The 144,179-nt window shown below is 41.4% G+C and overlaps 1 protein-coding gene across 1 annotated transcript; it reads left to right on the top strand.

Annotated features, from left to right (window-relative positions):
* Positions 1-40,061: 40,061 nt before the first annotated feature.
* LOC112249610 (TOX high mobility group box family member 3) lies at positions 40,062-108,322 on the top strand. Its single transcript, XM_042321204.1, has 7 exons — positions 40,062-40,899; positions 78,099-78,152; positions 93,304-93,546; positions 102,387-102,647; positions 103,107-103,337; positions 103,994-104,074; positions 105,843-108,322. Exons 1-7 carry the CDS (start codon positions 40,798-40,800, stop codon positions 106,704-106,706), a joined length of 1,836 nt encoding a protein of 611 aa, XP_042177138.1. The 5' UTR covers positions 40,062-40,797; the 3' UTR covers positions 106,707-108,322.
* Positions 108,323-144,179: the final 35,857 nt, after the last annotated feature.

Here is a 144,179-nt window from a genome sequence, read left to right as displayed (position 1 = left end):
CATATCCCTATGATGACATAGGCATTTCATCCTAGAACACATATGTTATTAAATATCATAATCAGTGAAATAATTGGATTATTTATCTGTTTGATGAATATTGCGTTAGAGGAGAATTCAATTAAATGGCTGCCCAATCAATCCCCTTTCCAGCAGGTAACTTTAAAGGAATTTTCAATCACAGGCTAATGCAGTTCGGTGGCTTGATGAGACAATGTCTGAGAGACAGTGTAGATCAATACGGCACAACCAGATCTAACCCCAGTATGATGTGTCAGTGAGGTAACCATCCCCCAGACACACACAGACACACTCATGCATGCACACACACACACACACACACACACACACACACACACACACACACACACACACACACACACACACACACACACACACACACACACACACACACACACACACACACACACACACACACACACTAACAAGCTTGCAATGCTGCACGCAGCTTGATTCTGTGATTGTCATTAAGTTTCTAATTTACACCATATTTTCACATCAACTATTGGTTGAGAGTGATTTAGATTCTCTCAACCAATGAATCCCATCTGTGTGGTATTAGAACCACGGAGTGAGTCCCAAATGTCACCCTATTCTCTACATAGTGTACTACCTTGTACTATCTTTGACCAGAGTCTTATGGGGCCTGGTCAAAAGTAGTGCACTATATAGAGTGCCATTTGTGACTCAGCCATGCTCTGCTCTGCTCTGCTCCAGACCTGCCAATTCCACTGACAGCTGCAGTGCTAACTAGCCCAAAAGTATTCTCTTCATTACTAGTTAACCTATCACAGAGCACGGAGAGGGGACGACGACGACGCCATCGCCATCAAATCAAATGAGTTTTATATAAACAAATGTGTTGTTTCAATGTCAGCCTACACAAATGAAATATCATTAGCTCACACTTGTTCTTGTTCCCCATTTGTATTCAGTGGACACAACTCCCGTGCAGAGTTAGCTAGGAAACTATGATGAAGTGACAGGCAATTTTCCATCTAGGATATAATATTAATATCCCCAAGGTCGTATTAGTGTGGAGCTGTGTGTCATAGCCTCCAGCGCTGGGCTACTGGGTTATGAGACTACATAGCTGGGCCAGGAAAGGACAGGAGAGATCTGGGTTCAAACACTATTTGAAATATTTCAAATGTTGTAAACCTTTACCCTTTCCTGCCTGTAGTGCCAGGTGGGTGGGGTTTATGCTTTGGGACTTTTTGTAGTTCCATCGCAACAGGCAAACAATCAAGCACAGCTAAAGTATTTGAAATGAATTAAAATAGTATTCGAACCCAGGTCTGGACAGGAGGTGAGGAGGGGAGTTTGAGGGTGTTGTCACCATAAATAAGCCTAAGTAGGGCCTGTGAAAAGCAAATCAAGGCCCTAAATCTGAGGAGAGGGTGGACACATGGACAGTTGTTCTCCTCTGAACATTGAACACCCAGATGGCTAGGTCTAGGGGCCATCTGTGGTCTCATCGATGTGCGGTGAATAACATCATAGCACAGGGTGAGGTGGACAACCTACACTATCATTCAAAAGTTTGGGGTCACTTAGACATTTACTTGTTTTTGCAAAGGGTTTTCTAATGATCAATTAGCCTTTTAAATGATAAACTTGGGTTAGCCAACACAATGTGCAATTGGAACATTGGTTGCTGATAATGGGCCTCTGTACGCCTAGGTAGATATTCCAGCTACAATAGTCATTTACAACATTAACAATGTCTACACTGTATTTCTGATCAATTCCATGTTATTTTAATGGACCAAAAATGTGCTTTTCTTTCAAAAACAAGGAAATGTCTCAGTGACCCCAAACTTTTAAACGGTAGTGTATGTAGCACACCTGTGTCCGCCATCAGACATGTACATTACATTACAAGTTAGCTAACAATGTGACAAATTAAAACATCTGTTCTGAAAAACAAAGTTGTTGAATAAAATGGACACTTTACTTGGTTATTGTTATCTAATTCAGTTACAGCAACAACTTTCCTCTGTGTTTATAGTAAGTAAAATAGAAAAGATGAAATCATCTGTCACTACTCTTCTCAATAAACAAAACAAGTTTAATCAAGGCCCTAAATGTTCCATCTAAACACTCAGGTGGTTTTGTATTCGGTAAACTCTCATTGTAGTCAGTTAGCATTGTTATGTGCTTCCATATTCTTTCATTTCACCCTGCAGCATGCAGACAATAGAGACAAATTGATGGATTTTGATAGCTGTGTGTAGCTCAAAAGGTCAGTCATACGCTGATATAACTGCAGAAATATCAAAAGTGATTTCCGTTTGAATACAAAACTAACAAAAAGCCAATCAGCCTTTCACAGAGGGCTCTGTGATTGTGGGGTAGAGTTGGACACCTGAAATACATTTGGATGGAGAGGCTGGCCAAATGGTTGATTTTTGAACAGTCACATGGACAGGGAATAGTAGCTACAGACATCCAGGTGTCATCCTCATCACTATTGAATGGGGGAATGATGACAGAAAGCATCTCTTAACTGATTGAAACAGGACTTAGTTTGGAGCAGATCTATTAAGCATATTGTTTTGTAGAACAAATACCAGGAAGTGTATGAAACTACAGTAGAAACAATACATTACTGCCTGTTACAGGAGCCTCATCTGGATGGATAATACTGAGTGTGTGTGACCAATCACTATGGGAAAACTAGCTTGTCTCTAGTGAGCATGCTCACAAGACTGGTTCCAGAACTCACAGGGGTTCGACATGACGGGCGGATTACAATAATTTAAAAAAAGGAAAGTCTACGAACAAAGCCTTTTCAAAGAACCCCTTTCATATGTTTTCAATTGAATTTTGGTGAATATTCTGTCAGCGTACTTTTGAAGGGCGCTCTGACCGTGCGGTTCAGAGAAAACGGTCATTTACGCCACAGAGTCTTTGTTGTTGTCTTCATTGTGTGTTGCTGACCCCAGGCTTCTCTAAAGAAAAACATCCCACACCTCCGATTACTGGCTCATTAGGTCTGATACTAGCTGTGAGCAGGGGAGGTGCAGGGTGGGCGGGGAGGCTGTCGTATGTCTCTTTAGCCTTCACTCCCACGCCACACTTTAACCATTGAGACATTGTTTAGCAGTCTAAACGTGGGCACTGTTTAACCCTCGTTTCTCACACTCTCACACTTCATATCAGGTCAGAGGGCAGCTTCAGGAGTTTGTTTAGACATTATCCCTCTAGATTTATATACTGTATGATAATCTGACTTATTTTTACGTCTTTTAATTATATTTTTCATAATAACGCTAAGTAAAATAAGCTGCTGACTATCAAGATTCTGACTGTTTCTGTTGTTGTTTAAGATAGCTCTCTGGGGGTGAAACAGCAATATGATTCAGCACATTGCAGAATATAAACTACCATAACATGTACATAACTTACTATAGGAAGACTATAGAAACCTTTTGGGGTTGTGAAATTGCATTGTATTTTAAATTGTATCTATATTCATTGAATGTACTTCAAGGCTAATGCAATTTGAGAGGTGATAGTGAATACTGGTAGAAGTTCCTATGCAGGAACATCATTCACTGTGCTCGTTAAACAACAATAGTATGCACGGTATTAATTACTACATGTTGTATAACAGATGTTGAATATAAAAGAGCATTTTTGATAGTTTCTCTCCCCCAGGCATTCAGCTGAGATGGAAATAAAACAAGAGAACAGTGGAAATGCAGCAGGCACATCAATGACCTTCCATTTCCATGGCTACGTGCCTTTGGTATATTATTATACAACTACTGTGCTGCTCTGTTTAATTTTTAATATACTCAAAATAAAGTTCCCATTCATTCAGCTCTACAGCTCCTGTGCTGAGTTAATCGTTTCACTGTTGTTGTTTGAATAACTCTAAGGGTGAGCCACAGTGGAGGAGAGTAAAAGACTACTCTATTTCTACGCTCTCCCTCTCTTTCTATTTCTCCTTCTCTTTCTCTCTCTCCTTCTCTCATTTTCTCTTTCTTTCTCTCCCAGTTTCTCTTTCTCTCTCGCCACTTTCCCTCTCTCTCACACTCTCTCTTTCTCTCTCTCTCTCTCTCTCTCTCACTCCTTCCATGTGATCCATCATAATTCTTATTTGGAAGACATTATACGTCACTACAGTGTAATTCTCGGCAATGTTAGACTGACTGCGTGAAAGTTTTTCCTGTTGTCGTGTCTTTGGCATCATTAAAGTGAATGTAATTTTATCAAATCAATTCTCTGTAATTATTATTACGTGATTAAACTAATCATGTAAATGTAATTCACTAGGAAGTCGGGACACCAAGGAAAATTTCAGATTACAAAGTTATAATTTTCCTACTAAAACTTTTCAGATATTTTAATATCTGATCAATTAGTCTGCTAATTAATGAATTATTCTTTACCTCACGTTAGTCTCATTCCATACGTTGTACATTGTTGGTTATCTGCACGAACCCAGCCTTCACTAGGAATCATCCATACATCAATTGTCTTAATCATTTATTTACTAACTAAATAATCACAGAAATGCATAAACAAACTAACAGTAGGTATGGTTACAAGGAAATGATAGGGGATGTGCCCTAGTGGGCTAAACCGATATGACGCTGGGTAGACAAAGGGACTGAGAAGGGCGCGAAAGACAAAAGAGCCAATGCTCCACGTGGTTTGGTTAGGAATTCAACAATCGTTACAACCTTAGCTCCCTCAGATGACCCGAGGAATGCATGGTCTCTACTCAAACCTTAGCCCTCTCGGTAATCCAGGTACGCATGGTCTGAAGTGGGCTTCTCCAGGTGGGGGTTATATTTGGAACAGCAGAAAAGGCTGTCCCATGACGCCAGATTAATGTCTGTGCTCATGGGGCGGGCCAATGACTCAGATAAACTTTAAAGGGAATTGGATTCTCTTTCATTAAACAGTTTAAAATCACATGACATAATTTCACAAATAGTTTAATCTTTACTCATTCATTTTATACAATAATTAGATGCAAAACTCATAACGGAGACTCTTGTATAAACAGAGTTAAGGCAATGTGGCTGTATTGTCTCTCATGAGGTCACAAACATTACATAAAATGAACCGGTCGTAGCTGGATTCTCCACCGACCATTTACACATTCTCCAAAACATGGACATTGTTCAGTTCTCAAGTTCTGTGATGTAGAAGAAGTTCCTTTGTTCTACTGTGAACCTTTCTCTCTCTATACTGCATGAGGGAGAGAGTCTCCTCCAAGAATTTACGACCTGAGATAACAGAGCCTGGGTGTAGGGGGAAGAGAGAGGTGGTGAGAGAGAGAGAGTTGATACTTGCTATATCCAAAGAGGGCCATGTCATGACACTGTAGCTGAACATTCTGGGTGAATTGTAATAGATTTGCGATGGAATTTTGTATTAGGAAGGGAAGGACAACATGGGAATGACAGCAAGCATTATAGAGATATGTATATTAGATTGTGTAACAATAACAAACAGGAATCTAATAAAAGCATGGAGTTGTATTTGTGTAGTATATGCACGATTACAAACCACTGTTCTATCCTACAGTCTTTTATTTTAGACTCAGTATAGTAGATAATCAGTGTATTGTTGGTTGTGCATGCTCATTTAATTAAGAGCTGCTGGAGGGTTAATCAAATGGAAATACAACAACACAGATTTCTACACTGTTCGATATATATTATGTACACTGATGTCTATTGATCTGGTTGTGTCCGATGATTGGGTGGGGGTAGTATGGCTGTGCTCCTCAGTGAAGGGCTGGTCTGAGGGATTGTTGTTTGAGTATGGTCCTCTATCGTCTTCAGCTTCAATTCCACACATGCTTGTGCACACGCACATGCACATGCACGCACAGACATTGAGAGATTGCTGTTTGAGTATGAACCTCTGTCGTCTTCAGCTTCAGCTGTACTCAGGAGAACAATCTGTACTTCACAGGCACCCGGAGAAATAGTATTTTCAGACAGTTTCTAATAAATAATGTTGTGTTGGCTACAAGTGTTTTTTGCGTAGCACTGAAATGTTGTAAGACCTATACCCTGTATGCTGTATATGAGTTATTTGAGCATTGTCCCTCACTCTGGTTTGTCTATCATAGCTATCAACTACCTTGAACAAAACACTGTATACGTCAATGAGTTGACCATGCTACCATAGCAGTACAATCATTAAGTATGAGTTCTTTAACATTACAATATTGACGTCAATGCAGGGAGGAAATACTGGAGCATTGCCAGTCATCCAACGGTAACACTAGACCATGTTAGCAGACATTACAGAAGTCAAATGGCCTTTTCGTCCATTGTGATTGTTAACTGATCTTGACAGCCAGTCGTGAGCACTGCCTTCACCGTACCGCCCACTAAATCTATCAAATAAAGTAGAAATATTTGAGGTGTTTATCTGAATGAGCAGGCCCCCTGAATTTAATCTAATCCTCTCTTTCTATTTAAAAAGAAGCAAAATAGCCTTGCCTCTGCTCTCTCTCTCTCTCTCTCTCTCTCTCTCTCTCTCTCTTTCTCTACTCCTCTTTTTCCATGGTGGTTATTTGTCATGTGATTAGCGGTAAAGAAAAACTAGCCAAACGTGAATTAAAGAGAGAACTAACACTGTGGTGAATGACCTGGATGTCGGTCAGAGAGGGGGGAGGGGGAGGGGAGGGGTCGAAGGGATGTCTGAATGTGGCTCAGTCCAAACCGTGTTGCAACAGAGGGGGACCCGTCAAGGCAGCAGCAGGCCCTCAGACAATGGAGCCCATCGCATGCTGATGCAGTTTGACATGTGAATGACATGCTGAATGGTTGCCATGGGTACAAATGTGTTTGGATTTATGCATGAATATTCTGTGGTAATTTTCTTCTCTAATTTTTTCCGTTCTTAACGGCTGGGGAGATTTGACTAATAGTGTGGTGATCCTAAACATTGTCCCCGAACAGAGAGCTGCATAGTGGGGAGGCTCTTCTTTCTCTCTACTAGATCCACTAGACATTATATTATAGCCCCAGCTTAATGCTAATGCATCAGAGAGTATTAGAGCACAGTCAGTCAGCGCCACGGACTATAGATTAGATGCAGAGCATGTGAACAGAGAAACAGTACATTAGGTTCTGCAGGAGGGGGCCTTCCACTGCTAATGATCCAATGACACAGTCTAGTCCACTACTTTGTCAGACCTCATCCCCCCATAGACCACCACATACTGGTATTAAGTGTTCAGCCACCACTGAAGAAACAGCCAAATATGTGTTTCGTTTGCATTCACAAGCGTTACTGTGTATGTGTGTAGCATAGTGTATATCAGTGGTTCTCAACCTTTTTAGGTTACAGTACCACAAACCAAATTTTGCTCTGCCAGGAGTACACCTGATGTACCCCCTCATGTGCATTATACCAGTAGGCCTATGGTCTCATGTCATGAGTCTTCTCAAGTATCCCATTGTGGATGGGCCAAGTACCCCCAGGGAACCACTTGCTTATACAACCTGGTGTTGGTGGTGGCAGGTAGCCTAGTGGTTAGAGCGTTGTAATAATAACCACAAGGTTGCAAGATCGAATCCCCAAATTGACAAGGTAAAAATCTGTTGTTCTTCCCCAGAACAAGGCAGTTAACCCACTGTTCCTAGGCCATCATTAAGAATTTGTGCTTAACTGACTTACCTAGTTAAGTAAAAACATTTTTTTTTAAAGATCAGTGGTGAAATTAAGGTGGTCCGGTACAGCGTCCCAGCAAAGTTAATATTGGGGTACCTCATACCGGTTAAATGTGAGCCTATGACAATTAACACAACATTCCCCAAAAACTACAGGCTATTACACCTATATTTAACATTACTGCATGTAAGCCGCTTGAAAAATTTGCAAATTGACTGGGAAATGGGTGGTGTAGGCTCCAAATTGCTTTGTGGTTGGAGGAGAACACTTACCTTTTGTCAAGCGGAGATAAGTGGCCGAGACACTCCTGGACAAGGCACACATGAGTGTTCAAGACCGAGGCGCGCATGGACAACAGTGGAGGCATCAATTCAGGCTAGAAGTGTAGGCCTAATGACAATCACAGAATTGCGGGTGCACCGTCCACTGTTGGGGTTTGGATGCTGAAATTATTTTGTGAGTGAACCAATGTGTGCAGGTAGCCTTCAGGAGCGCTTTTGTTACACATTAAAAGGCATAGGCGGTGTTCCTAAGGCCAGGGGAAGATACTATTTCCCTAAAGTAAATTGAATTAAATTGCCAAAATTATATAAGCCTGTCCTGTCTATGCATAAATAAATCAAATCATTCAAAATAATATATTACACCAGAAAGCATGATTTGGTCACAAAGGACCATTAGCATCTTTAAAATAAAAGTTGCCACCTAGCCTTAAGAAGTTTTTTTTTAAAGATGTGGATTGTTTTTAATCGCATGGCCTACAGTCGGAAGGGCCCGCAATTTGGGCAGCCCATGCTGCAAATACCAAATAGATCATTGCTGAGTTGCGACTATCAGTGAAAAGAGTCCCAGCTAGGCATATATGCAATATCTAAAAATAACCTACAATTACAGAAAAACAGTCTGGAAAGCAAATGGCTATTGCTGTAAAGAGATGACAATGAAAAGACTCCAATCTGTCTTTTAGTTGGAATTTTATGAATAATGACTAAACAATATCCCCATTTTAAATAGAACTGTTACTAAGTAAACTTATACTCTGTTTTATTATATCTGATTAACAATATGAATTCATAAGTGAGGGATTGTGGAGCCTGAAACAGGGGGTAATTAAATAAAATAAATACCATTCCAGCCAGGTTGGAGAAGACTGGAAGTGTTTTTTTAAAAGTAAGCAGAAAGGGTCAATAACTTATGGTTGAACCGACTCAACTTAGATCTGGGATGTTTAGATAAGGCAGTGTGTGTTTTCTTAGGTTTTCCATTTGCTGGAACTGTTTGCTGAATGGTGATGGATAAAAACTTCAGAAGGTTTATCTCGAATGAACTTTTGAACTGTTGGGAGAAAGAATATTTTATAACCTATGATGTCATATTTTGTATATAAACTGTTGTTCGTGGTTACATGGCAGCGTGCTCCGAGAATAAATACTATTATCTATTTTTGATAAGACTGGTCTCTTGTCTATTTTATGCAAATAAGAATCTTACAAATTCTCATAAAATAGACTAAGTGAATTCAATTAATGAAAGCATATTGGAATAATGAAATTATACGAACAGTTATGAAAATTATTATCTTAATTGAACGAACAGTAGCCTATCTTATTGGCACCAGCAGAGAACATCGGCCAAATCCCCAATATTTTTTATATTTGAAACATACAATATACTTGCAGTGAAGCCGCTCAAAATCTACATCACATTAGTCATCTAACAGACTCCCATCCAGAGTGACCCACAGAAGCAACCAGGGTCAACGCCCTGCTCAAGGGCACATCGACAGATCTCCCACAAGGTCAAAAATGGGGACCCAAACCAGGGACCCATCAGCCACCGGCCCAAGCTCCCAACCGCTAGGCCACCAGCCCTCCAAGATCCACCCCACAGTTCCCCAAGAGCTGCTCCTCAACCATCCGAGATCCCCCCCACAGTCCCCTCTTTAAGAAAAATAAAATAATCCCCCTAGACCCACCCCCAATGCACCAACAACCAACAAAATGAACAAAAAGAAAAAAAGACAAAGACAAAGGAAAACAGAAAACCACAATGCAAAAACTAAAAGACATAAAGAACAACAAAAATCATAACAGCAAGGCAGACTGAATACGTTTGTGTGCATGTATGGCACTATTTACATGTGTGTATGTGTGTGTGTCCATGTATGTGCACATGTGTGCATTTGAATGAGAGTGTGTGTATATGCTCGTGTACAAACACCTGCACGGCATCAGCCTCAGGCAAACAGGCATTAGCTGTAACATCACTTCCCCTCTGTGTCATTCAAACTTACTTTTTATTATGTTTTATTTTGACTTTATTTTTTGACTTTTATCTTTGACTATCATTCTATCCCCGCACAGCAACTCCACTCCCACTTGTCTCCAAAACACTCAGCTTCCCTCAGCCCATCCCGCCACCCTCTTTGGATTTCTACGCAACATATATCTTTCAACTATGCTGTGATGTTTAACATACAATTTGAATCTATCTAATCAAATAGAATCCACAGAATGCGAGTTGAAGATAAATACTTTTATTAAGAGTATTAGTAATTTGGTAATTGACTGACACTGTCTCTCCAGATCTCCCAACAATACTAGGGTCAATTTTAGATCAATGTTATGCATTTTCCGCCATTCCTGAACCTATTATCAGATACAGCCTACCTGAGGGCAATACCAAAACAAATGGTCTATTGATTCTGTATCCTCATAATAAAATCTGCAGAGCTGCGATGATTGTATGCCCTATTCAACTTTTTGTTGGTGGCAAGAATTCTGTACAATAATGTTAGCTGAAAAGCACACAAGTCTTGAATCTTACCTCGTTTTATACAGTTGAAGTCGGAAGTTTACATACACCTTAGCCAAATACATTTAAACTAAGTTTTCACAATTCCTGATATGTAATCCTCGTAAAAATTCCCTGTCTTAGGTCAGTTAGGATCACCACTTTATTTAATTTAAGAATGTGAAATGTTAGAATAACAGTAGAGAGAATGATTTGTTTCAGCTTTAATTTCTTTCATGACATTCCCAATGGGTCAGAAGTTTAAATTCAACCAATTAGTATTTGTTAGCATTGCCTTTAAATTGTTTAACTTTGGGTCAAATGTTTTGGGTAGCCTTCCACAAGCTTCCCACAATAAGTTGGGTGAATTTTGGCCCATTCCTACTGACAGAGCTGATGTAACTGAGTCAGGTTTTTAGGCCTCCTTGCTCGCACATGCTTTTTCAGTTCTGCCCAAAAATGTTCTATAGGATTGAGGTCAGGGCTTTATGATGGCCACTCCAATAACTTGACTTTGTTGTCCTTAAGCCATTTTGCCACAACTTTGGAAGTATTCTTGGGGTTATTGTTAATTTGGAAGACCCATTTGCGACCAAGCTTTAAGACTGATGTCTTGAGATGTTGCTTCAATATATCCACATAATATTCCGCCCTCACAATGCCATCTATTTTGTGAAGTGCTTTTAGAGAGAGGTTTAGTATTTTCAGTTCATATTCATTATATAGATCATTATATAGTTTGGAACGCTTTATCTTGTCATAATTAGGTTTTAGTCCGGAGAGTCCAGAAAAGTTATCTAGATCTTCAGTGAGACATTGCAGGGATCTAGCTTGCGGACTTAATATATAACTTGAGTCATCTGCATACATGGACACCTTTGTCATTAAGCCTTGAATTTCTAATCCTCTAACTATTCTTGTTATTTGATCTGATTTTAATAGCTAGCATTTCAATGGCCATAATGAATAGATATGGTGACAGCGGACAGCCTTGTTTAACTGCTCTTGACAATTCAAAACTCTGAGAAGTAGCTGCTATTTATTATTTATGCCTCGGGTTGCTATACATTAATTTTACCCATTTTATAAGAGAATCACAACATTTTTAAAAATCAACTATAAATACCAGGCATGGTTTCTTCGATGTTTCGTGTTGTTCTATTATTTCTAGTAGTTGTCGTATATTATCTCCAATGTATCGTCCATGTAAAAAACCTGTCCGATCAGGATGAACAATACCTGATAAAACCTTTTTAATTCTGAGTGCTATGCGTTTCGCTAGTATTTTTACACATATATATATATATATATATATATATATATATATATTGCATTTTTGCAATATTGAAGTGTAAGAGGCCTCCAATTTTTTCGATAGACTGGATATTTATATTTGCCCTCTGGGTATTGTTTTAATAATAGCGAAATCAGACCTTCCTACTGAGTACCTTACAGACTAACATTTCTATAGGAGTAGTTAAAACAATCAAACAATGGAGCTTTGAGTATATTAAAAAAGGTTTGACATACCTCTACCTCTATTCAGTGTCTTTATCATTGGGTCAGTGCCAGTTTGTTTTGGGACAATAATTTCCTCCTCCAGGTTAGATGGACATCATATTGTATTTGTGTCTACCCTTTTTGTAGGCCGGTTATGTGGATCAGACAATGTGGTTTTTTATTGATCTGTTTGTCAGTGACAGCAGAGTAGGCTACCCTGTCATTTTGTAGTAGGCCTATTAAAATAAATGTAATAAATGTAATCTACTTTCACCCCTGGTTAAACTGTAATCATGATAAGCTCCAGCACAACCTGGTATCAGAGGATAGATATGGATATATAGGATATAGAGGTAGGACAACTCCCAGACGTAGTGTGTCTTTTTAGCCTTTGAATACGGATAATTTCTTGTTTCTGTTTGAAAGTCCAGTACATACAGTATAGTTACCACTTTGAGAGCTGATCTGCACATCATTTTGAATGTATTAATATGGAGTTCTTTGGTATTAAGAGAGGCAGTGGTAGGCTACGCTGACTGTGAGTGTGTGTTACTGTTAACCCGTCCTATGGGCAGATTAGATGCTGGGGCGTCCTCCACCAAACCCTGCTGATGAGATGGGAGAATCAGCACTATTTACAACAATACCACTGTCACACTCACTGCTACATAATGAGTGTGTGGCAAAATACCACAGTAACAGATGTGATGGTGACATCTTAGACATTTATCATCATTTATCAGTCTTTGATAATAGAAGGGGATCTTACAACCCATGATTAAACCACCCAGAAGATCATTATGTCATGTAAGGTACGGTGTGTGTGGACAGGACTGATATATGAAATGTCAATCTTGTGGAGAGCACACACTTACAACCCATGATTAAACCACCCAGAAGATCATTATGTCGTGTAAGGTACGGTGTGCGTGGACAGGACTGATATATGAAATGTCAATCTTGTGGAGAGCACACACTTACAAGCCAATACTGGTAAAGGATACATGACAATATATTCCATATCTCTCCAATGAGGAGAATGCCCTGAGAATATTTTATTTCACTGACCGAAGATCTACATTTAAATTACACCAGAGAAGTAAGAAATCTCTACCAGTATGATGACAGATAAACACAGCTCACTGTACACATTACCAGCACAATAACCATCAGTGGAGCTTTATAGGCTACTGTGTATTTTCAAATATACAGTGTAATACAATTTTAGATACAGTATGTCCAGAATATTCCCTTTACTTTATTGGCTAATTAACCAGGCCAGACAGGCCAGTTCTGTTTGAAAAATGAATCAATGGATTGTTTCAATGCGTGGCGATGAAATCCCAGAAAATCTAATTTTTCAAGGGTCAATTAGGTCCTTTGCTTCTCGTTGTACAAATTTTGCTTCTTTACTGGAAACCTGGCTGCCACTCTTAGAGTAATATCAATATCAGTGGTCATAGATCATTTATAACGTGATACACCACAGCTGTGTGTTGGGTTTACAGAGAGAGAGAGAGAGAGAGATGGGGGAAGGGGAGAGAGAGAGAAAACGGGAGAGAGAGATGGGGGACGGGGATAGAACACACCATTGAATGTCCCAAGCCATTAGAACAAGGGATATTTCTGGTTGACTGAGCAATTCATTCTCGACATGTCACATTGAATTTCTTCCATTATAAAACACTGCTGCCTTCTCTACTCTAAAGGCAGATTGCCTGCTCCTGTTTCACCCAGTAAAATATTGCCTCTCCCTCAAACAATCTTTTTTATCCTAGTTATGAGGAAATTCAGAACATAAGATTGATCTGTCTGTGTTCATAATGTGGACTGATTATTTGAAATAGTCTCACATTATTTTATTAGATGGATAAATATTGAAAACCCTAATGTTATCATGCCATCCTTATGAAATACATGTATACCATCCTTGTATAAAAATATCAATTGTAAGCCTTACATTTGTTCACATTTGAAAAGAAATAAGCAATCCAAATCCATTGACAGTAAAGCCAGTCTGTGTACTGTCATTTTATGACATGGTTTCTGGTGTTGTACATCACACACCTGTCCATTTTCTCTGTTATTGATGTGGTATTGGACATCAAAAAGAGAATCCATCTGTAACTGTCACCATGTATGGGGCTTTAGTGCTAAAGTCTGTTTTTCACTGAATCTGCCCCATGACACATGGAGTAAAGAGTAGGAGTCTCTTCTATCTGTCGACCAGCGGTATCATATCCTCTCATCCTCAGCAACATCTTGTGGTTAGCTGTTAGCTCCACCACTTCACAGCATCTCTCTTTTAGGAGCCAGGCTTTATTCTGTGACTCAGACAGTTCTGACAGCCCTGCAATACAGATTGATGTTGCCCAGATAGAACCGGGAAGGAAAGAATGCCAATTATGTCTGCCTCAGAGAAACACATGTCTGTGTGTGAGGATACAAAGGCCTCCTCACTACATTGTTATCATTCTCAATAACCCAAACAGTGTTTGGGAGTAAATTGACTGTCTGCAGACATCTTTCCCTCTATCGTCTTCTTCTCCTTTCTGTCTTCCACCTCTATTCTATAATGAATCTTTCTCTCTGTTGCTTTGGGTAACATGGAGTCTTTCTCTCTACAAGAAATTGAATCACAGATAAAAAAATATATATAGTTGTTGGACACGAGTTTGCAGATTGAATACTATTGATACACACGCAAGACATCGTTGTACGAGAATTGGGTTTATATACAGTAAACAAACATGTATGCTTAAACCTGACCACAAAATGCTTGAATGGTTGTCTTTATCTACAATAATCCGATACATGAACTAAGACAAACAAGAGAAGTTGTTAGTTCTGGATAAGTACAAGCTCTTTATCTGTGGGTAGCTGACAGCATACTGTATATGGGATTTATGATACATTATGTTCTAAACAGAGAATGATCTAAAAGCTATTATTATTCCAAAACCCTCATTCCATCACTTAAGATCACATTTTGGATAGTGTCCAAGTTGTAGTCTGAATATGCTCTCATCTCTGTTAGTCGTCATTAGAATAACAAAGGAGGTCACATGAGATAGTTCTGTATGATATGTACACTATTCAAATGACTAGTCAGAGGCCTATAGCTGACTACTGAAAATATAATAAACCATAAACATCAAATCCTGTACTTGTCCAAATAACACACTAACACACAATGGGCGGGGTGACTCTGAATGTATCTGACTGAGCCTGATCTTTCTGTGCTAATGGAAATGACAGTTGGGAGAGACAGACAGAGACAGTAGCAGTAGGATCCTGGCTAAGATCCAGATCCATCCAACCCTCTGGTTGCATCCCAAATAGCACCCTATCCCCTAAATAATGCACTACTTTTGATGAGAGCCCTAATGGTTCTGGTCAGAAGTAGTGCACTAAATAGAGAATAGGGTGCAATTTGGGACTCTACCTCTGTTGTTCCCCTGTCTAAACATGGCTGCCCTCCCTTTCTCCTGACCGAGCCAGTTCTCACAGAGCTTAATATGACACTCCACTGGTGTCATGGCAACCATAACGCCACACGGTAATTACTGCTGTGGAAATCAGATATCTGTATTGGGAATCAGATTAGATTGCTTGTCATAGAAAAACACTACCAATTTGTTCTGACTTGTTAGTTATATTACCATACAAGATACAACCTAATCTGTTTGTGCCCTCAACAGTGTAGCTACTATTTACCTCAGCATGTTGCTTGTGTTTAGAAGCGATACACATAGAAATAGAATTACAGATGTAGAAATTTAATTTGATCACCCCGTTGCAGAACAACTTTCCTGCCATTTCAAACTTGATTTTCCCTTACGAGAAATGTATCAACCCCTACAAAAATGTCCATTAATTATAATCCACATAATAACTAATATTTCCTGTTGCTCCAGGATTATTTTGTTGCTGTTGCAAACTGGCTCAAATTAGGATCCTACATCTGTACATAATTTGAATAGAATGACAGTCAGATAGAATAACATTAGTCAAATAGAATGGCATGAGTCCAGAGGACAGGATTCTATTCCATTATATCAATAGGAATGACAGAATGTTGAGTTAAATGATAGCACGCCGAATTAGGATTGAATTTAACTACTTGCTACAAATCAAATATGTGTCACTCAAACAGGGACAAGTCTGGGGCTTTCTTCTCTGGCAGACTCATCGATTTCAGCAAATGACACATTTACATAAAACAGAATATGAAGTCACACATTTTGTTTTACACTTGTGTTGACATTTAATTCAAAAGACAACAGGCCAAGAGGCCAACTCCATTCTCAGGCTACTGTTTAATGTGTTTGAATGGCTATCGTAAAGACAAGCCCTGATCTCATTGAGATAATGGCCAGAAAAGTGGATTCATAATTGGTTTGTAGTTTAATGTATTATGATGTAAAAAAAATCTGGTTCAACGCCAACAGGAAAACATATCAAGATGAGACATTTATACAACCAAGTAGGCAGTGCTATTCTATTGTCTTCTATCTATTGAAACAGTACAATTAAAGGGTCCCTTTCCAAGACCAGTGTCCATACCATATCACATATCATTTCCATGTGATCAGATTGCATTTCCTCAATGCTCAGGGACAAACACTACAGTTTTATTCAAGGCCATGGTAAAAGCACAAAATAAATACACCATTCAACAGCTATCTCTACTGGACACCTATGGGAAAGATAAAGTCTTCATGTATTGTTTTAAATGAGCTTCAGATTAAGCCAGCCTACAGCCGCTAGACTCCTGTGAGCTTTTCTATCCAACGGGCAATATGTAATATTCAACGTACAAGGCAGAACAGCTAACAGCAAACAGCCCTCAAGCTGTGCAATAGTGAGGGGTGAGTAGTGTTCAACTGCAGTGTTGCATAAATATTGATGAGATTCCTAGCTACAAACCTATGATATAAACATCAGAATATGACCAGTGACAGCCATTAGAGAGTGGTCACACTGAATCAAACAGAATAACTTGTCTTTGATGCCAGTTGTCAGCATTATCACTGCCATTAGTGGACACATAAGAGGAGAAAATAATTTTCTAAATAGACTCTGACTCTGGAACTCTGGCCTTAGATAAAAAAATTGCAGCACCTTTCATGTGTGCTATGGAGATGAGAGGGTTTAGCAGCCAGGGACCCTGGCAACTCCACACTCTTAGAAAAAAGGGTTATTCGGCTGTCCCCATAGGATAGCCTTTTTTGGTTCAAGGTAGAACTCTTGGGTTCCATGTAGAACCCTCTGTCAAAAGGGTTCTACCTGGAACCAAAAAGGGTTCTCCTATGGGGACAGCCGAAGAACCCTTTTAGGTTCTAGATAGCACTTTTTTCTATGTTAAAATGATGCCAACACTGACTATTTTTATTTTACCTTTATTTTACCAGGGAAGACATATTGAGACCTAGGTATTTTTTTAAATGTGCCCTGCGCAATACAACACAAATATACACATTATACACAAAATATACACATACTGTACCAGTCAAAACTTTGGACACACCTACTCACACTAGGATTTTTCTTTATTTTTATTCTGAGTTTTCAGTGGCCGTGTTATTATGAGAGTGGCTGTAACCTTTCAACCAAATCTCCTGGTGTTTGTGCTTCAACACCCTCAGTGGCTGTCGAGGTCTGTCAGTCACCACCGTGTCCGCGTGTGGCAACCTCTTCAGTACCTGTGAACTGAGACGAGGATATCGGTCTGTGATATCGCAAAGTGTTTCACCAGTGGGAGTCATCGGGTCAGTTGCTGGACTGACGCCATTAGTGTCATTGTCAGGGTTGACAGTCCCCCACAAAGCGGAAGGTGTATCATCGGAAGCAGAGTATACTCTGCGCATCAATGTTTTTCTTGGTGAGAGGGGCCGCAGTGCTTGTGGAAGTGTCCGAAGGGCTAGAGAAGTTCATCTCAACTACCGTATTGCACGAATGCAAGGAGGAGGGAAGTTGCTCATTCACAGAGACAGCTCGCTCGAAATCATGACAAGAATTGTCAATCAGATTGGCTGATGGAATATGTCGAGATATTGCAATATCTCCTTGGATCGGATTCTGCACCAAGAGGTTTCTAAACGTCTTTTTCCCAAGGGGTGCATTTGACAGATACTCCTCGTGAATGACTGCGTTGCAGCTAGCGTAAGAGGAAGACAGTGTGGTCGGTGGAGAAGGCACTGTAGCATGTGACCATACCTGGTTGGTTTTCCAATCCATCAATGGGAGTAACCGATCCATCAAGTCTGCTCCAAGTAGCAGGGGTACAGTTTCGAGGCTGGTAACATACACAGGGTGGACGAGCGATATGTCCTGGAAGTGTAGTTTCAGCATGACTCTCAATGTGAGAGGCAAGGTAGTCTGAGTGACCCCTTGAAGTGTAGTGTCGCATCGTTCCACTTTTAACCAATGTTTAGTTGGCTTCAAAGCCCTTTTTAGATCATCAATGTTTGATGTTGTCGCACCCGAATCAATTAGCGCATGACAAGTTAAGCAGTCCTCCAGGACTGTTTCCAGGTATGGGCGTTTCGATTCGTGTTTAGTGGACATATTCCCCACAATTCTGTTCAAGGTGGAAGCAGACCGACTTTTCCGATTTTGAGTGGGCTTGGCTTTAACGAAGAGTTTGACCTTTTTCTTCACAACCTTTGTATCAGAGTCTATAGACAAAGCCCGTGGGCTTGTTTCTTGATCAAGCGGGCCCTGGATAGGGTCTTGAATGAGAGCGGGAGAGATGTGAATTTTAACGTCCTTGCTATGGGTGTTAATTCCTGCGGACCTGGTGTCCGGTAATTCCCCGTCTAGTCCTTGTGACTGATCTTTTACCCTTTTCTCAAATGTTTCTCGCTTTAGTTCTTCACGTAGTGGAACTGCTGGAGAACATTGTTCTACGTTTTGATCATCCTTCAACCCTTTGTTAACCTTGTGCTCTGACACTCTGTGTGGGTTGGGTGCAGGAACGTAGTGAACAGGTCGATTGTAGCGATAGTCGTTTTGATGGTGACGTACTTTACAGTAATGTCGAGTGCGGAGGTTATCGGAATCATGGTTTCGTGGTAGAAACTGTCATCTCTCAACGCTCCAATACCTGATAATGCACCCTCTAACTGGAGTGAGTGCTCCTGGTCAAACTTCAAAACCGAGTGGTCAGGGCTCTTAGCGTTGCAAACTTTTGATGCCTCAAAAGCTGTGCTTGCAAGCTGTCTGAGTTGTAAGATAAGCAAGCCAATGTGGGCTGCAGGGCCCAATTAGGTAATGAAGGTGGGATACATGTTCGACAGGAACATTTGTTTAAATGGTAACAGATCTTCCATGCCTGTTTCAGTGAGTAGGCCAAAGCAAGCTGAACGAAGCCTATGATAGTAAGGTTGTGGGTGTTCATTCTGAGCTTGTTTGACCGTGTTAGCCAGTGAGCTATCGTGTTTGCGAGTCGCAGAACCACTGAATTCTAATTTCAAAGCTGTGGCAAGGTTAGCGTAGTCTTTTAGCACGTGTTGCTGTTGTAGACGAATGAACCTCGTCACGTGTCTATTCGATGTTCGCTTCAACAGGTAAACCCTATCAGAACCCGTAGCGTTCGAGTAGCCATCCAACGCATCCTCTATGTCAGCTAGGAACGTTTCAGTATCGTTTGGCTGACTTGGAACGGGATCAAAGGTGGGGAAATTCTTGACGGGTTTGTCAAGGTATTCTGCGTCAAGCGGGCGGAGAGGGTTGGCTTCATCCTTTGGGGAAAGTGGGGCCAAAAGGCCAAGAGCAGAAGCCAAGCTTTGGCCAAGAGGAGCCATATTACTCTGAGGGACACTTAATGGAGGCAATGTCTGAAACCTATCGTCTTCATTCCTTTGAGTACATGGCTCCGGTTGCTTGGAAGGGTAGTCTCTCCGAGGAGTGTGACCATTCTGGATTTCCTCCAGATGGTACCTAAGGGTGGTATTCTGCTGCATTGCAGAGTCCACTTGAGCGCTTAGAGTACTGATTTTGGACACGTGATTATCGCACTTGCTCCTTTCGGTCTCAAACTTATCTGTCATGGTTTGCAGATAGAGGTCTTGAGTACGGAGTGAGAGATTCAGTGATGAGATTTCTTCTGCTTGCTTAGAAATCAGGATTTCCATCTTCATCGCCCGAGTTCTCTCATCATTCATTTGGTCAGCGACTTCAATGAGTTCTGCTGATTTGTCATCTAACTTAGTCATTGTGTTCATCAATTGATTGTCTTTGGTCTGCAGAATTTTGAGCAGAACCTTGTTACTCTGAGTAACGTTCAACAAAACTGCCTGCATGTTATCAAGTTGAGCGCTCCTGTTTGTAGATAACTCAACAGATTTATCTAGTTTGGAGTGGACTACCTCGTATTTAGTTTTGGCTAAATCGAGTTGTTCCTGGAGACTACGATTTTGTTGAAGAGTTTGTGCTCGTTCATCGTCATAAGCATTTGCAATTACTTTTAATTGTTCAGATTTCAAACGCAGTTCCTCGACTAGCAGATGTTTTCATTTCCTGCTTTTGTCAATAGTTGCTCAGTTCTCTCCACCTGTCCCCTCATGTTGGCCATGTCTGGCACGTGCTTCAGCTGTGCACTGTGGTATTTGACCGATGCCACATTTTTATGGCGATACATCAGTGCAAAAGTGGGGAGAACTGTCACAAAGCCTATGGTTGATTTTGGAGACTGTTCGCAATTTCGGCTAATGGCATAATTAGGGTTGGTATCGCTGCTGAGGTCAGAGATCAATCCTTTTATGGGTGGAGGTTCACTAATTAGCGGAGGAGTGGTGACCACCTCCTTTGATAGCTTGCACATTATTAGAAAAATGTTCTTTCAATGTTTGGGTTTGAATTCATTGGAAGCTGATGAACTATCAGTACTGTACCAGTAATGTGGAAGTTGGACGTGAATGAATTTGCAAAAGCAAATTGAATTAATTAATCAATGCCAATGATTAATCCTACCTGGGTAGGCTATCCGGGTATTAAACTCTAATTAACCTGAGAAGTTCCTTCATCTAGGTTAATATGAGAAGTTTAAAAGTGTCTCATTTGATTGGAAGAACATTAAGTTATGTTCAACAATTTAATTTATTAAATTGAATGAGACGATAATCCATACAATCTCCATTGATTGGATATCATAAGTGTAAACAGTAGATCAAATGTTGGAAAATTCAACACTGTGGCACTTCTCCCTAAGGCCGAAACCACATGGGATTGCCGCTGGGGCGGGACTTCTGTCTGTATTGGATTACTGAATGGTTTTTCAAAAACCACATTTTACTGAATAGGCCTGTATAGGCTATTTGGGAATTAAACTTTAATTAAACCTGAGAAGTGGCTTTATCTAGGTTAGTTTGGAAAAGGTTTACAATGTCTTATTTAGAAAACTCATCCATTTGGATATTATTTAAAATATCTATTTCAGAATGCAAATAGCCAGATTTACACTTATTAGTTCAATTGGATAAGACATTGATATCCGTCTGGATATCATAAGTAATGACTTGAGTGTAACCTGAGTAATTCTTCATGAACGAATATACTGGGCACATGTCAGTGGTCAATGATTTCACACACTGAAATCAAACGGAACTACCCGGGGAGGGACTTCCGTTCCACAAGGCGGAGCAATTTCAACGTGGCACAAAGGAAGAAAATGGCTATTTTCCCTTGTTAGCTTTAGCATGCAAGCTAAACCCTCCTTTGTGCCTGAAAATGCAGCACATAGGATTCCCTTGGCAAGGGAAAGGTTTTACTTATAACGTATTATGTTCAAACCCTTTTCGGCGTTTTTTGACGATGTTTTATCTGGAACACGCGGCAAACAACAAAATGCACCTTGGTCTACTCACGAGAGAGACAGATATATATATCGCTGGTCAAGCTTATATCTCCTGAATTTCTATCGGCAGGCAAATCAAATCAAATCAAATTTATTTATATAGCCCTTCGTACATCAGCTGATATCTCAAAGTGCTGTACAGAAACCCAGCCTAAAACCCCAAACAGCAAGCAATGCAGGTGTAGAAGCACGGTGGCTAGGAAAAACTCCCTAGAAAGGCCAAAACCTAGGAAGAAACCTAGAGAGGAACCAGGCTATGTGGGGTGGCCAGTCCTCTTCTGGCTGTGCCGGGTGGAGATTATAACAGAACATGGCCAAGATGTTCAAATGTTCATAAATGACCAGCATGGTCGTATAATAATAAGGCAGAACAGTTGAAACTGGAGCAGCAGCACGGTCAGATGGACTGGGGACAGCAAGGAGTCATCATGTCAGGTAGTCCTGGGGCATGGTCCTAGGGCTCAGGTCCTCCGAGAGAAAGAAAAAAAGAGAGAATTAGAGAGAGCATATGTGGGGTGGCCAGTCCTCTTCTGGCTGTGCCGGGTGGAGATTATAACAGAACATGGCCAAGATGTTCAAATGTTCATAAATGATCAGCATGTTCGAATAATAAGAAGGCAGAACAGTTGAAACTGGAGCAGCAGCACGGCCAGGTGGACTGGGGACAGCAAGGAGTCATCATGTCAGGTAATCCTGGGGCATGGTCCTAGGGCTCAGGTCCTCCGAGAGAGAGAAGGAGAGAATTAGAGAACGCACACTTAGATTCACACAGGACACCGAAGAGGACAGGAGAAGTACTCCAGATATAACAAACTGACCCTAGCCCCCCGACACATAAACTACTGCAGCATAAATACTGGAGGCTGAGACAGGAGGGGTCAGGAGACACTGTGGACCCATCCGAGGACACCCCCGGACAGGGCCAAACAGGAAGGATATAACCCCACCCACTTTGCCAAAGCACAGCCCCCACACCACTAGAGGGATATCTTCAACCACCAACTTACCATCCAGGCACTTTGTCCTCGCTCGAGAAATTAATAATGATCGAGCCTACCCGCGTCTAAAACGCGCCAGGCAGAAATAGCCCTGCATTTGGCCAAAAGCTCTATTTCTCAGATTTCTATAATTATCTTTCTCGGCCCTCATACAGAAATGTATTCGCTTACGTTACCCACTGACTACTTCAGCAAACAACACGGAGGCGGGGGAATCTTCAGCACTCACACATACAATAATGCTTGTCTACCACTCCAAAAATATTATGTCATCTGTTTTTCAATTTTATACAGGCTGAATCAAAATGAAAGCCTCATTCTATTTTAGATTCCTATCAGGGGGCTCCAATTATGTTGACTTAACCCAGACGTGCGGCCTAGTTCCATAAATGTTCAAACCTTTCCGGATCATCGAACAATGGTAAATTCTTAGATTACAGAGTATACTCTTGGCTAAAAAGTTGAATCAGCGATATGAAATTGGGTTGAATTATTTATTTACTAAATACCTAACTAATCACACAGACTTACACATACACACAATTAATCATAACTTGATTACAAATTACGTCATACAGGAAAACGTCCCTGGCGGGTGGAACAGATATGACAGCTTGTTACACAAAAGAAAAGGGGCTGGGTTTGAGTGAAAGAGAGGAAAGACTGAGGAACAAAGGGAAGAAGCTGTGCTATCGTAAATACAGTATCTTATGCATTCTAAATTTCCGCCCGTTTGGAAAAGGAAAATGCAATAAATATTTACTCTGAGCTGTGCTTCGGTAGGTTGGTGGTAGATGGAAGGCCGTGTTGCCCAATCGAGTCCTTTGAAGAATGTCTCTGGTTGTCAATTGGATACGTTGTAGTAACGTCGTTGTGTGGTAGACAGGATACTCTGTCTGTTCCTTCCTAACCTGCATTTGCAGCTGCAGTTGCTAACCAAACGGCTAGGAGGCATCACTTCTGTGAATAAGTGAATAAGAGTTCAAAGTTCATACCATTCTCAACCAAAGCTCACGCTGACGTTGGCTTCATTCTGTAGTTATCATCTGAAGCATTCTGACATAGGACCGTCGTCCTACATCCCCGGAACAGCAAGTTATGTTGTCGTCAAGGGCTTATAAAGGAAGGGAGAGGAGGGCGTGTTTGAAAAGTTTTATAGCCCATGTCCCTTCACAGGGCGGGCCACTGATTGAGCAGCCCTATCTTATGAAAACCCACATCTCACATTTTAGAAGCTAAAATCACATTTCATCCCATCACAAATAATTTCATATTCAAATATTTTAATTGAACAACAATTCCACGTGAATCCGATAATTCTGATGTGTAGACATTCCACTGTGGAGTTTATGTCATCTTATCATTGATGAGAATGTCTCAGATGACAACCGAACTGACATCATATTCATTAAGTACCACCACATATGATCAATTGTTCGGATTACCAGAATATAGTTAATTACCCCCCACCTACTGATATTCCCAGAATCTCTATGTTAACCAAGGGTTTTGCAAATGTAACATCAGTAGGGTAGAGAGAGGAAAAAGGGGGGAAGAGGTATTTATGAATGTCATAAACCTACCCCCCAGGCCAACGTCATGACAGGGGGTACGTAGCTGGAGGTTGAATGTTTGAAGGGGTATGGGACTATAAAAAGTTTGGGAACCATTGGATTAAGCAATGTCATTTACAAAATAGCCTCCAACACTCTACTCAGCAAACTGGATGCAGTCTATCACAGTGCCATCCGTTTTGTCACCAAAGCCCCATATACCACCCACCACTGCGACATGCCTGCTCTAATCGGCTGGCCCTCGCTACATATTCGTCGTCAGACCCACTGGCTCCAGGTCATCTATACGTCTTTGCTAGGTAAGGCTCCGCCTTATCTCAGCTCACTGGTCATGATAACAACACTCACCTGTAGCACACGCTCCAGCAGGTATATCTCACTGGTCATCCCCAAAGCCAACACCCCCTTTGGTCACCTTTCCTTTCAGTTCTCTGCTGCCAATGACTGGAACGAATTGGAAAAATCGCTGAAGCTGGAGACTTTTATTTCCCTCACTAACTTTAAACTTCAGCTATCCGAGCAGCTAACCGAACGTTGCAGCTATACATAGACCATCTGTAAATAGCCCATCCAATCTACCTACATTTTCTGCCTATTTGCACACCCGTATTTCTACTTGCACATCATCTGCACGTCTATCAGTCCAGTGTTAATTTGCTAAATTGTAATCACTTGCTACTATGGCTTATTGATTGCCTTACCTCCTCACGCCATTTGCATACACTGTATATCAACTTTTTTCTATTGTGTTATTGACTGTACGCTTGTTTATTCCATGTTGTAACTCTGTGTTGTTGTTTGTGTCACACTGCTTTGCTTTATCTTGGCCAGGTCGCAGAACTTGTTCTCAACAAGCCTACCTGGTTAAATAACAGGAACATGTTGCCATGAAAGTCACTAGCAGAATTCATTGCTTACCATTATGGCAGAAAGAATGCGTTTACACACATACTTGAATTTCAGACAACAATAGGATCAATGTAGATGGGTATTTATGCAGGAGGGTGACAGCAAGCCTGTAAACATGCTAATTTGCTTAGTTAACGATGAGATGAAGAGAAAACATTCTCATTCAGAGCACTGATGGGGAACAGACTACACAAAGACGTGACAAAGCAAATTGTGGCAGAATAATTGATTTAATTTACCAAAATGGCAACCCCAAACTATCCATCAAAAGAGGATGTGGGTAGAAATCTCATTATGCTGTAGCATTTGGAAAATAAGCTCTTTGGGAGATAGCTATTTCTTATTTTACCTCAAGACAATCTTTGGTTTCTTGTATCTGTCAATATTGTGGGTAGATCAGATTGTATACAAAGAAGTGCAGGCGTTACCCTTATACAAAAATACCATGTAAAAGTGTCAGATAATAGGATTATTTTCCTTTAGTATCACACTGACATTAATATGAAGCCCTTGTGGAGGGATCTCACAATTATATGTTTTACACACAAATTGCTGAAAGCCTTGTGAAATATGAAATTATTATAAAAACACTGAAGCATATAATGTAATTACTTCCCCGAGTTTTTACAGAATGTCAATCAGCATCATATCTCTGCATCATTTAATGGGATATTGAAATATCCTCTTCCAGCATGAGTCACTGGAGGCTGCTCTACTAATTAGTATGAATGACGAGCGCTAAGATTACTAATGCTGCTGAGGACAGGTTTTAATTGAGAATAATATAATGAAGTATCCTGTAGATTTGTCAGAGTTCTCTAGATTACTTTTCATTGGTCTACTTGGGGGTTATGAGAGGGGTAGCTAGTGTTATTTAGGTCCTGTATACAGTAATAACTGTATAATAACATAATATTAACAGTAACAGTGGTTACTGTGTAACCTGTCACTTATAAACAATATTTTTGTAATTGTTTAAAAAGGCAGGGGAATCAATTTGTAGAGGTTGCAATTGCAATCTTCTTAATGTACTGTATGTGTGACTTGAATAGGGGATGGCTTACTTTGAATGATTAAACTGTTTCTGAAAATAAATACAATGCTGGCCACTTAGGAGGGAACTCAAGTCATGCATATTAATTAGGGTGCTAGTATGCACTGTATTTTGGGATGGGGTGGGGCTGAGTGGAATGGAGTTTCAGTACCTTAGTATAGAACATCATTCAATGCAAATTTAATAGGTTTCTGGTAGACATCATTATTGAAAAGCTACACATTCTAGAGACAGATTTATCTCCCATTTCATGTTCATGTTTGAACATTTCAACAACAGTCAATGAAAATAACTGTTTCAGTAACAAATAGTTCCTAGAAACTGTCCTTTGAGGCGTTAATGGTATTACATATGTTTAAATGCAAGTGTAGGTTCCGCGGATATGATTCAGCATTGCAAGAAATGTTACACAAACATGCCCTGTGACATCACCGCATAGGCCTATCACCTTAGAGGAAGAGGATGGTTCAGTTTGGCTTTAATCTTTAATCTTCTCATCATTACCGAGTAGTGTAATAGAGGCAATGGTCCCCAAGAGCATGGCATGAAACGCAAACACAGCACAGCACATCTAAATCTATCTCCTGCAGGATGAACGATGCTGGCTGCTAGATATACTCAGGCTAAATGGTACCCTATTCCCTATATTGTGCTCTATTTTTGACCAGGGCCAATAGGGCTATGTTCAAAAGTAGTGCGGTATATAGAGGATGGGGTGCCATATGGGATGTCATGTACCAGTCAGAACCAAGTCCTCCGGTTGCATTTAAAACAGACAATCAGCTCAGGAGACATTCAGGTTGGACTGGAAATATTACAGCCGTATGAAAGGCAATAAGCTCATGTCAGACTGCATCATGACAAATCTGTTTAAAAAAAATACACATTCCTTTTTTTAGAACACTGTAGCTGCATTTACAAAGGCAGAGCAATTCTGATCGTTTTCCCAATTATGGGCAAAGGATATGATCTGATTGGTCAAATGACTGTAAATCATGGCACAGTATCTTCTTCTGTGGTGGAGGTATTCAAAAGGAGGTAGGGATTAGAAAGATGCTTAATGACTTAATGACTGTCCACAGCTCAGGAGGCTGTCTCTTTCTCTCTGTGGGGTTTGGGTCTGCATTATCCACTTCATGTTCACTCCTCAGTGGCTAGCTGCAGGCCACTATTTATCTCCTATGAGTGTGTGTCAGGGAGGTGTATATGTGTGTGTGAACTGACTGAGTGATCACCAACAGTGCACTAATAGAAAACTGTCATTTATATGTTAATTTGGGGTATAATTAACAGTAAAATACAGTGAAACGGTGAACTACAGCATTCTCTAAAGAATTGCTGTATTTCAAATGGTACAGTAATTCATTCCCACAGAATACAGTACCATACTGTATTATTGGAGCAGCAAAAACCTTTGACCAGTAGTGGGTGCATGGTATTGTTGTTTGTGGGTTATTAACATATTTTTTGGCTAAATTTGTTGCACCCGTGAGTGAGAGTGCTGTACCAATTTAAATAATATGTGGTAGTAGTGCCCCATCAATTTAAATTGTATAAGGGACAGATTGGAGTGGCAGCAAGTCTTCAACTTTTAATGGTTGAACATTTTGCCATGTCCTTGTTTTTTTTGCACTGTAGTTGCTGCCAAGTGGAAGCTTTTGTTCAGGCCTCTAGAAGTGCAAGTGATATAAAACAACAAATATCCATTGATATGCTGTGTTAAAACATTACCTAGCAGCCAACCTGCTTGCAACATTCCCATATAATTAAAGTAAAATACTGAAATAGAAATCTCCTCTCAATGAATTTCATTTATTCATCCATTCATTAATTACAATTACAGTAAAATGAAGTCCCTTCTACAGTATTACTAGACACTACTTGTTGTGATACTACCGAGATTACAGTAGGTGTCCTACAATATAAAATACACAAACTAACTTCAAATCAAAATCAAATCAAATTTATTTGTCACATACACATGGTTAGCAGATGTTAATGCGAGTGTAGCGAAATGCTTGTGCTTCTAGACAATGCAGTAATAACCAACGAATAATCTAACAAACAATTCCAAAACTACTATGTTATACACACAAGTGTAAAGGGATAAAGAATATGTACATAAAGATATATGAATGAGTGATGGTACAGTACGGCATAGGCAAGATGCAGTAGATGGTATCAAGTACAGTATATACATATGAGATGAGTAATGTAGGGTATGTAAACAAAGTGGCATAGTTTAAAGTGGCTAGTGATACATGTATTACATAAAGATGCAGTAGATGATATAGAGTACAGTATATACATATACATATGGGATGAGTAATGTAGGGTATGTAAACATCATATTAAGTAGCATTGTTTAAAGTGGCTAGTGATATATTTTACTTCAATTTCCATCAATTCCCATTATTAAAGTGGCTGGAGTTGAGTCAGTGTATTGGCAGCAGCCACTCAATGTTAGTGGTGGCTGTTTAACAGTCTGATGGCCTTGAGATAGAAGCTGTTTTTCAGTCTCTCGGTCCCTGCTTTGATGCACCTGTACTGACCTCGCCTTCTGGGTGATAGCGGGGTGAACAGGCAGTGGCTCGGGTGGTTGTTGTCCTTGATTATCTTTATGGCCTTCCTGTGACATCGGGTGGTGTAGGTGTCCTGGAGGGCAAGTAGTTTGCCCCCTCCAGTGATGCGTTGTGCAGACCTCACTTCCTTCTCGAGAGCCTTACGGTTGTGGGTGGAGCAGTTGCCGTACCAGGCGGTGATACAGCCCGACAGGATGCTCTCGATTGTGCATCTGTAGATGTGTGTGAGTACTTTTGGTGACAAGCAGAATTTCTTCAGCCTCCTGAGGTTGAAGAGGCACTGCTGCGCCTTCTTCACGACGCTGTCTGTGTGGGTGGACCAATTCAGTTTGTCCGTGATGTGTACGCCGAGGAACTTAAAACTTACTACCCTCTCCACTACTGTCCCATCGATGTGGATAGGGGGGTGCTCCCTCTGCTATTTCCCGAAGTCCAATCATCTCCTTTGTTTTGTTGAGGTTGAGTGTGAGGTTATTTTCCTGACACCATACTCCGAGGGCCCTCACCTCCTCCCTCCCTAGCTGCCTGTAACTTACAGTAAAATTCACGGCAACCCCTTTACAGTGTGTACAGTCACCTTATGCATGTCTTACAGAAGCACTGCTAGCTCATGGGCAGCCATTGTCTTCTCCCATGACAGACTCTCCTGAACATTTAGTGTTCTCTTTCGGTAAATTAACAAATTGTCCTGATGTGATGCTTCTTAACCAAGCATGTCCATTCTATGTTACACAGCATGTACAGTTGAAGTCTGAAGTTTACATACACTTAGGTTGGAGTCATTAAAACTCGTTTTTCAACCACTCCACAAATTTCTTGTTAACAAACTATAGTTTTGGCAAGTCGGTTAGGACATCTACTTTGTGCATGACACAAGTCATTTTTCCAACAATTGTTTACAGACAGATTATTTCACTTATAATCCACTGTGTCACAATTCCAGTGGGTCAGAAGTTTACTTACATCAGACTATCCAAGATGGCGTAGCAGTCAGACGTCTTTGCATATCTTTTAAAACATTTTGCTAAACCTCAACATCTAAATACTCTCCTGTAACCCGCCTCACCCAATGTAGCGTGGATCTGCTTTTTTTCTCTAAAGTATTTATATTTACTTTGGATCCGGAACCCCTCAACTGAAGCTAGCCAGCTAACTACCAGCTATCAGTCAGCAAACCATTGCTAGCGGTCATCAGCTAACCTTTAGCTCGGAAAGCTCTCGCCAGTTCGAACAACGCGACTCTAACCAGAGCATAACGGACCTATTATTTTTATCCCCGGATTCCCACCGCAAACGGAACATTTTCATCTGGATCTTCACAACTAGCTAACTAGCTAACCGCAACCCCGGATGACTACTCCTGGCTAGTGTTGAAGCTAGCTTGAAGCTAGCCCGGCCAGAGCTCCTGTGCTACCCCTGAAGCATACTCCTGGGCTACAATATCCGGACCCACGACCGGTCTATCGATGTCACCGCATGAAGAGGCATAAACAGACTTAACCCCATCGCGACGTCCCCCAAAGGCTAACTTTCTAGCCCTTGCTATCCGCTTGCTTGCTAATTCGGCCTGCTAACTGCTAGCCTGCCCCGGTCTACTAACTGCTAGCTTGTTTAGCCCCGGTCTGCTAACTGCTAGCTTGTTTAGCCCCGGCCTACTAACTGTTAGCTTGTTAGCACAGGCCTGCTAACTGTCTGAATCGCCGCGTCCCCAGCCAGCCCAACCACTCACTGGACCCATATTTATTTTCAATCTCTTTTCGATTTTCAATTCGATTATACCTTCCGGTAACCTGCCTCACCCAATGTGATACGGAATCGCTATTATTTTTAATTTTTAGAACACATTCAAGAACCTCCAGAAGCTAACCAGCTAACTAGCTACAAGCTATTTAGTCATTGTTAGCCACTGCTAGCGGCTTTCACCTTCTGCACAGCCAGCCCGTTTTTTTTTTTGCCTGGATAATACTCGCCAGTCTAGCTTCCCTGTCCCATCTACCTCTGCCCCCTGGACACTGTGATCACTTGGCTACATAGCTGATGCCTGCTGGACACTGTGATCACTTGGCTACATAGCTGATGCCTGCTGGACTGTCCATTAATCACGGTACTCCATTCTGTTTGTTTATGTTTTTATCTGTCGGCCCCAGCCGCACTCAGGCTCTGTGTGTAGTTAATCCGACCCTCTCTGCCTAGTTAACGCCATTTTACCTGCTGTTGTTGTGCTTGCTGATTAGCTGTTGTTGTCTCACCTACTGTTTTAGCTAGCTACAACCTCTCTGATCATCACCCAGTGCCTGGGCTTATCTCTGCTGTACCCGCACCCCACCATACCCCTGTTTGCGCATTATGCCCTGAATATATTCTACCATGCCCAGAAATCTGCTCCTTTTATTCTTTGTCCCCAACGCTCTAGGCGACCAGTTTTGATAGCCTTTAGCCGCACCCTCATACTACTCCTCCTCTGTTCCGCGGGTGATGTGGAGGTAAACCCAGGCCCTGCATGTCCCCGGGCACCCTCATTTGTTGACTTCTGTGATCGAAAATGCCTTGGTTTCATGCATGTCAACATCAGAAGCCTCCTCCCTAAGTTTGTTTTACTCACTGCTTTAGCACACTCTGCTAACCCTGATGTCCTTGCCGCTCAGGAAGGCCACCAAAAATTCTGAGATTTCCATACCCAACTATAACATTTTCCGTCAAGATAGAACTGCCAAAGGGGGAGGAGTTGCAGTCTACTGCAGAGATAGCCTGAAAAGTAATACTTACTTTCCAGGTCCATACCCAAACAGTTCGAACTACTAATTTTAAAAATTACTCTCTCCAGAAATAAGTCTCTCACTGTTGAATCAAATCAAATCAAATTGTATTTGTCACATACACATGGTTAGCAGATGTTAATGCGAGTGTAGCGAAATGCTTGTGCTTCTAGTTCCGACAATGCAGTAATAACCAACGAGTAATCTAACTAACAATTCCAAAAGAAAAAAAATACTGTCTTATACACAGTGTAAGGGGATAAAGAATATGTACATAAAGATATATGAATGAGTGATGGTACAGAGCAGCTTAGGCAAGATACATTAGATGGTATGCCGCCTGCTACCGACCCCCCTCAGCTCCCCGCAGTCCTACAATCTAAGCTAGATGCCCTCAATCTCACAGAAATCATCAAGAAACCCACCAGGTACAACCCTAAATCTGTAAACAAGGGCACCCTCATAGATGTCATCCTGACCAACTGGCCCTCCAAATACACCTCCACTGTCTTCAACCAGGATCTCAGCGGATCACTGCCTCATTGCCTGTATCCGCTACGGATCCGCAGTCAAACGACCACCCCTCATCACTGTCAAATGCTCCCTAAAACACTTCTGTGAGCAGGCCTTTCTAATCGATCTGGCCCGGGTATCCTGGAAGGATATTGACCTCATCCCATCAGTTGAGGATGCCTGGTCATTCTTTAAAAGTAACTTCCTCACCATTTTAGACAAGCATGCTCCGTTCAAAAAATGCAGAACTAAGAACAGATATAGCCCTTGGTTCACTCCAGACCTGACTGCCCTCGACCAGCACAAAAACATCCTGTGGCGGACTGCAATAGTATCGAATAGTCCCTGCGATATGCAACTGTTCAGGGAAGTCAGGAACCAATACACGCAGTCAGTCAGGAAAGCAAAGGCCAGCTTCTTCAGGCAGAAATTTGCATCCTGTAGCTCTAACTCCAAAAAGTTCTGGGACACTGTAAAGTCCATGGAGAACAAGAGCACCTCCTCCCAGCTGCCCACTGCACTGAGGCTAGGTAACACGGTCACCACCGATAAATCCATGATTATCGAAAACTTCAACAAGCATTTGGCCATGCCTTCATCCTGGCTACTACAACCTCGGCCAATAGCTCCGCCCCTTCCGCAGCTACTCGCCCAAGCCTCTCCAGGTTCTCCTTTACCCAAATCCAGATAGCAGATGTTCTGAAAGAGCTGCAAAACCTGGACCCGTACAAATCAGCTGGGCTTGACAATCTGGACCCTCTGTTTCTGAAACTATCCGCCGCCATTGTCGCAACCCCCATTACCAGCCTGTTCAACCTCTCTTTCATATTGTCTGAGATCCCCAAGGATTGGAAAGCTGCCACAGTCATCCCCCTCTTCAAAGGGAGAGACACCCTGGACCCAAACTGTTACAGACCTATATCCATCCTGCCCTGCCTATCTAAGGTCTTCGAAAGCCAAGTCAACAAACAGGACACTGACCATCTCAAATCCCACCGTACCTTCTCCGCTGTGCAATCTGGTTTCCGAGCCGGTCACGGGTGCACCTCAGCCACGCTCAAGGTACTAAACGATATCATAACCGCCATCGATAAAAGACAGTACTGTGCAGCCGTCTTCATCGACCTTGCCAAGGCTTTCGACTCTGTCAATCACCATATTCTTATCAGCAGACTCAGTAGTCTCGGTTTTTCTAATGACTGCCTTGCCTGGTTCACCAACTACTTTGCAGACAGAGTTCAGTGTGTCAAATCGGAGGGCATGCTGTCCAGTCCTCTGGCAGTCTCTATGGGGGTGCCACAGGGTTCAATTCTCGGGCCGACTCTTTTCTCTGTATATATCAATGATGTTCCTCTTGCTGCGGGCGATTCCCTGATCCACCTCTACGCAGACGACACCATTCTGTATACTTCCGGCCCTTCCTTGGACACTGTGCTATCTAACCTCCAAACGAGCTTCAATGCCATACAACACTCCTCCCGTGGCCTCCAACTGCTCTTAAACGCTAGTAAAACCAAATGCATGATTTTCAACCGTTCGCTGCCTGCACCCGCACGCCCGACTAGCATCACCACCCTGGATGGTTCCGACCTTGAATATGTGGACATCTATAAGTACCTAGGTTTCTGGCTAGACTGTAAACTCTCCTTCCAGACTCATATCAAACATCTCCAATCGAAAATCAAATCTAGAGTCGGCTTTCTATTCCGCAACAAAGCCTCCTTCACTCATGCCACCAAACTTACCCTAGCAAAACTGACTATCCTACCGATCCTCGACTTCGGCGATGTCAATTACAAAATAGCTTCCAATACTCTACTCAGCAAACTGGATGCAGTTTATCACAGTGCCATCCGTTTTGTTACTAAAGCACCTTATACCACCCACCACTGTGACCTGTATGCTCTAGTCGGCTGGCCCTCGCTACATATTCGTCGCCAGACCCACTGGCTCCAGGTCATCTACAAGTCCATGTCAGTTCACTGGTCACGATGGCAACACCCACCCGTAGCACGCGCTCCAGCAGGTGTATCTCACTGATCATCCCTAAAGCCAACACCTCATTTGGCCGCCTTTCGTTCCAGGTTTCTGCTGTCTGTGACTGGAACGAATTGCAAAAATCGCTGAAGTTGGAGACTTTTATCTCCCTCACCAACTTCAAACATCTGCTATCTGAGCAGCTAACCGATCGCTGCAGCTGTACATAGTCTATCGGTAAATAGCCCACCCAATTTTACCTACCTCATCCCCATACTGTTTATATTTATTTATTTTTCTGCTCTTTTGCACACCAATATCTCTACCTGTACATGACCATCTGATCATTTATCACTCCAGTGTTAATCTGCAAAATTGTAATTATTCGCCTACCTCCTCATGCCTTTTGCACACAATGTATATAGACTCTCTTTTTTTCTACTGTGTTATTGACTTGTTAATTGTTTACTCCATGTGTAACTCTGCGTTGTCTGTTCACACTGCTATGCTTTATCTTGGCCAGGTCGCAGTTGCAAATGAGAACTTGTTCTCAACTAGCCTACCTGGTTAAATAAAGGCGAAATAAAATAAAATAAACACTAAGTTGACTGTGCCTTTAAACAGCTTGGAAAATTCCAGGAAATGATGTCATGACTTTAGAAGCTTCTGATAGGCTAATTGACATAATTTGAGTGAATTGGAGGTGTACCTGAGGATGTATTTCAAGGCTTACGTTCAAACTCAGTGCCTCTTTGCTTGAAATCATGGGAAAATCAAAAGAAATCAGCCAAGACCTCAGAAAAAATGTAGACCTCCACAAGTCTGGTTCATCCTTGGGAGCTATTTCCAAACACCTGAAGGTACCACATTTATCTGTACAAGTATAAACACTATGGGACCACGCAGCCGTCATACCGCTCAGGAAGGAGACTCGAGTCCTATATCGACATAACCTGAAAGGTCGCTCAGCAAGGAAGAAGCCACTGCTACAAAACCGCCATAAAAAAGCCAGACTACGGCTTGCAACTGCACATGGGGACAAAGATCGTACTTTTTGGAGAAATGTCCTCTGGCCTGATGAAACAAAAATATCACTTTTTGGCCATAATGACCGTCGTTATGTTTGGAGGATAAAGGGAGAGGCTTGAATTCTGAAGAACACCATCCCAACCGTGAATCACGGGGGTGACAGCATCATGTTGTGGGGATGCTTTGATGCAAGATGGACGGACTGGTGCACTTCACAAAATAGATGGCATCATGAGGGCGGAAAATTATGTGGATATATTGAAGCAACATCTCAAGACATCAGTCAGGATGTTGAAGCTTGGTCACAAATGGGTCTTCCAAATGAACAACGACCCGAGCATACTTTCAAAGTAGTGGCAAAATGGCTTAAGGACATCAAAGTCAAGGTATTGGAGTGGCCATCACAAAGCCCTGATCTCAATCCAATAGAACATTTGTGGGCAGAACTGAAAAAGCGTGTGCGAGCAAGGAGGCCCACAAACCTGACTCAGTTACACCAGCTCTGTCAAGATGAACGGGCCAAAATTCATCCAACTTATTGTGGGAAGCTTGTGGAAGGCTACCTGAAATGTGTGACCCAAGTTAAGCTATTTAAAGGCAATGCTACCAAATACTAATTGAGTGTATCTACACTTCTGATCCACTGGGAATGTGATTAAAGAAATGAAAGCTGAAATAAATCATTCTCTCCACTATTATTCTGACATTTAACATTTTAAAAATAAAGTGGTGATCCTAACTGACCTAAAACAGGGATTTTTTTACTAGGATTAAATGTCAGGGATTGTGAAAACTGAGTTTAAATATATTGGGCTAAGGTGTATGTAAACTTCTGACTTCAACTGTACATTAAGATCCAATAGTTCAACTGAATGTGCACTGAGTATACGAACCTTCAAAACAATTTGCTCTTTCCATGTCCTAGACTAACCAGGTGAATCCAGGGTGAAAGCTATGATCTCTTCTTGATGTCACTTGTTAAATCCACTTCAATCAGTGTCGATGAAGGGAAGGAGACAGGTTAAATAATATTTTTTAAGTCTTAAGAAAATGTAAACATGGATTGTGTATGGGTGCCATTCAGAGGGTGACAAAAGATGTAAGTGCCTTTGAAAGGGGTATGGTAGTAGGTGCGAGTTTGTATCAAGAACTGGAACGCTGTTGGCCCACCACCCAAAGGACATCCAGCCAATTTGAAACAACTGTGGGAAGCATTGGAGTCAACATGGGCCAGCATCCCTGTGGAACACTTTTGACACCTTGTAGAGTCCAAATTATGAGGAAATCAGTCAATTGAAATAAATGAATTACGCCTTCATCTTCAATCGATTAAATGCAATTGTGTCCATTGTCCATAGCTTATGCCTGCCCATACCATAACCCCACCGCCACCATGGGGCACTCTGTTCACAACGTTGACATCAGCAAACCGCTTGCCCACACGACGCCATACAAGTGGTCTGCGGTTGTGAGGCCAGTTGGACATACTGCCAAATTCTCTATAACAACGTTGGAGGCGGCTTACGGTAGAAAAATTAATATTAAATTCTCTGATAACAGCTCTGGTGTTCATTCCTGCAGTCAGGAACTTGAGTCAACTGCAGTCAAAACTTGAAAAATCTGTGGAATTTTGTGTGACAAAACTGCACATTTTAGAGTGGCCTTTTATTGTCCCCAGCACAAGGGGCACCTATGTACTGATCATGCTGTTTAATCAGCTTCTTGATATGCCACACCTGTCAGGTGGATGGATTAGCTTTTGGCAAAGGAGAAATGCTCACTAAAAGGGATGTAAACAAATTTGTGCACAACATTTTAGTGAAATAATATTTTTGTGCGTACAGCAAATTTCGGGGATTTTTTATTTCAGCTCAGGAAACATGGGACCAACACTTTACATGTTGCGTTTATATTTTTGTTCAGTATAGAAAGAGAAATCAAATGGGTGAACGCTATGGTGCACATGCACAAAACAACCATTGGCTGGATAGATAGAGGGTTAATTAACCAATGGCCCGACAGAACAAACACAAAGCACAGGAAGCTTCCATGCTTCCCATGTCAAGGTGAGGTTGTAGCCTTGGAAATAGTGTTACAGTAGGTTGTGGATTTAGTAGAATAGTTGGAGATAATAATTGTCCTTGCGTACATGGTGCCCTTCAGTAAGGATAAAAGCTTCCGCGATGAAAGCTACATTTTGTTTTGCTGTACATGTAACAGTATTATGTTATATGTTTTGATAAAATCATCTATTCTCGTCTTAGCAGGTGTAGCTTGATAATAAATGTTCTGCACATCACATTTGGTCAGGTGTTAGGGTTGCATATCTTATGTCCAACGCATGTCAGTAACTCACGTAAGTTCTCCACTTTCCTCGAATAGATTGACATTCTAACACGTATGCTGATGCAGCTGTATCCATCATGCACAATATGTGCTTAATGGGTGAATGAGATGGTCATCAGAACAGATCTGGGTATGACATGTACCTGAGCTGTTTTTAATATGATATGGGAAATAATGAGCATTTGATTTCACTAATGTAACACAGGATGAAAAACAAGCACGAGAATTCAGTTACAAATATCCAACAGCAGTTATTTGTTCAGGTTGCCGCACAATGGAATCCCATACTTAATATGAGGAGGATCATAAATAAAGATTATTAGGTTAATTAATTATTTTTTCATTTATTACTCTTTTGTACCTCCACATAATTACTCAGCACTGATTTAATTGAATTTGAATGAGAGCCAGCGGAAGATAATTTGTTTTCAGGTTACCAAATGGTTCCAATGTTCCCTGAGAGAGTTGAGAGAGGGAGAAATGACACATGATTGCATCCCAATTGGCACACTATTCCCATCTCTGGTCAAAAGTAGTGCACTATAAAGGGAATAGGGTGCCATTTGGGACATATCCATGGTAGCAAGGCATAATTCATCAGGCTGGGACACTGACACCCAACCAACAATACGGAAATGAATTCAGCTCCGCAGCTGCATGGGCGAACAACATTAAACACAGAAATAAATAACAACACCAACCCAAAGACCTGCCGGAGCCAGAGCACGGCCGTGCTTTATTCAAAACCAAAACATATCTAATAACCATGAGCTATTGAATTAGAAATGTAGTGTGGCGGGCGGGTGGTGGCACTCTTATCTGATAAATTATGTGGGAGATTGTGTGGGTTTTAATGTGTGTGTGCATGTGTGCGTGTGTGTGATAGTGAAAGAAATGTGATTGAGTGTATATATGTGGGTGTATCTGTATGTGTGCATGCATAATGCTTTTTTAGGCATGTTTGCAGTTTAATCATCCAGGAACATAACATAAAAACATCCACCTTGGGTCAATGTATCCATAATTGCAAAGTATATTTTCTTTGCGAAGCTACATAGATTTTTTAAACATTGTGTTAACCATCTCAAAGCAAGCGTTGTTTCGTTGGACAGCGCTCAAAACAAGGATTATCTTCTAGCATGGGCATACAGTGATGTACAGTATTTCTTTGATTCAGTCTTCAATAACACATGCTGAACACCTCCCACGTTCAGAATATCTTATAAAATCAAAACATACACCAAACCTTCACCCACTTGGGACCACAAAGGAACCTTAGATCTGAGATGTTCAATAACTCAAGATCTCCAATTCTCTAACACGTATGGCAGCACTCCATGTTTAGGTATATGTGTAGGTATGCGTTTACATACAAGACAAATACTTTGTCCTTAGATGTTTATGTGTGTGTGTGTGTGTGTGTGTGTGTGTGTGTGTGTGTGTGTGTGTGTGTGTGTGTGTGTGTGTGTGTGTGTGTGTGTGTGTGTGTGAGTGAGTCGGTGAGTGAGTGAGTCGGTGAGTGAGTGAGTGAGTGAGTGGTGAGTGAGTGAGTGTGTGAGTGAGTGAGGGACAGAAAGGTCCGGGGTCTCTTTGTGGTTGCTAATAAGTGATGCCCCTCATTTTCATCTCTCCACTGGTCAGTATGTATGCAGCAGGCCTACTATCCTGAAGAGAAAGATGTGCAGGCAGGTGGTTGAAGTATCTAATAGGCCATGTCTCTACATGTGGCCGTATATGTTTGACTCGGCCTGACAAGAAATCAGGTTATCATTATATACATAAGAGGCCGAGCACACATAAAGTACATCTCCTCCAATCCCTGTCATGGGAGACTGACTGTTAGTTCAATCTTTTCAGAGGAGAAAATAAACAAGTAGGGCTACACATCATTGAGACATGATGATTATTGTAAATAGACTGTTTGTATTCATTCTACTGTCCCATGTGGTCATATTAGGGAGGGGGCCAACAAGCTGCTTCAGGCTATAGCGATCCCTAAGATTGGATTGGCTTTCAAAACCAATGTTTGTTTGATTTTCATTAAGAACAATGTTTGATTTAGTTAAGCACATAGAAACAATTATAGTAATACGGTTTATAAGGTTAATAAGAGTTTTGGGGCGGCAGGTAGCCCAGTGGTTAGAGCGTTAGGCCAGTAACCGAAAGGTTGCTGGATTGAATCCCTGAGCTGACAAGGTAAAAATCTGTCGTTCTGTTTAGGGGTAGGATGTAATTGTAAATAAGAATTTGTTCTTACCTGACTTGCCTGGTTAAACAAAATACATTAAAAAATATGACCAGTATATTACAAACATAAACAATTCTCAATCGAGCAACTGCTGTAAAACCGTGTATATTGCTGATTAAGTATATTTTATATAAAATCTATCAATCAAAGTATCCCCAGAGACTGAAAGCCGTGTAAAATTTAACTATCTAGTGTTTTCATTGAAGCAGATGCTGGCTAAATGGGAGTGGCGTGCTGTGTTCGGGGAGTAACCCAAGTTGTTCACACATTGTTCATCAACAGAGCCAAAGACGGAACCAAGCATCTATCTGGTGTTGTATAGCAAATCTACTAATTCCACATTATTGGTTGACCGCACAAATTTATCATTTTTTTGTCCCAAACCCCACTCTCCACTGGTGGAACACTGTAGCAGAATTCCAGGGAATACAATATCCTCATTGCTTTATGCACCTTCGCCAACTACTGCGCAAACTTGAGGAAAAACAACTTTTGGTGGGAAACGAGCGCTTTTTACGTGGATAGTCACTCTCCTGCGAGCCGGACGTCTTATTATACACATATTATAACGTTAGTTCCGTTTTCAATTTTGTTTCGCAAGCTGAACAGGGGAAAGACGATTGTGCCGTCTGTCCCTGCCGGTCGCGTGGCCTCTTTGTGTACAGCAGCTGCCTCTAAATGTATGGGCAAACATCACTGCTTGGCGCAGATATCATAAACCTTGAGGACGAGTTTGGATATAGCTCGACCGTTATTTGGGTTTCAAAACTATGAAAAGCTTCTTTAACAAGTAGAAGAGGAATAACAAAACGTCGTATTTTACCCCTTACCCCTTCTTATCCCGCTTTCTATTTCTTTGATTTACGGTCCCGATAAAGCTTGCCCGCCTCGCCGCCTTTCTCTCACTCTGTGCGCGTGGATTGTAAAAAGGTAGAAACAAATTGAGCTCTGTTCACAGTACAGCTGCGCTGTTGCCTGGTACATCATGGATGTACGGTTTTATCCGACTGCCGGAGGAAATCCTATTCCAGGAGACCCACCAAACCTGGATTTTTCCCACTGTTTGGGCTACTACAACTATAATAAGGTGAGCAATTGCGTTCTACATTGTTTTGCATACTTCTATCATGTTTCTGCACACTGTATTCAAACCCCATTCCTCTGGAGTCCGGACAGACTAATATAATGACAAATGGTGTTGTACACGATTGGGAATGTTTTCTTTGATAATTAATTAGGCTACTCCATCATCTAATTCTATTCTGCATTGGCATTACAAAGCTTTTATAAAATAGACAGAATAACACAATAAGACAAGAGGTCGTTTTACCAGTGCATTACACACTTTTATCAATTAGGCAAGTTTACCATCTTCATTTGGTGCTGGACTTCTGCATGTCATAATGTTTACGCGTTGAAATGCTTTCTCATATAGTACATCTCTCAATTGGACGAAGTTTTGGTATCCTATCTCTTGCAGAGTAAGCTATTCATGCCAGGTGGCAGTGACACTGCTACTTTACGATGAGTGATCAACTTGATTACATGTGTGACAGAGCCTTTAAAAAGTGACTTGATCCATAATCATTTAATAATTTAATGGGCAGTGTTTATACTTTATAATTCCATCATCATCATTCAACATGCAGTTCATATGTTTTAGATTCACTGAAGGCACATGATAAAGTGATGTCACTACCTATAGAGCTGGTCATATTTCAGGGCAGTTCATGAATTGTGAAAGGCATTAATTATCCTTGAAGTGAGCCGGTTGTTTATGTTGATATCTGATATCTGATGTCTGATTCAACTGCAGTCGTTTCAGATCATGATCCCTTCTTTTGCTCACAGATAATATGTCCCTGTTTACTGATGTGTTGTTGCAGTGTTTTGAAAAAATGTCATACTGTCCCTAGTAGGGTTATCCTATGTGAGATATCCTTCCACAAACAGTCCCAGACTGACAGGTGGTTTGGTACACAACCAGCAGCAGATATTTGGTGTTTTTGTATCACAAGCACAAAGGAGTATTTGTTTTGAAAAGGATAATGGCTCTATTTGACAACATCTTCAGGATGTGGAAGCATGGTAGCTACCAAAAGAGAGAGAGACAGTCCATATCAAATGAGTTTCCAGACTTTTCCCCAGAACATCCTCTAACAACCAGTAGAAAACATACTATAATCGTGTTCTGAGAACATTCTGAGACCAGAGCAGTGTTTGCGTCTGCTTAGCCAAATAGCCCAGGCTTGTTAAAGCTCCCAAGTGCAACCACATTTGTTTGACTGTCCTATAATAGATAAAGCGTGGTTTTGTGTTTGCTTGAAAACTCCCCGGGCCAAAGTTTGAGAAAGGAAATAGTATTTCTGTCAGGGATAGGCCAAAATGCAATTGTAGTCTGAGAGAGAGAGGAAATGAAGCACTCCCTCTGCAACATGTCTCATCACAAACCACATATCACATGCCAATTCAGAAGCCTCTGCATACTGAGTGGAAGGGAGATTTGCATGTGTTTGCATAATGCAAGACACATCATCCCCAAATTGATTCCACCAAACTCATAGAGAGGAAACATTAGTCATCCAGATGTTGTGTCATGTTTTCAAGTTGTATAGACTCAAATTAACTTGGGTTGATAACAGAGTTATTTATTATGGCTTTCATGTCAAGTTACCACTCCGAGAAGCTGTGACAGTGCCTTGGTCAATGTCAATGGGTACTTAATGTGATGTATAAACAGTAACACCCTCAAAATGTTGTCTGAGGAAATAATTCAGATTTAATCACGATGGGGCCCAGAGGCACTTTCAAACATTACAGATTGTTTTTTAAATCTACAGAAACATCCAAACGAGTGGCACAAACTTAATTAGGTATTACAGTCATCATGATTCATGACTAATGAATCCAGCCATGATATGGCAATGAGATGAATGGAATGTGTTAATATCATGTACTTTACAAGGGAACATGAGCTGCTAGTAATCTAGTAGAATTGAACCTCAGACCCTTGATGATAAATGTCATTAAGAGCTGATTTAAAGCACACTTCTTATAGAATACATATTATTCTATACCTTTTTAACATTTAATGGTGTGGATTGTGTTCAGGTGTATGACAGGGCAGTCTCAGCAGGGTGCCTTTGGTAAAGTGCTTTGATTTAAGCTGGGACACAAGGCAACTATGTTTAGGGGTATATACCCACAGGGACTCTTTTTAGCTGCTGATTGGTTGATAGTTGGTACTTCAGAAATTGTGTGCAGTCTTACATTACATTCAATTTATCTGGGATAATGACTTGGTTTTTACTGGCTCTTTGGTTTATACTGAGCACATGTGGTCTTAGTCAGTGAAATTTACAAGAAGCCCGGCTTCACTTGTGAAACCTTATGAATACACGCCTAGATTATTTCTGGTCATCAGGGTGTATTTTCTCTCCCTTTCTGTCGCAAAAGTTGAATATTTTATATGTCCCCCCTTGGTTTAAAATGTGGGGCATTTTGTGGTCTACATAACTGTGCAAGCTCTTCAGATTGGACACTACCAAAGGCTGTGATCTTTTTTGGTATTCTCTCAACTGTACTGGTGTACATTTAGCATGTCTAAATGATTTGACCATTTGATTGACTGAAATGCCTTTGTTCATGTGCGTGCCCCCCCCCCCCTCCTCCCCTGTTACTGGCACATTTATAGTCCTGTGCTATACTCCCCTGAAGTTTAATAATGTTTTATATTTAATATACATTTTATTAGCTGCACTGGTAGAGGTAATTAGTTGGTTGTTACCAGGTGTAGCTGAGGAATGGGTTGCACCTGCAGCACTGCTACAACTACAGAGCTTTAGTTTGTGAAACTATTACTAATACTGCCAGTGAGTGATTATACATTGTGGATGGCTATGTTCAGATCCAAAGATGGTGTAATATGCATTAGCATTGTGTTAACTGTGATTGACTGAATTATTCCGCTGTTCCGTAGCCATACTTTCCTGTTGGTTTAAAAAGGTGTCATTACGGAAGAGTGATTGATTGTCTTCCAAGAATCCTTTCAATGACAACTGCTGTAAACAGGAAGTGTGTTTTACTAAGTAGGGTTGATAGTAACAGCTGATTGGCTCTGATGACAAATGGCCTCTGAGACTCTACCAAATATACAGTATATGTTTCCTCTTATTCAAGGAAGCGCTTATCAATGGATTATATTTCAACTTTGAGTTGTATCAACCACTCGTCTGTCATACGTAATAGACTACATACACTGTAAGAACAACAAATGGGAAGTTATTCACAGCATAACACATGAGGATGGAAGGCTGCAGCTGCAGTCGGCTTACTCTAGGACTTTACTGAGCCTTTAAATGAGTCATGTAGGTGAAACAAAAGCCTGATTGAGGATGGGTTGGATCCTATTGTTCCTTGCATATCTATAGGAAACAAAGCAGAAAGGACATAAATCAGAGATGCTAAATTACAGTCCCTTCACACCAGAAAACCCTTGGGGCAATATCTCCCCATTGTCCCCTACAGCCAGATTGGCCTAGCCTCCCATGGTCTTTGTTGTCCTGTCTGTGGAGTGGTAGTGAAGGGGTTAAGACGCTTTTCAAACACAGTGGGCCATGTGCATCTTGTCAGTGTACACAGCTGGTGCCATTTCACCACACACACATTGTAAACATGTCCAAACACTACTAGGACTCTAAATCGCTGGTACCCCGAGAAGCTGCTTACTTTGCCGTTTTCTAAAGTTGATGGATGTAACCGAAGTTATATGTTTAAATGTTTAAATGTTGAGGAAGTGAAAAGCTGATGTATTTCCTGGGCATTTTAATTACAGTTTGTCGGACGCCTAGTTCAACAGATTTATTAAAGACCCGGTTTTCCATTTGAGATTGGGAAAGTTAATTTTTAGCTCACTCACTTGAAGTACAGTACTTGGAACCCCCGAGCTAATGGATTCTCCGTCCGAAAGTGAGTTACTCTGCAGATTCAGACAATTTCCCCAATTCATCTGGTCCTATCTACATTAATTCAACTGATGTGTGTATGTGATTAACTATGTAGTGTTTACGTTTTTGTCCTAACTCTGAACTTCTATCAGCTCAGCTCAGCTCAGCTTCCTGCATGGAAGACCCTAATAGTTGTTGCTATGGAAGCTGTGTCCGGACTGTCAGTCATATACTGTATATTAGAGGTGGACTTGTGGTGGAACATTAGTAGATCATACTCTCTGCTTTCTATGGCTGTGCCGTAGATGATCTAAGCTATTACACGCATCATTCCTTGCAATGTGCACACACACACACACACACACACACACACACACACACACACACACACACACACACACACACACACACACACACACACACACACACACACACACACACACACACACACACACACACACACACACACACACACACACACACCACACAAACACAACTAGGGAGTCCTCCTGTTTGTGTTTGAATCTCTCTGCGGTATGTACTTTTGAATTTTACAGTGACGTAAATCAACACTTAAGAGTCCTCGTCTATATGTCCACTGAACCTGTGTGCAACATTGGGACCAATTAACTGCCTTTACAAGGTGGATTTGGAAAGAGAGGCTGTGGTTGGTGTTGAATATGTAAATCTCATGCTCACACAGTCCATAACCCTGATCAGCTCTCATGAAGACCATCTTTAATCCAACCACCACCCAGTGTTCATGAATCCATTCCATCTCCTCTTCTCACATCACCATCATCAGCCAGCAGGCTGCATGTAGATAGAGTTTACACAGTATTGCTACATTTTAATATCCACAATAGCATACTACTTAGAATGAAATGATGTAATGGGCATGCACGGCACCAAGTCTGGAACCAGAAGGACCCTGAACAGCTTCTACCCCCAAGCCATAAGACTGCTAAATAGTTAGTTAACCAATAGCTACCCGGACTATTTGCATTGACCCTTTGTGCACCAACTCTTCTGACTCATCACATACACTGCTGCTATTGTTTATTATCTAACCTGTTGCCTAGTTACTTTATAGCTACTGATATGTACATATCTACCTCAATTACCTCGTACCCCTGCACATCGACTCAGTACTGGTACTTCCTGTATATAGCCATGTTATCACCTCGTACCCCTGCACATCGACTCAGTACTGGTACTTCCTGTATATAGCCATGTTATCACCTCGTACCCCTGCACATCGACTCAGTACTGGTACTTCCTGTATATAGCCATGTTATCACTCGGGTACTTCCCCCTGTTATCACCTCGTACCCCTGCACATCGACTCAGTACTGGTACTTCCTGTATATAGCCATGTTATCACCTCGTACCCCTGCACATCGACTCAGTACTGGTACTTCCTGTATATAGCCATGTTATCACCTCGTACCCCTGCACATCGACTCAGTACTGGTACTTCCTGTATATAGCCATGTTATCACCTCGTACCCCTGCACATCGACTCAGTACTGGTACTTCCTGTATATAGCCATGTTATCACCTCGTACCCCTGCACATCGACTCAGTACTGGTACTTCCTGTATATAGCCATGTTATCACCTCGTACCCCTGCACATCGACTCAGTACTGGTACTTCCTGTATATAGCCATGTTATCACCTCGTACCCCTGCACATCGACTCAGTACTGGTACTTCCTGTATATAGCCATGTTATCACCTCGACCCCTGCACATCGACTCAGTACTGGTACTTCCTGTATATAGCCATGTTATTACCTCGTACCCCTGCACATCGACTCAATACGGGTACTTCCTGTATATAGCCATGTTATCACCTCGTACCCCTGCACATCGACTCAGTACTGGTACTTCCTGTATATAGCCAAGTTACTCATTGTGTATCTATTTTTCTATTATCTCTTTTTTCTTTCTCTCTGCATTGTTGGGAAGTGCCCATAAGTAAGCATTTCACCTGTTGTTTACCAAGCATGTGACAGATACAATGTGATTTGATTTTGGAATGTCCACACTAGCCTACTACATAGAACACATGCCCGATACATTGCTTCCTTTTAAGTAGTATGCTAGTATGGAACAGAGAGACTGTTCTGTTTTCTCTCTGGACAATCCAAAAGCCGTGTCACTGTTACAGCTCCACCGCACTCACGTTGAGTCTGGATTTGCCTCTCTCCCCAACAATTTCTAGAATGTGAACACATTCCGTCCGTTCTGATTGGTCTCAGAAACCGATGGATTGGTCCAGAGCAGGCCTACACGATGTTTTCATTAACTTTGGTACTCTGATTGGTTTGACTTGTTAGAGAAGATCCAATCGCTGATGAATTCGTTCTGTACAATGCCCCTCATTTTGAAGTTACACAAACAACAGTTTCAGACTGAATGTATGGAGCGATTGATAGAGCAGAGGAATTAAATTCAGGGTGAGTCGTTAGGCAAGCCTAACATGTCTCTTTATATCACACCAGGGTCTACTAACTCACCATGAGACCTACTTTTCTCACCAGGATAAACCATTTCAATCTGTCTTTGTCTCGCTACATCTCTGACAGCATCAACCTCACTGACTTATTAAAGATAGAATCTGTTCACCCCAGCGCCATTGTTATTGTTTTTGTTTTGTCGACTAAACAGAGGTGAGCAGCGTCCAAATGGAAATGAGCAGCGTGGTACAACAAATTGCACTACATCAGTGGAGACTGCTGAGGGGAGGACGGCTCATAACCATGTGGAAACCATGTGTTTGATGTATTTGATACCATTCCAGTGATTCCGCTCCAGCCATTACCACGAGCCCATCCTCCCCAATTAAGGTGTCACCAACCTCCTGTGCAGTACATATTCTGCTGTTCTATCGAAGCATGCAGTGATGTTCGAGGCAAAACAACTGTGTTCGTTGTTTGCTGTAACTTCTTTGGTGTTATAATATCCCAAATTGACGTGGCAGTTTCACCATTAAGGATTCCATCTTTAAAGAGAATAATTTATTCTCTATGTGCCACAGAAACTACTTTAACTGTGAATTAAGCAGTAGGACCAGTCAATCAGTTCTGTCTGGGTGATTCAATAAATTGTGTCCTATAAATGATTAGCCTTGCAGTTAAGACACTTACATTTATTTTTGAAGCACTGTTGCAGTGAGACAGCCGTCATATTTTTCACATATCTAATTTCTAATGCCTCGTAATGGGCTGACGGAGGACTGTATCAAAACATTTAACTGATCTCCCCTGGATTTAACCTTTAATCCAACACAGATTGAATTAGTAGATAGATTAGAAATGTGACGTTTTACACAATCAAATATGCATGACCCCCTTCACTCAACACGTGAATAGGAGGTCCTGTCAAGAAAACGAGACTTAAAAGTTCAATTGTTAGAATTTTTGCCTGTGCTATTTTTCAGACCATCCCTTACTGTTCAGAAAGGACGTATTTTCCGTCTCATCAAGGTATTGCTGACTGTTATTATTACATTAATTTGCAGAGCAGTGCATTGTCGTGACTGTAAGTGTGAAATGTCACCTCATTAGTGAGCTATGTGCTGTAGGGACTGAGAGAGAGATGTTACGTACAAGGCAAAGGAGATTTATGTGCTTCCAAAATGACACCTAATTCCCTTTGCACTACTTTTGAATAGGGCCCTGGTAAAAATAAGTGCACTATATAGGGAATAGGGTGCAATATCAGACACAGTCAAACTGTGGTGATTAGTCCAGCTATCCTTTGTTCAGCTGCCCGTAGCACCACCATGACCATGCAACATTCCCAAAATGCTCAGTGTGTGTCACCACCAGGTCGTCCTTTAGGGAGAAGACAATGTCAGCAGGTCGGCAAATATCCATCAGACCTGCTGAACAAAGAGCACAGAAAATGGAGTAATACAACAGCTATTTGAATGTTTAAATGGGAGACTGAAATGAACCACAGTAACAACGTACTGTTTTTCAATAGGTGATTTAATGTAACTTGGACCTATGCCTTGGTTACTGTAATACAGTAGTAAACAAATAATCCGTGTCACGTTTAGAACACATTGACTTTAACGGCTATGTTAATCTCCATTTCCAAACTGTTTTCTTACATTTTCCCAGCCAGTGCAGAGGTCCCCAAGCCAACAGCTGGAGTCAATGTTATGGAAATAGGGAAGCCATGTTGGCCTCAGAAGGTCATAGTCATTGATCGTAGATCGCCCCTCCCCCAACATTATATATGTGGTAAATGTTAAAATCTCTCTCTGCTAATCCAATTTTGCTGCAGCGTTAATAGTGTAGTATTTAAAGTCATATTCACCTAATAAATAAACTTTAAGTCTCCTCAAAAGCTAATATAAATTGGAAAAGCGCCATCACACTCTGCCAGATTTTAATTGGTTCTTTTATAGACGTGCATTAGAATGATAAGAATATTCTATTGCAGAAGAGTCCTTTGTTTTTCCTGGAAATTTAATTTGTCATCATTTATGTTAGAATTAAATGGTAGCGGAGATCTACAGTACATAGGCACTGTGCTGACATGGCCTTGTCTGTCTCTCTGCTCTGTGTAGGCCTAGCTCTGAGAGTTTTGAAAGAGCTGTTCTTGGGAGAATGTCTCTGTTTCTTGTTGTTTATTTATGGCTTTAAATTGTTGATTGTGTCCATTGTTCTTTCACTGGATAGTAGTGCCTATCCATAATTTATCCTCTCTGTCAGAAAGAGTTCATCTAACATATCATACTTAGTATTCATTTCTTTGTGTACAGGTACACAATTCTAGTTACAACTCCTGCCTGTAGTTTCCAAAGCAGTCAGTTCACAGTGATGCCTAGAATGTTTTTCTGAATAAAAATGCTTGACTGTACAACCCAAAACTATTCATCATTATGCCAACATATGAAATAAGACACATGGTGAGTGAGCCCCAATATCAAAACAGGGAAAGAGAAAAAGCTAGAGTGAAAAAACAATATTTTTCTAAAACATCAAACTCTCTCTAACATATTCAATAATCATAAAGTTGTTGTCAGCCTATGGGGTGCTCCATTACTCTCAATAAAATATCACGTCTTGCAACCACACAAATCCCTCTCACATATTGGCTCTGAACCCTTCTTTTGAGATGTAACATACTCCCCCCGAGTAGCATTTCTCTATCTGTTCTCAATGTACCACACATTTACTGTAAATCACTATTTAGTTGGAGTTCACTTTTATATATTGGAGAAAAGATAAAGACATGTAGCGTTTTGTAGAAAGCACTAGCCTATGGATGATTTTTTTATCCACCAAGCAACATATGGTTTCTCTCATGCTCTGGCTCGGCTCTAATATTTATTTCATACGCATATACAAACTGGAAAGTGGTCTCTTTGTAGATGGTTTCCAAAAATTATACAGTGATTGCTTCATTGCTGATTTTTATTGGCCTCAGAAGTACTGTGTGTTAAACAAAAAGCGTGCCTCCCCTTTCCCCTGCCGTAATTCAATGTTGCATTTAGGATGCACCAATAAAGGCCCAATAAGGGGACACTTTGCTGCTGGCCTCCATCTGGATCTCTGAAAGCAGTATTGATGTGGGGGGAGAAGATTCTGAAAAGTCATCTGCTAGTTGGTTTAGATCTCTTTTGTCTCTTGGCAACCATTCTTGTGGGGTTTAGAGGTCACTGCTTGCAACCTCCAATTGTTTGCAAACTGATGACTTGATGAGAGGGTTCTGCCATGTATTTGTCTTATGAAGACTCCCCTAGTACATTTGGGAAATTGAGCTGATATTTTAGGCTTTTTGTTGGAGGTCATCTCTTTGTGGCAGGGGGACCTAATGCACTGCCACTGCACTGGGACCCGGTGAACACTTCCTCACAGGTGGCTATGGTGTGGGATGCCAGTGGTAGGAACCAGGCCAAGGAGAAAGAGGCCTCGGCATTGAGGAGTCCTTTAGTTTCCTCCTGAGACTACATGCTATTGACAAGTCTTTCATACTCCATTCCTTTCTAGGAAAACGATCTAGTTTCTCTGACAATGGGCAATAACCCTGAATCTTCCTCTCTCCTCTTCGGAAGCTCTTACATACGTGTGTCTTCCCAGACACATGCAGATCCTGGAAAAGGAGCTTGCTTTCTTTTTTTCTTCTTTCTCTAATGAGGCACAGGTACAATTTTCCTTCCTACCCGCTGATAAATGAGAAGTAGAAGCAGAATGATAACATTGTATCAGAGACATTACAGGCAGTTGATTAAAGCGTTAGTTGGGGAGTTAGCCAAGGTTAACAATCCATAATGAAACACTGTGAAAAGAATGATACGCTGCATGGTTTTATGAAGGCTTGTGGCTGCTCAGCAGAGCTGCGTTGACCTTCAGCAGTTACACGAGCTAATCGTGGTGAACCTTCAGCCCCCCTGTAGTTTCCAGCCGTCTCCATTAGCTTCTGATATACATCTTCTAGGAGAGCAGCCTAGACTTTACAGAGTTTTGGCTTTGGGATTGGGATTGTTCTAGTGACATTGAGATCACGGGCTATTTTAAAATGGCTCTTTTAGGTAGTATCATAAGTTGTTCTTCTGACGTATACCAATACTTAGGGGTTTACCCTTGATACACCACACTTCCTTTTACATGGGTGTGGCTGGCTTGAATGACAACAGTTATTTAAAGGAATCAAGTATTTCTTTGTTGTTGTGGTTTGTTTTCAGTGAAGTCTATTAGAGTGCCATTGATTCTCCTGGAGAGAGCCAGAGATTGGTCACTGTTCAATGTCAGATCCTTTGTGTATGCTGAAAGCAGTTGTCTGGTGTTACCAATGTCTCAACTTATTATGCTGTCAAAACAGCAGCATATCTGTATGCTTTGGATAGTAGCTTGGATCATGTTCCTACTGCTTTATCCAGACCATTTGCTACTCAACAGGCCATGGTGCTAGCGGCCTAGCACCATTAGCTTTGATCACTGACTAATAAAGCGTTCTACTATCTAGGGATCCTGTTGCCACAAAACATTAAGGATGTCAGGTGATGTCATATTTTGATTGGCCTGTAGTCTTTCCTATTGGCTAATGACAACATTAACCTGTTGCTGACCAAAATAGTAACTGTAAGACATCATGGATTACACCTACTTCTCCTCCACAAACTATCCTCCAGATGCAAATAAGATATTTAAGCAATACTTAGCCTATATAGCGATTAACTATGGCTTCAAAAGAAAATACATGTTCTCGGCCCAGACGTGTGAAATCACAGAAAAACGGCATTGTTTACTGAAGCATGTTCCAAGTGAAGCTTCATGCATGTATACCAACATCTGTGAGTAGTGAGTATTGTAATAAACTGTGGATGAGGCGATATGCTAAAGTTAGACAGAGGAGCGTGAGTTACGTGTATCTTTCTGTAATTACCTCAGTGATTGTCCGCTGCTTTGGTTCTTATCAGACATAAACTTGAAGCACATTCCTCTGTGTAATTGTGCTCGCCATTATTACTGCAATTACTGTAAGTTATTACTCATATTGTTCTCTGTTGGACTGGTAGTTTGCTAGTTACCAAATATGGACTCTAGGGTTGGGGAGTATTCAGGTTTTCATACCTTCATACCATTTCTGTAACCTCCCAAAAACATTTATTTTATTTTTGACACACAAAACAATTTAGGCAACAGGGATCTTCATCCAGGGGGGAATTGAATGTCTCTGCTGTAACCAAGAAGCTTGATCTTGACATCTAGTGACTTAGCCAGCGAACCAAATGCATAGCTGGAGCCGTGAGCTGGATATCATTTATTTGACACATCTTAGATTTCTTATAGTTATACTAAACTTATAAACAGTGGTGTAGCATGCACCCCCACAGCCACCACGAGGCAGGGGTGCCCCCACGTTTCCACTTAACAATAACAGAACTTTGTAACGAATCTCTTTGTCGTCTGAGGAGGAGTAGGAAGGATCGGACCAATATGCAGCGTGGTAAGTGTCCATGTTAATTCATTCGACTGAACACACAAAAACAAAATAAAGCGAATGGAAGAAACGAAACAGTTCTGTAAGGTCATATACACTAAACAGAAAACAACTACCCACAAATCATAGTGGGAACACAGGCTACCTAAGTATTGTTCTCAATCAGAGACAACGATTGACAGCTGCCTCTGATTGGGAACCATACCAGGCCAAAAGCAGAAATACAAAACATAGAACAAAACATTGAATGCCCACCCCAACTCACGCCCTGACCATCCTAAAACAGAGACATAAAAAAGGAACTAAGGTCAGGACGTGACACACTTACAGTTGACCGGGGAAGCTCTAGCAGGGCAGAAATTTGACGACATGACTTGTTGAGAAGGTGGCATCCTATTTTAGTGCCACGTTGAAAATCACTGAGCTCTTTAGTAATCCCATTCTACTGCCAATGGTTGTCAATGGAGATTACATGGATGTGTGCTCGATTTTATACATGTGGCTGAAATAGCCTAATCCACTAGTTTGAAGAGGTGTCCACATGCTTTTGTATATACACAGTGCCTTCGGAATGTATTCAGACTTTTCCCACATTTTATTACGTTACAGCCTTATTCTAAAATGGATTAAATAAAAGAAAATCCTCAGCAATCTACACACAATACCCCATAATAACAAAGTGAAAACAGGTTTAAACTTTGTTTTGCAAATATATAAATATACAAAACAGAAAAACCTTATTAACGTAAGTATTCAGACCCGTTGCTGTGAGACTCAAAATTGAGCTCAGGTGCATCCTGTTTCCATTGACCATCCTTGAGATGTTTCTACAACTTGATTGGAGGCCACCTGTGGTAAATTGAATTGATTGGACATGATTTGGAAAGGCACACAACTGTCTATATAAGGTCCCACAGTTGATAGTGCATGTCAGAGCAAAAACTAAGCCATGAGGTCGAATTGTCCGTAGAGCTCTGAGACAGGATTGTGTCGAGGCACAGATCTGGGGAAGGGTACCAAAACATTTCTGCAGCATTGAACGTCCAGATAACACAGTGGCCTCCATCCTTCTTAAATGGGAGAAGTTTGGAACCACCAAGACTCCTCCTAGAGCTGGCCGCCTGGCCAAACTGAGTAATTAGGGATGAAGGACCTTGGTCAGGGAGGTGACTAAGAACCCGATGGTCACTCTGACAGAGCTCTAGAGTTCCTCTGTGGAGATGGGAGAACCTTCCAGAAGGACAACCATCTCTGCAGCACTCCACCAATCAGGCCTTTACGATAGAGTGGCCAGACGAAAGCCACTCCTCAATAAAAGGCACATGACTTCACCCTACGGTGAAGCATGGTGGTGGCAGTATCATGCTGTGGGGTTGTTTTTCAGCGGCAGAGACTGGGAGACGAGTCAGGATCGAGGCAAAGATGAACGAAGTAAAGTATATCGAGATCCTTAATGAAAACTTGCTCCAGAGCGCTCAGGACCTCAGACTGGGTGAAGTTTCACCTTCCAACAGGACAACAACCCTAAGCACACAGCCAAGACAACACAGGAGTGGCTTCGGGACAAGTCTCTGAATGTCCTTGAGTGGCCCAGCCAGAGCCCGGACTTGAACCTGATCGAACATCTCTGGAGAGACCTGAAAATAGCTGTGCAGCAAAGCTCTCCATCCAAACTGAGAGAGCTTGAGAGGATCTGCAGAGAAGAATGGGAGAAACTCCCCAAAAACAGTTGTGTGCCAAGCTTGTAGCGTCATACCCAAGAAGACTCAAGGCTGTAATCACTGCCGAATGTGCTCCAACAAAATACTGAGAAAAGGTCTGAATACGTATGTAAATATGATATTTAAAAAATGTCTAAAAACCTGTTTTTGCTTTATCATTATGGGGTATTGTGTGTAGATTGATGAGGGGAAAAAACAATTTCATCAATTTTAGAATAAACAACACCAATTTCTACATCAACAGTGAAGAGGCGACTCTGGGATGCTGGCTTTCTAGGCAGAGTTGCAAAGAAAAAGCCATATCTCAGACTGGCCAATAAAAATATTAAGATTGGCAAAAGAACACAGACACTGGACAGAGGAACTCTGCCTAGAAGGCCAGCATCCCGGAGTCGCCTCTCAACTGTTGACGTTGAGACTGGTGTTTTGCGGGTATTATTTAATGAAGTTGCCAGTTGAGGACTTGTGAGGTGTACTTGTCCTCTTGCTCAGTTGTGCACCGGGGCCTCCCAATTCTCTTTCTTTTCTGGTTATTTTTTCAGAACAAGAATAGACTGACGAGTTTCAGAAAGTTATTTGTTTCTTGACATTTTGAGCCTGTAATCGAAGCCACAAATGCTGATGCTCCAGATACTCTACTAGCCTAAAGAAGGCCAGTTTTATTGCTTCTTTAATCAGGACAACAGTTTTCAGCTGTGCTAACATAATAGCAAAAGGGTTTTATAATGATCAATTAGCCTTTTAAAATGATACAACGTGCCATTGGAACACAGGAGTGATGGTTGCTGATAATGGGCCTCTGTACGCCAATATAGATATTCCATTAAAAATCAGCCGTTTCCAGCTACAATAGTCATTTACAACATTAACAATGTCTACAGTGTATTTCCGATCAATTTGATGTTATTTTAAACTTCTTGTGACTCTCCATCCCAGATCCGGGAGCGTAATCATCGCCTGACACTAATTAGCATAACGCAACGGACATAAATATCCCTAGAAAATATTACTATTCATGAAAATCACAAATGAAATATATTGAGACACAGCTTAGCCTTTTGTTAATCACCCTGTCATCTCAGATTTTCAAAATATGCTTTACAGCCAAAGCTAGACAAGCATTTGTGTATGTTTATCGATAGCCTAGCATAGCATTATATTTTAAATTTTTTATTTATTTTACTAGGCAAGTCAGTTAAGAACAAATTCTTATTTTCAATGACGGCCTAGGAACAGTGGGTTAACTGCCTGTTCAGGGGCAGAACGACAGATTTGTACCTTGTCAGCTCAGGGATTTGAACTTGCAACCTTCTGGTTACTAGCCCAACGCTCTAACCACTAGGCTACCCTGCCACCCCGAGCTGACCCTGCCTTGCTAGCAGCAGGCAACCTTGTCACAAATCAGAAAAGCAATCAAATTAAATCGTTTACCTTTGATGAACTTCGGATGTTTTCACTCACGAGACTCCCAGGTAGAGCCAAAGTTCCTTTTTTCCCAAAATATTATTTTTGTAGGCGAAATAGCTCCGTTTGTTCTTCACGTATGGCTGAGAAATCACCCGGGAAATTGCAGTCACGAAAACGGCGAAAAATATTCCAAATTAGCTCCATAATATCGACAGAAACATGGCAAACGTTGTTTATAATCAATCCTCAAGGTGTTTTCCTAATATCAATTCGATAATATATCCGTCGGGACAATTCGTTTTTCAGTGGTACCAATTGGAGTAATGGCTACCTCTGTATTTTACGTGAGAATCTCTCTCGGAGCCACCATGTGACCACTTACGCAATGTAGCAGCCTACGGCTATTCTTCAACATAAATGTGTAAAACTTTGTCACAATGCTGTAGACACCTTGGGGAATACGTAGAAAGCGTAAGCTTGTTGATGGCACATTCACTGCTCAATAGGGACTCATTGGAACGCAGCGCTTTCAAAACCTGGGGCACTTCCGGATTGGACTTTTCTCAGGCTTTCGCCTGCAACATCAGTTATGTTATACTCACAGACAATATCTTTACAGTTTTGGAAATGTTAGAGTTTTTTCTTTCCAAAGCTGTCAATTATATGCATATTCTAGCATCTTGTCCTGACAAAATATCCCGTTTAAAACGGGAACGTTTTTTTTCCAAAAATGAAAATACTGCCCCTAGAGTCGCAACAGGAAAACATGCGCTTTTCTTTAAAAAACAAGGGCATTTCTAAGTGACCCCAAGCTTTCAACGATAGTGTATATATAATAAAAAATTGGGTGGTGCAAACGATATATCGCCCAACCTAGTGGACTCCCTCTAAGAAATAAAGCATCTTTCCAATTATTTACAGATTGGACATGCTCAAAGAATTCAAGCATATTTAAAAAAAAAATTATACAATTTATATATATTTTTGCCTGTGGATAGTACATTCAGCAGATGGACTAATGATTACTTATACAGCATCCAGTGGCTGCAGGACTAGTGGTTAGACTAGTGGTTAGACTAGTGGTTAGACTAGTGGTTAGACTAGTGGTTAGACTAGTGGTTAGACTAGTGGTTAGACTAGTGGTTAGACTAGTGGTTAGACTAGTGGTTAGACTAGTGGTTAGACTAGTGGTTAGACTAGTGGTTAGACTAGTGGTTAGACTAGTGGTTAGACTAGTGGTTAGACTAGTGGTTAGACTAGTGGTTAGACTAGTGGTTAGACTAGTGGTTAGACTAGTGGTTAGACTAGTGGTTAGACTAGTGGTTAGACGAGTGTTTGTAACCAAAAGGTTGCTGGATCGAATCCTTGTGCTGACAAGGAAAACTTCTGTTTATTCTGCCCCTGAACAAGGCAGCTAACCCGCTGTAGGCCGTAATTGTCAATACGAATTTGTTCTTAACTGACTTGCCTAGTTAAAGGTTAAACAAAAATATATTTTTTAATCCACCATGCAGGATGTGTAATGTTTTCATAACGTTAACACATTTTCCACCAGTGTCCACCACATACCAGGCCTATTTATTAAATTCCAGGATCTCTTTCATTTTATGAACTAGCCTAATGTGCAGGGGGTTTCAGATCACGTTAGCGGATCAAAGCACAAATTCCCTTTCTATGTTTTTCTCCAGCATGTCTAACTACAAACAAGCCCTCATATTTTCCGGTTGCAGTTTTATTTTGTTTACTCAAAACAGATGAAGAGGTCGGTGACACTCCAACATGAGAGTGGGCTGTGCTAATATCTCTCCAGGCTAAACAGAGGCCTGATAGAGCCATGATATTGAGGCTAAATCACAAGTGTGTGCGCTCACATTAGCAGGCTACAGTTGGACAGCCACAAGGTTGAGTACTAATTAATGTTTTCAAAAGCCAATCAGTTCCGCACGATGGCTGCTTAGTGCCGTCCAAAAGTGCCATTTTATTTAATCTAGGTTTCAAAGTTTATCCAGCAATGGAGTGTCATTGCAAATACAGGCAGATTGTTTTTGGTTTAATTGTGAGAAGGTGGAGACTGGGAAACAATAGGACAGAGAGAGAGACTGGCTGTTGTGGTGTATTGTGGGTATTGACATTTTCAGAGAGAATATATTTTTAACAGAAGCTAATTAATAAATAAGAGTAAATGTTCCATCCGCATATTCATCACCAGGCAGGTGATGGGGTCATCTCTCTCACAACACAACAGGCAAGCCGTAAGCAGGAAAAACAAAGTAGTACATAAATCAGAGGTTTTCTCTGGCAAGGCGGAACCCCCCGGGACCTACCTTGGTGCTTCATTAGACTCCAGAAGGATCATGTTTTAAGTGGAGGTGAGCGAGTTCTGAATAACAATGACAAATTATGCCTCAGAGCATTGGGTGTTTAGGGAACATAAAAGCAACATATTCCTTTTCCTAAAAGTGAATAAAATATTATTTGAGAGAAAAGATATTCACTGCACTACATCATATACGCACAGTAGGGATATAGACTATAGTTATCATAACGGCTACTATTATTGTTTCTGGCAGAGTTTCCCAAATTGAGGTTGAGCATATTCTTTTCATAATTAACCATATGGGATTACAATGAATATATACTCTTTATTCGACTTCAGTGTGATGGCTTCACGTTTTAGTAATTTAAATTGTTGTCCTTTTTTGCATCTCATCGTATTTGACCACATAATTCTATTCACTTAACTCACCCCACATACAGCACTTATGTGAGGAAACACTCATGATAATATATGATCAGTATCATCTTTCTCTTTTAATTATAAAAACATTATGTTTCTCTGTAGAAAGTGATAACAACATAACTGAGAGAATATGCAGCACTCTATGTAAAGCTTGTAAGATAAAATACGTCCAGAGTTTGGTACATGGGCTGTCAAAACAACATACTGTAGCTACTGTGTGCTGACATAGAGGCTTTTAGAGCCCAGTCAGGCAGGCCTCTGGCTATTGTTCTTCCTGATCTTTGAATTCCTGGATCTGACAACTCTGCACTGACCAGCCTAACCAGCATTGATGTCTGATGGTCTGTGGGCGAGAGAGAGCCAACAACAAATCTGAGGGTAACAAATCGTCATATAAAAATGATATGGATTAAGGATATGGATTCAGATGATGCTTGTGAGAAAGATTAACTGAACTATAATATATCACAATTTGCGATGTGCCTGTTTAGAGAGGCCTTTACAAATGAGTAATACATAAAATAGAAAGCCTTGTGTAGCCGAGTTATAATAAGAAAGCCGTTTCCAGAGGATAAATCTGCTCAATTACAGACAGACAGGAGAGATATGCTGGAGCAACATTCCCATGGCTATTCAGTCACACTGAATATCCACACATGGCAGATTTGAATAAAGAGATCGGGATTATTATTGCTTCCCAGTGTGATGGTAGCCTCGTTTTCCAATCCAGGCCTTTATTTGGATTTTGGGGCCAGCATGATAGCAGTAATGCTCCCGATTTAAGAAAAACTTAGGAGCTAAAAAAATACAAGGAAAATACAAGGAGCTAACAGTCAATACTGTTGGAGAGCTGATTTGGTCGATCTCTTCAGTTTACATGAAAGAAGAGATGAATTATCTCTGTGTCCATTGAATCTGCCCCTCTCTCTCCAGGTAAATAGGCTGATGACAGGCAGGGTGATAGCTTGTATCTTTCTCTCTCTCTCTCTCTCTCTCTCTCTCTCTCTCTCTCTCTCAAAGAAAGTAGTGTTTTCTCTCCACCTGTCCAGCACAACTGTTTAAAAGCCTCTCACTCTCTGTGTCTTTAAAGAAGGACGTCTGTGAAGGATAGTGAGAAGGACAGTGTAGAGTAGATGAGATGTGGGCTGCTACAGTATGAAGGAGCTGCAGCTGCTCCCAGTAGACTCTATACTTACAGAGATGTGGAGAAACAGTTCAAACACAAGCTTAATGAAGACGAATGGAGAGGCATGTTGGTACACACATACACACAGTGGGGAAAGTGCTTGAGTTCGTTGTAGAACGTATGGTGGAACCCGACCTTAACTGAACTGTCTCATTTATTTTGGTGCAGAAACTCACAGCGCAGTTCCCATTTGCCCCTAACAAGGAGGTCAAGGCTCAAATACAGCATATGTCACTGTCTGACCCCTTTCTCATCTTCCTGGACTGTTAGAAATGGGATAAAACTGCTCTGAGGGAGTTGTGGTCAAAGGAGGAAGTCAATGACTTATTTTTCTATAGACACTTAGCAGACCTTGCTGCCTCAGAGGTGGAGTAGTGTACAAAATCAAATGTGCAGTGTTATTTTTAAGTGTGGAAAAACAGATACTTCCTATCTCAGAGTAGTTGTTTAAAACAAACTGTACACTACTCTCTGTAGTCAACCTAATTAATACCCAGCATTAAACTGTCCATTAAAGCACCTCTACGTTGCAATAAGTAGATCCTCATGTTCTAGAACACACTAACAAATCTAATTGAACCATGATCTTAATGTACTGTATTTCACTTCATCTAGTATACTCGGTTGAAAGGGGTTGGATAGACTAATGACATTACCATGTCTCTCCTACTCTCCATTCCAGACCCAGATGCTGGTTTATGGTTGTAATGTAATGTATTTCACTTCATCTAGTATACTCGGTTGAAAGGGGTTGGATAGACTAATGACATTACCATGTCTCTCCTACTCTCCATTCCAGACCCAGATGCTGGTTTATGGTTGTAATGTAATGTATTTCACTTCATCTAGTATACTCGGTTGAAAGGGGTTGGATAGAATAATGACATTACCATGTCTCTCCTACTCTCCATTCCAGACCCAGATGCTGGTTTATGGTTGTAATGTAATGTATTTCACTTCATCTAGTATACTCGGTTGAAAGGGGTTGGATAGACTAATGACATTACCATGTCTCTCCTACTCTCCATTCCAGACCCAGATGCTGGTTTATGGTTGTAATGTAATGTATTTCACTTCATCTAGTATACTCGGTTGAAAGGGGTTGGATAGACTAATGACATTACCATGTCTCTCCTACTCTCCATTCCAGACCCAGATGCTGGTTTATGGTTGTAATGTAATGTATTTCACTTCATCTAGTATACTCGGTTGAAAGGGGTTGGATAGACTAATGACATTACCATGACTCTGGTTTATGGTTGTAATGTAATGTATTTCCTACTTTTTCCATTCCAGACCCAGATGCTGGTTTATGGTTGTAATGTAATGTATTTCACTTCATCTAGTATACTCGGTTGAAAGGGGTTGGATAGACTAATGACATTACCATGTCTCTCCTACTCTCCATTCCAGACCCAGATGCTGGTTTATGGTTGTAATGTAATGTATTTCACTTCATCTAGTATACTCGGTTGAAAGGGGTTGGATAGAATAATGACATTACCATGACTTTCCTACTCTCCATTCCAGACCCAGATGCTGGTTTATGGTTGTAATGTAATGTATTTCACTTCATCTAGTATACTCGGTTGAAAGGGGTTGGATAGAATAATGACATTACCATGACTCTCCTACTTTCCATTCCAGACCCAGATGCTGGTTTATGGTTGTAATGTACTGTATGCGCACATGACTGACTTTATGAGTTATACCATTGGCTCATACATTAGTCGTGAAAGATAGCAAACGCATTAGCCTCATATTATCCTGAGGGAAATCCACACATTCCAGACCCAGACTGGTTTATGGTTGTAATGTAATTCCACTCTAATGACATTACCATGTCTCTCCTTAAGTGTCATGGCAGTATTTGATAGGTCACATGCTTTTTACGTGTCAGCCTCACCAAGGATATTTTTGAGAGAGAGAGAAAATCACACAGACACACAAATCATTTGAAAACAAATCAAACATTGATAAACTCCCATATCTGTGCAATCATGGCAGCAAGATTCGTGGCCCGTTGCCATGAGAAAAGGGCAACTAGCAGAGCACAAACAACATTGCATATACCACCAATGTTTATCTATTTATCTTCCCCTACTATTCGTACTAGAACTATTTGTACATTACTAAAACACTGTAAATAGCTGATAATAAAACACTTGAAAAGTATTTATCTTTTTGAAACCTTTTTGAGTGAAATATTTACTGTTAAATTCTAATCGTTTTTTTGTTAATGTTTTGTGTCTTCTTACCTTTGTTTATTGTTTATTTCACTTGCTTTGACAATGTAAACATATGTTTCTTAGGCCAATAAAGCCCCTTTGAATTGAATTGAGAGCGAGAGAGACGGAGACAGAGACAGAGAGAGAGGTATATTTTCTCCGTCACCTTTTTCAATGCTTTGCTAGCTAAGCTCAGCTTCTCTTTTTTCCTTCCCTGTAAAAAAGAAATCCTCTAGAACATAGTGGGGTTCCATTACCTCTGTGGACTGTCATGTTCAGGTACACTTTGATCTCACTGTTCTTTCTAACATGGAGGAACGGAATCATTTTACATTGTGTCTAAACAGATGCGGCTTTCTTCTTAAGCTCTCTAAATGTCACTGGCTGCTGTGATATGAAATAAATAGTGAAGATTAAGTCTTTGTAATTATTCAACAGTAGGTATCATAATCTTACACTTCCTTTGAAAAGTGAAATGTTAAAATGGCACTTCAGTTGTAAATAGAGTGAAAAGCATGAACAGAGCATTTAGTCTTGATGGCTCCTGTCACATAACGAAAACAATATCTGAAACTCAACAGACGCTTCTTTTTTTTGTTTTTTGGAGGCCCTGTTGCAAAGAATTGTCAGTCAAATTGTTGAATGGAGGGTAGTATGCTGGAAAAGACATACTTGAAATAGCTAATATGCAGGTCTAAACAGCTGTTTTTGTCCAGCGTTGTCTTTTGCAACTGTCCTTTCATTGTGGAATAAAACAATTCATAACATGCTAGGCAGTGTATTAACATTGCTATAATGGGTGTGTATGTGATCTTACACACCAACCCCCAATGATTGTGTAGGAGAAAGATACTGTAACAACTAACAATGACTGGCAAAAATGGCAGGTATATGTCGCTCAACAACCCAAAGGAAAACATCCTTATCCATAGCATTTCCATAATTTCAGATAATTTGCTCCAGTCGTTGCGTTAATCTGCGCCGACTTGTTGATTGTCAGTTTTCCAGACACATTTCTGTAGCTGAACACAAACAGTATTTGCAGCAGGACCTCTCTCTGTTCTGTCAGTAGTGCCAAGCAACACAGCCACAAATTGGAATGTGGTAGAGCTCTGGGAAGGCAGCCAAGATTGAAATTAGACAATAACCTCTGCTCCCCTATACTGGCTCTCTCCTCCAGCTGCAGGCAGATCCATTTGTTTAATACAGTCAGCCCTGTAGTGTATAATAGACTGATATATGAGTCACCGCTCAGCAGTTTGTGTTTCTCAGATTTATAGAGATTGAACAACTGGTCGGTTTCTACTTACTGTATGTAGTCTTATCGAGAAAAATACATGGAAAGGAAGGATGCATGCAGCCAGCACAGCACATCACAGCACATCACAGCACATCACAGCACATCACATCACAGCACAGCACATCACAGTACTGCACAGCACAGCACAGCACAGCACAGCACAGCACAGCACAGCACAGCACAGCACAGCACAGCACAGCACAGCACAGCACAGGGTAGATAGATCCAGTATACCCACGCCAGTTTACAGCTGTATCTTTACAATACATGCATGGAGATAGACACCGTTATTTACCTAATCCATTTCTAGCCTAAAGAGTTTTGTTTTTGCGAGTAAGAAGAGAAGCATGAAAGCTTAACAGGTAATCCTACAGATCCTACTGATTGTACACAATGAATTTGCTGGATGAATAATTTGTTGGTACATCAGATCTATTTACATAATCATTGGATGGTAGAAAACTTTCATACTGTCACTTTTAATCCAGGAAGCTTTTCTGCCTGCGTCAAATTATAACGGTAGCCTGGTTTATAAACGTTGTTTCAACCTCCTGAGTTAAATAGAATTTTCATGCAATTACTCTCAAAGAATTAGAGGATTAGTTTCCAGTGAGTCCCTGAAACAGTGACTGGTACCTGCGTTTTTCAGTGTGTACAGAGGCAAAAAACATTCTAATGAGTGTGTTAACCAGTAATAGTGTCCAGGGAATAGAGAAATGTGTCTGTTCTGCCAACGCAATAGGAGAAGACTCTATTCTCCGCAGCTCTCAATAGGGATGGATCCAGGTCACTGAGCCCATACCCACCAGTCATATCTAGTACAGCAACACCACCATCAGCACTAATACCACTGAAACAAACCCATCTACTGTGGTGAAAAGCTTTCCTGTATGGTGATTAAACAATGCATTATCTCAGATAATGACGCCTAAACCCACAATAGCCGTAGACCAGAGAGCTAAGAGTGCAGTAAAAGTAAGCCTGGTTTAAATGATAGCATCTTGGAGCTGGAGTTACTTCAAAGCTGTCCCAAAGTAAACAGCATCTAGACATTCAAGGTTTAGAGGCGACTGCAAGACACCACCACCACCAAGCTGATTTGAACTACTCTCATGTCATTTCCTTAAAGGTCCAATGCGGCCATTTTTTTTTATCTCAATATCAAACTGAAAACTTGCTGTTATTGGCAGAGAGGTTTGGAACTCTCTTTCTTATTGGTCTATTAAGTAATGTACATCCTGGTGATGTCACTAGGCAGGCCAAAACTTCATCCAGGAAAATAATAGCTGAAATTTCAAGCGGTCTTTTCAAACAGCTCTTACACTAAAAGGGCATTGTCATCATTGTCACAATTTTACAGTATTATTCCAACCTCATAGTGTGGAAATGTTGTATATATATATAAAACACAGGGAAATCACATTTTTAACTGCACTGGGCCTTTAACGACTTGTGTGTCTGTGATTGTGCTGCTAACAGCAGGCATTGTGGGAAAGCTTCCCCATGTTTCTGAGGCCTTATACTCTTCTCCTCAGCCCTAAGCCCCTTTGTGGCGGCGGGCCAATGGCTTTGCACCTCTCTAGATCAAAGATGAAACCCCACATTCAGCTACTGCTTTCTTTTTGGATTTGCTCTTTGGAGTGTGGACCAGACCAGACTCAGTGGTAAAGGGAGAAGAGGAGCGGGTGGTTCATCTACATAGTATGTAGACTAGCTGGATTGGACCCAGGCTAAGGACACAAGTCCCTGTAGGCCTAGTGCTAGAACAGATGCTTTTGGTCATTATTGTGTTGGTATCAACTAGGGATGTGGCGGTCACGAAAGTTTGTCAGCCAGGGCGGCAGGGTAGCCTAGTGGTTAGAGCGTTGGACTAGTAACCGGAAGGTTGCAAGTTCAAACCCCTGACCTGACAAGGTACAAATCTGTTGTTCTGCCCCTGAACAGGCAGTTAACCTGCTGTTCATAGGCCATCATTGAAAATAAGAATTTGTTCTTAACTGACTTGCCTAAATAAAGGTAAAATAAAAAAATAAAAATAAAAATTGTCAATCAAATAAGCTGTTGGTCTCATGGTAATTGACTGTTAATTAACATAAACACATTTAGTGTCTCCTGGCTTCTACACATAGCCTACAAGCCACTAATGCTGACCTTTGGAACATATACATTTGAAAAAGTCTAATAAATCCATGTATTATAGCCTACACCTTCACAATAAATCCATTATTTACTTTAGACAGGTCTAAAGAAACATGATATTTAGAAAATGTAGTTTATTTCAGAAGGACAGAATAGCATACTCTGAGTTTGTCCTGATCTGGCTATGCCAAATGGCTGTAGGCTACACTAGTTAATTTAACAGATAAGATTTGCTTAGAATTCTGTGCCATTATTTTATAGTATGAAGAATACAATTGAACATAGCTGAATAATTCTCCAAATGATTTGACGGAGTGCGCTCATGCGGCTATTCTGTATTGAGCGGTTAACAAAGAAATAGTTATTCCTTTAAGCTTAATTTAAAGTTATTAATGTAACTTTAGTTGTTCAAACGTTGGGCTATAATGTTTCGATTTTTTATACATTATAAGGCTGCATGATGCGACTTTAATGATGATTTGAAAAAAGTAGCTTGAAAGGCATGATCTCTGCTTTGTTTTATTGCGCAGGCTGCACACACTTCATCAGTCTCTCATTCACAACTTGACAAGCAATTGATAATGCTTAGAATTTAACGGCGGCATCGCCTTTGTGTGGCCGTAATGTGCCCTCGCTGAGTGCGGTGATCAGTTAGCATGTTTGGTATGCTACTAATGACCATCAGCAGCATCAGAGCTTGGAGAAGCCTAATTAACATGACTAATGGTCACGTGGAATTTGACTGCCTTCATGACTCGTGACTGCCGGTGTGACGGTAATATGGTCACCACAACAGCCCTAGTATCAACTACAGTGTTGAGGCTTTGGTGTGCATCTGTCACAGATCCAATGAATTTCTGACATACTTTGTGAATTGTTTTGACTGTATGGAAGTAGCTTTGTGTCATCATAATTCCGAACAGCCTATTTATCCACATATTCCATATTCCTGAAACAGATCAAGCATGGTTTGAGTCGTAGGGGACATTTTTGAATATGTGACACGAGTAATAACAAGAAAAATGTAGCACTGGCCGTCATATGGAACCAAAGCACAACTCTTCTCTGCCCAGTGTTTGTTATGTTTGCTCTGCAGAGAACATGACAAAAGATGTCTGCGTCACTAACCTCAGACTTTTACTTACAGTCTGTCTCTCAACACTACCAAAACAAGCTGGCCCAGAGAAGAAACTTGACAGCGAAGTACACTATAATATCATTCAATCTCATTTCCTTTATTTTCTTAATTGACCACTTCAGTTTGTTTCCAAGTGTAGCCCATGTTTCTTAAGCCAGCAACAAGGAAGCAGTAATGTTCTTAGTTATGCCATGTACTGTAACATAGTACCTGGGAGGCTCTACTTAGGTTTAACTCCCGTCCCAAATAGACACATCTATATTAGGTGCGCTCACATTTCAGAGAGAGCACCCTTGGGACTGTATCTGTCATATACGTTAAAGTGAGCGTACACAACATCTTTCTGAGAGGACCTGCACCTGAGACCTGAAACTCAGTTTTATTAATACACTCAACTCCACCGAGGCTGCTTCCCAAATGGGACCCTATTCCCTACATAGTGCACTACATTTGACCAGGGCCCATAGTGCTCCCATAGGGCTCTGGTCAAAAGTACTGCTATATAAGTAATAGGGTAATATTTGTGACGCAAGACATCAAACACTGGTAGAGTATAAGTGAACAGTGAACAGGTGGTCTTTTATAGCCATGTTTTTTCCCAGCATGGGGTTAAACAATTCCATCAGGTCTGGTCCAGATTTATTAAAGCAAACAGGGCAGACTGATGACACAATGGCCATGTCCCAAATAGCAACCTATTTCCTATATAGTGTACTACTTTTGACCAGAGACCTATGGAATAGTGTTGAGACGCATTTGAGACGCAAACAATGCAGGGCCAAGCAGAAGAGAGTGGACAGGCTGTGAAAGAGAGAGACAATCAGGACACAGACTGAATAAAACTGTCATCTGTTTTTTCCAGACTTCTGATAACACCAAATCTTTCCCTCTCAGACCTGTTCTACTGCTCCATTTGAATCTAGTGAGGGGTGAGAGATAGGCTTGAATGGTATACTGTATATACCGTATACCTGGGTATTTGAAAATATTTTTTTCAATACCGTGAATACCATTGAAACTTTCTTTAAGGTTTTAATACATTTAAATAGCTACTTTTTAAGTAAATACCTACGGTCAACTTGTGCAATACGTTAGAAGATTAAGAAGATCGTGTTCTTCATTTCACCTGTCACGTAATTTTTCATTATAGTCCTCAGTTATGTGGTGATTGTTTACAAGCACACAACGATGAGAGACTGGAGCCTTGTGAGTCACTCACTGTTGTGCATCATGCGCCAGGTGATCGAGTTACAGCATGGAATTCACAACTATATGTTTGCCAGCTAGATATCTTATAACTATTAAGTTAACTGTCTAAAATGTTTTAAATGCTCTGCAGTTGTGCTTTTGATTTGCTAATTTAGTGGTTATCTTCTTCCAAAATCAAGCTAAGATTTGGTAACAGCAGAAAAACCCCTCCTGGAGCCATGTTGTCTATTATTTGTTTTGTGCGTGCAACAAACTGTGAGTAGCATTTATTTGTATAACTTTATGAGCTGGGATGTCTGTCCTGCAAATAATTTAGGTCAGAGACTGTATAAAATGTTCGCAATAATCTTTTTAGCATTCTCTATGCGATGTTACAGTTGAAGTCGGAAGTTTACATACACTTAGGTTGGAGTCATTAAAACTTGTTTTTCAACCACCCCACACATTTCTTGTTAACAAACTATAGCTCTGGCAAGTCGGTTAGGACATCTACTTTGTGCATGACGCAAGTCATTTTTACAACAATTGTTTACAGACAGATTATTTCACTTATAATTCACTGTATCACAATTCCAGTGGGTCAGAAGTTAATATACACTAAGTTGCCTGTGCCTTTAAACAGCTTGGAAAATTCCAGAAAATTATGTCATGGCTTCAGAAGCTTCTGATAGGTTAATTGACATCATTTGAGTCAATTGGAGGTGTACTTGTGGATGTATTTCAAGGCCTACTTTCAAACTCAGTGCCTCTTTGCTTGACATCATGGGAAAGTCAAAAGAAATCAGCCAAGACCACAGAAAAATATTTGTAGACCTCCACAAGTCTGGTTCGTCCTTGGGAGCAATTTCCAAACGCCCGAAGGTACCACGTTCATCTGTACAAACAATAGTATGCAAGTATAAACACTATGGGACCACGCAACCGTCATACCGCTCAGGAAGGAAACGTGTTCTGTCTCCTAGAGATGAACGTATTTTTGTGCGCAAATCAACCCCAGAACAACATCAAAGGACAGTATCTGTATCCACAGTAAAACAAGTCATATATTGACATAACCTGAAAGGCCGCTCAGCAAGGAAGAAGCCACTGCTCCAAAACCACCATTAAAAAGCCAGACTATGGTTTGCAACTGCACATGGGGACAAAGATCGTACTTTTTGGAGAAATGTCCTCTGATCTGATGAAACAAAAATAGAACTGTTTGGCCCTAATGACAATTGTTATGTTTGGAGGAAAAAGGGAGAGGCTTGCAGAACACCATCCCAACCATGAAGCACAGGGGTGGCAGCATCATATTGTGGAGGTGCTTTGCTGCAGGAGGGACTGGTGCACTTCACAAAATAGATAGCATCATGAGGGAGGAAAATTACGTGGATATATTGAAGCAACATCTCAAGACATCAGTCAGGAAGTTGAAGCTTGGTCGTAAATGGGTTTTCCAAATGGACAATGACCCCAAGCACACTAACAATATAGTGGCAAAATGGCTTAAGGACAACAAAGTCAAGGTACTGGAGTGGCCATGTCAAAGCCTTGACCTCAATCCTGTAGAAAATGTGTAGGCAGAACTGAAAAAGCGTGTGCGAGCAAGGAGTCCTACAAACCTAACTCAGTTACACCAGCTCTGCCAGGAGGAAGACCAAAATTCACCCAACTTATTGTGGGAAGCTTATGGAAGGCTTTTGGAGCCAAATACTAATTGAGTGTATGTAAACTTCTGACCCACTCTGAACATAATGAAAGAAATAAAAGCTGAAATAAATAATTATCTCTACTATTTTTCTGACATTTGAAGAACAAATTCTTATTTACAATGAAAGCCTAGGAAGAGTGGGTTAACTGCCTTGTTCAGAGGCAGAATGGCAGATTTTTACCTGGTCAGCTTGAGGATTCAATCTAACAACCTTTCGGTTACTGACCCAATGCTCTAACCAATAGGCTACCTGTCGCCCCGGATTATAGAGGCTCAGTGGGATTTTGTTCACTGCTGGTATTACAGAATGTTCCGGGATGGCACATGGTCGGTATGGAAATCTGGATAGTGCCCAAGCCTAGTGTGTAAGGGACAGAGAGAGTGTGTAAGGGTCAGAGAGAGTGTGTAATGGACAGAGAGAGTGTGTAAGGGACAGAGAGAGTGTGTAAGGGGGAGAGAGAGAGAGAGAGTAAGGGACAGAGAGAGAGAGGTAGAGAGAATGAGAGAGAGAAGGTAAGATGGGAGACAGACAGACAGAGAGAAAGAAATTCACTTTAATGTTACTTCTTGTGTAGTCCTGGACCAGCAGTCAGTTAGTTCTTATGGGAGGGAACAGTCTGCTGTGCTGTGGGAGTAATGATTTTTAGCTTTAAACTGAATTACGGATCGATTCCTCCTGCAGATCAGAACACAGCTTGTGAGCTGACTGTGTGGACATGCTGTGCACTGGAGTCGCTTTACAAATTGACTGCCGAACACATAGTGAGGTATATATATATATCTATATGTGTCAGCTTGCACTGCATGTATGGGGGCATGCTGGTGGTGAATAGCCCCTATAATCACAGGAGGGTCCAGCTGCAGACTGTTTACCCTGAATTGGGTGGTAAATGAGCATGTATTTGGTGAGGAGGACCCAGGGAATCAGAGATTGGTGTTTACCCAAGCTGCAACTGGCCTGGTGGAGGTTGGGCAGAAGGGAAAATGTTCCGTTTGTATTGCTAGTCTTGGTCTCCTTCCCTTCTGCTAAATGAAAGGGCCAAAGCTACAGTGGCTGTCATCTTAATGGAAATATTAAAATAAATAAAAACAACAGAGCAAATTACTTATGTTTATACTCTGGACTGAACTGGAGGTATAGTGTAGTTGCAAGTTGACTGGTGTTTTATCCTTCTTACAGAGAGATGACTGGACTGGAGAACACATTAGCATAAGCATCGTGTCCCGGAGAACAGAGGCTATGCTGTGATTACTGAGCTCATAGTTGAATTGTAAAATTGCTTGTCAGCAGCTGATATGTTTCTGGCAAATGTCTGCTCGTGATTGAATTAGTTTTTGGTGTTTCGGTGAGGAGGAGGGAGGAGGAACACAGTCAAGGTGCTTACCTGCTGTCAAGCAGGTACTGATACTGATGGCTTTGGATTGTATTGTGTAACCTAAGTAGCCTATATTCTGCTCATTCTGTGTCTCGTCCATCACAGAGTAGACATTGTTTTTTTTACATAGCCAATCACTTATTGTGAGGTCATTTCATTTTGATTTATTCATGAGAGTCAACTTTGGAATTGAATAGTCTAAAGTGCAGATGGAAAAGGAAGATTCTAGACCCTTTGTATTAAATTTAGTATGGAATTTTGCAGTCCAAGACTTGAGCGGAAAAAAATACTTGATTTATTCTTACAAAATTTGGTTTTCGATGTCTTTTCTCTCTGTTCATGCTCTTGTGAATCTGGACTGTATGTTGACCAAACCAGCGCAACAGTCCAAGCTAACTATACCAAACAGTTACAGTGGGGAGAACAAGTATTTGATACACTGCCGCTTTTGCAGGTTTTCCCACTTGCAAAGCATGTAGAGGTTTGTCATTTTTATCATAGGTACACTTCAACTGTGAGAGACGGAATCTAAAACAAAAATCCAGAAAATCACATTGTATGATTTTTAAGTTAATTAATTTGCATTTTATTGCATGACATAAGTATTTGATACATCAGAAAAGCAGAACTTAATATTTGGTACAGAAACTTTTGTTTGCAATTACAGAGATCATACGTTTCCTGTAGTTCTTGACCAGGTTTGCACACACTGTAGCAGGGATTTTGGCCCACTCTTCCATACAGACCTTCTCCAGATCCTTCAGGTTTCGGGGCTGTCGCTGGGCAATATGGACTTTCAGCTCCCTCCAAAGATTTTCTATTGGGTTCAGGTCTGGAGACTGGCTAGGCCACTCCAGGACCTTGAGATGCTTTTTACGGAGCCACTCCTTAGTTGCCCTGGCTCTGTGTTTCGGGTCGTTGTCAAGCTATAAGACCCAGCCATGACCCATCTTCAATGCTCTTACTGAGGGAAGGAGGTTGTTGGCCAAGATCTCGAGATACATGGCCCCATCCATCCTTCCCTCAATACGGTGCAGTCGTCCTGTCCCCTTTGCATAAAAGCATCCCCAAAGAATGATGTTTCCACCTCCATGCTTCATGGTTGGGATGGTGTTCTTGGGGTTGTACTCATCCTCCTTCTTCCTCCAAACACGGCGAGTGGAGTTTAGACCAAAAAGCTATATTTTTGTCTCATCAGACCACATGACCTTCTCCCATTCCTCCTCTGGATCATCCAGATGGTCATTGGCAAACTTCAGAGGGGCCTGGACATGTGCTGGCTTGAGCAGGGGGACCTTGCGTGCGCTGCAGGATTTTAATCCATGACGGCGTAGTGTGTTACTAATGGTTTTCTTTGAGACTGTGGTCCCAGCTCTCTTCAGGTCATTGACCAGGTCCTGCCGTGTAGTTCAGGGCTGATCCCTCACCTTCCTCATGATCATTGATGCCCCACGAGGTGAGATCTTGCATGGAGCCCCAGACTGAGGGTGATTGACCGTCATCTTGAACTTCTTCCATTTTCTAATAATTGCGCCAACAGTTGTTGGCTTCTCACCAAGCTGCTTGCCTATTGTCCTGTAGCCCATCCCAGCCTTGTGCACGTCTACAATTTTATCCCTGATGTCCTTACACAGCTCTCTAGTCTTGGCCATTGTGGAGTGGTTGGAGTCTGTTTGATTGAGTGTGTGGACAGGTATCTTTTATACAGGTAATGAGTTCAAACAGGTGCAGTTAATACAGGTAATGAGTGGAGAACAGGGGGCTTCTTAAAGAAAAACTAACAGGACTTGTGAGAGCCGGAATTCTTACTGGTTGGTAGGTGATCAAATACTTATGTCATGCAATACAAGTCTAATTAATTACTTAAAAATCATACAATGTGATTTTCTGGATTTTTGTTTTAGATTCCAACTCTCACAGTTGAAGTGTTCCTATGATAAAAATTACAGACCTCTACATACTTTTTGAGTAGGAAAACCTACAAAATCGGCAGTGTATCAAATACTTGTTCTCCCTACTGTATCTTATTTTATCTCCACATTTATGAGCAGCCTAATCTCGGGAGTTGATAGGCATGAAGCCATAAACAGTGCAATGCTTGAAGCACAGCGAAGAGCTGCTGGCAAAACCCACAAAAATGCTGTTTGAATGTATGCGTACGAGCCTGCTGGTGCCTACCACCACTCAATTAGACTGCTCTATCAAATCATAGACTTAATTATAACATAATAACACACAGAAATACGAGTCTTTGGTCATTAATATGGTCGAATACGGAAACTATCATCTCGAAAACAAAACGTTTATTCTTTCAGTGAAATGCGGAACTATTCCGTATTTTATCTAACGGGTGGCATCCCTAAGTCTAAATATTCCTTTTACATTGCACAACCTTCAATGTTATGTAATAATTACGTAAAATTCTGGCAAATTAGTTTGCAATGATCCAGGCGGCCCAAACTGTTGCATATACCCTGACTCTGCGTGCAATGAACGCAAGAGAAGTGACACAATTTCACCTGGTTAATATTGCCTGCTAACCTGGATTTCTTTTAGCTAAATATGCAGGATTAAAAATATATACTTCTGTGTATTGATTTTAAGAAAGGCATTGATGTTTATGGTTAGGTACACGTTGGAGCAATGACAGTCCTTTTTCGCGAATGCGCACCGCATCGACTATATGCAACGCAGGACACGCTAGATAAACTAGTAATATCATCAACCATGTGTAGTTAACTAGTGATTATGATTGATTGATAGTTTTTAATAAGATAAGTTTAGTGCTAGCTAGCAACTTACCTTGGCTTCTTACTGCATTCGCGTAATAGGCAGGCTCCTCGTGGGGCAGGTGGTTAGAGCGTTGGACTCGTTAACTGTAAGATTGCAAGATTGAATCCCCGAGCTGACAAGGTAAAAATCTGTCATTCTGGCAGTTAACCCACTGTACCTAGGCCGTCATTGGAAATAAGAACGTGTTCTTAACTGACTTGCCTAGTTAAATAAAGGTGTAAAAAAAAAAAAATGTGCCAAATCGGCATCCAAAAATACAGATTTCCGGTTGTTATGAAAACTTGGAATCGGCCCTAATTAATCGGCCATTCCGATTAATCGGTCGACCTGTAGTGGAAAGTCTTTCCAAATAAAAACAATCCAATGAACTAGTATGGTATTTATAGTACATGGAGAAAACAAATGCATCTCAGCAAATTAAGATGTAAACAGCCACAATTTCCCCTCCTCCTCTTCCAGCTCTCACAAGAGCTCATCATAGCACTATAATGTGAGAGAAGACTGCCAATTGCAAAGGATTGGGTATTCTTTCCCTTCTCAAAACACAGAGAGAAATTAAATGAATCTCTTCATCTGATTCAATGTGAGGAAAGCTTAATGCTTTTCTGTCTCTCTCTATGAGTGTTTTCTCAGACAGTACATCCTATTCATCTTTTCACGGCAGGATCAGAATCATGTAAGCTCTTTAATTCTCTCTTCTCTGAAACATTTATTGAAGAAAGAAATTTGCTGCTGGTGCAGATAGAGAGGAAGTGGCTGGGAGTGAAAACACTAGGTAGATGGCCGGTCAGTCAGTGTGTTTGCTCTGCCGTTTCTGTCTCTCTCACACCGTCGAGGCTCGTGTTACACAGAGCTCCTTTGGCCATGGATCCACTCTGTTAATAAAAGCCTTCTATCCCAAGGCTATTTTAAAGCTCTACTCTACTCTACTGCTGCTTGTTCCCCTCTGCCAGATAGAGCCTTTAGGAGATATAGAGAGAGAATGACAGAGAAAGAGAGATTGGGAGAGGGAAAGAGAGACATCACTTGTTTTTCCAAACATGCTGAGCTTGGAGCTTGAATGTGCAGGGCTGTCTAATGCTTTGTAACAGGTTTGCCTGGCCTGTTGCTGCTGTGCTCTTATGTTCCTACAGATTTTTCACCCCCAGTTCCCTGGTTCCTGTAAGAACACCCCATGATAACATTTCTGTAACATTTACTCTGTCATGTTCGGGTGATATTACCCCAGACAATCTTAGTTCCACCAGTGGCAGATTTCACTGCTGCCAAAAAGCTTCCTCTGTAACATAGCGTGGTTTGGTTTTGTCCTAACGAGGACTGTAAGCAGGCAGAGTTTGTTCATCCATCCTGCTCATCTCATCATTTTAATTACAGAGCGCTTATTGTCTGCTCTGACCCATTTTAGTGCAGGCTCTGCCGTCAGCTGCACAATCCTTCCAATCACACTTAATTTCATCTGGCATTTGACTCAATCAGAGCCGGCCGTGAAACATGAACATTAAACGCTGGCGTTCCACCAAATGAATTGGGAGCAACAATATAACAATAACAAGATCCGCTCATGTTGCTACTCGCTGTCCACTGAGGATGTGGCCAAGCGACTGCCACGGTAGGGTAGAGCTCTTAATGGTCAAGATTGATTCTGGTGGCTGGGGACCATTTCCAATGGTGTTGGTAAGAGACTAGGATGTGTCCCAAATGGCCCCCTATTCATTTTATAGTGCACTGCTCTTGACCAGGGCCCAAAAGTAGTGCACTACATAGGGCATAGGGTGCCATTTGGGATACAGTCTAGTTCTCAGAGGAGAGTTGGACTTGTACCCAATGTGCCCTGGAACTGGAAGCACAATAAAACACACCTCATGGAAATGGGGCAGTCTTCCTAAAGAGTTTCACAATACTAATTAATGGCCTTTCCCTATTGCAGTGTTTTCACTGAAGCTAATTTACTGAAACTCAGGCCAGCATCAATTGTTGTTGGTTGTTTTCCTATTGTTTCACCTTAGAGTGTGGTGTTTGTGTTATTGAGGTATAAATTCACCATGTGTTGGGAGCACACACCACAGAGGCGGTAGTTTACAGATCTTAATTTGACCTGTATTGTCACAGCAAAATAATCCTGTGCAACAGGATTTTAATGTTTAGTCCATAATGTTGCCTGATCGGTAGTTAGGCTATTAGCTGGTCAAAATGAGGCTACATGAAAAGTGGAATACTGTTAATATAACCACGTGTTAGTGCTGGTTTTCAGTGAATTTGTGCATATCATGAAGCTCGTCTGCATTTTCTGTGGCACAGAAAAATATTCAGCATAAAAAGAGTGATCAAATTAAGATCCTTCATCTGTATGTTGCAGGTAGTAATTGCATTGGGAAATGCTGGATGTTGGATGTCGATGACGTTAATGAATAACTAAACACTGACAACCAACACACTACCTGCATGCTCTGTGAAGACATAGCCTACCTCCGCATCAGTTCTTACCATTAGAAAGCCCACAATAACAACAAAATGATGTATTCACCTCCTTAGATCCTTATGTTCCCTCTCCATTTCCCACAATATTCAGAGTTCTCTTGGTTCCAGAGCTATTGTTTGTTCACCCCCTAACGTCTCACTTACCAGAAAAAACCCAGGGGGGTTAGGAACAGAGGTAGCACTGCACAAAACCTTCCTATATCTTCCCACATCAACACAATGTTGCCTGTGTTTCAATAGAAAGCGATATCTCTGAGGCTTCAATTTGTAATCTAAAAGAAGGGGACAGTGTAACACTTCACAGATAAGCCCAGGCTGCGTTGAGGTTAATTACTAGCAGAGTGTTGCTCAGAATGCCAGATGTGTGTGTGTCTGTGTCTGTGTATGTGTGTGATTCTCAGAATGCCTGACCATAGAATACCCTGGCCATGTCAGGTCTGAAAGTACAGAAGGGGGAAGGGAGGACCGCTCCTTATTGACAGAGGTTTCACAGTTGAGGTTATCTGCAACTCTCTGTGGTGTGTGTGTGTGTGTGTGTGTGTGTGTGTGTGTGTGTGTGTGTGTGTGTGTGTGTGTGTGTGTGTGTGTGTGTGTGTGTGTGTGTGTGTGTGTGTGTGTGTGTGTGTGTTTGTGTGTGTGTGTGTGAACCCCAGTGCTCAGATGCAGTTCAGTGGGACAGCTCCAGGTAAAGAGGTCTACAAATGGGTTGTGTTGAATGTATCAAACCACCTGCTTTGCCAACTGCTAGTGGGTCTTGTGGTTTCCCTTCTCATTGGTGCATTACGCTGTTAACATTGCTGCTGATTCTACACGCTCTCTCTCCAAGGCATAGGCTAATTAATGGATACCATTCGCAGTTGATTAGCCGCAGTTCTTTTGGTAATTACATTCGCATACTAACCACTCACAAGAAAACAAGGGGAGAAAAAAACAAAGGAGTGGAAAATAAATTAATGCACTTCTCATCTCGCTCTGATCTTAATTTGTTTCCACTATTGTTTGGCTTCCGCTTAAGATAAGAAACCATTTTTTCTCTCCCTCTATATTTGAGTTGTTCCACTTTCATAATGTTTCACTAGAATGACTTTGTAATAATTACACAAAATGAGATTATTCCAGTGCTTTGTGCAAATGGAGAAAGTGTCTCACAGAGGGAGGACTCATGAAGACACAAACCTCTTCTCTTCCCCTCTTCCTCCCTGCCCGGTGTAGGCTGGGGTTTGTGGGGTTTATGCTGCTGCTGTAGCCTGGTCACAGAGAGGTGCATTGTGCTCTAGAGCCCAGCTGCTAGTGCATAATTCTTCATTCTGTCTCCCATTGTTCCTACCTGTCAGCATGCTTGTGTCTCAGAAGAAAGGAAGTGGCAGCCATTTTGCTAGGAGGGCTGTGTGTGTGGGTTTAGGGGGCTCGTCATGAACGCAAAACACAGCACTGTTGCTATTTCTTAACTAAACTAAAGGACACATTTTGTAATAGCTCATCTAGCTACACTTATCCCCTCTATTCATGCTTGCCTTTCACCAATCCAAAAAACCACAACCGCTCCATGTCCTATTGGTACTCTCCCACCATCTTGTTTTTGTTCCTTGGCAGCATCCTCCTCCCTTGGGTTACTTGAAGTTAATAACCTGCCAGAGCATCTTGATACTTTGCTTTGTGATGCAAACCCGTGCTTAATTACCATCCCATAAGGCATGAATTTCATTATTCCAGATTCCAGATTTTCATTACCTTGCAGTGAATTGGCTACAGCTTCTTAAAAGACATATTTCTACTATGTGACAATAGAGCAATGTCACCCAGGCAGAAACAACTAGGACTAAACTCAACACGTAAATGTGAAAAACGTAAACGCAAGTGACACTAATTGAATGGATCTGTGAAAGGAAATATCTCTGAGACACTGATTTGACATAATCCTGGTATGAGGCCAAAGGTATAATGATGATCTGTTCTCTTCTCTTGCAGTTTGCCAACAACAACAACTACATGAACATGGCAGATGTCGCTGGTGGTGGTGATGTAAGTATCCCTTCTCTACTTTCCTCAACTATCCCTTCTCCATGTTCTGATCTCTTCTCCACGTTCTGATCCCTTCTCCATGTTCTGATCCCTTCTCCATGTTCTGATCTCTTCTCCATGTTCTGATCTCTTCTCCACGTCCAGATCCCTTCTCCATGTTCTGATCTCTTCTCCACGTTCTGATCTCTTCTCTATGTTCTGATCCCTCCTCCATGTTCTGATCCCTCCTCCATGTTCTGATCTCTTCTCCATGTTCTGATCCCTCCTCCATGTTCTGATCTCTTCTCCATGTTCTGATCTCTTCTCCATGTTCTGATCCTTCTCCATGTTCTGATCCTTCTCCATGTTCTGATCTCTTCTCCACGTTCAGATCTCTTCTCCATGTTCTGATCTCTTCTCCATGTTCTGATCTCTTCTCCACGTTCTGATCTCTTCTCTACGTTCTGATCCCTCCTCCATGTTCTGATCTCTTCTCCACGTTCTGATCTCTTCTCTACGTTCTGATCCCTCCTCCATGTTCTGATCTCTTCTCCATGTTCTGATCTCTTCTCCACGTTCAGATCCCTTCTCCATGTTCTGATCTCTTCTCCACGTTCTGATCCCTTCTCCATGTTCTGATTTCTTCTCCATGTTCTGATCTCTTCTCCATGTTCTGATCTCTTCTCCACGTTCTGATCTCTTCTCCACGTTCTGATCTCTTCTCCACGTTCAGATCCCTTCGCCATGTTCTGATCTCTTCTCCATGTTCTGATCTCTTCTCCACGTTCTGATCTCTTCTCCACGTTCTGATCTCTTCTCTACGTTCTGATCCCTTCTCCACGTTCAGATCCCTTCTCCACGTCCAGATCCCTTCTCCATGTTCTGATCTCTTCTCCACGTTCTGATCTCTTCTCTATGTTCTGATCCCTCCTCCATGTTCTGATCCCTCCTCCATGTTCTGATCTCTTCTCCACGTTCTGATCCCTCCTCCATGTTCTGATCTCTTCTCCATGTTCTGATCTCTTCTCCACGTTCAGATCCCTTCTCCATGTTCTGATCTCTTCTCCATGTTCTGATCCCTTCTCCACGTTCTGATCTCTTCTCCATGTTCTGATCTCTTCTCCATGTTCTGATCTCTTCTCCACGTTCTGATCTCTTCTCTACGTTCTGATCCCTCCTCCATGTTCTGATCTCTTCTCCATGTTCTGATCTCTTCTCCACGTTCTGATCTCTTCTCCACGTTCTGATATCTTCTCCACGTTCAGATCCCTTCTCCATGTTCTGATCTCTTCTCCACGTTCTGATCCCTTCTCCATGTTCTGATTTCTTCTCCACGTTCTGATCTCTTCTCCATGTTCTGATCTCTTCTCCACGTTCAGATCCCTTCTCCATGTTCTGATCTCTTCTCCATGTTCTGATCTCTTCTCCACGTTCTGATCTCTTCTCCACGTTCTGATCTCTTCTCTACGTTCTGATCCCTTCTCCACGTTCAGATCCCTTCTCCATGTTCTGATCTCTTCTCCACGTTCTGATCTCTTCTCCACGTTCAGATCCCTTCTCCATGTTCTGATCTCTTCTCCACGTTCAGATCCCTTCACGTTCTGATCTCTTCTTCATGTTCTGATCTCTCTCCACGTTCTGATCCCTTCTCCACGTTCTGATCCCTTCTCCATGTTCTGATCTCTTCTCCACGTTCTGATCCCTTCTCCATGTTCTGATCTCTTCTCCACGTTCAGATCCCTTCTCCATGTTCTGATCCCTTCTCCACGTTCTGCTCCCTTCTCCATGTTCTGATCTCTTCTCCACGTTCTGCACCCTTCTCCATGTTCTGATCCCTTCTCTACCTTCTGCTCCCTTCTCCATGTTCTGATCTCTTCTCCACGTTCTGATCCCTTCTCCACGTTCAGATTCCTTCTCCATGTTCTGATCTCTTCTCCACGTTCAGATCCCTTCTCCACGTTCTGATCCCTTCTCCACGTTCTGCTCCCTTCTCCATGTTCTGATCCCTTCTCTACGTTCTGATCCCTTCTCCATGTTCTGATCTCTTCTCCACGTTCAGATCCCTTCTCCATGTTCTGATCCCTTCTCCATGTTCTGCTCCCTTCTCCATGTTCTGATCCCTTCTCTACGTTCTGCTCCCTTCTCCATGTTCTGATCCCTTCTCCATGTTCTGATCCCTTCTCTACGTTCTGATCCCTTCTCCATGTTCTGATCCCTTCTCCACGTTCTGCTCCCTTCTCCATGTTCTGATCCCTTCTCCACGTTCTGCTCCCTTCTCCATGTCCTGATCCCTTCTCTACGTTCTGATCCCTTCTCCATGTTCTGATCCCTTCTCTACGTACTGATCATGTCAAGACCAACATTGGACATGTAGGGAAGTCAATGAATCAGATGTCAAAGATAACAACTACTATTTGTCCGACAGTGGACCGGCAGACAAGCTATAGTAAATTATAGACTACAATTGTGTTTAACATTGAGTAAGGCTTTGTTGTATTGCTGTTTAATAGCTTCATACTGAAGCAAGACCCTGCATAGATTGATAGTAAGATTAGTCAAGTTCTGAAAGCCTTGTGATGTGTCTAGCTTGACAGGACTCAGCAAGCCAAGCCAAGGTGAGGTGTCAGAAAGTTAGGGATGTAAACACCTGTTTTCCCTCGTGTTCCAAGACATGATCAAGGAGCCTGAGGAGAAACACGCGCCATCACTCACAAAACCACTCTCTGTCTTGCCTGGCAGTTCCAATGCCTTGAATATCATGTGGCATGACTTTAGAAGTGTCTGAATGATCTGTGTATGTTATGGTAAGGACACATAGAGTAGGTTTGGGACTACTTCTGATGAGCTGCCGAACTCACATTTCATGTCCCTCTGAGCGTTGGTGACTGAGGATTCAACAGTGTGCTAAATATACCAGTGTAGTCGACCTCCACCCTCTCTCCTGCCCTGTCATTAGGGAGAAGTGCACCAAAAATAGCCATCATCCATCCATAATAGTTCAAAACAGAGCAATCTCATACTGTTTAGTGTACCAGGGTGCTGTCTAAAGAGAGACTGATCTAGCCTGCTCTCTCAACCATGTACCAAGCAACCACAGTATTGCCATAGAGAAGATGAAAACAGATACCTTTGTAATGTTACACATCACATCTTTCTCCATGGTTGAGAAAGCTATTGTTTCTTAACTCAATACCTCAATGGTGATGCTACTCAGTCATGCAGATACAGTACAGCCGGGACTGCACAGATTGACGCAAATACAAAGCTTTCATAGAGTCTTATAGGGAGATGTTTCATTTGCCAACAAATTTGCTAAAACTTAGTGCATCCATCCTCCATGTCCAGGGGCTGCTGAGGCCAAAGAAATATAATTACTAGAACCGGCATCCCCATGCAACTCAATGTGCCATGGTCAAAGGGGCTTTTTTTTACCCAATCTAGTTACTCTACTTCTATGGCTGGGGCCCTCTGTGGTGAGGCGAGTGGAGGCCACACCATCACAAGCTGTTCAGAGATCATTCAGCCCAAGCTGTGAAAGCCCAGTGTGGCTGGACTGGCTGGGTGGGGGCTGGTGGTAGGGGGAAGGCAGGAGAGTTGATAGAACAGCCAAGCAGCTCATTTGCATTTGATCAAAAGGAGCAACTGTTTCCAGTGTTACGGCGCAGATGGCATTGTACTTCAGCCCACATTTTGTGTGTGTGCGTGTGCGTGCGTGTAGAGAGCGACATAGAAAAATATGTCTGAGTGTAACCACAGACAGAGCACAGATTATTTATTTTTTCTAATGAAAAAAAAAGGATTGGAGTGTGTGAAGTATTGTTTCTTGTAACCTGAACTGGGGGGAAATTTAAGTGACTTTCCACTTTGAGTTGTGTAATTTCACACTAAAATGAGATTTCTCTCTACTGTAACACTGTATTAATCAAGTTAATGTGACAGGCCTTGGCTCTGGGTGCACTGGAAGGGAAGGCTGTACCAGCACCAGCCAAAATGGATCTAGCTCCATGATGAATGAGTGACTTTAACAGCAGCTAAATATATACAACTGCATTCTGGATAGACAATTGAGGCTAATGGTAAATGTAAAAAAATAAATAAAGTTCTCTTGCAACTGTATAATGCAGAACACTGAGTCATCTCTACACAAACACTACTGGCTATTTACTCACTGTTATACTAAAACTCAGAGAACATCTTTAAATTAGCCAATATGCTTATTCAAATAGATTAAACAATATTAGATACTTAGATGACTAGTGTATCAAAATAAACCAATATGTTTATTCAATAGATAAAATAATGTTGGATATGTAGATGGCTGGTGTATCAAAATCAACCAAAACGTCATATGTAACATATAAAATAACATTGGATATTTACTGTAGATGGCTGGTGTGTTATTATTCTGCACTTACAGAATGAGATAAGATGACCTTTGTGTGCTCCTGTTAAAACACCCATCCTGACAGGGAGGATTGACTGCTCTCCTTAGAGAGTATGATACTGTACACCGGGATTCAATTCCACTCAGCGGTGGGTATCACTTCTCCCTTCCAATCAAATTAGACAGGAGTAATGATCTATGTAGAAATGGATTCGAGATGGTTACGAATTTGAAATGTTGATTACGGGCCCACTGTGATATCATTTGAGTATCTTTATGCTCCTCTGCCTCTCTAGATGTTGGAAACTGGAGTCTCAATCCTGGCTCTATTGATCCCGGGGCCTATTATATTCAGTAATTGCATGGCTCTGCCTTTAACAAGTCTTGGTTATTGCATCAGTGAATTGGATTACAGAAGTTTATTGAAAGGCTGGAGATATTGCCTCAAAAGCTTTTTCTTGCTGCTGTCTTCGATATTGGGAGTGAGAACACCATACATGTTCTAGATAGAAGGAATATGAGATAGATTGGAGTCCTCGATGGTTCACAGAAACACATCAGATCATTAGCATCTAAAACTCAACCATGAATCGTCTCATGCTTTTCCTGAATATTTCCATAATCCTTGCCTTGTTAGCTCCAATAGTCAACACTTTAGCAGTGAGCCAATGTGTTTGTCATAAACCTGATGGCCTTTTCACCATGCACGTAATGCTGCCTGTGTATTAACACATTACATCATACAACACTGGGGCTCTGTGGCTGCTTGGGAGATTCCCTATACATCTGCCCACAGATGCTGGATTGATCTGGTCTGGCCTCAGCTCCCTCTTACAAGCCCTGCTCTGCCCCCTATGCCATCGGACCCTCCGGCTGCCCATGGAAAGACCCGTCACACATGCACGCACACATAACACAAACAACATGCACACACATACAGTGACTGACATAGACACACACACACACACACACACACACACACACACACACACACACACACACACACACACACACACACACACACACACACACACACACACACACAAACATGAAGCCAGCATCTGGTTCGCTTGGCACTTGGCTGTGCTGAGCTTTCATAACAATTTAAATGGATAACCAGGCTGCTGATCAAGGAAGTGGATTGTGCGTCTCTTAATCTGAGATCAGAGCCCCTCTAAACTGCTCCTGGTGCAGAATTAGCCAGGCTTTATGTGAAGTGACACCAGGCAGCAATGCTGCAATGCTGTAACAGTGTGTTACTCTCTGGGCTCCACCAGCCATCCATCCAGCCAGGCAGACAGGCACTTCTAGTCTGGCACCTCTCCCCCTCAAAGGAATTTTTTAATTTCACCTTTATTTAACCAGGTAGGCTAGTTGAGAACAAGTTCTCATTTGCAACTGTGACCTGGCCAAGATAAAGCAAAGCAGTTCGACACATACAACAACACAGAGTTACACATGGAATAAACAAACATACAATCAATAATACAGTAGAAAAATCTATATACAGCTTGTGCAAATGAGGTAGGATAAGAGAGGTAAGGCAATAAATAGGCCGTGGTGGTGAAGTAATTACAATTAGCAATTAAACACTGGAATGGTAGAATGTGCAGAAGATGAATGTGCAAGTAGAGATACTGGGGTGCAAAGGAGCAAGATAAGTAAATTAATACAGTATGGGGATGAGGTAGATTGGATGGGTTATTTACAGATGAGCTATGGACAGGTGCAGTGATCTGTGAGCTGCTCTGACAGCTGGTGCTTAAAGCTAGTGAGGGAGGTAAGAGTCTCCAGCTTTAGAGATTTTTTCATTGGCAGCAGAGAACTAGAAGGAGAGGCAGGCGAAGGAAGAATTGGCTTTGGGGGTGACCAGTGAGATATACCTGCTGGAGCGCGTGCTGTGGGTGGGTGCTGCTATGGTGACCAGTGAGCTGAGATAAGGCGTGGCTTTACCTAGCAGAGACTTGTAGTTGACCTGGAGCCAGTGGGTTTGGCGAATGAGTATGAAGCGAGGGCCAGCAAACAAGAGTGTACAGGTCGCAGTGGTGGGTAGTATATGGAGCTTTGGTGACAAAACTGATGGCACTGTGATAGACTGCATCCAATTTGTTGAGTAGAGTGTTGGAGGCTATTTTGTAAATGACATCGCTGAAGTGTGTGTGCATAGTCAGTTTTACGAGGGTATGTTTGGCAGCATGAGGGAAGGATGTTTTGTTGCGGAATAGGAAGCCGATTCTAGATTTCATTTTGGATTGGAGATGTTTAATGTGAGTCTGGAAGGAGAGTTTACAGTCTTAGCAGACACCTAGGTATTTGTAGTTGTCCACATATTCTAAGTCTGAACCGTCCAGAGTAGAGGTCGACCGATTATGATTTTTCAATGCCGATACCGATTATTGGGGGACCAATTTTTTAAAATGTATTTACTTGTAATAATGGCAATTACAACAATACTGAACACTTATTACAACAATACTGAACACTTATTTTAACTTAATATAATACATCAATAAAATCAATTTAGCCTCAAGTAAATAATGAAACGTTCAATTTGGTTTAAATAATGCAAAAACAAAGTGTTGGAGAAGAAAGTGCAAGTGCAATATGTGCTATGTAAGAAAGCTAACGTTTCAGTTCCTTGCTCAGAACATGAGAACATATGAAAGCTCGGTAGTTCCTTTTAACATGTCTTCAATATTCCCAGGTAAGAAGTTTTAGGTTGTAGTTATTACAGGAATTATAGGACTATTTCCCTCTATACCATTTGTATTTCATTAACCTTTGACTATTGGATGTTCTTATAGGCACTTTAGTATTGCCAGTGTAACAGTATAGCTTCCGTCCCTCTCCTCGCTCCTCCCTGGGCTCGAACCAGCAACACAACGACAACAGCCACCATCGAAGCAGTGTTACCCATGCAGAGCAATGGGAACAACTACTAGAAGGCTCAGAGCGAGTGACGTTTGAAACGCTATTAGCGCGAGCTAACTAGCTAGCCATTTCAGTTCGGTTACACCAGCCTCATCTCGGGAGTTGATAGGCTTCAAGTCATAAACAGCGCAATGCTAGACGCACAACGACGAGCTGCTGGCAAAACGCACGAAAGTGCTGTTTGAATGAATGTTTACACGCCTGCTTCTGCCTACCACCTCTCAGTCAGATACTTAGATACGTGTATGCTTGTATGCTCAATCAGATTATATGCAACGCAGGACACACTAGATAATATCTAGTAATATCATCAACCATGTGTAGTTAACTAGTGATTTATGATTGATTGTTTTTTCTAAGATAAGTTTAATGCTAGCTAGCAACTTACCTTGGCTTACTGCATTCGCGTAACAGGCAGTCTGCTTGTGGAGTGTAACGAGAGAGAGGCATGTTGTTATTGCTTTGGACTAGTTAACTGTAATGTTGCAAGATTGGCTCCCACGAGCTGACAAGTTGAAAATCTGTTGTTCTGCCCCTGAACGAGGCAGTTAACCCACCGTTCCTAGGCCATCATTGAAAATAAGAATGTGTTCTTAACTGACTTGCCTAGTTAACCAATTATGCATTAGGGGGCGCTATTGAAATTTTTGGATGAAAAACGTTCCCGTTTTAAACAAGATATTTTGTCACGAAAAGATGCTCGACTATGCAAATAATTGACAGCTTTGGAAAGAAAACACTCTGACGTTTCCAAAACTGCAAAGATATTGTCTGTGAGTGCCACAGAACTGATGTTACAGGCGAAACCCAGATAAAAATCCAACCAGGAAGTGCCGCATTTTTTAAAACCGCCTCATGCCAATCACTCCTTATATGGCTGTGAATGAGCTACGGATGAGCTTACGTTTTCCACGTTTCCCCCAAGGTGTCTACAACATTGTGCCGTCTTTTTACGCATTTCCATTGAAGAATAGCCGTAAGGGACCATATATAGCAAGTGGTCACATGGTGTCTCCCGCAGTTCCGTGTCATTCAGACTCTAGTCTAGGGTATAGTTCTGTGTCAGTCAGACTAGTCTAGGGTATAGTTCTGTGTCAGTCAGACTAGTCTAGAGTATAGTTCTATTGCAGTTAGACTAGTCCAGGGTATAGTTCTGTGTCAGTCAGACTAGTCTAGGGTTTAGTTCTGTGTCAGTCAGATTAGTCTAGGGTGTAGTTCTGTGTCAGTCAGACTCTAGCCTAAAATACTGAGGTAGCCATTTTTCCAATCGCTTCTTATAAGAAACCAATTGCCTCGACGGATATATTATCGAATATATGTTTAAAACACCTTGAGGATGGATCCTAAACAACGTTTGCCGTTTTTCTGTCGATATTATGGAGTTAATTTTGAAAAAAGTTTGGCATTGTAGTGGTAGCATTTTCCGGTTGATTTCTCAGCCAAGCATGATGAACAAACGGGAGCTATTTCGCCTACAAAAATAATCTTTTTGGAAAAAAGGAACATTTGCTATCTAATGGGAGTCTCCTGAGTGAAAGCATCCAAAGTTCTTCAAAGGTAAATTATGTATTTTGGTTGCTTTTCTTATTTTCGTGAAAATGTTGCCTGCTGCCAGCAGAGCCTAGCATAGCATTATGCCATGATAAACTTACACAAATGCTTGTCTAGCGTTGGCTGTAACGCATATTTTGAAAAACTGAGATGACAGTGTGATTAACAAAAGGCTAAGCTTGTGTTTTAATATATTTAATTCAATTAATTAATTAATTAATTCATCTAGGGGTATTTATGTCCGCTGCGTTATGCTAATTCGTTTGAGGCTATGATTACGATCCCGGATTCGGGATTGCTCGTCGCAAGAAAAGTTTTTAAAAAAAATAATTAAAAAATACTGATGTCCGATTGTTATGAAAACTTGAAATCGGCCCAAATTAATCGGCCATTCTGATTAATCGGTCGACCTCTAGACCAGGGTAGTGATGCTGGACGGGCGGGCAGGTGTGGGCAGCGATCGGTTGCAGAGCATGCATTTAGTTTTACTTGCATTTAAGAGCAGCTGGAGGCCACGGAAGGACGGTTGTATGGCATTGAAGCTCATCTGGAGGTTAGTTAACACAGTGTCCAAAGAAGGGCCAGAGGTATACATAATGGTGTCGTCTGCGTAGAGGTGGATCAAAGAATCACCAGCAGCAAGAGCGACATCATTGATGTATACAGAGAAGAGAGTCGGCCCGAGAATTTAACCCTGTGGCACCCCCATAGAGACTGCCAGAGGTCCGGAAAACAGCCCTTCGATTTGACACACTGAACTCTATCTGAGAAGAAGTTGGTGAACCAGGTGAGGAAATCATTTGAGAAACCAAGGTGGTTTAGTCTGCCAATAAGAATGTTGTGATTGACAGAGTCAAAAGCCTTAGCCAGGTCGATGAATACGGCTGCACAGTAATGTCTCTTATCGATGGAGGTTATGATATTGTTTAGGACCTTGAGCGAGACTGAGGTGCACCAATGACCAGCTCTGAAACCAGATTGCATTGTGGAGAAGGTACGGTGGGATTCGAAATGGTTGGTAATCTGTTTGTTATCTTGGCTTTTGAAGACCTTAGAAAGGCAGGGTAGAATAGATTTAGGTCTGTAGCAGTTTGGGTCTAGAGTGTCTCCCCCTTTGAAGAGAGGGATGACCGCAGCAGCTTTCCAATCTATGGGAATCTCAGACGATATGAAAGAGAGCTTGAACAGGCTAGTAATAGGGGTGCAACAATTTTGGCAGATCATTTTAGAAAGAGAGGGTCCAGAATGTCGAGCCCGGCTGATTTATAGGGGTCCAGATTTTGCAGCTCTTTCAGAACATCAGCTGTCTGGATTTCGGTGAAGGAGAAGTGGGGGGGGTTTGGGCGAGGTGCTGTGGGGATCGTAGGGCTGTTGACCGGGGTAGGAGTAGCCAGGTGGAAAGCATGGCCAGCCATAGAAAAATGCTTATTGAAATTCTCAATTATAGTGGATTTATCTGTGGTAACAGTGTTTCCTAGCCTCAGTGCAGTGGGCAGCTGGGAGGAGGTGCTCTTATTCTCCATGGACTTTACAGTGTCCCAGAACTTTTTTGAGCTACAGGATGCAAATTTTGAACTACAGGATGCAAATTTCTGTTTGAAAAAGCTAGCCTTAGCTTTCTTAACTGCCTGTGTAAATTTGTTCCCAACTTCCCTTAAAAGTTGCATATCACGGGGGCTGTTTGATGCTAATGCAGAACGTCACAGGATGGTTTTGTGCTGGTCCAGGGCAGTCAGGTCTTGAGAGTCAGGTCTTGAGGGCTATATCTGTTCCTGGTTCTACATTTTTTGAATGGGGCATGCTTATTTAAGATGGTGAGGAACACACTTTTAAAGAATAACCAGGCATCCTCTACTGACGGGATGAGGTCAATATCCTTCCAGGATACCCGGGCCAGGTCGATTAGAAAGACCTGCTCGCTGAAGTGTTTTAGGGAGCGTTTGACAGTGATGAGGGGTGGTCGTTTGACCGCAGACCCTTTACGGATGCAGGCAATGAGGCAGTGATTGCTGAGATCTTGGTTGAAAACAGCAGAGGTGTATTTGGAGGGCAAGTTGGTTAGGATGATATCTATGAGGGTGCCCGTGTTTACGGATTTGGGGTTGTACCTGGTGGATTCATTGATCATTTGTGTGAGATTGAGGGCATCAAGCTTAGATTGTAGGATGGCCGGATTGTTAAGCATGTCACAGTTTAGGTCACCTAGCAGCACAAGCTCTGAAGATAGATGGGGGGCCATCAATTCACATATTGTGTCCAGGGCACAGCTCGGGCAGAGGGTGGTCTATAGCAAGCGGCAACAGTGTGAGATTTGTTTCTGGAAAGATGAATTTTTAAAAGTAGAAGCTCGAATTGTTTGGGTACAGACCGACCTGGATAGTAAGACAGAACTCGGCAGGCTATCTCTGCAGTAGATTGTAACACCACCCCCTTTGGCAGTTCTATCTTGTCGGAGAATGTTATAGTTAGGGATGGAAATGTAATGGTTTTTGGTGGTTTTCCTAAGCCATGATTCAGACGCGGCTAAGACATCTGGGTTAGCAGAGTGCTAAAGCAGTGAATAAAGCAAACTTAGGGAGTAGGCTTCTAATGTTAACATGCATGAAACTAAGGCTTTTACAGTTACAGAAGTCAGCAAATGAGAGCACCTGGGGAGTAGGTGTGGGGCTAGGCACTGCAGGTCCTGGATTAACCTCTACATCACCAGAGGAACAAAGGAGAAGTAGCATAATGGTACGGCTAAAGGCTATAAGAATAGAGGCCTGCGCTGCACTGACAGCTGACACACTCCCTCCGTACCCCAGATGAGCCTTAGCTTACTTCATGTCTCAATTTTCAGCTCCCAACTCGTGCAGATGTTAATTTGGATCATCATTAAGGACGGGAGATGAGGAACACAACCACAGTCTTTGATAGCGATCTCACTTCCTCTCTCTCTCCCTCCCTTCCTCCTTCCCTCGCTCCCTCCGTTACACTATTTAGCAGAAACTAGGAAAAAAGCATTCCTCTATTCCTGCCAGGGGCAGGTCTGTTTATCTTAAAGGTCACAGTCACATTTGCTCTGTTTTACTATAAAAATGGAACTCACCTTTGCTCACCTTCATCTAAGGAAAGGCTGTCTCAAACCTCATCCTGCTTGCCACTATAATTCAGGCCACAATGCATCAGCCTACGGTCCAACATCCCTATCCAGCTCTGTTCACTGTCCTGGTTTAGCTTCTTCCACACAGATCTTGGCAAGTTGTATCCGTATGAAAAGGTCAGAGAGTAATACAAATGAATGTAATGGTGATGTCCTTTTTTCCTCCCCTAAAGTATCCTTCTGAGGCCTGTGAAACCAGCCAAACAAACAGAGAGGCCCTTTTTACTGCACATCATTCTTCTCTAATGACTGGTTCAGATTGGTAATGAAGCCTGTGATGATGATGTTCTCTCCTGATCACTGCCATATGGCCCTGGCTGTAGCTCTACACCGTTGAGTCATGACAGTTCCCTTTTTACACTATTTATGTTTTAAACACTTTGTGTTTTCATTGTTAGGCATGGAGACAAAACAGGTTCCAGTGTTTTTTCAGTGACGTTAAGATGAAATAAGATGGCAGTAGTAGAGTAGAGCACAGTAAATGGTTTGTTTAAAGCTTTCTGTAATTTATCCTGCTCTCCTCTACACTCTTAGTAAAAATATAAATCTCGAACCTTAAATGGTTCTTTGGCTGTTCCTATAGGAGAACTCTTTGAAGAACCCCTTTTGAAAAAAAGGGTTCCAAAATGGTTCCTTGGCTGTCTCCATAGGAGAACCCATTTTGAATCCAGGTAAAACTCTTTTGGGTTCTATGTAGGACCTTTTCCACAGAGGGTTCTACATGGAACTCAAAAGGGTTCTATGTGGAACCAAAAAGGGTTATCCTATGGGGACAGCCAAAGATCCCTTTTGGAACACTTTTTTCTAAGACAGTATAAAAGTGTCCGTTTGCTTCCCAACTGAAACAGTTCATGCATATATTATGATGACATTTTGTGAAATTTGTATTTATTTTGGCCTTCGGCAAGAGTTTTTTCGTCTGTTCATGCACACAATATTTTTTCTCAAGGCAAGCTGAATCTGTGCCCCTTCGTCTGTAATTGGTCAACAGTAGGGATTGTTCAAGGACATGTTTGTTGTCATTCAAGGATAGACGACTCGTTTTCATGTACATTTTTTCACTTGAGAAATACTGAACCCAACATCCTAGTTAGACGTAAAATTGTGCAACGAAGATCTCCTTGGCAAAAACATCAAAATGAATGACCATTTTTTGTTGTTGTTGTTATCTTAGATTAGTCTTTCATTTTGAGGAATTATATACTGGCTACAGCGTCTCAACTAGTAATAATGGTATTTTTTCACATTTTTCAAGTGAAGGTCTTTTCAAGCGAAGGTCGAAGGTATGCGAGCACACTAGTTTGGTGCGCCTAGCTGAGTCCTGCTAGGCGCCCTCCAAACCGAAGCATGAGGAAGCCTTAAGCCAGAGTCCAGAGCTGTGACAAACATGCAGTGGCTCCTTCAGAAAGGATAACTGATTGAACTGCTGTGAAACAAGCATCAGAAAGTTTAAAAGTGGTCTGAAACTAGGGGAACAGGAAAATACAACTCTATTAGCTGTCTCTGCCTCTGGAATTCATCAGAGACAGCTGCCCTGAGTAGGCATTGAATTAGTTTCAAGTGTCTGTGTGCTAAAGCAAGCAACAGAAATATTACTACTCTCTAATCAAGGACTAGGCTGGCATATTCCCTCTGCTGCCACTGCCTTGGGTTTTTTCATTGCCTGTTCTAGAAAAAGAGAGAGAGAAAGAGAGAGAGAAAGAGAGAGAGGGAGGCTGATGGACTTCTGTTCCAGCCTCCCCTCTAAGCTTGCCCTGGTAAAAAGTGTATTAACACTGATATCAACACACTAACCTAAAGCTAACAGAAATATGTTTTTCAACTCGATTTAAGACCTTTGATATTGAGGAAAGAGTATCTTGACTGCCATGCTAGTAGTGGCTGTATCCAATTGTGGCGCGTCCTATATGCATGTGGTCATTGTGGGTCGCTATGTAAATATGTTGGCCTTTTACAGAGTGGCTTAAGGAATGTACCAATGAAGACAAGAGTAGGTGAACAGAGCAGTCGGTACCATCTCCAAGAATCCAAATAAGCTAATTAAGTGTGACCAAAAGCTTGAATTCCGCAGGCAGAGGGATTAGACTGTTTGATGAGCAGATTTAAGGGTTCAACCAAGGGGAACAATGAGAAACCCTTCTGGCCAAGCGTAATATTTCTCAGAATATTTTCTTTAAACCCATGTTTCTGTGACGTGTATTTTCTTTGCACTTCAGACCCAAGATCTTCCATCCCTGAGATTAAAGGGCTTTTATCATGTATCCTCTCCTCTCTCATGATTTCTTCACTTTTTTGTAGTTGCTTCTTTTTCTCTCTTCCCTCCTTACTTTGCTCAGAGTGAACTTTAATGGGTTTTAAGAAATGTTACATCTCTGTATGGTTACAGACAAGTGTTAGTACCACTCCACCGAACTTCTCCTCCTTTAAACAATACATCCCTGAAAGGAAGGCTTCATGCAGGTATGAGAGATAAGAATGATTCCAACTTGGATTGAAACGTTGTCTGTTCTGTGTGTCTGATCAAATCCCCATGGGAGCATAGGAAAGTTGCAGATATTCCTTTTTTCCTTTGATTATAATTCATGGACATTTTTGTAGGGGTTGACACATTTTTCAAAAGGAAAAATCTACTCTGAAATTTTGAAGTGGAAATTACAAACTTCAGAATAATTTTTACACCTCAAAAACACTACACATTTAACATTTCCTGCATTGCAGGAAAGTTCTCTGTAACATGATCATTGGGATCATTCCAGAGTTGTGGACATCTGTTCTTTCTTTGACACGTTCTTCTGGCCTGCACCTGATGAATTGGATGTGCATATTTTTCTATTATTTCCATGAATTATAATCCACATAATAATTCACATTTCCTGTTGCTGCAGGATTATTTTCCTGCTGTAACAAACTGGCTCAAATAAGATCCTACATCTGCAGATAGTTTTAGCTAAATGTCACTATAAAGTATCTAGGCTTGTAGCGACAGTACACATACACGGATCATAAATTAATACATTGAAGTGACAGTGTGCTTTTCCTTCCTTTTTCTCGCTCAGCCAACTTTCACTGCTAGTTTCCTATACAGTACACATGATCTGTATTTATTCGTAAACATGAATCCAATGATATGACCATGTTCTTCCCTCTCCCTATCTGCTCTCTAGACATTCCACACCCCCAGCCTAGGAGATGAGGAGTTTGAGATCCCTCCCATCACCCCTCCTCCAGAGACAGAGTCTGGCCTGGGCCTATCGGATGTGGACTCCCCCTTCCCAGGGCACCCGCTCCAGCACAGGGGACCCTTCACCCCCCAGTTCCCCCCTCAGAGCCTGGAGCTGCCCTCCATCACCATCTCACGCAACCTCATGGACCAGGAGGGGCTCTCCAGCATCAACGGCCTGCCATTGGTGAGTACTAGACTGGACCAACACTTAGGGTTGAGGGGTTTAATAGATACTACAGTCACATGCATAGGCTCTTCAATAATTATAGGGCTAGGGCGGGTATAAGGTGTCAATCTGATGGATTTGTTCATGCACAGAGAAAATAGAGTACCAGGCACCAACACTTGGGTACAGGATCAAGGTGCTGTCATATAACCATATAAATAAAAAATGTCAGGAGAGCCCATGTGACCATTACTGTATGATCTGAGTACCTGGAGAATACCCTTACCCTTTATTAGGCCATAGAGTAACCTTCACTGCACTCAGTGCACACCTCTAGTTGTTACTGCATCTGGCACAGCATCTGGCCCGTTTATAAAGCTGGAGGATGGAATAGTGTCACAATGCGAGCTAGACAATGGTCGCAGTATGTAAATACTGAATTCTGTTTGGGTTTATAAAGGAAAAACAAAGCCTACCAAAAGAACCCTCTTTGTAATAGGAAAATATATGAATGGATCATGGGCATGACGGCACAATGTATTTTTTCCCCCACAGGGAGTGGTGAAAGTGAGTCCCCAAAAAGTGCCACTGTTTCATGGGTCCGTATGTTGGTTCCAGAAACCCTGTTCTGTAGATGGTGATGAATCATTCTGTTCTGTCCTGTCCCCTCCACTGTCACATGATGTGTTTCCATGCCTTTATCTACATGTTGTTATGTTCAGAGCCTGAATGCACTCAGTCAACTAACAGACAGAGCTTTGTTTCAGAGTTCAGAATCCCAGGTTTTGTATTTGGTTAAATAACACGATGCTACTAGAATTAACCTTTCGGTGTGAGTACTTAGAAAGGGAGTCAATGAATGGATATCCAGCTTAGCCTTCCTGTCCATTGGTGTGGATGAGAGAATGTGGAATGGTTCCGGAACCCAGTAATCACTTTCTTTATGTTGATAGAGTTCTATGTTATAGATTTTTTTTTAACTGATAGAAAAAGCATTCTTAAATGCCATTGAGGATGAAATGCATTGAGGAGGAAATGTGGAGATGTCACTTGCTGAGAGATGATGATATTGATGCTGTGTTTTTTGGGGCTGAACTGCAAAAAAATCATCACATTGAACAAATGTGATAGTTCATGATAGTTTTAGCCATATTATGCATGTAAAAATGTATTTCAGACCACCCACTTTTAAACCAGACACATATGGTGAATCGCATATGATATTGCAGAATATGTATTTACATTCCGATATGGGCAGGCACTAGAATATTTCATTGCCTTTTTTCCTCCCTTCCATGCTGCTGGCATGTAAAATAATTGCAGCTTTTAAAATATCTGTGCTGCATAAGCGAGCCCCGGAAGGCTTTTGCCTAAAGAATTTTCATTTCATGGTCAGTTAAGCTTTTTTACATCTGGAGAAGAAACGGAACCTTGACACAATTACAGTCCTGACTGTTCTCACGACTTGGTGGAGGATTAGATTTGATTCTCCAACATTATTCCTCTTTAACACCATTTGCATGGCTCATGTCTCTGATTGTAAGGAGAGACTATTAAAACTACAGGGAAAGAATGTGCGGTTTCTGCTCCTTTGCCTCGTGGCATTGTCACTGGGAGACTGTTGCACACTGCTCTGCTCCTTTATCACTCAGCAAACATTGTACCACAGACAGAAAGGCAGAAAGGCTTACTGACTGTGAACTCCATTATATTCTGGATGTGGGATTGATCCCCAAAAGTCCTGAACACAGAGACAATGCAGGGAAATTACATTGATCTATGCCATTGTCTTTGGTTTGAGATTTGAAAAGGGTTGCGGGAAGTAACTATTTTAATGAACTATATAGTGTTTATAAAAGTGTTATTACATTTTAGGTTTATTTTGTCAGTGGAATGACATTGGGGGACAACATTATGTACACTACACTGTTGTGTATCTTTTATTTGAAACGTTTGCAAGGACATATAAATAAACCATGCAAATAAACCATAGTAAGTACGTTTCCCAACCAGCCACAGTTTTCATATTCCCCAAATAGTTTTCTCTGTTCTCTTAGCTCTGTGGCAGTGGGTAATTCGTAACTGTGATAGCCTCTCGCTACACCACCATGACAGAAAAAACAAACCAATGGGTGTACAATGTACCTGTACCATTTTCAAATCCCCCTCCATGTAGTTGCTCTGCCAAGTGTTCCATTAATTCCATTCCCCTAATGCTCCATGTATGTCTAGCAAATTGGCCACAAATGCAATGGTTCTACAAAGAGAAGTACATTTCTGTGGGCTGCAGACAGTCAGAAACGGCTGGCAGAAAGCAAGTCATTATTTATGTAATCTGCTCTCCTAACAAGCTTCTGACTGTCATTTGTGTCTCGCTGCATGTGTCCTCCTGATTTGTGATTTGTTCTCTGTCAATAGTGCCAAATACTATTGGAAGTGGAACTGGTATCTATTTATTTAGAGTTCCCTTCATTCTTGCTTTTGTTCTCTCTCTCGTTCTCTCTCTCGTTCTCTCTCTCGTTCTCTCTCTCTTGTTCTCTCTCTCGTTCTCTCTCTCTCGTTCTCTCTCTCGTTCTCTCTCTCTCGTTCTCTCTCTCATTCTCTCTCTCTCGTTCTCTCTCGTTCTCTCACTCTCTCACTCTCTCTCTCTCTCGTTCTCTCTCGTTCTCTCTCTCTCATTCTCTCTCTCGTTCTCTCTCTCTCGTTCTCTCTCTCATTCTCTCTCTCGTTCTCTCTCTCTCGTTCTCTCTCTCGTTCTCTCTCGTTCTCTCTCTCGTTCTCTCTCTCATTCTCTCTCTCTCGTTCTCTCTCTCATTCTCTCTCTCTCGTTCTCTCTCGTTCTCTCTCTCTCTCGTCTCTCTCTCGTTCTCTCTCGTTTCTCTCTCTCTCTCTCTCTCTCTCTCTCTCTCTCTCTCTCTCTCTCTCTCTCTCTCTCTCTCTAATGCACTGCACAGACCTCTGGGTGCTATTTCAGAAAATCTCCCTGTCTTCTCAACTGTATCTTTGCACAGAATTAGACTTTTCCTGTGTTTCCTCCCTTGTAATAAAGTAAAAGCATGGGTGGATATGGCTGTCTATAAAAGGTCCCTACTATGTGTCATATCTTCATAATTGGGTTAGAAATAGCCCAAATATCCCACTTGAGTAGAAATGAATATGGAGTAAAATGTATCTTTCTAGGTTTGTTGCCCAAAATTGATGCAGAGATGAATGCATGTTTATTGTATTTACATGAATACATACTGACTATTTGCCAAAATCTAGTCAGTAGGAATCTAATCTGCATCATTTGCGCTACGTTCACCCTAATGACTTATTACACACACACATTTAGCCAGCTAGACTAGTACATTCATCCACAGTTGTTTTCCTATATAGCCAAAACCCAGCAATGCCATGCAATTGGGTGTGACCTGGGGATTTGTAGCTGACTGTATGTACAGTACGGTTAATTACACCCTGATAGTGTACAGATAGTCTATGAATGTAATCCCCTAGATTCTGACCCGTCACAAACCACTGTGTCTTGAATAAAATGGAAAATATGACCACTGTTGCAGAAACAATGTTTTTTTTTACACTCTCTTATCTTCCTTCCAAGCTGAGTAGCACTGACATCAGTTGTACATCCATTTCAGAGAGTGGATTTTTTTGTCATTATTTTATTCGTCCTGTTTCTTTTCTTTTTTTACTTTCAGCCAGACAGATGTTGTGACATATTGGGTCAGTCAGAAATGAAAGATATTCATGCAGGCATGCAATACTTGTAATGAAGTCTCAACCTGACCTTCTGTGTGATTGATTCTGTAATTTAGTTTTCTCAGGCAGCCAGCACTTGAAATGAAATGATATCATGTTGAACAACTTTTAAATACCCACAGTGCACCGGGAGAAATGGGGGTAGGAAGGGTTTTAGGACGGGGGACATTAATTGTGGGAGAAGGGGATTTGTAACCCTTTATGGTCAGATAAAATGGGGTTGTGGAAGGGAAGAATTTGTTTTTGGGCTTGGAGGTTGGATGGAGAGGGGTTAGTCAGTGGACGGACTGTGACTGTGTATAGTATAACAGTATAGCGCAGCAGTATAACGTGAGGTTTGTTAAAGCCAGAGGCAGGAGAGAGGAGTCGAAAAACAATTTATCTTCATGCTATTATAGCCTTTACCAGCATTCTAAATTCCATTTTTCTCATTTGGCTTAAGCACCAAGGTTCTGCGGCCAGGGAGCCGAAAAGGGAGGAGTAAGAAAATAAGATGTACCCGTTTAAAAGCACATGCAGTAAAGGACTATGTGCAGAGGACTGATAAACTATCTTTAATAGGACTGACCTTTCATGCTGGCGAAAGTTACTGGGGGACTCATCCTTATAATTACCATATAGATGATTTTACCCCTCTTCTGCAATGGAACATTTCCAAGAGCCTCTGTCGTTGATTGAATGGAAATTGAACTTGTTAACATTTTTTTCAGCCTGTTACGGCTCACACAGTGCCACTGGTAATACATTTCCCACCTCCCCAAATTCTGATTCCAATATCTTCAAGAACAGACCCAAGGCTCTTTTCATTGACATCGCTGCTATAGAGATTTTATCTCTGGTACTTCTGAATGAGTAATGTTGCATTTTCAGTCCAGCTGCTGTGTTTATTAGCCAGTGTGTTGTGGAAGGGTCTCGGCTATTGTTTGTTTTTTATTGCATCTTATTCATAGTTGTTGGGATGCTGTGGTGCAGGGGAGAGGATAGGATGTGTAGTCAAAGCCAACAACCTTCTATCAAACAAGCCAATATGCTTGTGACAGCTTGACAGGTACACATGACTTGCTGTGTATCATTTTGCTGCTGGCTCCTTGAGCTTGAGGTTTTTTAAAAGGCATAGATGTTGAGAGACTGATTGATTGGAGAGTAGATTGCATAGACTCTGGGTTTACTTGTGTTTGATACACATGTCCATGTATACAAACACACACACACACACACACACACACACACACACACACACACACACACACACACACACACACACACACACACACACACACACACACACACACACACACACACACACACTAGTTGGATGGAGCCTGATAGGGGAGAGAAGAGAAGGGGTTGGCTTGTCACATCTGGCCACTGTGCATTCGAGATAAGGACTTATTTACAGATTTATGATGACTATCAAGCTATCTTCTTAGATGTCTGCTGTGACTGCAGACAATATCTGCGTCCCAAAGGCACCCTATTCCCTACATAGTGCACTTTGTGCCCTGGTTAAAAGTATACACTATATAAAGAATAGGGTCCCATTTGGGATGCAGACAATATTCCAATTAAAATGCAAATGAGAGGACAGAAGGACATAAATTAACAGACTTGTTGCAGATTCACACATTACAATCACAGCCACTGTAGCTGGAAATGATGATATCCTTTCTCAGGGACTAGTATTATCCAGGGGTGTTTTGATAGTATGGTTAACATAGATGTGTTAATATTAGGCCTAAGCTAGGGTATGTTCGCCTACTCTATAATCACTCACTCCTCTTCAAACTTTGTTTGTACAGCTTTTCTGTTACATACAGCATATATGTTACACACATTTTACATACATGGTCATTTTTTAACACTGAAGTTACATAGCAAATATATAGTTTTTTCATATAGATTACATTAATAACTCACTCTTTTAGGTAAATAGTTGTGAGTTGTAAAGAGCCGTAGATGTATTTATAGCCACCAGTCCAGTTTATAATATTATACAACTATAGTCTTTTTAGCAAGCTGGGTTATGTGATATTATTGTAACACTAGTGTAAGCTATTTCACCACAAACCCATTTACAAAAAGGCCAGCTATCACTAAAGCCAGCAAACACAAGATACATTTTGAAAGGCAAACGATCTTTGAATGCTATGACCATCGCTGTTATGAAGAAAACTCAACATTTGACACAAATGGCAGGATGTGTCATTGCTCTAAGTGATATTGCATCATTGTGATATTGTGTTGAAGTGTTGAAATGTTGTTACAAAGATAGTCATGGCTAAAGAGCTCAGTGTGTTTCATCTGTGATGCTCTCAATGAGCAGAGAGTCACTGCTGGAGGTGACAATGAGACTTACACATCAAGTGGAACGGTTTCTAACTGAAGATATGTAAGTCAACATTACATCATTATCCCATTGCTCAAGTTTATTTCACCATTTATTCAAAGAGCGAATTGAATGGTTGGCATGTTTGCATCATCAGAAAAATATGTCTATAAATTGTATTCTATTCCGTCACTGGTGGAGTATTTCTATGTAAATATTGAATACAAGTCTGCCTTGTACTGTTTTATGATAAGTAGTAGACATGGCATATGAGAAAGATGGGAGACAAATGGATTGTAAATTCAATATGTTTCTGTTCTGTGAAGGTGTTTGAATATTGTTTTGAAGACAGGGTTCGTACGGTTCTCTCAATAAAGCAAGGTGTGTGGGTATATGATGTGTTGATGTTGGGAGAGATGGAGTTTGTGCTGCTGCTGAATACCAGATGGATGTTACTCAGGTAGAACACACACACACAAACACACACACACACACACACACACACACACACACCTCCCAAACAAATCACATGTTTGTTGTGTTCGGTTATTTTTCACTATTCCCTGTCAGCTCGGCTGCACCGTTGATCATTCTCCCCTCTGAGAGAATTGCAGGCCATGTAATTCCATCCTCTGTGCAATCAATGCAAACACCTACCTCTTCCTCTCTCTTTACACAAAGAGCTTTTGAAAACCATAATGTTTAATCTGGAAAATATATTAGAAAATGTGAAGATGGTATGATATACCCACAACGGTAAAAAGAGGAAGAAAAATGCCCATGACATGCCAATCGTATCTTTCAGCCAGTTGATTTATAGAGTTGATTATATAGAAATATTTTTTCACTCTTTGGCAGTTAAAGTATGATCTATGAAACCTGTCAGCAGATAGCATTTAATTTCGAAACATACTGGAGGAGGTATCGTTTTGTGCCCCCATCTGCCAGCCAGGGGAAATGTATAACCTTCAAAATGTCAGATTTCACAGAAATGTATAACATATTTATTTGTTGTATGGGCATTAAATCCAAAATGTCTTTGAGGTAGTTATTGTGCATACAAATGTCTTTGAGGTAGTCATTGTGCATACAAATGTCTTCAAGGTAGTCATTGTGCATACAAATGTCTTTGAGGTAGTCATTGTGCATACAAATGTCTTTGAGGTAGTCATTGTGCATACAAATGTCTTTGAGGTAGTCATTGTGCATACACATGTTTTCGAGGTAGTCATTGTGCATACAAATGTCTTTGAGGTAGTCATTGTGCATACAAATGTCTTTGAGGTAGTCATTGTGCATACAAATGTCTTTGAGGTAGTCATTGTGCATAAAAAATGTTTTCGAGGTAGTCATTGTGCATACAAATGTTTTCGAGGTAGTCATTGTGCATACAAATGTCTTTGAGGTAGTCATTGTGCATACAAATGTCTTTGAGGTAGTCATTGTGCATACAAATGTCTTTGAGGTAGTCATTGTGCATAAAAAATGTTTTCGAGGTAGTCATTGTGCATACAAATGTTTTCGAGGTAGTCATTGTGCATACAAATGTCTTTGAGGTAGTCATTGTGCATACAAATGTCTTTGAGGTAGTCATTGTGCATACAAATGTTTTTGAGGTAGTCATTGTGCATACAAATGTTTTCGAGGTAGTCATTGTGCATACAAATGTCTTTGAGGTAGTCATTGTGCATACAAATGTCTTTGAGGTAGTCATTGTGCATACAAATGTCTTTGAGGTAGTCATTGTGCATACAAATGTCTTTGAGGTAGTCATTGTGCATAAAAAATGTTTTCGAGGTAGTCATTGTGCATACAAATGTTTTCGAGGTAGTCATTGTGCATACAAATGTTTTCGAGGTAGTCATTGTGCATACAAATGTCTTTGTGCATACAAATGTCTTTGAGGTAGTCATTGTGCATACAAATGTCTTTGAGGTAGTCATTGTGCATAAAAAATGTTTTCGAGGTAGTCATTGTGCATACAAATGTTTTCGAGGTAGTCATTGTGCATACAAATGTCTTTGAGGTAGTCATTGTGCATACAAATGTCTTTGAGGTAGTCATTGTGCATACAAATGTCTTTGAGGTAGTCATTGTGCATACAAATGTTTTCGAGGTAGTCATTGTGCATACAAATGTTTTCGAGGTAGCCATTGTGCATACAAATGTTTTCGAGGTAGCCATTGTGCATACAAATGTTTTCGAGGTAGCCATTGTGCATACAAATGTTTTCGAGGTAGTCATTGTGCATACAAATGTTTTCGAGGTAGCCATTGTGCATACAAATGTTTTTGTCCTGGCATTTGAGGTTATGTAGCCTAACCTTCTCAAGGGTACTAACTCAGTCCATTATACACCAGGGTCTGAGCAGTCAAAGCTGTGTCACAGATTTCCATACAATAGAGTGTTGTGAACCGTATCAATTGAGCAGTGAAGCCATCTATTAATGGCAGATCAAACTGGCGACTCAGGTTTCAAGATATTTCATCAAAGTTGATAATGGGAGAAGTTAAAGACCCAGGGCCATGTGTTATGTTATGTGATGCATTGTGGACATGTGGCATTCTGGAAGAATGTGATGACCAGATTATTTTACTGCTATGCTCTGGTCCAATATCTGTTAGTGCTGTATAGCCAAGTCCTACTTGGTTGTGATGCCAAACAAATGGCTATATAGCACAAACAGATCTGGTACCAGGCTACAGATACATTACAGTCTCTTAAAAGATGCTGTCATATTTACTGACGTTTCCCTCTTTCTCCTCTGATTCAGAACATGCAGGGCCACCTCCGCCAGTACCCCCCTAACCCCGCCATGGTCATGAGATCCATCATCAGCATGAACAACCCCAATGGTATGATGTCCCGTAACCAGCTGACCACCATCAACCAGTCCCAGCTCAGCGCCCAGCTGGGCCTGAACATGACAGGACCCAAAATCCCCCATACTTCGCCCTCACCACCAACCAGCAAGTCGGCCACGCCCTCACCCTCCAGCTCTATCAACGAGGACGACCAAGACCAGGACAATAGGGTGAGTGAGGAAAACTCCATGAAAGGGCCTTAAATAAAAACACATTTTAAAGAAGGCTGCACTAAGACTGTGCTCACTTTAGTGTGAAATAGACCTGATTGAATAGCACAGTGACTGCTTGATATTCATATACATTTGTTGAGGGTGGTTGTGTTAGTAAAGTGTCACATGCACATTTGGGCTCCTGAGTGGCGCAGCATCTCAGTGCAAGCGGCGTCACTGCAGTCCCTGGCTTAAATCCAGGCTGCATCACATCCGGCCGTGATTGGGAGTCCCAAAGGGCGGCGCACAATTGGCCCAGCGTCGTCCAGGTTTGGCAGAGGTAGGCCGTCATTGTAAATAAGAATTTGTTCTTAACTGACTTGCCTAGTCTAAGAAAATAAAATTCCTTTGGCACTACAACATGTCACCATTGAATTGCATTAATCTGTCTAAACCAGACCACTCTTCTTGTAACAGGTAATGGCGGGAGAGAAGCGCCCAGCACCAGATGCTGGGAAGAAGCCCAAGACCCCCAAGAAGAAGAAGAAGAAGGACCCCAACGAGCCCCAGAAGCCAGTTTCAGCCTACGCCCTGTTCTTCAGAGACACACAGGCTGCCATTAAGGGTCAAAACCCCAACGCCACCTTCGGAGAGGTTTCCAAGATAGTGGCCTCCATGTGGGATGGCTTGGGAGAGGAACAGAAGCAGGTAATCCATCATTATCTGTCAGAACAGTCCTACACTATGACGTTTACACCACTGGGTCTGCATTCACAAAGGCTGTGTTTACACAGGCAGCCCAATTCAGATTTTTTTCTCACTAATTGGTCTTTTGACCAATCTGAAAACGATCTGATGTGATTGGTCAAAAGACCAATTAGTGGAATAAAAAACGAATCTGAATTGGGATACCTGTGTAAACGCAGCCATAGCATCTCAGACTAGGAGTGTTGATATAGAATCAGTTTAACCTTTTAGATCATACTGAATACGATTATATATGAACAGGACAGGGAGACTTACCAGATCCTGAATGAGCACTTCTACTCTGAGATGCTTTGTGAATACGGGCCCTTGACTTTTATATCTGATTGAGAAGCAAATGCATGATGATCAGTAATTAGCAGTAATTGCTCTAAGGGGATGCATGAAGTCAGATTGTATCATTTCTCCCGCCCCCTCTTTTCCCAATCAATATGTGGAGAGCCACAGAAGTAAATCGATGAATATAGACATCAAAAGTAGAAGGCTGTTTAGTCAGTTATATTGTGCTGCCTATGCCTGCAGTTATATGTTGTATCTCTTTACAGAGTGATCCTTTGTTTGTCACCTGTCGTTCACACCTGTCCGTCTTGTCATAACAGGGCTATAAAAGCAAAACAGAGGCTGCTAAAAAGGAATATTTAAAAGCCCTCGCTGCCTACCGTGCCAGCCTGGTTTCAAAGGTGAGACACGGCTTTCACTTTTCAGCCAACAGAAGTGTGAACTGCTGGAAAGAAGCCCAATACCCCTACTTTTATTTCTGACTTTCTGACTGTTATATTTTTGATTTGACTTGATTATTATTGATATTTGTACTGCATTGTTGAGGTGCACTTGCAAGGTAGCATTTCACTGTACCATTTATACATGCAGTATCCTGTGCATGTGACAAATAAACATTGATTTGATTTGAGTTTCATTGTGATAAGTAGTAAACTTACAGTTGAAGTCGGAAGTTTACATACACTTAGGTTGGAGTCATTAAAACTCATTTTTCCACCACTCCTCAAATTTCTTGTTAACAAACTATAGTTTTGGCAAGTCGGTTAGGACATCTACTTTGTGCATGACACAAGTCATTTTTCCAACAATTGTTTACAGACAGATTATTTCACTTATAATTCACTGTATTACAATTCCAGTGGGTCAGAACTCAGCAATTAACAAATGCCTGAAGGTACCACATTCATCTGTACAAACAATAGTACGCAAGTATGAACACCATGGGACCACACAGCCATCATACCGCTCAGGAAGGAGACGCGTTCTGTCTCCTAGAGATAAACGTACTTTGGTGCGAAAAGTGCAAATCAATCCCAGAACAACATCAAAGGACCTTGTGAAGATGCTGGAGGAAACAGGTACAAAAGTATCTATGTCCACAGTAAACCGAGTCCTATATCGACATAACCAGAAAGGCCGCTCAGAAAAGAAGAAGCCACTGCTCAAAAAACCGCCATTAAAAAGACAGACTACGGTTTGCAACTGCACATGGGGACAAAGATCGTATTTTTTGGAGAAATGTCCTCTGGCCTGATGAAACAAAAAATAGAACTGTTTGACCACAATGACCATCGTTATGTTTGGAGGAAAAAGGGTGAGTCTTGCAAGGCGAAGAACACCATCCCAACCGTGAAGCACGGGGTGGCAGCATCATGTTGTGGGGGTGCTTTGCTGCAGGAGGGACTGGTTCACTTCACAAAATAGATGGCATCATGAGGAATGAAAATTATCTCCAGACATCAGTCAGGAGGTTAAAGCTTGGTCGCAAATGAGTCTTCCAAATGGACAATGACCCCAAGCATACTTCCAAAGTAGTGGCAAAAAAGCCCTGACCTCATCTCTATAGAAAATGTGTGGGCATAACTGAAAAAGCATGTACGAGCAAGGAGGACTACAAACCTGACTCAGTTAAACCAGCTCTGTCAGGAGGAAGGGGTCAAAATTCACCTAACTTATTGTGGGAAGCTTGTGGAAGGCTACCCAAAACGGTTGACCCAAGTTAAACAACTTAAAGGCAATGCTACCAAATACTAATTGAGTGTATGTAAATTTCTTACCCACTGGGAATGTGAGGAAAGAAATAAAAGCTGAAATAAATAATTATCTCTACTATTATTCTGACATCGGACATTCTTAAAATAAAGTGGTGATCCTAATTGACCTAAGACAGGGAATTTTTACTAGGATTGAATTGTGAAAAACTGAGTTTAAATGTATTTGGCTAAGGTGTATGTAAACTTCTGACTTCAACTGTAGGTATTCAAATATTCCTGCACAAACTGCATCAACATCCTGAATCTTTTCAAGATTACAATCTTAGAAAAGTAAGAGGCTTTATAGCTTTACGTTGTTACCTCAGGCTATTGTCAAAATAAACATATTTGTTTAGTGAGTAAGTCTAGTGTCCATTCCTAGTCTGTATCTAACATGCTGTTGTTTCGCTTCCAGGCTGCCCAGGAATCAGCAGAGGCTCAGACCATCCGTTCAGTCCAGCAGACCCTGGCCTCCACCAGCCTGTCCCCAGGTCTGATGCTGTCTTCGCCACTCTCCCAGCACCCGTCCATGTCCTCTATGTCCTCCATGGCCCAGGCTCTCCAGAACGGCATGCCACGGGCCATCGCCCCCAAGCCGCTGCAGATGAGGATGGGGGGCAACCAGATCGTGACCTCAGTGACGGTGCAGCACCAGAACATGACCAACGGTGTGCCATCCCAGCTGCTGAACCAGATGGGTGGAGGTGGTGGAGGGGCCATGGTGGCCGGGGCCCAGCCCACGGCCGTGTCCCAGATGAGCCCTCCCATGCAGGGTGGTGTGGGGGGGCACATGCAGCAGCTGCAGCAGCAGCAGACACAGCAGCAGCAGATGCAGCAACACCTGCAGCACCACCAGATGCAGCAGCAGCAGATGCACCACCAGCAGATCCAGCAGCAGATGCAGCATCAGCATTTCCAGCACCACCTCCAGCAGCAGTTGCAGCAACACAATATGCAGCAACAGCAGCAGCAACAGCAACAACAACAACAACAACAACAGCAGCAGCAGCAGCAGCAGAGGCATGACATGCAACAACAGCAACTGCAACTCCACCAGATGCAGATGCAGCAGCTCCACCAGCAGCAGATGCAGCAGCATCTCCAACAACAGCAGCAACAGCACCAGTCCCAGTGTTCCCCACCACAGCACTCACCCAGCACGCCTCAATCAGTGGGGGGCTCCGCCTCCATGGGCAGTCCCCAACCCACCCCCCAGCAGCCACACCCCTCCCAGATCCAGGCCCACGCCCAGGTTCTGTCCCAGGTCTCCATCTACTGAGCCAAATGAACGGAAGATATCAATCTTATCTCAAAGAAGAGGAATAGAAATAAAAGCATAATTTCCACATTGCTTTTCTAAGTTACACTTAAGAAGTGTGTAAGAATTAGAATGTTTTACAAAGAACTTGTCCATTGTTATAGACGGATATGAATACCTACGTAGACGTGTAAAGGGGCAGATACCTTAGCTGGATTTTGTCTATAAAATAGGCTGCGCTATGAGGAAAAGTCGGTAGGCAAATGCCCATTGATTGTTTATTGTTTGTTTTCTTGTCCTTCTCCGCTCAATAGTCAATTCAAAACTGACTTTGGGCACATTTGTGAAAAGACTGGTGTACCTGACTCACACAGGGGAAGGAATGCCCTGTTTTTATTTAACGATAGAGCTTTATTTATGAGGTCAAAGTTGTCCGTTCAGCTCAACTACTGGACACATTGAATGGATTTCAACAGGCATTTTGTTTTGCAGCTCTAACCTCTCCCAGAGAAGAACACCTGAACTGAATGACTTACAGGTACCATACTGGAGACCAGTAATCCACACATTAAACTTGTTTCCACACTGGCCATTATATTATGAGACTTTCTACATTTTTCCCATGTTTCTCTTGCCCTACATTCCTGCAGATGTAACTGTTTAACAAATTGCCGAAGGGAAATTCTCCATTAACCATCATGCATTTCAGGCCAATGTGATATCTGAGCGCATTCATCCTATGGCATGAAGGCAAGAGACAATATCTTAAGGAAAAAGGGAAGTGAAAAATGTCTTTGGGATGGGGGATTGTGGGGGTTGCTGAATGGAGGAATGGAGGAATGGACAGGCTGAGAGACATAAACTGCCATAAGATCATTTATGTCATCCTATGTCATCAAACTGTAAATGTAACCTGCTGTAAGTGTTTTGTAGAGTTGGGGACCTCCTCTTTCCACTAAAATACCCATTTGCTCAAAAAGTGTGTGTAAAACTGCCACTCCAAAAAAATCCTCCTTTTATGTATTTGTTTTTACCTCAGATGTTTAACAATTAAATTATGTTTTTATTTGGTGTGATAAAGGGGATATTTTATGGTAAATGAAAAATTCCACGATCAAGGTTGATGGTTTCATGATTGATTGATGTATTTTTACACTACGTACTCCTTGATACTACAAAACGTATCAAAAGTAAACAGAAGAAGTAGCAGAGCCACTTTGTTGCACTGTCAGAGCCAATTGAAAAGGCAATGAGGGTATTTTCTTGCCAGATGAAGTGATATATCCATGATGAAAAGACAAAAGTTGTACATTTTTCATATCACCTGTTGTAAAGTTTTAATATGTGAGGCTGTAATTAAAACATTGGTAAAATGACCTGTGGATTGCTATATCACGTAGTGCATTTCTGCTCTTTTATACTTTTTTATGAGTTATAATAGCAGCAATTAATTTGTTTGTATTTTGCTTACAGATAAAGATCCAACTGATTTTTGAAAACTGTGCATAGAATAAATACATTTTAGTATGAATATTCTACTTGTTTTTCAGCTGTTAATAGGACATTTAATTTAACATTTGAGCTTAAATGAAAACACAACCAGAGACATTCCATCAATTATACGATACTAGCCATAATTTTGTATGACGTCTCCTTATTGTTATATATTGAAAAATGCGTGATTTCAACATGGAGTACCAACCATTGTAACTGTGTCAAACAAACAGTGTTGAGACTGGAAAGAGTCAGCATGTAACTGGTGCTTGTCTCAATAACAGTCCTCTTTCTCACTGACAAATGTTTTGGATTCTGACTCTTTCTTCACCAGGAACTAACCGTTTCGTACCACCACATAGTAACTACTTCATTTCTAAGATAGCCTATCATCAGGGGGCTCTGAGCTTACATCAACATGGTGAATGAGTGGGGGAGGGAAGACTGGCAAACAATAATTATCATATATCCACAATGAGCAGCAAAGCCATTAGACTATGTAGGGGGGAGGGACATTTATTTTTAACCAAACCTGTAAAAAAAATTGTGAAATAAAACTCATGCATATTTTATACCGCCGATTTATATCATTTTAAAATTGTGGCTTTGTATTCAATTAGTTCGTTTGAAAAGGCATTTGTAATTTGGATTTTGAGGGCTGGCTGCTGTTGCTTAGTGTGTAGTGATTGGCTCTTCATCGCTGTGTGGAGCAACGGAGTCCATTTCTCCGTCCGGCATGATTAATTGCAGCATCTGTCCTGTCAGAAGGCAGTAGTGAAGAGGTCCGCAGGAAAACTGCAAATAAGCTCTGGCAACAGCCTAAAAGCGCTTATGATGAAATGAAAATGAAAAACAGCAAGTGCCGTCCATGACCTGAATCTCAATAGGAGAGGGTGGGTGGAGGGAGGTGGGGGGAAGGAATGAGAGAAAATGTTGAGTGGGGTGTCCATGGCGACCAAACACATGCTTAAAAACACAGTAATGAGGCGGAGGGAAATGGCTAATATTATTCTGAACAGATTCGCTGCGGAGCTTTCATTAATAATGCATGGAGCTCCTTGTTATTCCATAACCCCACAGCACGGTCACTGTGTGGACAAATATCTCACAGCCAGGGATGGGAGTTTTGGGACTGTTCAATAAAAAGGTTACAGATTTATTTTCAAAACATTGTTAGTAGCCTACATCCTCAACATACATTTTAAATGATTACTGTTGAGTAAGTCTTCTTTGGGAGACTGACTGGATTAGATTGAAGACCTAGCTGAATATATTTCACTTGCTTTCAGTGGACTTCCATTGAGGTTTTCTGCAGGCATTTACACTACATCACAACCAGTGTATTGATCTACACTTGCAGAAATAGGCTAGTGCAAAATGTATAATAAATGATTCCTCCTCACAATTTGCCAGTTTTGATAACAAACCTAACATAATAAGTCATATGATAGGCTATATCAGGGATGGGCAACATTTGAAGGCCCTCTGATATATTTCCACAAAAAAAACTCAGTCGGGGTCTCAACTTACTGTTTACAAGTTAGAATTGTGGAATACACAAGGTGCAATTTAGAAATGTGGCTGTGCATCAGCAGTGTTTCTCTTGTTATGTCAGTCACTGATACTCCTTCAATTAGCCGCTAAAATGTTTTGCTCGCAACTGCTGCCCCTCATGATGCGTTTAGATTTGTTTGGCCCCTACCACCATCAAAGTTGCCCAACCCTGGGCTATATGCTTCATGCATAACCTGAGCCAGTTGCCTTTATCCGTATTCGGGTCTTATGCCTCATATGCTTGGCGTTGTGTTAGAGGAAGCCTGAGGAGCCAGACGTGGAACCTGTATGATCCCTATATTTTAATGATTTATTTGGGTCCTGTGTTTTCCTGTTCAATGCACAGATACAATGTAGCCATAACAATAGCCCTGCTGCTACTAACTCCTAGGCCCCAAACACCCAGACCCACGTAGGCTTGGACCATACCCCACACCCAAGCTACAGCCAATATCTGTGTCTGGACTTAGACTCCAACTCCGGTATGCAGAGTTACTGACCTGACACTTTGCCCATCAAAACTATGTCTAATATAAAAAGCATGCAGCCTTTGGGTGTCTGAAATTGCACCCTATTCCTTTCATACAGATGCAGGATCTTAATTTGATCACCCCTTTTTTTCCTTTTTTTGAACCTTTATTTAACTAGGCAAGTCAGTTAAGAACATATTCTTATTTTCAATGACAGCCTAGGAACAGTGGGTTAACTGCCTGTTCAGGGGCAGAACAACAGATTTGTACCTTGTCAGCTCAGGGATTTGAACTTGCAACCTTTCAGTTACTAGTCTAATGCTCTAACCACTAGGCTACCCTGTCATAGAACTTTCCTGCAATAGAGGAAATTGAAAACTTGTAGTGTATTTGAGGTTTAAAAAGGCTTCTGATCGTTTGTAAATTCACCTTGATTTCAGATTTGATTTTCCTTTACAAAAAATGTATTAACCTCCGATAAAATGTCAGTTAATTATAATCCACATAATAATTCACAATGCTGCAGGATTATTTTCCTGCTGTAGCAAACTCTCAAATGAAGATCCTACATCTGTAGTGCACTACTTTTGACCAGAGCCCTATGCGAACCCTGGTCAAAAATAGTACACTGTATAGTCCTAGTCTGTGTTAAATAGAACGTTGCGGCCCCGCCCGCATGTGGAGAAAACAACCCATGGTTACCTAATTGGCTTACAGCACAAACGTGACCTTTTTCAAACGCAATTTTCTTTTTGTCTGCTTGTTTTAGTCAATTACAAAACTACATTTAAGAAAAATACATGTCTCAAGATTACTTTTCAACATTGCCTGCTCCCAAGCGTTCTCACTACTTAGAAAAATTTAGTATTGCAGGGCCTCCCTCATGCCCCATTTTTTGATGGTGCTAACCGTAGCCACGCAACAACACAAACAAACAGACTATAAAGCTACAAGTAGTGAGTGGAGTTACAAGCGGACTATACTAAACCAGATAAATGTCTTACCTGTGTTTAAATGTTTTCCCTGCTTGGACACCGGGTCCCCACAATTTCCCATTCTTCCACATTGAAAACCTGAAGACACAGCTCTCTTCTCGCAGGGTCTATTTCTCTACGTGGGATTTTTTCACCTGGTTACATTGACCAGCACAGCAGCTTATTGGAAAGTGTTGTTATTTCTGTATAACAAAAAATCTACGCCGAAGTTGGCTCTTTTACAATGGGGGTCAATGGGAAAAAATGTTTGTTTTCCCCAATTTGTGGGCGAGGTTCGAGGGGAATATCGACTCGGGGTAAGGCTGCCATTTCAGATTCTGCCTTTAGCTCCTAACACCTGGTCCTGGAGAGATGACAGTTGACCCTTCAAGTCCAATGGCAAAGGTTTGTTTATGGGAACAGTTAAGCTCACATGTTTAAAGTTCACTGGTTATCTTTGTTTAGAGAACTATTGACCCCATGGTTCAATGATGAACTTTGTTTAGGGGGGCTCGCTGGCTCTTCAGGTTTTGGGAAGATGAATTCTTGACTCCCCTGACCAATGGTAATCTTTGTTTAGGGAACTTTTGACCCAGCAGACCATGGATGGACATAGTTGAGATGATAAGCAACCTCTCCGGATGATAAGACTAATTTAGTGTCTGTGGGAAGCTTCTGATAACACCATACTACCCATGTAAAACTTTCACTGATATGTATCCATGATGTTAGTGTGTGGCATTTGCATTTTATTATCGCTATAATGAATTTAGACCTACTAAAAAGAGTATAATGCCTTGGGTTAGGGTCCTTTGCTTTGTTTTTTTGTAAAGCAAAAGAAACCACAGCATTCGTTTGCCGTATTGGTAGAATAACTAGCACATTGAAACCTAGCACACAAACACACAGGACACACACTTGCACACACACATTCTCTATCATTGTTGACAGTGATTCAGTCTTTAGGTTTATCCCCTCTTTTGTTGAATTCAGTGAATGTAAGGCTGAACTGACCACTCTACTGACCTTAGTTGGTCTGAGATTCATGCTAAGTCACACTATATCACAGGCCTGCTATTGGCGTTAGTTTACCATACAAATATAAAATACTATATTTAGAGGGGTACCCAGCTCCAGACGTTTTATAGGTTTGTAATCAGACAATAATGTAGGCTTACAAACATCCTTACTAAACCAGCATAGAGGCTACCTCCTGAAATAGAACCAAATACAAACTGGAAATCCACTCTGACAGTATACATTGAGTATACAAAACATTAGGAATACAGTTGAAGTCGGACGTTTACATACACTTAGGTAGGAGTTCTTAAAACTTGTTTTTCAACCACTCCACACATTTCCTGTTAAATAAACAAACTATAGTTTTGGCAAGTTGGTTAGGACATCTTCTTTGTGCATGACACAAGTCATTTTTCCAACAATTGTTTACTGACAGATTATTTCACTGTATCACAATTCCAGTGGGTCAGAAGTTTACATACACTAAGTTGACTATGCCTTTAAATAGCCTGAAAAATTCCAGAAAATTATGTCATGACTTTAGAAGCTTCTGATAGGCTAATTGACATCAATTGAGTCAATTGGAGGTGTACCTGTGGATGTATTTCAAGGCCTACCTTCAAACTCAGTGCCTCTTTGCTTGACATCAGGGGAAAATCAAAAGAAATCAGCCAAAATCAGCCAAGACCTCCACAAGTCTGGTTTGTCCTTGGGAGCAATTTCCAAACGCCTGAAGGTACCACGTTCATCTGTACAAACAATTGTACGCAAGTATAAACACTATTGGACCACGCAGCCGTCATACCACTCAGGAAGGAGAGTCCTATATTGACATAACTTGAAAGGCCGCTCAGCAAAGAAGAAGCCTCTGCTCGAAAACCGCCATAAAAAAGACAAACTACGGTTTGCAACTGCACATGGGGACAAAGATCGTACTTTTTGGAGAAATGTTCTCTGGTCTGATGAAACAAAAATAGGGGGTGGCAGCATCATGTTGTGGGGGTGCTTTGCTGCTGTATAGACTGGTGCACTTCGCAAAATCGATGGCATCATGAGGTATGAAAATTATGTGGCTATATTGAAGCAGCATCTCAAGACATCAGTCAGGAAGTTAAAGCTTGGTCGCAAATGGGTCTTTCAAATGGACAATGACCCCAAGCATACTTCCGAAGTTGTGGCAAAATGGCTTAAGGACAACAAAGTCAAGGTATTGGAGTGACCATCACAAAGCCCTGACCTCAATCCTATAGAACATTTGTGGGCAGAACTGAAAAAAAAGCACAAAAAAAAGCATGTGCGAGCAAGGAGGCCTACAAACCTGACTCAGTTGCACCAGCTCTGTCAGGAGGAATGGGCCAAAATTCACCTAACTTATTGTGGGAAGCTTGTGGAAGGCTACCCGAAACGTTTGACCCAAGTTAAACAACTTAAAGGCAATGCTACCAAATGCTAATTGAGTGTATGTAAACTTCTGACCCAATGGGAATGTGATGAAAGAAATAAAAGCTGAAATAAATCATTCTCTCTACTATTATTCTGACATTTGACGTTTTTAAAATAAAGTGGTGATCCTAATTGACCTAATACAGGGAGTTTTTACAAGGATTAAATGTCAGGAATTGTGAAAAACTGAGTTTAATATATTTGGTATGTAAACTTCCGACTTCAACTGTACCTGCTCTTTCCATGACTTAGACTGACCAGGTGAATCCAGTTGAAAGCTATGATCCTTTATTGATGTGACTTGTTAAATCCACTTCAAATCAGTGTAGATGATGAGGAGGATACAAGTTAATGAAGGATTTTTAAGTCTTGAGACAATCGAGACATGGATTGTGTATGTGTGCCATTCAGAGGGTGAATGAACAAGACAAAATATTTAAGTGCCTTTGAACACGGTATGGTAGTAGGTGCCAGGCACACCAGTTTGAGTGTGTCAAAACAAGAACAAGAACACATTCCTCAAGTACAAGGCAAGGGAACATTCCACAATCGTTACTGTCAACTTCTGCAAAGATCATCGAACAAACATCAAAAGTCAAATATCTGTCGGAAAGAAATGCCATCAAGCCTGCCTATAGTCCAACCATGCTGTGAACTGGATATACATTGAGACCACCCACTGGGCACAGACGTCAGTCTAGTTTTGATCGAAATTTGGTTGAGTTGTCAACTAACGTGAATTCAACCTGAAATCAACCAAAAATATCACAATTGTCATTGGATTTAGGTGAAAAGTTGGATGGGAAAAAAAACGAAATTCCCTTACATTATTGAGTTTTTGCAAATCCAATCAATTTTCCACGTTGAGTCAACGTCATCACATTTATTTTTTGTTGTTGAAATTACTTGGAAACAATGCTGATTCAACCAGTTTTTTTTCTCCTGGGCTTGACTGGCTACCCATCCACATTGCCCCGGCCAAACGCCACACCCTCTGGATTTGTTTCCCACCCGATGACTTCTCAAACTGATCTAATTGGTCCCAGAAACCGATGGGTTGGACCAGAGCCGGTCTCCACAAATCATGAATCACATAATTTTTATGTCAGCACAAACCATTTCTATGATGGTAGGTTGAGACTGATGTATGGAGCAAACGATAAATTCAGGATGAGTTGTCAGGCAAGCCTTCTGAAGTTCTAATGTAGTTCTAATGTATTTTGCAGTATACATTTTTTATGGGTATGAGTGACTAGTCATTTATGTCAGTGATTTGAGAACTCTGGCTACAGTATACTGTGACAGAACATCATATCCCAGAGGTGTTCTGCAGAGTTGCCCATAGTCTGACATTGCCTTTTATTGAAACTTACTTAGCCTGTTTATAAGCTATTACAGAGCTCACATGTTTCTATGGCAACAAAACCAGACCAAACTGATAGTTTACATGTGTGTGCTGTGTCATATCCAATTAAGTCAGGCTGACTATACACCACCATTATGTGTTCCTCTGCTCAGGAGGAAAATCAATAAGTATGGACAGTGCCCAACAAGGTCCCCCTTGTATCTTTTTCTTATCCACTTTGGACTAACAGGGAAACAGGGAGACTAAGATAGATCAAGCCACTAGGATGTCTCTGATGCTACAAGAGGCAGGTGCTCTGTAGACACCATTCAAAACTTGGCCTATTCAGTCCAAACTCCTCTAACGTCCATTCATGCACAGAAAAACACCATCTGCTGCTGTTTTGCCTGGAGCAATCACAGCTGACCAAAAAAAAACATGATACCAGCTGTTGCTAAACAAAAGCCAAACAAAGGGGGCAGGAAAAGGTTAGACACAAGTTCGACCGCGCTGAAGATTACTCAGTGGAAAGAGGTAGAGAGTGAGAGAGGGGATAGATGGAACATTTTTGTTGGCTCCCTCAAATCATCAGAGTAAGAAGGGTCTATTCAGGAACAGTGAGTGTAAAGGGTTAAACATGAGATATTTAATCCCTCAGTCTAGAAGAGCCTCAAAGCATCAATGGGTCAGGTGATAATAAAGACAGATACTGTGGATGAGGATGGTTTCACAGTTCACACAGTCACCGTCAGGGGGGAAATATCATGGTATATTATCACTGTCCTGGTGCCTGCTGTAGCACGGAGGGGCTAGTAGGAGAGCATGTAAAACACAGGTGTTAAATGAGACTGAATTTAACAAGCAGAGGGCCAGAGGGGGAATCACATGATAGAGAATTATTCTAGTGAATATACTAGAAATGTGTAATAGTTGACAAACCTGAGAACTAATTATAAGACCATATCAACAGACTAATTCACATCCAAAATCAACAAATAGAAGGAAAATCGAATGATCCACTGAAGGAAAACTGGTATTTTCAGTGAATATAGACATGTATAATAGTTAACATACCTTGTCACCAGACCATATCAACATATCTTTACACTTAAAATAAACAAACAGATTAGGTAAACAAATATAAATACAATCAGAGAGGGCTGGGTCACAACCTAAATCAGTGTATCACATTGCTTCCTTCCTTATTAAGGGGCTCTATTTGTCCCCATCAGTGTGATGCTCATTGCTCTGTATTGTAGAGTGATTGCCACCAGTTCCTGGACCCTATGAGACTTTTCCTGCTCTAATGTATGGCTGGTTGACCTGGGGGAGGAGCAGCAAGGAGATGTGAAAGACTGAACAGCTTGCGTGCCTTCAGACTTCAGCTGTCCATGCAGACTGTGACTGCGTCAGAAATGGTACCCTATTCACTTGTGCACTGCTTTTGACCAGAGCCCCATTGTGGCTCTTGTCAAAAGTAGTGCAGTATATAGGGAATAGTGTTCCATTTCGGACACAACCTGTCAGGGTTGGCTCAATTCAGAATTTTTAAATTGACTCCTATTCAACTTATGAGTTGAAAATTGAATTGGCCACACCCCACAGGATGTAGAATAAAAATGTGAGTGACAGGAAGTAGAGTTTAATTCGGTGCAATTAAAAGAAATTACACCTACACACAGAACATGAGAGTTTTATTGAATCTGACAGATACCAATGAATACATAACCTTTGTCTAGAAACAATGTTCATGTACTCTTTTAACTTTAGTGCTTAGAATAGCCAATTATATTTCCACCAACTGGAAGGTTGCAAGTTCAAACCCCCGAACTGACAAGGTACAAATCTTTCGTTCTGCCCCTGAACAGGCAGTTAACCCACTGTTCCTAGGCTGTCATTGAAAATAAGAATTTGTTCTTAACTGACTTGCCTGGTTTAATAAAGGTAAAATAGAAGAGGCATTGGCAATTAATTAATTGGAATTTTAGGCATTTTCAATTCAATACTGAATTGTGCCCAACCCTGTGACCTGTAAAAACACTATTAGATCCACACAAATAAATGCAGTGCAGTGGGCACTAACAATATACTACCACCAGTACACAGAAAGGGGAAAGGGATACCTAGTCAGTTGCACAACTGAATGCATTCAACCACAATGTGTCTTCCGCATTTAACCCGACCCTTCTGAATCAGAGAGTTGCTGGGGGCTGCCTTAATCGAAGTCCATGTCATCAGTGCCCGGGGACCAGTTGTTGTTGGGGATTAACTGCCTTGCTAAAGGGCAGAACGGCTGGGTCAGGGATTCAAACCAGTGACCTTTTGGTTACTGGCCCAACGCTCTTAACTGCTAGGCTAGCTGCCTAAATGGTGTGTGTGTGTTGGGATACTGAAAGTTTGATTCATGTTGACAGCAACAACAAACAAAAAATATTTTTTATTTTATTTTACTAGGCAAGTCAGTTAAGAACAAATTATTATTTTCAATGACAGACTAGGAACAGTGGGTTAACTGCCTTGTTCAGGGGCAGAATGACAGATTTTTACCTTGTCAGCTCAGGGATTCAATCTTGCAACGTCCAACGCTCTAACTACTAGGCTACCTGCCAACCGAATGAATGGTACTATTTCCTTTTCCATCTGAGGCTGTAAGAGAGGTGTCTATTGGTGGAACTTACATTTACAAACAGACATTGTTGATAATGCAATTTGATTAACAAATGCAATTTGACTAACAAATGCATGCAGGTGCTGTTTTTGCATCTGATTGTCAGTTTGTTATTTATACTGTCTCTTCCAATGGTCCAATAGATGTATGTTGTTCAATAGATTGATCTTGGAAATTCTGTTTAAGGAAAAGGAGTATGTGGGAAGAAATTCAATTTAAATTAAGAATGTTACATAATTAGATAAACTTTCTCCTTATTAATTTCTATATCTACTGTAGCTAAGTTAAATGACACTATGTCTGTATGCCTGGAGTGAGAGGGGAGAAGGAGGAGAGAGGGGACAGTCTGTTACCATTAACCTATTAGAGGTGATTTGGCTGCTGTACTGATTCCAGTGCCTGCAGTTTTATCAGTTTAAAGGACAGGCAGCGTTCATTATTTATTTGCCGGGAGGGTCAGCCTCTCTTCAGCAGAACAAGTATGGGTTGTGTTTCTGTCAAAAGGGGGGTTTAGCGCTTGACCCGCAAAGCAATTCAGTTCTCAGAGTGATCCATTGTTTGTGTCCTCTCTTTGTTTGCACTGTACAAAAGAGAGAGAGGGAGGGAAGGGGCCAGTGCAGGGGGAGGGAACAAGGGAAAGAAGCCAGGGTCTTCAGTGCAGTGCCAGAGGTTTGCACTCTTCTTCCCACTCTACACACACAGATCCAAGACTACAGTAGGCCTACCCAGTTTACTCTAAGTCCATGCTCTGTGAATGTCAGCCTGAACTCCTAGTAGGCCTGATTATCAACTACAACGAGACCGCCTTCAAGGAGGAGGTGAAAGCCCTGGTAGAGTGTTGTCAGGAAAATAACTTCTCCCTCAATGTCGACAAAACGAGGGAGCTGATTGTGGACAACAGGAGACAGCAGAGAGAGCACGCCCCATCCACATTGACAGGGCCACAGTGGAGAGGGTCAAAAAGCTTCAAGTTCCTTGGTGTGCACATCACTGAGAACCTGAAATGCTCCATTCACACCGACACTGTGTTGAAGGCGTAACAGCGCCTCTTCAACCTTAGGAGGCTGAAGTAATTTGTCTTGGCCTCTCAAGAACTTCTAAAGATGCACCATCGAGAGCATTTTGTCGGGCTGCCGCAGGGCTCTCCAGAGGGTTGTGCGGTCAGCCCGCATCACCAGGGGCACACTGCCTGCCCTCTAGGAAATCTACAGCACCCAGTGTCACAGGAATGCCAAGAAGATCATCAAGGATCTTAGCCAACCGAGCCATGGCCTGTTCACCCCACTACCATCTATAAGGTAGAGACAGTACAGGTGCATCAAAGCTGGGACCGAGAGAATAAACATCTTCTATCTCCAGGCCATCTGACTGTTAAACAGTCATCACTAGCCAGGCTCCGCCCAGTAACCTGCATTTCACTGTCGAGACTTCTGCCCTATGTACAGTCATTCAACAATGCAGTGACAGTCGGTGATATTTAAGATGAGGGAAGACAATAAAAAAATGTAAGAGCATGGCCTTCTTTCTATTACAACATATTGTATTATCTAAACTCTTCTTTCAGACTCACATTAAGCATCTCCTATCCAAAATGAAATCTAGAATTGGCTTCCTATTTCGCAACAAAGTATCCTTCACTCATGCTGAATATAGCATCGTAAAACTGACTATCCTACCGATCCTTGACTTTGAGGATGTCATTTACAAAATAGCCTCCAACACTCTACTCAGCAAATTGGATGCAGTCTATCACAGTGCCATCCGTTTTGTCACCAAAGCCCAATATATTACCCACCACTGCGACCTGCATGCTCTCGTTATCTGGCCCTCGCTTCATATTCGTTGCCAAACCCACTGGCTCCAGGTCATCTATAAGTCTTTGCTAGGTAAAGCCCTGCCTTATCTCAGCTCAATGGTCACCATAGCAACAAGCATCCGTAGCACGCGCTCCAGCAGGTATATTTCACTGATTACCCCCAAATTCCTCCTTTGCCTGCCTTTCCTTCCAGTTCTCTGCTGCCAATGACTGGAACAAATTGCAAAAATCACTGAAGCTGGAGACTCATATCACCCTCCCTAACTTTAAGCATCAGCTGTCAGAGCAGCTTACAGATCATTGCACCTGTATATAGCCCATCTGTAAATAGCCCACCCAACGACCTCATCCCAATATTTTTTGTTGTTGTTGCTCCTTTGCACCCCAGTATCTCTACTTGCACATTCATCTTCCGCACATCTATAACTCCAGTGTTTAATTGCTAAATTATAATTATTTTGCCACTATGGCCTATTTATACCCTTACCTCCCTAATCTTACTTCATTTGCACACACTGTATATAGACTTTTCTATTGTGTTATTGACTGTACGTTTGTTTAGTCCATGTGTAACTCTGTGTTGTTGTTTGTGTCGCACTGCTTTGCTTTATCTTGGCCAGGTCGCAGTTGTAAATGAGAACTTGTTCTCAACTGGCCTACCTGGTTAAATAAAGGTGAAAAAACAAAAACAATTACTGTCATTCATATTCCATTCACCCAGCTCAATGTAACATCGATAGGTTTAGGCTCTACATGATACTCAAATTTTCCCTATACCCTGCATGAGGTTGCTACAACCTTGCCTATGGAATGAACGGTTAAAGCGTAGGTGCAAAGGTTGAGAGAAAAATGTGATTAACTTCTTATGGCTGCAGGGGCAGTATTGAGTAGCTTGGATGAAAGGTGCCCAGAGGTGCCCAGAGTAAACGGCCTGCTCCTCAGTCCCAGTTGCTAATATATGCATATTAGTATTGGATAGAAAACACTCTGAAGTTTCTAAAACTTTTTGAATGATGTCTGTGAGTATAACAGAACTCATATGGCAAGCAAAAACCTGAGACGAAATCCAAACAGGAAGTGGGAAATCTGAGGTTGGTCGATTTTCAACCCAGCCCCTATTGAATACACCGTGGGATATTGGTTATGTTGCACTTCCTAAGGCTTCCACTCTTCAACCGTCTACCGTCTTTAGAAACTTGTTTGAGAATTCTACTGTGAAGTGGGACTGAATGAGAAGGGAATGAGTCAGGTCTGCCATGAGTTGACCATGCTCTGACTGCGCGTTCACATGAGAGGGAGCTCTGTTCCATCGCACTTCTGAAGACAATGGAATTCTCCGGTTGGAACATTATTGATGTTTTATGTTAAAAACGAACTGAATCAAATATTTCATGTAGAACTGGGATTCCTGGGAGTGCATTCTGATGAAGATCATCAAAGGTAAGTGAATATTTATAATGCTATTTCTGTTGACTACCCAATATGGGGTATATCTTTTTGACTGCTTTGTTGTCTGAAAGCTGTACTCAGATTATTGCATGGTTTGCTTTTTCCGTAAAGTTTAAAAAAAACCTGACACAGCGGTTGCATTAAGGAGAAGTGTATCTATATTTTCATGTCTAACAATTGTATTTTCATCGACATTTATAATATTATTTCTGTAAAATAAGTATTTCTGTAAAATGATGTGGCTCTCTGCAATATCACTGGATGTTTTTGGAACTAGTGAACGTAACGTGCCAATGTATACTGAGTTTCTTTTTTACATAAATATGCACTTTATCGAACAAAACATGTATGTATTGTGTAACATGAAGTCCTATGAGTGTCATCTGATGAAGATCATCAGAGGTTAGTGATTAATTTTCTCTCTATTTTTTGCTTTTTGTGGCTCCTCTCTTTGGCTGGAAAAATGGCTGAATTTTTCTGTGACTTGGTGGTGACCTAACATACTCGTTTGTGGTGCTGTGAAGCCTATTTGAAATCGGACACTTTGGTTGGATTAACAACAAGATTACCTTTAAAATGGTATAAGATACATGTATATTTGAGGAATTTTAATTATGAGATTTCCGTTGTTTGAATTTGGCGCTCTGCACTTTCACTGGCTGTTGTCATATCAATCCCGTTAATGGGATTGCAGCCCTAAGAAGTTTTTAATCAATGTGACAGACAGTGACACATTCAATACCGCCTTGCACACTCTTGCCTGCATCTAGCTGATCTAGTGTGAAATCATTAGCCCAACAGTTGCAAACAAGAGTTATTTTGGACAAATTAGGTATGTTTACCCCCATTTCATTCAGTTTGCTTCTGTTGAATTTTTTTTTTTACAGAATCAGTGGAATGAATTCACCCCTGATCACACGCAAACACACTTCACTTTTTGTCATGTCTACTCCCGCTCCTCCCCTCCGGCATTCAACATCGCAGGTTTACTAACCACCGGTCCTGGGAACCATCTTTAAGCGCACCTGGCTTTCATCATTACGCTCACCTGTGCTTCATCATTAAGCACATCTGGACTCCATTACCTAACTCATTACCTCCCCTTTACCTATCATTTACACTTCCATAGCAGCCACATACAAACAGCATAATAATTTTGCTCGTTGTTTAATTCCTTCTCGAATCTACACATTCTCCTCCTCTCACCTTTTCCCTTTGCTTGTGGACTTCAGTGCACAACACATCAGCTGTCTGTAACCAGGCAAAAAACATTTCCAAGCCAAACCTTCATATCATAACCTCTAACCACTACACACAGCCTAAATAGTTTCACCATATTAGCTAACGTCATAGTCAACATAGCTACTAGAACTAACGCGTTAGTAAACACACTACAATCATGCAGTACAGTCAGCAAGCAGTTTAGCAGTTACACCGGAGGGCCACAGTGGCAGTAAATTAATAAACCAAAAGCTTACCTTGACTTGGAAGAGTTCCAGTGTTGGATAGCCATAGCTAGCTAGCTAATATAGCATAAACATCTCTGTTTGAGCTGGGTGTTTGAGTATGCTAAACTAGCTAACTGCATATAGCTAAGTGAATGTGAAAAAAACACACTGAAATCTCTCTCTCTCTCTCTTGCTTCTTCTTCATTTTTAAAGAAATTAATTCGAAAACTGTTCAACTGTTATCTTTCTCTCTTTGACTCAACTACTCACCCCATTGTATGCACTGCAGTGCTAGCTAGCTGTAGCTTATGCTTTCAGTACTATATTCATTCTCTGATCCTTTGATTGGGTGGACAACATGTTAGTTAATTCTGCAAGAGCTCTGATAGGTTGGAGGATGTCCTCTGGAAGTTGCCATAATTACTGTGTAGGTCAAATCAAATCAAATCACATTTTATTTGTCACATACACATGGTTAGCAGATGTTAATGCGAGTGTAGCGAAATGCTTGTGCTTCTAGTTCCGACAGTGCAGTAATAACCAACAAGTAATCTAACTAACAATTCTAACAAAGCAGTTGCCGTACCAGGCGGTGATACAGCCCGCCAGGATGCTCTCGATTGTGCATCTGTAGAAGTTTGTGAGTGCTTTTGGTGACAAGCCAAATTTCTTCAGCCTCCTGAGGTTGAAGAGGCGCTGCTGCGCCTTCTTCACGATGCTGTCTGTGTGAGTGGACCAATTCAGTTTGTCTGTGATGTGTATGCCGAGGAACTTAAAACTTGCTACCCTCTCCACTACTGTTCCATCAATGTGGATAGGGGGGTGTTCCCTCTGCTGTTTCCTGAAGTCCACAATCATCTCCTTAGTTTTGTTGACGTTGAGTGTGAGGTTATTTTCCTGACACCACACTCCGAGGGCCCTCACCTCCTCCCTGTAGGCCGTCTCGTCGTTGTTGGTAATCAAGCCTACCACTGTTGTGTCGTCCGCAAACTTGATGATTGAGTTGGAGGCGTGCGTGGACACGCAGTCGTGGGTGAACAGGGAGTACAGGAGAGGGCTCAGAACGCACCCTTGTGGGGCCCCAGTGTTGAGGATCAGCGGGGAGGAGATGTTGTTGCCTACCCTCACCACCTGGGGTGGCCCGTCAGGAAGTCCAGTACCCAGTTGCACAGGGCGGGGTCGAGACCCAGGGTCTCGAGCTTGATGATGAGCTTGAAGGGTACTATGGTGTTGAATGCCGAGCTGTAGTCGATGAACAGCATTCTCACATAGGTATTCCTCTTGTCCAGATGGGTTAGGGCAGTGTGCAGTGTGGTTGAGATTGCATCGTCTGTGGACCTATTTGGGCGGTAAGCAAATTGGAGTGGGTCTAGGGTGTCAGGTAGGGTGGAGGTGATATGGTCCTTGACTAGTCTCTCAAAGCACTTCATGATGACGGAAGTGAGTGCGACGGGGCGGTAGTCGTTTAGCTCAGTTACCTTAGCTTTCTTGGGAACAGGAACAATGGTGGCCCTCTTGAAGCATGTGGGAACAGCAGACTGGTATAGGGATTGATTGAATATGTCCGTAAACACACCGGCCAGCTGGTCTGCGCATGCTCTTAGGGCGCGGCTGGGGATGCCATCTGGGCCTGCAGCCTTGCGAGGGTTAACACGTTTAAATGTCTTACTCACCTCGGCTGCAGTGAAGGAGAGACCGCATGTTTTCATTGCAGGCCGTGTCAGTGGCACTGTATTGTCCTCAAAGCGGGCAAAAAAGTTATTTAGTCTGCCTGGGAGCAAGACATCCTGGTCCGTGACTGGGCTGGATTTCTTCCTGTAGTCCGTGATTGACTGTAGACCCTGCCACATGCCTCTTGTGTCTGAGCCGTTGAATTGAAATTCTACTTTGTCTCTGTACTGACGCTTAGCTTGTTTGATAGCCTTGCGGAGGGAATAGCTGCACTGTTTGTGTTCGGTCATGTTACCAGACACCAGGCCCTGATTAAAAGCAGTGGTTCGCGCTTTCAGTTTCACACGAATGCTGCCATCAATCCACGGTTTCTGGTTAGGGTTTTAATCGTTGCTATGGGAACGACATCTTCAACGCACGTTCTAATGAACTCGCACACCGAATCAGCGTATTCGTCAATATTGTTATCTGACGCAATACGAAACATCTCCCAGTCCATGTGATGGAAGCAGTCTTTGAGTGTGGAGTCAGCTTGGTCGGACAGACCTCAGCATGGGAGCCTCTTGTTTTAGTTTCTGTCTGTAGGCAGGGATCAACAAAATGGAGTCGTGGTCAGCTTTTCCGAAAGGGGGGCGGGGCAGGGCCTTATATGCGTCGCGAAAGTTAGAGTAACAATGATCCAAGGTCTTTCCACCCCTGGTTGCGCAATCGATATGCTGATAAAATTTAGGGAGTCTTGTTTTCAGATTAGCCTTGTTAAAATCCCCAGCTACAATGAATGCAGCCTCCAGATATATGGTTTCCAGTTTGCAGAGAGTTAAATAAAGTTTGTTCAGAGCCATAGATGTGTCTGCTTGGGGGGGGATATATACGGCTGTGATTATAATCGAAGAGAATTCTCTTGGTAGATAATGCGGTCTACATTTGATTGTGAGGAATTCTAAATCAGGTGAACAGAAGGATTTGAGTTCCTGTATGTTTCTTTCATCACACCATGTCACGTTAGCCATAAGGCATACGCCCCCGCCCATCTTCTTACCAGAAAGATGTTTGTTTCTGTCGGCGCGATGCGTGGAGAAACCCGCTGGCTGCACCGCCTCGGATAGCGTCTCTCCAGTGAGCCATGTTTCCGTGAAGCAAAGAACGTTACAGTCTCTGATGTCCCTCTGGAATGCTACCCTTGCTCGGATTTCATCAACCTTGTTGTCAAGAGACTGGACATTGGCAAGAAGAATGCTAGGGAGTGGTGCACGGTGTGCCCGTCTCCGGAGTCTGACCAGAAGACCGCCTCGTTTCCCTCTTTTTCAGAGTCGTTTTTTTGGGTCGCTGCATGGAATCCACTCCGTTGTCCTGTTTGTAAGGCAGAACACAGGATCCGCGTCGCGAAAAACATATTCTTGGTCGTACTGATGGTGAGTTGACGCTGATCTTATATTCAGTACTTCTTCTCGACTGTATGTAATGAAACCTAAGATGACCTGTACTAATGGAAATACTAAAAAACCAAAAAAATAGTAAGAAATAACGTTCCCCAGTTTCTGTGTTGTGGGTTTGTATGTGTTTTTGTGTGTATTTCAGGAAATGACTTCCTGAAGTCCAAAGAGCTTCTGGGTATGCCCCAGTATTGTTTGTTGCTCAGGGAGAGCTTATTGGTATGTCCTGTGTTGGTTGTTGCTCAGAGGCAGGTTTTGTAAAGTATTTTGTAGCTGGTCCTGCAGACGTGTATGTCAAAAGGACTGTTTTTGATTATTGAAATTTTTACTACAGTTGTAATTATTCTGTTTTTGTTCCCAGGGGGGAAGGGGAAGGCACCTTGGGAGTGCTTAGGCAAGAGGCCTGCAGGTATACATTATTATTAGTTTTTTTACCTTTATTTTACTAGGCATGTCAGTTAAGAACAAATTCTTATTTTCAATGACGGCCTAGGAACAGTGGGTTAACTGCCTGTTCAAGGGCAGAACAACAGATTTTGTACCTTGTCAGCTCAGGGATCTGAACTTGCAGCCTTTCGGTTACTAGTCCAATGCTCTAACCACTAGGCTACACTGCCGCCCCTATATACCCATAGTATGCACTACTTACTACTTACCAAGTGTGTCTATGCACACTAGGTAAGACCTGGACGGACCATCCCCCGTATTTTGGTTAGTGCTCCAGGTGGTGCTAGTTAGGGAAATTGTGGGTAGGTAAGGTAGGAGAGGGGGCTTTTTAATTTTTAATTTCTTTGCTTTGGTTCCGTCCAGCCCCTTTTCCCATAAAATTGTTACACACGCCTCTTGGGGGAGGGAGCGCAACACGCTGCTACACTCAACTCCCAGTGGAGTGAAAGGGGTATGTGACTGTAGGTGCGGGTAAGGATGACAGAGGCAGAAAAAATTACTGTTAACAGGGAATTTATTCATTCACACGGTAATTTGGGGAAAAAGGGGCTACCTTCAAAGGCCTACCTTCAAACTCAGTGCCTGTTTGCTTGACATCAGGGGAAAATCAAAAGAAATCAGCCAAGACCTCAGCAAAAAATTTTTACCTCCACAACTCTGGTTCATCCTTGGGAGCAATTTCCAAACGCCTGAAGGTACCACGTTCATTTGTACAAACAATAACACGCAAGTATAAACACCATGGTACCACGCAGCCGTCAGGAAGGAGAGAAGGAGACGTGTTCTGTCTCCTAGACATGAACGGAACGTACTTTGGTGCAAAAAGGGCAAATCAATCCCAGAACAACAGCAAAGGACCTTGTGAAGATGCTGGAGGAAACTGGTACAAAAGTATCTTTATCCACAGTAAAACGAGTCCTATATCGACATAACCTGAAAGGCCGCTCAGCAAAGAAAAAAACACTGCTCAAAAACCGCCATAAAAAAGCCAGACTATGGTTTGCAACTGCACACGGGACAAAGATCGTACTTTTTGGAGAAATGTACTCTGGTCTGATCATGTTGTGGGGGTGCTTTGCTGCAGGAGGGACTGGTGTACTTTACAAAATAGATGGCTTCATGAGGATGGAAAATTATGTGGATATATTGAAGCAACATCTCAAGACATCAGTCAGGAAGTTAATGCTTGGTCACAAATGGGTCTTCCAAATGGACTATGATCCCAAGCATACTTCCAAAGTTGTGCCAAAATGGCTTCAGGACAACAAAGTCAAGGTATTGGAGTGACCATCACAAAGCCCTGACCTCAATCCTATAGAACATTTGTGGACAGAACTGAAAAAGTGTGTGCCAGCAAGGAGGCCTACAAACCTGACTCAGTTACACGAGATCTGTCAGGAGGAATGGGCCAAAATTCACCCAACTTATTGTGGGAAGCTTGTGGAAGGCTACCCGGAATGTTTGACCCAAGATAAACAACGTAAAGGCAATGCTACCAAATACTAATTGAGTGTATGTAAACGTCTGACCCACTGGGAATGTGATGAAAGAAATAAAAGCTGAAATAAATCATTCTCTCTACTATTATTCTGACATTTCACATTCTTAAAATAAAGTGGTGATCCTAATTGACCTAAGACAGAGAATTTTGTGAAAACTGAGTTTAAATGTATTTGGCTATGGTGCATGTAAACTTCCGACTTCAACTGTAACTACTCGTGTACACACCTTTTCTGTTGACATACTGTCCATACTGTCTATACACACACCATTCAGATAGTGTACATATACATACAGTACAAGTCAAAAGTTTGGACCAAGTGTGTGCAAAGATGTCATACATGCAAAGGGTGGCTACTTTGAAGAATTTCAAATATAAAATAGATTTAGATTTTTTTAACACTTTGGTTACTACATGATTTCATATGTGTTATTTCATAGTTTTGTTGTCATCACTAATATTCTACAATGTAGACAATAGTACAAATAAAGAAAAACCCTTGAATGAGTAGGTGTGTCCAAACTTTTGACTGGTACTGTTCACATATTTATATTCCGGACTCTGGTCCGGAAGCTACATTCCTGCAATTCTATCCATTTTGCCATGGGGTTTTGTACTGTGTATTTAAATACTGTATTCTCGACATAGCACGTTGAAATATTTATTCTACTGTACATTGCATTTTACAGTAGTTACACTGTTTATATACATCGCATATGTATTTATGTACTGGATTCTTAACACCCCTTGACATTTTACAGCCTGAATTTAAAATGGATGAAATTGAGATTTGTTGTCACTGGCAAGATCCCAAGATCCCATAATGTCAAAGATTAATTTTGTTTTTGGAGATTCTTACAAATGAATAAAAAATGAAAGCTGAAATGTCTTCAGTCAATAAGTATTCAACCCCTTTGCTATGGCAAGTGTAAGTTCACCAGTACAAATGATGCTTAACAAGTCACATAAGTTGCATGGACAATAGTGTTTAACGTGATTTTTGAATGACTACCTCATCTCTGTATCCCACACATACAATTGTCCGTAAAGTCCCTCAGTTGAGCAGTGACTTTCAAACACAGATTCACCCACAAAGACCAGGGAGGTTTTACAATACTTCACAAAGAAGGGTACCTATTGGTAGATGGGTAAAAATAAAACAAAAAGCAGACATTGGATATTCCTTTGAGCTTGGTGAAGTTATTAATTACACTTTGGATGGTGTATCAATACACTCAGTCACTACAAAGACACATGCGTCTTCCTAACTCAGTTAGGATTTCACCATGAGGCCAATGGGGACATTAAAACAGTTACAAAGTTTAACGGCCGTGATAGGAGAAAACTGAGGATGGATCCACAACATTGTAGTTGTGAAAAGAAGGACGCCTATACAGAAAACATACATCCTGTTTACAATAAGGCACTACTTCTAATTTTTTTTATTTATTTTTTTACAAATGTTAGATTTTTTCTTCCACTTTGACATTGGAGTATTTTATGTAGATAATTGACAAAAAATTACAATTAAATCCATTTCAATTTTACTTTGTAACACAGCAAAATGTGGAAAAGTCAAGGGGTGTGAATATTTTCTGAAGGCACTGTATGCTAATGCTGTACATATCATTCTTAGTATATCATGTCTAAATTCATCCAGTGTATATACAGAAGGTATAGATTGCATTTGGATTACTGTTATAGTGCTATTTGGGTTGTTAATAGGATTTGTTCCAACATTTCAAAATTATTATTATTTTGTATTATTATTATTATTATTATTATTTGTGTACTTTGGCATTTTACTGCATTGTTAGGAGCTAGTAATATATGAATTTAACTGCACCCAATATAACATATTAAACTGTGTACATTGAATGACCAATAAACTTAGATTTGATTATTAGATTTTGGCCTAGTATGACTTCTAGGCTGACATAAACCAAGCAGGTAGGTTAAAATTAAACAAAAATAATAAAATATTTGGAATTCAATGAACAGCATGAACATTTTTAGGGTCCAATACAAACCCAGGTAGCCTAAAATCACTCTTAATTAAAGAGAAGCTTTCATAAAAAATGTTTTATTTGATAACCAGAAGAGGTTTTAGGATTTCTTATAGTGAAAATTGTCAATTCTGGTCAGCTCATAGCAAAAGTAATATATTTTGGTCTTTTAGTATTAAATCTAGCTCTTTTTGCCCATAGAGGTTCAACTACTTTTAAAATTGTGATGTAGAGGCATTTCATCTCAAGTGATGTGCTGGGTGGTGTCATGACGTTGGCCTGGGAGTAGGTTTATGACAGTCATAAATACCTCTTCCACCCTTTTTCCTCTCTCTACCCTACTGATGTTACATTTGCAAAACCCTTGGTTAACATAGAGATTCTGGGAACATCAGAAGGTGGGTGGAAATGAACTATATTCTGGTAATCCGACCAATTGATCATGTGCGGTGGTACTTAATGAATATTATGTCATCTGAGACATTCTCATCAATGATTAGATGACATAAACTCTACAGTGGAAAGTCTACACATCAGAGTTATTCACATGGAATTGTTGTTCAATTTAAATGTTTGAATATGAAATTATTCGTGATGGGAGGAAATGTGATTTTAGCTTCTAAATTGTGAGATTTGGGTTTTCATAAGGTAGGGCTCTGCTCAATCAGTGGCCCGCCCCTGTGAAGGGACATGGGCTATAAAACTTTTCAAAGACACCCTTCTCTCCCTTCCTATATAAAGCCTTGTGACGACAATATAACCTCCTGTTCCGAGGATGTGAGGACGACGGTCCGATGTCAGAATGGTCTGGATAATAACTACAGAACGAAGCCAACATCAGCGTGAGCTTTGGTTGCGAATGGTATGAACTTTGAACTCTTATTCACTACAGAAGTGATACCTCCTAGCCGTTGAGTTAGTAACAGCAGCTGCAAACGCAGGTTAGGAAGGAACAAACAGAGTATTCCGTCTACCACACAACAACGTTACTACAACGTATCCAATTTACCAGCAGAGACATTCTTCAAAGGACAAAGGACTCGGTTGGGCAACACGGCCTTCCATCTACCACCAACCTACCGAAGCGCAGCTCAGAGTAAATATTTATTGCATTTTCCTTTTCCAAATGGGTGGTAATTTAGAATGCATAAGATACTCTATTTATGATAGCACAGCTTCTCTCTGTGTTCCCCAGTCTTCCCACTCTTTCACTCAAACCCATACCTTGTCTTTTGTGTAACCAGCTGTCATATATGTTCCGCCCGCCAGGGACATTTTCCTTTATGACGTAATTTGTGATCAAGTTATGATTAATTATGTGTATATGTAATTCTGTGTGATTAGTTAGGTATTTAGTAAATAAATAATTAAACCCAATTTTGTATTGCTGATTCAACTTGTTAGCCAGGGTTCATGCAGATAACCAAGAATTTACAACTTTCAGATGAGACTGAATTAAGGTGACAATTAATATTGACTGCTATTGATGTAAAATATTACTAGGTCTTTAAGAGTTTATTCGGAAGGTAACAGCTCTATAATTATTATTTAGTGGTGCCCCGACTCTCTAGATAATTGCATTTACATGATTAGCTCAATCAGGTAATATTAATTACGGAGAAATTATTTTATAGAATAGCATGTCATATCACTTAATCGGGCATAGCCAAAGACACGACAGTGGTGCCACCTCAAGGCTTACTATAGAAGCAGGTGACAGGACGCCTTATTTGGCAATGGTCTTGGTAAGTGGAGTGTGCCAATACATTAAGCATAATGCTTCCTTGACTAGACTACTGATGGTACACAAAATTCAAAAGGCTGTGAGGCACATTTTCGCATTTGACCAAATGCAACTTTTTTGCTTACTGTTTCAGACACATCTATGTGCTTTTACAAAGAAAACAAACATGTAGGCTATATGGATTACACCAAGTTAGGCATACCTCATTTCAAAATAGGCCATCATCACGGTCAATTGTAAATTATTATTATTCACATTTTAGTGGTGAAATTGCAACAGCATGCCAATTATTTGATTGATCTCAATCAGTTTCATGGGAATAGCCTACGCATTTTGATCTTCTTGAATTACTGTTTCATGAGTGAAGAAAATCAAGCTTTTAGGGTGGTGTATTCATGCATCTCAATACACCAGTGGCAATATTTTAACATGTAAATCTTGGTGGGGCAAACGCAAAAACATTTTTTAGATGCATGCCAGCAAAGCCACAACACAACACTGAACAACACATGAATTGCACTATAACAGTGACAAATGGTGTCCATAAACTGTTAGGGCCTACATAAAGCTGTCCCAAAAGCAGAGATTTCTTTTCCACACCATGGAGTGAATCCTTACCACTGCTACACCTGGCTATCAGCAGAGCCTTGTCTGGCAACAAAGCAGTTAATTCAGACTCATTTACTGCCTTTAAAAAAAAAACATAGCTGATGTGGTTGACTTGCTTCAACAAATGTGGTTTCCACTGACAATTGAAATGTACATACTATGGCATAAGAGGACAAAGAGCGGATAAGTGGCAATGCGTAATTTCGATTAAGACATTAATGAGCGAGCTAGGACGGATGTAATCAATATAACTATTTGTTCAGCACTTTTGAAATGTACAGCGACAGAATTCAGAACATGGTCCGTTCTTACAGTATTTTCCCTGTACATCAAGTCAGAACCGTAGGATAAATAATGGTGGCATATAAGCAGACAATGAAAGCAGACACAATTCGATAATGACATTTCTCTAAAACAGGCTATAGGCTACATGTGCACCACCAAGTCAGAACAGTGGGCTAAGTTAGGAAGGGGAAAGGGACCAAATTATTAGGGTGAGGCACATGGGCTACTAACAGCTTACTACAGAACATACACTTAGTATTACGTTCTTACCTACGGTATACATATCTCCCTGGCATATTACATCATTTATGCAGCAGCATACAATACTTCTTTGGACTCACTTTGTTGTGCTGTGCTCACTTGAACAGGAAGGGAAAAAAAGGTTGAATCATGGAGTCAGTGATCTTCAGGTTGGAACTCTAGAAAGAGGCCAGAGATCCCGACTTGGAATTCGGAGTTGGATGACCGTTCAAAACTTATTTTCCCAGTCGGAGCTCGTTTTTTTCAGAGTTCCCAGTTGTCTTGAACTCACTGAAGTCTGAAATTTCTCAGTTGAGAGTTTCCAGTTGTTTTGAACACAGAAGAAGTCATGCTGGACTGACAGCATGGCCAATGTTTTCAAACTTTTCTTGCCCATCTTGTTGAATGTTTATCATTTCATGCTTAGAAAAAATTACCTTAAACCCAGACATGGACCCCACACCCACTCCACTGAATAGAAGGATAGTGATTTCTTTGCTATGCTTGCAGTTAGCCACTGATTCCTTCCAAACCACTCATTGCTGAATTTGCAATTTCCAACTTGTTGTGTAATGTTTATGTCCAATGACCGACAAGCACTGATACATTTTATCTATAATTTCTCTTCATAATATCTCTTCATATGACAAGGATTGAAAATGATTTGCCAGTAGATTGTCGACTTGATTCATAATGATGACTGCTAGCTACGATTTTTAAAGTATGATGTTGACATGATCAGTCAAATCTACGGTAGATATAACGTGATTGGACATTATTTTATCTGTGGCCAATGACCTTGAGCCTTCTTGGATGGGCACTTTTAAATGTACAGTGTATTCGGAAAGAATTCAGACCCCTTAACTTTTTCCACATTCTGTTACATTACAGCCTTATTCTAAAAGTGAATAAATATTTCCCCCCTCATTAATCTACACACAATACCCTATAATTGCAAAGTGAAAACCTGTTTTTAGAAATCTTTGCTAATTTATATAAAAACGGAAATATCACATTTACTTAAGTATTCAGATCCTTTACTTAGTACTTTGTTGAAGCACCTTTGGCAGCAATTACAGCCTCGGGTCTTCTTGGGTATGATACTACAAGCTTGGCACACCTGTATTTGGGGAGTTTCTCTCATTATTCTCTGCATATCCTATCAAGCTCTGAGAGGTTGGATGGGGAGCGTCGCTGCACAGCTATTTTCAGGTCTCTCCAGAGATGTTTGACCCGGTTCAAGTCCGGGCAATGGCTGGGCCACATTGAGACTAGTCCCGAAGCCACTCCTGCGGCTGTCATTGTCCTGTTGGAAGGTGAACCATCGCCCCAGTCTGAGGTCCTGAGTGCTCTGGAGCAGGTTTTCATCAAGGATCTCTCTGTACTTTGCTCCGTTCATCTGTGCCTCAATCCTGACTAGTCTCCCAGTCCCTGCAGCTGAAAAACATCCCCACAGCATGATACTGCCACCACCATGCTTTACCGTTGGTGTGGTGCCAGGTTTCCTCCAGATGTGACGCTTGGCATTCAGGCCAAAGAGTTCATTCTTGGTTTCATCAGACCAGATAATCTTGTTTCTCATTGTCTGAAAGTGTTTAGGTGCCTTTTTTTCCAAACTCCAACCGGGCTGGCCCTTCCGTCTGGCCCTTCTACCATGAAGGCCTGATTGGAGGAGTGCTGCAGAGATGGTTGTTCTTCTGGAAGGTTCTCCAATCTCCACAGAGGAACTCTGGAGCTCTGTCAGAGCAAAAATCAGGTTCTTGGTCACCTCGCTGACCAGGGCCCTTCTCCCCCGATTCCTCAGTTTGGCCAGGCGGCCAGCTCTAAGAATAGACTTGGTGGTTCCAAACTTCTTCCATTTAACAATGATTGAGGCCACTATGTTCTTGGGGACCTTCAATGCTGCAGATATTTTTTGGTACCCTTCCCCAGATCTGTGCCTCGACACAATCCTGTCTCGAAGCTCTACGGAATTCCTTCAACCTTATGGCTTGGTTTTTGCTTGGTTTTTGCTCTGACATACACAGTCAACTGTGGGACATTACAAAGACAGGTGTGTGCCTTTACAAATCATTTCCAATCAATTGAATTTACTACAGGTGGACTCCAAATCAAGTTGTATAAACATCTCAAGGATGATCAACTGAAACAGGATGCACCTGAGCTCCATTTCGAGTCTCAGAGAAAATTGTCTGAATACTATTGTAAATAAGATATTTCTGTTTTTATTTTTAATACATTTGCAAAAATATTCAGAATGGTGACATTTGCGATCGGTTTTCTATCGCTCCTTTGCACGTCGTGTCAATGATGTCATGTCACCATATGGGACTGAAGAGGTGGTTCTCCCAGGGAACCATACAAGCTAGAACAGCCACTGTTCACAAGGCATATGAACTGACAGGTTATAGAGCAAACAACCCAATTATCACAACAGATGTTGGGTCTGTGGAGTTTTAAGATCATCAAGGCAGGTACACTGCATTTTGAAATGGAAAAAAGTGAGGACTTCGCGCTTCCCCAGTACTACAGACCTGTTTTCGACATAAACGTTGTAGCTTTAACCAGTGGCATATTTTTCCACTGCATTTGTAGGTGAAATCATTTTGCGGGTCAATGTGAGCCTCTCACAATCTTCCTTTGAAGTCAACAATACCGGTGTGATTGGGAATAAACAGGAGACAGACATACAATTCCCGTCAGTGCACCAGGTAGGTGGCTTTGGACACCATAATTAAAGTTTTGAACCTAGAATGGGAGCATTTTATGTTGAGTAAAGTCAAGTATCTATAACTATTTCACACATTAGCAGCCTATACGCCCATTTCTTGCAAGGAAAATGTACTATGAAGAAAAATGTTGGGAAAGTCTCAAATATATGGCGCAAATAGGTTCATTTTGGTGTAGCCTACAAGTTACCAATAGGCCCAATAACTATAACCATATGAATTAGAGTTGGCATGCTTGCAATATTTTGATATGGAAGAGTAGGCTAATTGCACATTTTGCCCTCACACTGCTACCAATGGGTCAGTTGCTTAAGCCACTATCTAAGTTCAGGAATCAATATGGCTATAGTCCATGGCCAATTCCTCCCATACTGCACTGTGGTCAGGGTTCATCTGAACATGTCCATGGTCCTTGCTTCCACTCCCTCAATACCAATGTAGCCTAATTGGAGAATCTGGACAGTGTGGGTTGAGAAGTGGAGGCTTGGTGATTTGGGTGACAGCCAGGATTCATGCAAACATAGGCAGCCTAGGCATGCTACTGACTGGAACCAGTTTAATCAGTGGGTGCAGTCAATTTGTCTTGGGCTTTGATGTGATGGTGGGGGCTGGGAGGGAGGTGGTAGAATTAGTGCAGTAGACCTATGTTCATCATCTGCGGCAGTATCATCTATCACTGTCAAGTTGACAGACCCTTACCCCTACCCCAACCAAGCCTCCCCCTCAAAAGCTGTTCTCATACATAAGGGGTCTTTTTTTCACTATGTCCTTAATATCAGAATTGCACTCCATTTTAACAATACAAATGAGAATGCACTGCCACAGTTAATTAATGGAATCGTACAAGCACTGCTATTCCCCATCCCCCCTCATCTTTGCATATGGGTTATTAAATGATTTACTGTATTTGGGATGATAGGAGTGGTAAGAGCTGTAAGGCTTTGCCATAGTCAGTGATGTAGTGGTAAATAAAGCAAGTCAGTACATTTTTCAGCAAAGGGTGGGTAAACTGGGTGGGTAAACAAACAAACAAAAAAAGTGTGGAGGACCATCCTACTCAGTGAATTTCATAAAAATTAAAATAGTGAAACATTAAACTTCTTAGATAGAACTATACTAAATATATTACTGTCACCAAAAAAGTATCCTCAACAGCACCCTGTAGGGGATCACCAAAGTATAGCCGGAGGACAGCTATTTTCCGTCCCCCTCTTGGTACATTGACTTCAAAATAAAATCTATGAGGATCATGGCTCTAGCCCCCTTCCATAGACTTACACAGTAATTATAACGACATCTGGAGGACATCCTCCAACTTATCAGAGTTCTTGCAGCATGAACTGACATGTTTTCCATCCAATCAAAGGATCAGAGAATGAATTTATACTGAATCTATACTGTTGGTCCCATGTTTTGTCACGTAAATGTAAAAACAAAAAAGCAATACGCACCATAAAAGTATTTAACAAATTCAAAATGAATCTTGATATGTAATACTGTCAGGTTTATGTACTCTTGTTTGTATATTTCTGTTTTATTGTATTTGTTGTGTTCATAATAAATAAATAAAAAAATTTAAATACATGTTTTGTCACACGACACAACGCCACAGATGTCTCAAGTTGTGAAGCAGCGTGCAATTGGCATGGTGACTGCAGGAATACCCACCAGATATGTTGCCAGAGAATTTAATGTTAATTTCTCTAACATAAGCTGCCTCCAACATCGTTTTAGAGAATTTGGCAGTGCGTCCAACTGGCCTCACAACCACCAACCCTGTGTAAACACACCAGCCAAGGACCTCCACATCCGGCTTCTACACCTGCAGGATAGTCTGAGACCATCCACCCGGACAGCTGATGAAACTGAAGTATTTCCATCTGTAATAAAGCCCTTTTGTGGTGAAAACTCATTCTGATTGCCTGGGCATGGCTCCCCTGGTGGGTGGGCCTATGGCCTCCCGGGCCCACCATGGCTACGTCCCTGCTCAGTCATGTGAAAGCCATAGACGAGGGCCTAATTCATTTAGCTAGGACTGCAGTGCATAAAATGTAATGAGTACTTGACTCAAAGAGAAAGACAATAATTGTATTTTTCCACATTCACTCGAACTTACCTAGCTAGCTAATGCAGTTAATTTAGCCTACTCAACAGCCTAACTCAAACAGAGAGGAAAGCTGTTTATGTTAGCTTGCAGGCTAAGGCAATCTAACACTCCTAACTCTTCCAAGTCAAGGTAAACTTTCGGTTGTATTAATTTATATTCACCGGGGCCCACTGGTGTAACTGCTAAACTGCTTGCTCATTGTACACATGGATTGGATTGTGGGTTTATTAACGCATTAGTTCTAGTAGCTATGTTGACTATGTTGTTAGCCAATATGGTGACAATGATGTAGGCTTTGTGTAGCGGTTAGCGGTTATGATATGAAGGTTTGGGTTGGAGAGGTTTTTTCGCTTGGTCACAGACAGCTGTTGTGTTGTGCTCTGAAGTCCACAAGCGAAGGGAAAATGTGAGAGGAGGAGAGCACATAGATGTGATGATGATGTTGTATGGCTGCTGTGAAAGTGAACTGTGTCTGCACAGGTGATCAGGGGTGTATTCATTCTGCCGATTCTGTTGCAAAACATTTCTTAAAACAAAATGTGGATGGCCCTACCTGAATTTGTTCAATAGAAACTCTTGTTTTGCAACTGTTTGGGCTAATTATTAAATCCTAGATCTGCTAGATGCAGGCAAGAGTGTGCAAGGTGGTAAAGAATGTGTCAATGTCTGTCACCAGTCACTCCAATTTGTCTCTCGACCTGTGCACCTATGTTATATACTTTCATTTGTAGGCTATATGGTAGGGACCTCATGACGGGTAAAGGGCAAATTAGAGTATCATGTAGTAGCCTAAACCTAGAAATGTTATGACCTGGGTGAATGGAATATGAATGACAGTCATTCAATATGCTGTAATAAAAATAAGGCCATGATGATCATAGAAAAATGTGTTTTCCTTAATCTTAAACAGCACTGACCGCCACTGGATTATTCACTACCCTGTATCAGATGAAATTGAATGCTGTCATCCTGTGAATTATTTAGACAAAACAACAAGACATTTTTATTAACCAGTACAATAAACCTAGAGGCCTCGTGTTATAGTTAGTGTCAGACAGTACCCCAAAAATGCATCAAATGCATTCAAACAAAACTTTGAGACCAAGAGTCAGAGTGGCGAGACCTGCATTCTGAAAAGATTAAAGGTGATGCAGCTAATTCAGCGGGCGTGCGTCAAACATGAGCGCTGGCTATGACCTTTTCTGTGGCTATGAGAACAGGCCACATCACAAGACAAACTGTATTAAAAATAAATGGAGGAGCTTTGTGGAAAGGTCAGGACACGTGTTTCTGAGATGTCTGGTGTAAGTCTGTCTATAAGTCTATATACCGTAACACTTCAAATAAAGGGCAAGTCTCAAATAGTCGCCTGTCCCTTCTAATTCCCCGCAATGTCACACATTTCAGCAAATAAATGCTTGTTTCAAATAAATGCCTTGTCTAAATGAATTGTTTATGAGGTTACCATGAATTACCATCAATTGTTTACAATGTTTAACATTTGATTTGTTACATTAAAGATGCACTCTGCAGAAATCGCTCTCCCATTTCCTGGTTGCTAAAATTAGAGTAGTATGCCTAATTTCAGTTTCTGACAAAAAAAGCTAGTATAGCGTAGAACAGTGGTTCCCAAACGTTTTATAGTACCCGTACCCTTTCAAACATTCAACCTCCAGTTGCGTACACCCTCTAACACCAGGGTCAGCGCACTCTCAAATGTTGTTTTTTGCCATCATTTTTTGCCTGCCGCACACACACTATACGTTTATTAAGCATAAGAATGTGTGTGAGTTTTTGTCACAACCCGGCTCGTGGGAAGTGACAAAGAGCTCTTATAGGACCAGGGCACAAATGATTACAAAATAATGATCAATAATGTCGCTCTTTATTTAACCATCTTACATATAAAACCTTATTTGTTTACTGAAAATGGTGAATAACTCACCACAGGTTAATGAGAAGGGTGTGCTTGAAAGGATGCACGTAACTCTCTTGGGTTGTATTGGAGAGAGTCTCAGTATTAAATCAATTTCCACACACAGTCTGTGCCTGTATTTAGTTTTTATGCTAGTGAGGGCCGAGAATCCACTCTCATATAAGTACGTGGGGCATCAGTGTCTTAACGGCGCGATTTGCCAAGGCAAGATGCTCTGAGTGTAGCCCAATCCAGGGATAACGAAAGGGATAACGAATCCAGTTGTTTGTATCATCCGGTTCGGGAAAGTACCTGCGTAATTGCGCTCCAAACTCACTCAGGGGCTTCGCTATATCACATTTGACATTGTCCGTAAACTTGAGTTCATTTGCACACAAAAAGATACAATGATGGAAAGACCTGTGTGTTGTCCTTATTAATGCAGACAGAGAAGAGCTCCAACTTCTTAAGCATAGCCTCAATTTTGTAATGGACCATAAACAATGAATGAACATGCACCTGTGGAATGGTCGTTAAGACACGAACAGCTTACAGACGGTAGGCAATTGAAGTCACAGTTATGAAAACTTAGGACACTAAAGAGGCCTTTCTACTAACTCTGAAAAACACTAAAAGATAGATTCTCAGGGTCCCTGCTCATCTGTGTGAACGTACGTGCCTTAGGCATGCTGCAAGGAGGCATGAGGACTACAGATGTGACCAGGGCAATAAATTGCAATGTCCGTACTGTGAGATGCCTACAGGGAGACAGGATGGAGAGCTGATCATCCTCGCAGTGGCAGACCACGTGTAACAACACCTGCACAGGATCGGTACAGCCGAACATCACACCTGTGGGACAGGTACAGGATGGCAACAACAACTGCCCGAGTTACACCAGGAACACACAATCCCTCCATCAGTGCTCAGACTGTCCGCAATAGTCTGAGAGAGGCTGGACTGAGGGCTTGTATGCCTGTTGTAAGGCAGATCCTCACCAGACATTACCGGCGACAACATTGCCTATGGGCACAAACCCACCGTAACTGGACCAGACAGGACTGGCAAAAAATGCTCTTCACTGACAAGTCACGGTTTTGTCTCACCAGGGGTGATGGTTGGATTCGCGTTTATCGTCGAAGGAATGATCATTACACCGAGGCCTGTACTCTGGAGCAGGATTGATTTGGAGGTGGAGGGTCCATCATGGTCTGGGGCGGTGTGTCACAGCATCATCGGACTGAGCTTGTTGTCATTGCAGGAAATCTCTGCGCTGTGCGTTACAGGGTAGACATCCTCCTTCCTCATGTGGTGCCCTTCCTGCAGGCTCATCTTGACATGACCCTCCAACATGACAATGCCACCAGCCATACTGCTTGTTCTGTGAGTGATTTCCTGTAAAACAGGAACGTCAGTGTTCTGCCATGGCTAGCAAAGAGCCCAGATCTCAATCCCATTGTGCACGTCTGGGACCTGTTGGATTGGGCCATTCCCCCCAGAAATATCCGGGAACTTGCAGGTGCCTTGGTGGAAGAGTGGGGCAACATCTAACAGCAAGAACTGGCAAATCTGGTGCAGTCCATGAGGAGCAGACGCACTGCAGTACTTAATGCAGCTGGTGGCCACACCAGATACTGACTGTTACTTTTGATTTTGATCCCCCCTTTGTTCAGGGACACATTATTCCATTTATGTTAGACACATGTCTGTGGAACTTGTTCAGTTTGTCTCAGTTGTTGAATCTTGTTATGTTCATACAAATATTTACACATGTTAAGTTTGCTGGAAATGAACACAGTTGACAGTGAGAGGATGTTTCTTTTTTAGCTGAGTTTGTAAAGGATTATTAAAAATGCTATGTATACAGGCATACTAAGACAAAATAAACGTGACACATTAGTGCAGGAATTTAAGAAATGTATTCAAATGCTGGAAGTGAACAATTAACAATTTTCAATGCAAATGAGCAAAAGCAATATGTATTAAGGCAATAGGGAGAAAGGGAGAAAGGGAAAACAAGATGGTCAAAGACATTATAATGAGTCTTTGAGAAATAAATATCTGTGGATGTGTAAAATGTTATTTTAGAGGTTGAAATCTTTTATGTTTTTAATGTAATACATGTATTCTGTTTAATTAATATTTTGACTTGATGGAATGCATAATTGCCATGTTTTGGTATTTAGTGCTGAAGTAATCTAACCCTAGATCATTAGTATTTTTTTAACCATTTATAATCAAAAGTATGAAGATGGTAGCTTTAGGCCTGATTGCTGGATTACCACATGATTCTCATTGAACATTTCGTCTTGCTTTCCTGCCGGCCTACGGGAGACTGTAGCTTAGTGCCACAGGCAATCACACACCATTGCAGGAGAGGAGACCTATACCTACAGTAGGATTTGGAGTGGACCATCTCAGACCTGCAGCTACACTATGAGTAGGAGCTGTGCTCCATAACATCTGTCTTCCTTTTCCTAGTAACATTAGGACTATCTGACATATTTCTTTCCTTTGTGAGGTCATTGGGTGCGTTTAAGGGTCATTGGTTTGGGGAAGGTCAGAGTTGGCCATTGTGGTTGGCCATTGTGGACGCTCCATAGACTATAACAAAGCGTCCACCATAACAGTTGCAGTGTTGAAATGAACTGACCATTTTTAAGCCCTGATGAACTTGGGTCTTTGTCCCTCCTCTTTGGGTCCCTTGATTTTCATTTCCTAGGCCGTATTGGTTTTGGATATCATCTTATGACTGAATTAAGATCCTGCTGCTGGCCTAGTTATGGTAACATAGTGTACAAATTAGTGTGGCTTGTAGTAAGTTGAGTCAAGCAAGGTTTTGATTATGTCACTTGTTGAATGAGCAGATCCTTTTTGTGTCTTTGTATTCACACACAAATCAAGATTGATTAGACAGCAATTACCATCTGCTGTGCAAAGCTTTTGAGTGATTTGAGTTTAAAATGCAGTAGCACACTCAATTTAAAAATGTGAATTTTATTCAAATTGTCACTTGAGCAGGTAATGGGTCACTTCCTATGCTGATTTAAACAGTGGTGTATGCAGCTTAGCACTAGGCTACTTCACGGCTATAGCATATGTCCACCTGGGTGTCAGTAGGCTTAATGGACAGCAGACCTGGGCAGAAAATAGTTGTATATAAATGTTTTCAAATACTTGAGATAGTCTAATATAGTTTATGAGGAGTTTCAACTAAAAGCCAACCACAGTATTGTCTTTGATATATAATATAGGTCTCAGAAATCCAAATAATAGTTTAAAGTATTTTGTATACGTCTCAGTAAACCAAATAATATTTGAAGGTGTTTGAATATATGTAAGGTGTTTGAATATATGTAAGGTGTTTGAAAACAAAATAAATATTTATTTGATGGCTGCCAAATATTTAATGAAAAACCAAAAACTACAATAGTTAGTTGAATTCATGTAAATATACTGTATGATCATTAGCACATGGTTTGTAGGGCTCTTAGATATGGATCTTATTATAGCCTATCGCTAGAATTACATGAAATACATGAAGGACATTGAATCATCACAACATTAGAGTAGACCACTTTTGCGCCTTGACTAACACATATTTTCATAATAACTGAGACGTAAGGTAACACTTGACATCAAGTTCCTATACATGTGTAGTAACTTTGTGATTATTACAATAGCAACATTGTTGTTACATAGGACTTTGGAAATAGCTTTATAATTAAATAATAATGGAGTTATTACATAAGTGGATAATGGAACAGTCACTATTCCTCTTGTGTACAGTAGGTACAAAAACTCAGCTCATTGCTATGGAATTAAAATATAATTACCAAAGTATTATGTGACAACATGCTAATAAAATGTTGCTCCAAAGTTAATTACAGTTTTATTACACAGGCACAAGAACAGTTTAATGTTAAGTGTTACTGAGTGTTCTAAAAGTAACGAAATATGGCTATTAAGTGTCGAAAAGAAGCTAAATATCCCCAAACTGCCTTCTTTAATCAGACTCCAGCCAAGTTAGGTGGAAAATCATGTTATTTTGTATTCGGCGTAAACTCTCCTTTTAAAGATAATATAGTGTGTGTTTGGAACAAGAACACTTAGGCCTACACTCAGATGGACAAAGGTTCGAAATTGTTTTTGCTAAGCATCAACTTGCTGTTTGCAATGTTTCCAAACGGCTTTGAATTACTCTGCAGTAAATACACTGAACAAAAAATATGAACGAAACATGCAACAATTTCAAAGCTTTGACTGAGTTACAGTCCATATAAGGAAACTAGTCAATTGAAATGAATTCATTAGGCCATAATGTATGGATTTCACATGACTGGGAATACAGATATGCATCTGTTAGTCACAGATGCCTTAACAAAACATTGGGGCGTGGATAAAAAAAACTGTCAGTATCTGGTGTGACCACCATTTGCCTCATGCAGCGCGACACATCTCCTTCGCATAGAGTTGATCAAGCTGTTGATTGTGGCCTGTGGAATGTTGTCATACTCCTCTTCAATGACTGTGTGAAGTTGCTGGATATCGGCGGGAACTGGAACATGCTGTCGAACCCGAGCATCCCAAACATGCTCAATCGTTGACATGTTTGGTGAGTAGGCAGGCCATGGATGAACTGCAACATTTTCAGCTTCCAGGAATTGTGTACAGATTGTTGCGACATGGGGCTGTGCATTGTCATGCTGAAACATGAGGTGTTGGTGGCAGATGGATGGCACGGCAATGGGCCTCAGGATCTCGTCACGGTATCTCTGCGCATTCAAATTGCCATCGATAAAATGCAATTGTGTTCGTCGTCCGTAGCTTCAGCCTGCCCATACCATAATCCTATATCCACCATGGGGCACTCTGTTCACAGCGTTGACATCAGCAAACCGCTCGCTCGCACGATGCTACGCATGGTCTGTGCTTGTGAGGTCAGTTGGACGTACTGCCAAATTCTCTAAAACAATGTTGGAGATGGCTTATGGTAGAGAAATGAACATTAAGTTATCTGGAAACAGCTCTGGTGTATATTCCTGCAGTCAGCATGCCAATTGCACTGTCCCTCAAAATTTGAGACATCTGTAGTATTGTGTTGTGTGACAAAACTGCACATTTTA

The sequence above is a fragment of the Oncorhynchus tshawytscha genome, linkage group LG04 (genome assembly GCF_018296145.1).
Source record: "Oncorhynchus tshawytscha isolate Ot180627B linkage group LG04, Otsh_v2.0, whole genome shotgun sequence".
NCBI classification, from domain to species: Eukaryota; Metazoa; Chordata; class Actinopteri; order Salmoniformes; family Salmonidae; genus Oncorhynchus; species Oncorhynchus tshawytscha.
This window is presented reverse-complemented; position numbering and strand designations above follow the sequence as displayed.

Excerpts from the sequence above, each read along its gene's own strand:
- LOC112249610 (XM_042321204.1), top strand. The coding sequence starts at position 40,798 with ATGGATGTACGGTTTTATCCGACTGCCGGAGGAAATCCTATTCCAGGA. Across the intron at positions 78,153-93,303 it reads ATGTCGCTGGTGGTGGTGAT|ACATTCCACACCCCCAGCCT; the intron begins GTAAGTATCCCT and ends TCTGCTCTCTAG. Across the intron at positions 93,547-102,386 it reads GCATCAACGGCCTGCCATTG|AACATGCAGGGCCACCTCCG; the intron begins GTGAGTACTAGA and ends CCTCTGATTCAG.